Source organism: Lissotriton helveticus, chromosome 3_1 (genome assembly GCF_964261635.1).
Source record: "Lissotriton helveticus chromosome 3_1, aLisHel1.1, whole genome shotgun sequence".
Taxonomy (NCBI): Eukaryota; Metazoa; Chordata; class Amphibia; order Caudata; family Salamandridae; genus Lissotriton; species Lissotriton helveticus.
Window position 1 is genome coordinate 1783072225 of NC_136061.1, and position 144179 is coordinate 1783216403.

The following is a 144179-nucleotide window of genomic DNA, read 5'->3' on the forward strand; positions in this document are numbered from 1 at the left end:
TGTTAATAAATTACTACAATAACAACTTTTCTACCCCTGAAACCGCAGCAGAGAACATAGGGATGGCCATCGAGAATATTGTTGGGTTATACCAAAACCCTCTACAAATTTTGTGGGTGAGTGACTTTAATATTAGTACTTTCCCGAGAGTAGAGACAAAGTTGTGTTAGATTGAAAACCATAGCGGCGAGCCAATCATTCATAACAAACATGGCACTGTCCTGAATAATGTACTGATGGCTTGGCAATTAGAGCCCCAAAATGAAATCGATCTGATAACTAGCCAACTATCCCCACGTTTCAGGGCACAGAACGCTGTACTGTGATCGACAATATAATTACGTGTGATCCTTTAAATACCAATATTTCTAAGATAAAGGCCACTTTCACGGAATTCAGTGGTCACGCAATGCTCACATGCATCTTAGAGTGGTTAACTGTAAGAAAAGCCTTTGTAAAGTTACTTCTAAAGATATTTTAGCGAGCAGAAATGCCTTTACCCTAAAGTGGGACAAAATGGAAGAGCCTAAGTTACTTGCAAACCTTATAGCAACCAACTATGAGGATTTTCACGGCTGCTTAGACCCACAACTAAATAGCAACCTGGTGATAGAAGCCTTTGCTAATATTCAACCAAATATTAAAACCTTACTGACACGCTCCATCTTTGGACGTTCAACTAGAGGAGGAGACATGGATAAGTTACTTTCAGGATATTTTTCACAGTGCGGCGGGCTCTTGCCCCATGTTTGCCAACTTGCCTATCAAGGCAACAACTTGTCTTTAATTTGAACTAGAGGAAGTAGAGACCGCTTTGTCACAGTCACCGTCTCTCAAAGCTGTAGGACCCGATGGGGTACCAATGGATATTTTTCTGACAAAAAGACAATTGTAATCTCCTCCTTGACTGTAGTTTTTAATTCAATTGCATGAAATGGCCCCCTATCCTCCTGGGAAACCTCAGTAATTATACCTATTTGCACAAAAAGGTGATGCCTCAATTCCTCTCAATTACTGCCCCATTTCCCTGTTATCCATTACTTGTAATGGGGTAACCCAGTAACCCTCAGAACCTGGGTAGACAATGTTAAATAAAAATTGGTTCTGTCGGAGAATGAACAATTTCTTAGTTTTTTTAAATGTTAAAAATTAATTTTTGTAAAGGGATTGATGAATAACAACCTTTCTCTTTTTTGATATCTATATAAAATGTGTGGTGTGTGATTTTCTTATTCAAATATTTCCAAGTATAACTAAGTAAGAAAAGTTATAGGAATATATGTTGTGTAACTAAGAAATTGTTCATTCTCCGACGGAACCAATTTTTATTTACCATTTCCCTGTTAGATTGTACCGCTAAAATAATGGGTAGGTTACTACTAAATAAGTTGGAAATTTGGGCGGCAGACAAGAAACTTCTTGCCGAAGTGCAGTATGGGTTCAGACAGGATATGGGCACCATTAATCAAGGTTTTAACTTGTCGTTATTAGCTGCAAAGTACTCCTTGGCAAAGAAAGGTCATGTGTACATGCCTCAGCGCGTTATCTACAGCAGCGCTCTCATTTGCAGCGGTCACTGGCTACTTTCAGCCTCTGATTTTAAATCTTCCCGTTTTTGTCATTTAATTTGTTTATTCGTTCTGGGCACTTTCCCCTGGTTTTAACAAAGCCTGGCCACGCACACCCCCACTGCTGCCACCTTACCTGCATTTAAAATTGTGAAATCCACCGCATTTGGCGGGTCCTCGGCCCTTGTCTTGTCGGCGGCCATATTGGGTGAGGGGCATAGATCGCGCGCTGTAGTCCGCTCTCTATTCCCTACAGGCGAGCATAAAGGCAGGCAAAGCGATAGGATCGTTCTTTCCAGCCTCAGCGCGTTATCTACAGCAGCGCTCTCATTTGCAGCGGTCACTGGCTACTTTCAGCCTCTGATTTTAAATCTTCCCGTTTTTGTCATTTAATTTGTTTAGTCGTTCTGGGCACTTTCCCCTGGTTTTAACAAAGCCTGGCCACGCACACCCCCACTGCTGCCACCTTACCTGCATTTAAAATTGTGAAATCCACCGCATTTGGCGGGTCCTCTGCCCTTGTCTTGTCGGCGGCCATCTTGGGTGAGGGGCATAGATCGCGCGCTGTAGTCCGCTCTCTATTCCCTACAGGCGAGCATAAAGGCAGGCAAAGAAATAGGATCGTTCTTTCCAGCCTCAGCGTGTTATCTACAGCAGCGCTCTCATTTGCAGCGGTCACTGGCTACTTTCAGCCTCTGATTTTAAATCTTCCCGTTTTTGTCATTTAATTTGTTTATTCGTTCTGGCACTTTCCCCTGGTTTTAACAAAGCCTGGCCACGCACACCCCCACTGCTGCCACCTTACCTGCATTTAAAATTGTGAAATCCACCGCATTTGGCGGGTCCTCGGCCCTTGTCTTGTCGGCGGCCATATTGGGTGAGGGGCATAGATCGCGCGCTGTAGTCCGCTCTCTATTCCCTACAGGCGAGCATAAAGGCAGGCAAAGCGATAGGATCGTTCTTTCCAGCCTCAGCGCGTTATCTACAGCAGCGCTCTCATTTGCAGCGGTCACTGGCTACTTTCAGCCTCTGATTTTAAATCTTCCTGTTTTTGTCATTTAATTTGTTTAGTCGTTCTGGGCACTTTTCCCTGGTTTTAACAAAGCCTGGCCACGCACACCCCCACTGCTGCCACCTTACCTGCATTTAAAATTGTGAAATCCACCGCATTTGGCGGGTCCTCGGCCCTTGTCTTGTCGGCGGCCATCTTGGGTGAGGGGCATAGATCGCGCGCTGTAGTCCGCTCTCTATTCCCTACAGGCGAGCATAAAGGCAGGCAAAGCGATAGGATCGTTCTTTCCAGCCTCAGCGTGTTATCTACAGCAGCGCTCTCATTGGCAGCGGTCACTGGCTACTTTCAGCCTCTGATTTTAAATCTTCCCGTTTTTGTCATTTAATTTGTTTAGTCGTTCTGGGCACTTTCCCCTGGTTTTAACAAAGCCTGGCCACGCACACCCCCACTGTTGCCACCTTACCTGCATTTAAAATTGTGAAATCCACCGCATTTGGCGGGTCCTCGGCCCTTGTCTTGTCGGCGGCCACCTTGGGTGAGGGGCATAGATCGCGCGCTGTAGTCCGCTCTCTATTCCCTACAGGCGAGCATAAAGGCAGGCAAAGCGATAGGATCGTTCTTTGCAGCCTCAGCGCGTTATCTACAGCAGCGCTCTCATTTGCAGCGGTCACTGGCTACTTTCAGCCTCTGATTTTAAATCTTCCCGTTTTTGTCATTTAATTTGTTTAGTCGTTCTGGGCACTTTCCCCTGGTTTTAACAAAGCCTGGCCACGCACACCCCCACTGCTGCCACCTTACCTGCATTTAAAATTGTGAAATCCACCGCATTTGGCAGGTCCTCGGCCCTTGTCTTGTCGGCGGCCATCTTGGGTGAGGGGCATAGATCGCGCGCTATAGTCCGCTCTCTATTCCCTACAGGCGAGCATAAAGGCAGGCAAAGCGATAGGATCGTTCTTTCCAGCCTCAGCGCGTTATCTACAGCAGCGCTCTCATTTGCAGCGGTCACTGGCTACTTTCAGCCTCTGATTTTAAATCTTCCCGTTTTTTGTCATTTAATTTGTTTAGTCGTTCTGGGCACTTTCCCCTGGTTTTAACAAAGCCTGGCCACGCACACCCCCACTGCTGCCACCTTACCTGCATTTAAAATTGTGAAATCCACCGCATTTGGCGGGTCCTCGGCCCTTGTCTTGTGGCGGCCATCTTGGGTGAGGGGCATAGATCGCGCGCTGTAGTCCGCTCTCTATTCCCTACAGGCGAACATAATGGCAGCCATACCGGTGCGCAGCGGTAACGCGCAGCGGGGACGCCGGACTGACGCCGGAGTTACGCCAGAGTTCAGCCCGTCTGTGCCCGTCCGGGCCCAGACGGGCTTAGGGCTGGTCCCCCTGGCCAACCCACGGGAGCCACATGCAGCCTGTACCAGGTACACGAGGGAGGAACTTATGCTTTTGCGGTCATCACATCCCGCCTCATGTAGATTTGCTCATGAAAATGGGCATCCGTTTCTGCCTTGTGGGGCTGGCAACACAGGTCAGGAAATGGCCAGAGATAATCGTTGGTTGTCACTGGCCTTGCTGAACTGCCGGTCCCTCCCCAGTCATGCGACAGAAATCAATTCCCTCATCCTTGATTACAGCCTGGACGTGTTGTTCCTCACAGAGACTTGGATCTCCTCCTGCTCCGGCCCGGACATGGTCAGGGCACTCCCACCGGGCTTCCTCATATTCCATCTTGACAGACCATCGGGGCAGGGTGGCGGAATTGCCATTATTTACAGGGACACATTAACTTGTAAGGCCCAGGATGGTGGGATGAGCGATTGCGAGAGCTGTCAGTTCTCCCTACGCTTGTCGCCCACCGCGTCCCTGGCAGGCCTTCTTGTTTACCGTCCACCAGGGATTATGGGCAACTTCCCTAATTCCTTTCTTGAAACGGTCGCGCTCCTTGCCTCTTCTACTGCCAATTTCGTGGCACTGGGTGACTTTAACATCCATTTCGACGACCCTCATAACTCCCTGGGAGTCGATCTGCAGCGTGATCTCAAAGCATTTGAGATCAACTTAGTCAATTCCGGTGCAACACACGAAAAGGGACACTTGCTCGATCCCATCTTTTCAAACTCAGATTGCCTTCAAGCTCTGCCTGCGCTACCTCTGCCCTGGACTGACCATTCTGTAATTCCGGCTCGGTGGCAGTACGACGCCCCAGTGGTACTTACACCTAGGGTATTCACGGTGGAAAGAGCCTGGTCTAGGCTCTCAGTGGACACCTGGGCAGCACATCTGGAGGCGTCCCGTCCCGCTCTCGGGACAGACCCGTTAGTAGTGGATGAGAATGTAAACGCCTGGCTGACCAACTCACTGAACATTATCCTCCCTAAGAAAAGACAACTTACTAGGGGTAGGAGAGTGGGATCAGCCCCCTGGTATACGCCAGAGCTCAGAACACTGAGGAAGGGCTGTAAGAGGCAGGAGCGGATCTGGAGGTAGGACTGGAGCGAAGTGAGCCGGAGAGAATACCGAGAGGCCCTTAAGGCCTACAAATCTGCCATTAGGGCAGCGAAATCTGGGTTCTTTGAGGAGAGGATAGGTCTCTCTTCTAACTCATCGAAAGAGTCATTCAGGGTCATGAGAGAACTTTTGAAAACCCCCGAACCTCCGGTCTCTTATGACAACCCAAGGGAGAAATGTCTAGAACTGGCCTCTTTTTTCAAACTTAAGATAGAAAACATCTTGTCATCCCTCCCCCGGCCAGCCCAGGAGCCATCCCTGGAGGGTAACCTAGGGTTGTGGCCCGAGGTGAGGACGGCAGAGCTGGTCTCCTTTGGACCAGTCACTGTGGACGAAGTTCTCGGGGCTCTGGCCTCTGTGAAGAGTGGTTCCCCGAGGGACCCGGCACCGATGAGATATCTGAAGCAGGTAGCCCCCACCATCGGCGGCCCAGTGACGGATCTCATCAACCTATCTCTCACTCAAGGTGTGGTGCCCCCCAGCTGGAAAGGAGCGGTAGTCAAGGCCCTCCTAAAGAAGCCCAGCCTAGACCCCGCCGACCTTGCGAACTTTAGGCCTATTTCTTTACTTCCTGGCCTTAGTAAGGTGGCGGAAAAACTTGTGAATAGGCGCTTATCGGGCTTTCTGGAATCCAACTCCCTGCTGGGTGCCTCACAGACGGGCTTCCGCCCCGGCCAGGGGACGGACACCGCCCTGCTAGCAGTCGTGGAGAATGCCAGGAGCATTTTGGATTCAGGGGGATCGGTGGCAGTGATCCTCCTGGACCTCAGTGCGGCATTCGACACCGTAAACCATCAGGTGTTACTCCAGCGACTGTCGGGGGTGGGGGTCACCGGGATGGCCCTGAAATGGCTGGCGTCCTTTTTAGATGAACGCACGTTCGAGGTTTGGGAAGGCCACGAGAAGTCTACATCGCTCCCTCTCCAGTGTGGTGTGCCACAGGGCTCATCGTTGAGCCCCACATTGTTCAACGTCTATATGGCCCCGCTGGAGAGAGTGGTACTTCCACTGGGAATCAAGATCATCAGCTACGCTGATGATACCCAGCTGGTGGTAGGGCTTCCCCAGTCGGCGAACCAACCCGATCAGTTGCATGCATGCCTGGTTAAGATCCTTACCTGGATGTGCAACTCAGCCCTCAAACTCAATGGTTCTAAAACCGAACTGATGATGTTGGGGAACTCTTCTCCCTCCCTGCCCCTAAGCAGCTGGCCTAGCTGTCTGGGAGCACCTCCCACCTCTATAAAGGAGATCAAGAGCTTGGGGGTGTGGCTGGAGCAGGACCTTTCTTTTAAGACACACGCCAAAAAGACCGCAGGCGTGTGCTTTGGCCTGCTCCGGTCAGCCCGGAAGATCTTACCCCTCCTCCTGACGGCCACCAGGAGGCTCTTAATCCAGGGGCTCATCATCTCCCAGCTGGATTATAGCAATGCGCTGTTTCTGGGGGCGCCAGAATCAACCTTGAACAAACTGCAGCAAGTACAAAACGCTGCTGCTAGGCTATTGACAGACCTTCCCAGGTGGCAATCAGCCCGCCCGGCGCTGAAGGCGCTTCACTGGCTCCCAATCAGAGAGAGGGTGAAGTTTAAGTCACTCTGTATGGCCCACAAAATCCTGCAGGGGAAAGGGCCTCCCATTCTTCGGGGCATGGTTCAACCCTACAAGGCCCCCCGTGCTCTCCGCTCAGATCACCAACATCTCTTGCAAGTTGCAAGAGTAAGAAAGGTCAGGACTGGCGGTAGAAGATTCTCCGTCAATGTGGCTGTCCTGTGGAACTCCCTGCCACCTGCCCTACGTTCTGAAACCGGCACTCTACGTTTTCGTAATGAGCTATCTCTGCTAGGTCCGCCCTTTCTGGATAAGCGCTGGGATGCCCAAGGGTAACCACGCGCGATACAAAACTCATTAATAATAATAATAATAACATGGACTTCATGGATCTGTCAAAGGCGTTTGACTGTGTGGTACACAGCAAACTGTGGATTATCATGGAGGCCATGGGAGTGGACGCTGCAATAATCAATCTTATTAGAGAGTCTTATTTGGACGCTTCTGCTACGGTCCGATTTTGGAACACTAGGGAAAGGCACAAAACCTTTTAAAAATGAAAGGGGGGGTCAGACAGGGCTGCGTTCTGGCCCCCTTCCTATTTGCACTTTATACAAATAACCTGTAGGAAGCTCTGGTCAAAACATCAAAAGACACCCGCAAGCACCAATCACCCCCCCCCCCATCTGATCTGCTACACCCAGACGATGTGGTTCTTTTAGCAAGAGCTCCCATTGTACTTAAAAATCCTATCTATGATTACACGGCCTTTATGTCCGATCTGGACATCACAGTAAAACATCTAAGACCTTTATTTTAGCTGTAGGGGGCGCCAAAAAGAAACCATCAAGTTTGTATCGAATGGGGAAAAAATAGAACACGTTTCAAGCTTTAGCTATTTAGGGTGGTCTTCAATTCAAAACAGTCTTGCAAGGCGATGGTACAGAATAGGAGAGATCCCATGGGTGAGAGCATAGCCGCAATCTTCCGCTTTTCAAAAAAATTGGGCAGTAAGCCTGGACCTGGCTAAATCGAGATCAATTGCTACTTATGGGGCAGCGATCGCAGGGATAGCGGATATCGTACTCTTGCAAGTAATAGAAGACAATGTCATTAAGCAGCTTCAAGCAGTTCCAACAGCTTGCAGTACTTTTGTTGCTCACAAGGAAGCCGGTCTGCCTTATAACAGTGATGTAACAAATTGGCCCTGCTCTCGCTGCGGCTGTCATTGTGGAAATGAACTGCATTGATATGAACCAAAGGACTCTAAAAGATATTTTGCCCTTAGATCACAATCATAAAATCTTGTGGCTATCCTACGTAAACATACGTTTACATTACTGGGGCTATCAGAACTTTTTGACACTCCTAGCCTCGGTGAATGTTTTCCTAAATCGAGGCTAAAGGAACTTTTTCTTAAGAAAACTGCATCTGACAGGTGGAATAGATGCAGGGGGAAATATTCAGTTTTGACATAATATGGTTTATCACACTCATAGCAAGGGGTTTCATCATATGTTTGTTTTTTTTGAGAACATTCAGCACTGGTATATCCTAACCAGATTTCGATTGAATTACATACCGTTAATGCTGAGATACTCAATGAATGTATTCTCAATCTCACAACTCCCCCCTTGTCCCTGTAATAACAAGTCGCCTCAATCAACTTTGCATATTCTGTTCTTTTGCCATTTTTATGTAAAAGATAGGAAACAATATATTATCCCTCTGTTGAAGAAATTTAGTTATCGTTCTGTAGGAAAAAACGCCAATCTCTAACAAATACCAAGGCTGTTTGGTGCAAGGCACCTCTAATTCCCAATATCGATAGTTACCAAAATAAAGAGACAGACGCTGGAACCTGGAAAGCAAGAACAGGTTTATTTGCTCCAGAGGAGAACACGTCAATTCTGACACACTGAATGTCTTCGGGAGGTGTTCTAACAACTTCTCCGCTGCTCCACTTTTTATACAATTTACAGCAACTTTATTGGTGGTCAAACATCCTAGGAATTCCCGCCCCAAGCAGGTTCTCACAGAGTCCCAACAGTTTGTCGTCCCCCACCCGGATCTTGATTAGTGATTGATACCTCGCAGCTGGATATTCCAACAAGATCTGTAAACGTGTGAGATCGGTCAGATCTAAGGGTTATGCAAGTGATAAGATCAAGCATTTCTGTTCGTGCAACAAGTCCTGCTGTGCTGGGGCAATTAAGTACGTCCGCAAGGCTTGGTTTACCGTCTGGGATTGGATCGAGTGGCCAGGTGTAGTTGGGGGTTATCAGAAGGGCCTGCTAGAGTGTGGAGGATGAAAGGACAAATGTGTTTAGGGGTGTGAAGTGGCTCCGGGGCCTTGTCACGAGGACAAGGTTTTATGGCCTCAGAGCATTTGGTCATGCTGAATCAGGGCACCGGGGATGGGTAGGAGGCCAGGGTGAGTCATAGGTGACTCGCAAAGCGCGAGATGGCCGCGACGCCTGAAATGGATGCCGTTTACATGCGGACAGTGGCTCTTATTAGGCAAGATGGCGCCGGTGATGTTCACGTCTGTCAATTATGTTTTAACAGTTCCACAACTATGGCTCTTGCTATGTTACATGATTTAGAAACCCCATTGTTTGTCTCACTATGGTCTCCTTCATACAACCTGCGTTAAGAAGTCATAAGGCTACTAATGGACTTCACATGTTATCTGAATGAAGCTACCTCAGAGGTGGATCATTATTATAATTGTTCTCGTGTCCAGTTTTCAATATTAGCTAGATTTGCACACTTAGAACACATATGTATGAACAAAGCTATTGTTTATTGCCTTTTGTGCTAAGCTTTCCAATTCCGGCAAAATTTGCACAGCTATTTTTAGCATGTACGGATTAGATAATGGTTTATCGGTTGAAATCAATTTTGTTTTTAACTTTGCTTTTATCCCCATGTATGTCATTTGTATGTGTTTTAACTTTATTTATTCAGTACATGGAGTTCTGGCGAATGGTTTTACTTGTATTTTAGCCTGACATGCTTTGTAATTGTTTCTGTACTTTGTGATACGCAGTATTTACTATATGCAGTGTTTATTCGTGTACTTTTATGCATTTAACCAAATGTGAAATAAAGATTGATTTGATTTGAATGATTCTCTACTTTCAAACTTCCTTGAGGGCAGTTTTGGGACATTTGTCAAAAAAACCTCTCAGCTCAGCTGTCTGCTCGCAGTCTTACGTCTATGTGCAGGGGACCAATGGTGGCTAAATGTTCTTTTCAAGGCTCACTGTCTACAAGAGCCAAGGCACATCTTCCTGTTTGGGGCCAGGAGGCGGAGGAGGGGAGGGGGAAATTTGAACCCCAAAGAGTTGAGGGATGTTTTCCCTTCCCTTTTGATTGCCACTAGGTTGTTTTACATTAGCTTTCTGTCTTGCAGTATCCCATTGATCCCTACCTACATCGCTGCCCTGGTGGACTAAAGCCACTTGCACCAGGATTGATGTGGTTGCCCGAAGTGGCACTAGCTGGGGGATGTTTCTCAGAACTCCTGATGGATCTATTGTGCCCCTCCTTAATAAAGTTGTCTAATATCTCGTCCAGTTTGCCCACTTTCCCAGTTAAAAGTTGTGTGAGCACATTAGTAGCATGTTTTATCCCTGCAATCGCGACTTTCAGGTAGTTAAACAGTGCCGCAGCCTCACCACCTATTAGTTGTTGTGTGTGGCTAGCTAAACACTCTGTACAGGGGCACCCGGTGTGATGCCAATCTCTAATTCACCCAGGGGTTGAAATCTATTAATACTTTCCACATTCATCACAGTAGGGGTTGTCACTACTGTGATGTCCCCCCCATGGATCTCCAAGCACGGTTGTTCACGTAATGGATCCTTAGGGCTATCTTGGTGCACTATTACTCTGGCCAGGGTTCCCTCCCTTTGCCTTGTGTATGGTTTCGTTAGATAAGACTTAGGGGGTTATTAGGATGGCGGGCGGGCTTTGCCCGCCCGCCACCCTATTGGGAAACGGGACCACCCGCCTCAAGGGCGGGGGTCTTGAAATGTGCATTAGGATGCGCCCGCCACAGTGGTGGGTGCAATCCTCATTTTAACATTGTGGCGGGCGGTGATCACTGCACCGCCCGCCACAATCTTAAAATCAAATGCACGCATTTGCATACACGAAGCGGCAGGCACCCCACGGTGCCTGCTGCTTGGTGTATGCAAATGCGGGGGGGTACCACAGGTACCCCCCCATTGCACCAAACACCTCGCCATAACCAGGGGCGCCAGCAGGGGGCCCCCAAACCAAAGTCACCTGCCTTTCTGTGGCGGCATTGCCGCCACGGAAAGGCTTGACAAAATGCCCATTGTAATATGGCTGGCGGTGTCTAAGAGACACCGCCACCATATTAAACATATTCTGCCCCAGCCGCAAGGCGACCGGGGCGGAAAACAGGCGGGCGGTGTTTTTCACCGCCGCGCTCCCCACCGCCATCCTAATATGGCGGGGGTGAATTGGGCAATGGATGTCGGGTGGATTGCCTCCGCCAGGCCGGCGGTGGCTACCGCCAGCCTGGCGGAGGCAATCCACCCGACATCATAATAGGCCCCTTAATATTCACCCTTTTCCCATTATTCTTACTCAGTATATTTCCCTTCTCCTTTGTGCTTAGTAAACCTTCCACTTCCTCAATCAAAACATCAACCTCATCTAACCTGTAGTTTGCTGCTGCATTTTTTTGTAACTAAGTAAAAACTTTATTCAATTTTTCACGAAAATCACAAAAGTGTACATATACAATCCAAAACGCAGAAAATCATTAGAACGCCTGTGCTACAAGTTACAAATAAATATATAAAAGAGGAGACTAAATCGACTGTGACAATCTAATAAAATCGCACACAAGCTAGAAGGGACAAAATCCAATAAGTAAAACAAAAACTAACTTTCACTGCCCATTCATAACTCCCAGATAAAAAACAAGTCAGATAGAAATGGATGGCAGATGATTTTAGCAAATGGAGAAAGAGAAAGGCCAGCTGCACGTGATTGAATTTCATGGGTAAAATAAGTGGGCTGATACATTTATGACAAAGATGGTAAAATCTTGAGCATGTCATAACAATGTGGAGGATGTCAGGGATAGAAACATCATCGCAGGAACAAGTCAGAAAGTCTGAAACTTGACCCAAGACCCTTTGGGCAAAAAAAGTTGATAAAACAAGTTAAACTTAAAATATGTTAACAACCTACGATGAAAGTTAGACATCTCACGTGACAAATACGGATACAAATACAATATAAATACAATACAAATAGGGACAAAATCAAATAAGTAAAACAAATACTAACTTTCACTGCCCATTCATAACTCCCAGATAAAAAACAAGTCAGATAGAAACGGATGGCAGATGATTTTGCCAAATGGAGAAAGAGAAAGGCCAGCTGCAAATGATTGAATTTAATGGGCAAAATAAGTTGGCTGATACATTTATGACAAAGATGGTAAAATCTTGATCATGTCATTACAATGTGGAGGATGTCAGGGATAGAAACATCATCGCAGGAACAAGTCAGAAAGTCTGAAACTTGACCCAAGACCCTTTGGGCAAAAAAAGTTGATAAAACAAGTTAAACTTAAAATATGTTAACAACCTACGATCACGTGACAAATACTGCTCCATTCCAATACAGTTTTCACTATGAAAAAATGAGACATGGAGCATTTGTAAAGGGCCACGGCCTCACAGTTCCACAGCCATCCTTTCATTAAATGCCTGTTTTAACCACAAGATATCACTCTTCACAATACCTTCTGGGTCAGTAAACAATTCGTGACGGCCCAAAGATGGAAAAAGTTTGCCTGATGTAAGAAAGCCAGGGGATGCTCAACATGCCATCTAAAGCCAGGCAATCTCGAATGATGAGCCTGTTGAGAGACAAATCCTACTTCAATAATTTTCTACAACTTCAAGCTGGGGGCAGGACATATAGCCAAATATTGCAGCCATAACATGCCAACTAGCAATTAGCCTTGAAAACTATAAGCATGGCCGCCATATAAGTAAAACCCGTAGACCTTGTCAGAATGCCAACTCCATTGATGGGCAATTAAAACCTCATAGAATTTTTTCTATACAAGGGTTGGCAAGAAAATCTGGAATTCAAAATATGTTCATGTAAATAACAAAAAGATCTAACAGATGCTGTAAACCCTTAGCTGTTCAAAAAATGAGAATGGCATTTTCTCCATATAAAAGAACAGGCATATGGAAGCCGCATGTTTCGGACGTCCACTACTGAGTCCATTAAGACGAGGTCCAGGCCATTGATGTAAAGAGTGTAGAGACAGGGGCCCAGGATACACCCCTGATGCTCCCCTGTCTTCAACTCCAGGGGCATTGTACATTCCCCATCCATTCCAAATCTAACAGAAGCGGAAAACCCTTTGGGCAGAGAATATAAGGAGAGCTGGGCCGGTTCGACCCCCATAGACCCATAGGCAGTCCAGAGCTTAGCTGTGTTTTTTTTGTGTTTGAAAAGCTTTATTTATTATAATAATGATAACAACTGACATCAGGAAGGAGGATATAAAATATAAAATTCAAATAAGGAATATAACAATCCTAATGACAAGCTAGAGAGCTAAAAGCAATTTATGGTATTTTGAGAAGGAGAAGGGGCAGTAGGGGAAGGAAATGGGGGGGGGAGAAAATAAAATAAAATAAAATAAAACCAAAAATATTGCTATAAAAAATAACGGTAAAGGCAAAAGACTACAGAAGCAAGTATCAGAAATTATATGGGATAAGTAAAAACAGTATCATAATAAGGACAGTAAAACAGTATGGAAATATACAAGGAGTAGAGAGTAAAATCATTTAAGGGGGTATAACATTTTCAGAGTTGATGGGAAACGTTTTCTGTTGAGTTAAATGATCTAGGTATACAGTAAGAGGCAACCAGTAGAGGTCAACATTACGAGGTGGTTTACAGGAGGAATTGAAGAAGACATCAAGTCTATGAAAATGACATAAAGAGTTCGACCATTGCTTGTAAGAGATTTCCAATTAGAGGATATATGTTGAAATACAAGTGCAAGCATAAGGTCAAAGAGGCCTTGGGAGTATGAGTGTAAAGTTAACGTATCTGAGAGACTGCCAAGAAAAAGAAGAGGGAGTGAGTATGGAGCAGAAAGAGAGAAAATACGGGAAATGCAAGACCAAACCTGTTTCCAAAAAGTGGAAACCGTAGAACAGAAAAAGAACATATGTAGAAGATCAGCGTTAGGTGATTTACAAGTCTAACAGGTAGAGTCAGAGGAAGCAGAGAAGCGAGAAAGGGAAAGAGGAGAAAGATAAAGTCTGTGATAAAGAAAAAAGATAGATTGAGTGAGGGAAGCAGAACGAGAAATCTTCAAGGATTTGGACCAGATTTTATCCCAAAGGGAAATGGGCCAAGTACATCCCAAGTCAGCCTCCCAGGAAAGTTCCACTTTGGATTTGAGACGCTCCGGATTAGGAGAAGAAAAGAATTTATAAATAAGAGACGCCTTAGGAAGAGTATGGAACAGTGTCAAAAGATGAGAAGGGGAAACAATGGACGGTGATGAAGGAAGAGAATAATAACGATCAAGAATAAGTTCCATAAGAAGAGTGTATTTCTGCAGGAAAGAACGAGGACAGTGAAATTGAAGTTGAAAATGCGGGAAAGAACAAGGTATTACAACATCAAAGAGTTGACGGATCCAGAAAATACCTTTAAGTCTCCACGAGGTCCAGCTGATAGGCCAATTATTTACAAGAAGAAGGGAATTATACCACAGGGGTAAGTGTAGAAAGGATTCACGCAACATAGATGCGGGAGAGAATAGAGGTTTAAGAAGAGAAGAAGTATGTTTAAACAAGGGGAGTGAATCATAAGGAGATTTAGATGAGAAACATATGAATTCGTCAAAGGAAAAGGGCGATAAAAAGGAACGCTCAATAGAGAGCCAAAGAGGAGAGAGGGGAGTAGAGTCCAAGGAGAGCCAACGTGAGGCTTGACGGAAAGAAAAGGATTTATGATATGGACGAAAATCTGGGAAATTAATGCCACCATTTGATTTAGGTCTGCGAATAGATAGCAAAGAAATTCTAGACTTTTTGTTTTGCCAAAGAAATTTAGAGATAGAAGGGTCAAGATGTTTGAAATAAAGATTAGAAATATGTACAGGTAGCATGGAAAGAGTATATATAAGATGACATTTAGAGATAGAAGAGTCAAGATGTTTGAAATAAAGATTAGGGATATGTACAAGTAGCATGGAAAGAGTACATATAAGAATAGGAGCAATCATCATCTTAATAGAGTCTAGTCGACCCCATCAAGAAAGAAAAAGAGGATTCCAAGAAGAAAATAATTGGTCAATTCGGGAAAGAACAGCAGACATATTTAGCTTAACAGAGGAGGAAATAGAATTAGAAAACCAAATCCCAAGATATTTAATCTTAGTATTATTCCAGGTAAAACCAGTGGAAGAAAAGAAATGAGGGAGACAGAACTTAGTCAAAAAGAGAATTTCTGTTTTATCTGAGTTGATCTTGTAACCAGATACAAGAGAAAATGCTTCAAATTCGGACAATAAAGAGGGATAGACGATTCAGGATTTTAAATAAATAAAAGGATGTCATCCGCATATGCAGAAATTTTTATTTGATGTTTACCATAGGGAAAACCAGAAATGGAAGCATTCTGGCAAATGGAGAACAAAAAGGGTTCAAGGGCCAAAACAAAAAGAAGTGGAGAGAGAGGGCAACCTTGACGAACTCCTCTTTGAAGAGTAAAAGAAGAAGACAGATAACCATTCACAAGAACAGAAGCTTTGGGTGAAGAATATAACAAGGATATGAAATAAATAAATTTGGAGCCAAAGCCATGCCATTTAAGTGAGGCAAATAAAAAGGACCAATCTACTCTGTCAAAAGCTTTTTCAGCATCGACAGAAATAGCAGCTAAAGGCTGTGAGAAAGAAGGAGCTGTGTTTCAAACATTCAGAAAGAGACGAGAATTATCAGAAGTAAGCCTTCCTTTAATAAAACAGCATTGTTCTTTACCAATAAGATGTGGCATAAAGGAATCCAAACGCAAAGCAAGTAATTTGGCGAAAAGTTTATAGTCAACATTAACTAACGAAATGGGACGATAATTTTTACAAAATTTAGGATCACAACCATCTTTCGGGATGAGACAAATGGTGGCATCTTGAAATGTACCTGCAGCTATGCCAGAAAAAGAGAACGATTGAAAAAGTAATAAGAGTTTGGGTAATAAAAGGTCAGAAAAATGCAAATAAAACTCCACCAGAAAGCCATCGGGACCAGGAGTTTTACCTTTAGTAAGAGAAGACAGAGCCGTAGATAGTTCATGAAGGGAGAGATCAAGATCAAGGGATGAAAAATTAAGGTGAGACGTAGAAGGCTTAGGTAATTTATCAAAGTAAGAACGGAGCAGAGAAGAAGTAGTAGGGGACTCTGGAGTATAAAGTTGTTGATAAAAGAGTTGGAATTGTTTAAGAATTTGCTCATTAGCGTGGAGAAGAACATTATCAGAGAAAAAAATAGATTCAATGGAGGAACGTTCTTTACGAGATTTGAGATAGTTAGCTTATAGCTTCCTAGATTTGTTACGAGCTCCGTAATAACGCGCACTGCTACGGAGAAGAAACTGAGTAGGCATTGTCCGTAGTAAATTTATTAAAGGAAATCTTTGCACGTAAGAGTTCAGGAGACATACACTTATCAGAAGAGGTGTAGAAATTATGTTCTAATTTTTTAATATATGCGAGAGAGGACTTACGTTTTTGGAGAAAATGTTTTTTTTCCCTAGAAACAAAATCAATAATAAATCCTCTTGCCGTAGCTTTACAAGAGCCCCAGAGAATATGAGGAGGTGTGTCAGGAGTAGAATTAGTTTGAAAGAAGTCAACAGTAAAAGTACAAAATGAAGAAGAAAAATTAGGGTCAGTAAGAAGAGCAGAGTTGAAACGCCAGCGAGAGGCCTTGGGAAGATGAGGGAGTAGATCAATATCCGTTATAACAGGAGCATGATCTGAAATAACAATAGGCTCAATGGAGGAAGATAAGAGATTCTGAGCGAGAGAATGAGAGAGAAAGATATAATCTAACCTAGAAGAAGAGGCATGAGGGTGTGAGAAAAAGGAATAGTCTCGAGTGTCTGGATGCATAAGTCTCCAAGAGTCGGATAGATTTGTTTGAAGGATAGTGTTCAAAAATATACGTAATAATTGTTGTGGCCTAGAGATATGTGAATGTACAAATACAGGACTAACAGTTTGATTGTACTAAAATATATGCATCATATGCCTTCATCTTAATAAAGATTTTCAAAAAAAAAAAAATTGCTTATGAGGTTTGTGGGGAATGAAACGGACAGTGGATTTGCGATCGAGAAATGGATCAATAACTTGATTACAATCTCCACCTAAAAGAAAAAGATCATCTCTGTGTTGAATACATTTGCTTGTGATTAAAGGCTAAAACAAACAATCAGATTGAGTAGGACCATACATATTAAAAACAGTTATGGAAATAGAGTTAATTAGCAATTTAACAAAAATCCACCTTCCTTCCGAATCTTTTTCCTCCAATAACACTTTACATTTTAATTTTTTATGAACTAAAATAGCAACTCATTTTTAGGTCTCCTGGCGTTTAACAGCGCGTCAGCGCTGTGTCCGCCAGGAGATCTTTTGTCGCTGACTCTGCTTCCCAGGAGACAGCACCTGGCGCGCGCATTTTCTCTCCGAGGAGGCGATTAGAGCTGGCCACGCGCACGCGAACGAGCGCTGTGGCCAGCTGCTGTCTCCTGGGAAGCTCCTACACGCATGCGCATTCACACAGACACAGACACAGACACACACACGAGCACCCATGCACGCACGCACGCACATACATACATACATACATACATACAGAGACACACACTCTCCCATGCATACACACACACACGAGTGCGCCGAGGCCCCCCCGCCGTCGCACACATACATACACACACGAGCATACACACACACACACACACACACGTGCACCGATACCCCCTCCTACCTCCTACAACTAAGTTGTCCGGTCCTGTTCTCTTCCGTGCAGTCCTTGGATTCCGCCGGTTTCTCCTCTCGTTGCCCGCTGCCCGTCTCTGCCGGTCTGTGATCCCACTTCTGGCCGTTTAGCGCGCATGCGTGTGATTGCACGCATGCGCTTTCCAGATCCAGCGGCGAACACTACTCCTGCTTGAGCAGCGTTAACCCCATCGCTGCCAGCCAAGGCTGAAAACAGAGCAGAAGCAGCCAGGCACGGCTGCACAGCTCACTAAAGGCAGAGGGCACAGGCAGCTCAGAACGATGAAGCATCAATTGTATTTATTAATAGCAGCCACAGCAGGTCAGCTGCACTCCTATATACCGGCGCGCGCCGCGGGTTCAGGGAGGTACACTGGCAGGGAGAGCTATATCAATATAATACTATACTGCTGACTTTCAAAGGGGCTGCTTCCATTAGGACCGGAGTATCACGGGGTCAACTGGTGGCAATGGAATATTTATATACCTTATATAGCTGCCACCGAGCACTCAGGATGGTTTGCACTGACTGCTAGGAGTCAGTGAGCTTAAAGAGAGCCCCCTTTTCAGTCACAGGCTGCTCTGAAGACAGGCAGTAGCAGTAAAACACACCACTGTGTGTGTCACTACACTGTTTGAACACCGTTATCTTACTGGGACATGTGGTATGGTAACAGTTATGTATTACACTGGTGGCCAAAGGAGCTAATGTGCCTACTCCAAGGATCTGTGTTTGCTCTCCTATACTCACATGTTCACTTGTTTGATTTCACATGAGTTTACATGGCTTTTCATCCTTCTAAGGTCGATAAAATGAGTACCATTGAACAAAGGATCTTTGACCATTCAATAGCACAACTAAACTTTTCAGTGAGCTTACAGAGAGCCCCCTTTTCAGTCACAGGCTGCTCTGAAGACAGGCAGTAGCAGTAAAACACACCACTGTGTGTGTCACTACACTGTTTGAACACCGTTATCTTACTGGGACATGTGGTATGGTAACAGTTATGTATTACACTGGTGGCCAAAGGAGCTAATGTGCCTACTCCAAGGATCTGTGTTTGCTCTCCTATACTCACATGTTCACTTGTTTGATTCCACATGAGTTTACATGGCTTTTCATCCTTCTAAGGTCGATAAAATGAGTACCATTGAACAGAGGATCTTTGACCATTCAATAGCACAACTAAACTTTCAGTGAGCTTACAGAGAGCCCCCTTTTCGGTCACAGGCTGCTCTGAAGACAGGCAGTAGCAGTAAAACACACTACTGTGTGTGTCAGTACACTGTCCGAACACCGTTATCTTACTGGGTCATGTGGTATGGTAACAGTTATGTATTACACTGGTGGCCAAAGGAGCTAATGTGCCTACTCCAAGGATCTGTGTTTGCTCTCCTATACTCACATGTTCACTTGTTTGATTCCACATGAGTTTACATGGCTTTTCATCCTTCTAAGGTCGATAAAATGAGTACCATTGAACAGAGGATCTTTGACCATTCAATAGCACAACTAAACTTTCAGTGAGCTTACAGAGAGCCCCCTTTTCGGTCACAGGCTGCTCTGAAGACAGGCAGTAGCAGTAAAACACACTACTGTGTGTGTCACTACACTGTCCGAACACCGTTATCTTACTGGGACATGTGGTATGGTAACAGTTATGTATTACACTGGTGGCCAAAGGAGCTACTGTGCCTACTCTAAGGATCTGTGTTTGCTCTCCTATACTCACATGTTCACTTGTTTGATTTCACATGAGTTTACATGGCTTTTCATCCTTCTAAGGTCGATAAAATGAGTACCATTGAACAAAGGATCTTTGACCATTCAATAGCACAACTAAACTTTTCAGTGAGCTTACAGAGAGCCCCCTTTTCAGTCACAGGCTGCTCTGAAGACAGGCAGTAGCAGTAAAACACACCACTGTGTGTGTCACTACACTGTCCGAACACCGTTATCTTACTGGGACATGTGGTATGGTAACAGTTATGTATTACACTGGTGGCCAAAGGAGCTAATGTGCCTACTCCAAGGATCTGTGTTTGCTCTCCTATACTCACATGTTCACTTGTTTGATTCCACATGAGTTTACATGGCTTTTCATCCTTCTAAGGTCGATAAAATGAGTACCATTGAACAGAGGATCTTTGACCATTCAATAGCACAACTAAACTTTCAGTGAGCTTACAGAGAGCCCCCTTTTCGGTCACAGGCTGCTCTGAAGACAGGCAGTAGCAGTAAAACACACTACTGTGTGTGTCAGTACACTGTCCGAACACCGTTATCTTACTGGGTCATGTGGTATGGTAACAGTTATGTATTACACTGGTGGCCAAAGGAGCTAATGTGCCTACTCCAAGGATCTGTGTTTGCTCTCCTATACTCACATGTTCACTTGTTTGATTCCACATGAGTTTACATGGCTTTTCATCCTTCTAAGGTCGATAAAATGTTTACCATTGAACAGAGGATCTTTGACCATTCAATAGCACAACTAAACTTTTCAGTGAGCTTACAGAGAGCCCCCTTTTCGGTCACAGGCTGCTCTGAAGACAGGCAGTAGCAGTAAAACACACTACTGTGTGTGTCACTACACTGTCCGAACACCGTTATCTTACTGGGTCATGTGGTATAGTAACAGTTATGTATTACACTGGTGGCCAAAGGAGCTAATGTGCCTACTCCAAGGATCTGTGTTTGCTCTCCTATACTCACATGTTCACTTGTTTGATTCCACATGAGTTTACATGGCTTTTCATCCTTCTAAGGTCGATAAAATGAGTACCATTGAACAGAGGATCTTTGACCATTCAATAGCACAACTAAACTTTTCAGTGAGCTTACAGAGAGCGCAGAGTAGTGAATGCAGAGTAGTGAATGGAGAGTAGTGAGTAGTGAGTGCCGAGTAGTGAGTGCAGAGTAGTGAGTAGTGAGTGCAGAGTAGTGAGTAGTGAGTGCAGAGTAGTGAGTAGTGAGTAGTGAGTGCAAAGTAGTGAGTGCAGAGTAGTGAGTAGTGAGTGCAGAGTAGTGAGTAGTGAGTGCAGAGTAGTGAGCAGTGAGTGCAGAGTAGTGAGTGCAGAGTAGTGAGTGCAGAGTAGTGAGTAGTGAGTGCAGAGTAGTGAGCAGTGAGTGCAGAGTAGTGAGTGCAGAGTAGTGAGTAGTGAGTGCAGAGTAGTGAGTAGTGAGTGCAGAGTAGTGAGTGCAGAGTAGTGAGTAGTGAGTGCAGAGTAGTGAGCAGTGAGTGCAGAGTAGTGAGCAGTGAGTGCAGAGTAGTGAGTAGTGAGTGCAGAGTAGTGAGCAGTGAGTGCAGAGTAGTGAGTGCAGAGTAGTGAGTGCAGAGTAGTGAGTGCAGAGTAGTGAGTGCAGAGTAGTGAGTGCAGAGTAGTGAGCTGCCTCAAGTGAAGTACTCTGGTACCCAAGGATGACTAGCAAACAATATTATTCACAACGTTGCTTACTATTCAGCAACATTTGACAGTTTGCAAATCATCTTTATACAACAATTCAGAGTTTGATAACAAGTTAATGTAACACATTGTAATATACAATGCCAATAGCTCAAACTTTAAAGCTGGGAGACCTATTGCATTGTAAATGCTTGTTCTTATTGGGAGAGGGAGAAAATAAAACTGTACCCACCCAACTCCTTTTTAACTTAAGGGATTCAAGTTCATCAAAGTGAGTCTCCTGTAAAAGTACAATATCAGGGGTATAGGAGGACAAATGAGAAAGTACTCTCTGCCGCTTGATGGGGTTAACAAAACCTTTTACATTCCATGAAATACCTCTAAATTCATAAACAGTATAAATATGATAACATCAAAATTTGCTTAAATATATATAAACAACAGAATGCCGAAGAGCAAAATGCAAGTGAAATAGGAATAAAAACATGAAAAAGTACAATCATGCAAACGTGAAATAACCGTTAGGTGAAAGAGACAAAATAAGCAGGAATAATGAATAGAAATCAAGAAACAGGAAAAAAGGGAAGGAAAAGGGTAGGAAGGAAGGAAAGAGAAAAGCAGAAAAAGAGACAGTACATATCCAAAGGATGACTGAAATTAACACACCTAAGGGGACAGATACAAGGAAGGTGGGGAAATGGCGACACTCAACAAGACGAACCAGGCGAGGGGTGGAAATCCAAACCACACCAGGACAAAGGAAATGAAAATGTCACACAGACGGACTCAGGATAGGCCAACAGGAACCTATATTGGGAGAAAAAAAAGACAAATAACAATTGGGAAGTGACATTGTCGGCATACAAGGCAAAATATTCGTCATAACCAGCAAAATAAATAAATAAAGAACACATGCAATAAGAAATTAGATAAGAATGACTAGAAAAGATCAAGAAGGAGAAATTGAAAATGGAACAACAACAAGCATACTATAAGGAGGAATCAGACATGGACAAAGCGAACAAATAAAAGGAAATGATCAGCCACTTGAAGAATTCGAAGTATCCATTGCACCACCGGAGTGAAGAAGAAGAAAGTTTCTGAGTTCACCAGGATCTTGAAAGGTCCAAGTCTTGTTTTGGTAAGTAACTTTGAAATTATGAAACAACCCATAACGAGCACTGAGAGATCGTAGAGTCGCACGAAGATTCAGAAACTCCTTTCGTCTGGAGGCCGTGGCATTGAAGACATCTTGAGATAAGAACACTCTCTAACCCATCCATGAAATTTGTCTTTTGGATCTGGCTGCAGAAAGAACTGAAAGGAGATCCGTGAATTTCAAAAGGAGAATAATAACACCTCTTGGCTTCGGGGATTCAGATGAACATGGACCCAGTCTATGAGCTGTCTGAATGCAAATAGAGGTGTGTGGAGGCATATCCAATAGCTTAGGAAGGAAGGAAGTGAAGAAAGTGACAAGGCCATCACCTTCCAGGGATTCTGGTAAACCATAAATGCGAAGATTGTTCCTTCTATTCCTATTTTCCAAGTCCTCGGTGTGTTGCTGGAGAGCTAGAACTCATTTTCCAAAGAAGCAATGCGTTGAGAATTAAATTGCACTACTGAAACTTGTTGCTCAACAAAAGTAATTCTGATATCCATCGACGTCCAGTTTTCTTTCAAAATTTGCATGTCCTTGTGAGTTTCTTCAACAAAGGACCGAAGGGCACGAATCTCCTCTAAAAGTAACTCCATTGAGATTGGAGAAGCAGGCTAATCCGGAGAGGGAGGGTCTTGTTTTAGACGTTTAGAAGAAGTAGTTGGAGGAGAAGATTTACTTGATGCGGGCTGGGATGAAGAAGAACGATGCGGGGAAAGACTAGCCATTTAATCCACTGTTGCAGATACACCGGAGGAAGATAAATTGGAGGACTCTCGATGAGACCTGGAGGGGACAAAAACAAACTTTGGTTGTCGCAGTGTGCCCATACACAACGAATATTGGAGTGTCTGCTCAGCTGGTGAATTACGGCAGTAAACAGAGATACAACTTCCCCGTAATAGAGGTCCGTTGACTGGTAAATCCAATTTACACAGAGGAACTGCTGTTGTCGAAGGAAAGAAGAACAGACATCTCAGACTGATAATTTGCATGTGCAATACACTATAATTGCTGTAAATAGTCACTTGACCTTGAGGATGTAAAGGTAGCAAGAGTCCCGGAGCATCAGAAGGTAGAAGCCAATGGCAATGCTAAATAATGAATTACATGCACTCTATTCTTTGTGGATTAAAAGAAGAGGACCACAGTTGTAAAATGATGAGACCCACGGAGGACGGTAGCATGAAAAGACGGCTGAATCTGTAGAGAAGCATGCACTGTGAGGTGAAAAATATTCAGTAAAAAGCTGATGTGACAGGCTGAAAGAAAGTCATCATTGGCAACAAATTGATACCGCGCTGACAGAAGGTTATGTTAGCAATAAATTGCATTAGATGAAGTTTATAAGTATTAGAGTTCTGTAGCATGAAGAGTCATAAAAAAGTTGGTATGTGTCTCAAACAGGATGAATAAGGCAGAGAAAATAAAGCAACAGCAGTCTGCCAGTAAACAGTGAGTTATAGCCATTCATTTACTGGGGGCGATGCAGCAAGAATGCACATGTTGTTATCATTAGGCGAGGATGTCATGGTACAGCCATAAATAATGTTGACAAAGCAGACCTTCGTATTTCCTGGTGAAAACTGTTCAAGTGAAAATGAAGCAAAGTGATGCTTAGCCGCTAAAACGGTAACAGTCCATGTCTGGAGGTCACATTGCAGGGGAATAAAATATAGCCCGAAGTCTTACTGCAACATTTAGGTATAGAGCTCGTACTGTGAGGGAAGAGCGCGCCGTCAAATGGCGCCACAGGAGGTTCCGAAGACGAGAAGCGCTGGTAATAAATAATGCACTGACAGAAATGCAATTAGGCAGACGCGTTAGAAACAGCTCACATTCCGAAGGTTTTCTGCGGCATGTAGGCTCACGGAGATGTTGTGGAGCCGCCAAAAACCACAAAGAAGAGGTCCGGTGAGGAGGAGAGACACCACTACGTGGCCATCATGCGTGGCGCTGTAGCCACACCCCCCAAAAAACCACAAAGAAGAGGTCTGGCGAGGAGGAGAGACACCACTACGCGCCCATCTTGCGTGGTGCCGTAGCCACGCCCCCGAGCTTAGCTGTGTTAACACGGTCAAAGGCTGAGCTTAGGTCCGTGAAGACTAAATAGACCCCCAACCCCCTCACTCGCGCTGGTATACTTTGTGGTCAACATGAAGAAGGTCAGGGTCTGATCTACAGTGCACAGTCCAGCCCTAAACCCATTCTGGGCTTCTGAGAGGATGGTCCTATCGGTCACCCAAATATACAAGCAGTCCAGCAGGACCCTTCCTAACACCTTGACCTTGCAGTCCACCAGCGCAGTGGGGTGATAAGAAGCAGGGTCCGCCCTGCTGCCTTTCTTGAAAATCGGGACGATGATGTGCATAGTAAGCTCTCCACTTACTCAATCAAAATATCAATCTTATCTAACGTGAAGTTTGCTCCTGCACGTTTTTGCTTCTGCTCCCCGACTTAGCTGGGTTGTGTGCAGCTTTTCATTTCCCCATTAGATAAATAGATAAACTGAGCCCTCCGGCTCCTAAGAAGAATATTAGAATCAAGTGAGGTTATCGAACTACAACTTAATTATGTTGTAACGGGGGATACAGGCAACCAGTTAGTCATTGCTACAGAAACCACCAGTGTGCGTAAGCCTTGTTGTAATCACAGAAACTGATGGGGGAGCAAAATTATTTGAGACAGCCAAATGGGAAGGCACTTGTGTTAATGCAAAACCAGGTCTTTGGACAAAAAGAGAACATAATAAAAAAACATATACATTGGAAATCTTTACATCTAACATCAATGACTAAGAAGATTCGTGCTAACCACTGCAATGATCAGGTATAAGTAAACAGTAAGTGAAAATAAAATATTTAAAAAACTTGTCACTACACATCTACTAATATACTTGGTTGTATAATTATGAATCATATCAACCACTACACACAAGTGGTCCAAGGTTCCAGGCTCGAAGTGAAGCTAATCAAAATGTCCATAGTAGATACAGTACTATTCCAAAGTTGAAAGATCCATCCGTCTAGCCATCATAGCCTTGCAGTATACAGAAAAATGTTTTCATCTGTACCTTTCATGTAAAAGCCAAGTGGGGGTCCAGCCCAGACTTTTCCAGCCTCTGGCGGACTCAGTAGGACACACTTTTGGCTAAGTCTTGGCCTGGGGCGTGGCTGCTTGTGTGCCATGCAATGGCAAACTCAGTTGCACTTCATAGCGCTCACCAGTGATGGTCTCACCTCCGCAGGCAACCAGCAGGGATTTTGGAAATCCTAGTGCCCGAGCACCAGGAATCCTCTAAGTGTGTCCCGCACAGTGGTAAACTCACTTGCACTTAATAGTGCTCAACAGTGATGGCCTGCATCCTCTGGGCTATTGTAGTGCCCCGGCACCAGGAATCCTCTAAAGCGCATCTCATGCAGTGGCAAACTCATTTGCGCTTAATAGCACTCCCCAGTGATAGCCCTGCCCCCTCAGGTCACTAGCAGGGATTTTGGACATCGTGGTGTCCCAGTACCAGGAATCCTCTAAGCTTGTCCCACATGGCAGTGAACTCACTCATGATTAATAGCGCTCACCTGTGATAGCCCTGCCTCCTCAAGCAACTAACACGGATTTTGGGTCTTGTAGTGGCCCAGTACCAGGAATCTTTTAAGTGAGTCACGTGAAGCAGCAAACTTACTCATGCTTAATATCTCTTGTTGGTGAAGGCCTTGCCTCTTCAGGCAACCAGCAGGGATTTTAGTTGTTGTGGTGCCCTAGCACCAAGAATCCTCTAAGTGCGTCTCGTGTAGAGACAAACTCACTCACGCTTAATAGTGCTTGCGGGTGATGGTGCCACCTCCTCAGGCAACTAGCAGGGATTTTGGTCCTTGCAGTGCCCCTGCACCAGGAACTGATTAAGCACATCCAACACAGTGGTAAACTCCCTCATGCTTAATAGGACTCAGTGGTTATGGCCCCACCTCCTCAGACAATCAGCTGGGATTTTGTCCGTTGGAGTGCACCAACACCAGATATCCTGTAAGCGCGTATTTATATTTTACTTACCTTTTTCATGCTTACCTGCATGGTAAAGGTATGCATAGTAAAGGCAGATGTGGGGTAAATGTATGCATTATAAAATATGGACTGTAAAGGCATGTGTTGTAAATGCCTGTCTTACAAACACAGCAGAGCCCCACAAAATATCGGTGTGCAACATCCTGAAGGACCTGAAAGAGACGTTTGATTCCTACATTTCCTACCCGAATATTAAAATAACATAAAAGCTTTTGTTCAAAATCGATTTTACAGTTTTTTTATCTGTAAACAGGTTAGCTCAATTCATACATATACCTTTGTACAAACTAGTGTACATTAGTATATACGTTTACGTTCAAATACCTCACATAAGTTGCATCCCCATTACAGGATAGCGGCCGCTCTACAATTGCTTGTTGTCTCTTTTTTCATCACGACCAGGTAAATGATGACCTCCTTCACACAATTGATTCGGCCGCTAGTCAAATTGTACATCATCTCTAGTAGTAAGCTGTTGGGCTAAAACAGCACAGATTATGTACTATGTTGCCGGCTGTCGGGTAAATAGCTGAGATTATGCACTATATGGCTAGTGCCTGGGTAAATTGTCACTTCCTTCAAATAAATGTCTTTCCATACAGTTATATAATCTAATATAGTGAGGTGAAACGCTCCTGTATCTTAAAACAAAAGCACTTTTTTGAAAGTTTGAAGACATTTTATTAAAGTTTTACAGGTTTTTTTTGCATGATTTATTTTGCAAACATTTTCAGATCTCGGCTTGTGCACAGGGTCTTAGATTGTGGCGTAGCTTTCCCTGTTGAAATGTTGGCTCACCGACCTCTAACTTACTGCACCCATTCCACCTTCCACATCATGGTGCCTGAACTTTTCTGGTGCAGTAAATACCCCCTCATTACAAGCCCGCTTGGACATGGAGACCTAGGGCCAGATGTAGGTGGCCAATTACCGGTCGGTAACGGCCGAATTCGGCCGTTACCGACCGGTAATTGGATTTTGAGATGTAGGAGCATGCTTTACAGAATCGGTATTTTACCGATTCTGTATTTACAGATTCGGTAAAATTACCGAATCGGTAAATACAGACTAGGTAAAAATACCGAGTCCGTAAAAACATATGTAGGTAGCACATCTTTAAGTGCCGCAGGCCTTTCAGATTCGGTATTTTACCACCCAATCCAATTGGGTGGTAAAATACCGAATCCAGGTGTGCATGCACATGTGTGCATGCACACCTGTGCCATGTGACACACAGACATGCCCAAAGGGCATGTCTGTGTGCCACATGGCGCACATGCCTATTTTTGGGGTGCCAGAGGGTGTCAAAGTGACACCCCCTGCACCCTTGCAAAAATCGGTATTTACCGATTCTGTAATTACAGAATCGGTATTGCCCATTGATTCCTATGGGCTGCAAGGCCCATAGGTATCAATGGGCAATACCGATTCGGTATTTACAGAATCGGTAAATACCGAATCTTAACGATTCGGTATTTACCGACCCTGAAATACCTACATCTCCCCCACTCTATTTTACCACCTCTTAAATACCGATTCGGTATGAATCGGTATTTAAGAGGTGGTAAATTAAAATTACCTACATCTGGCCCCTAGTCTCAAACTGGATTCACAGTAATCACTTTGCTGCTATTTTCGTGAATGCATCACTGGAAGCGGTGATTTAAATTTCTGGAATGATATTTGCATTGTGTCTGTTACAATTGCATATTAAAAAGGATGCATTTGTGACTAGTTACCACAATACACAATACAGTTCTGCTAGAGAACAAGGGTCCAAGGGACAATATTTACCGACCAACTTAACAGATTCAATCACCAAAGCTCAACTAATTCAAAAACACAAGTGGAATCTGGTGGTCATCTCAAAAGACAAAAAAAATGAAAGAGGTTAAGAGGGAATGCAACTACTGAAACATATAACTCACTATAAAGGGTGTCCCATCCACGACAATACACTTAGATGAATCTTGTTGTCAAATAGCAAAGTGGCTTATGGATTTCTATCAACTGCCCTACGGGGCCAGTGTCATCATCTGGAAATCCATCTTTCCTGTCACAGCAGCTCATTAACACAAGAGGTGACTCTGTGCAGAGTGCAGTATACTGTACAGACAACAGGAACCAGAAGATAACATATGCCTACCAACCTATGTACAAGGGCCAGACAAAAAGTGCAGTGCAAAAAGTGGGGTGTAGGTTAAAAAGGATATGGAGGTAACCAGATAGTTTTATTCAAGTATTACTTCCAAACCTGGTTAAAAGAGTGCAGAACGGAGTTTAACAAATATGCCGCTGTTTTCTGCACCCTATGATAACAGTAAAAAATGTCCTAAAAAGTGTAAAAAGTAGTTTAAAAAGTTTTCACTTTGCGTTTGTTTGTTAAGCATAGTTCACCCACGATAATTAGTCTGTGGTTTTCAAAGATACATGCTTCAATATTTGCATACAGTCTTGTGCCTGTACATAGTCTTCAAAAGTAAATGCTTTGATCTATCTCAAGCCAAAAACGGTCTAGGGTTGCTTCTCCTTCTGTCTGAAGCGACCTGGACTGGCAGTTCAGATTGGACAGTTCTTACTGGAGCAGGAGCGAGGCTGATTTCCATATGGATGGTTCTTTTCTGAGGTGCTATGGTGGGCAAAAGAATGTTTAAGTGGGATGCTGCCCTAAAAATGTACCAGTGACACCCTAGCTGCAATGTGTATACAATTATGTGTCCCATGCTCACTGTGCCACTTGACTCAAGCTTTAACTCACTGGTGAGGTCTAACTAGGGTAAAACCATTCTGAGGATGCGTGTATTGCTGTTCAGAGGGGTACCTGGCCCTGCAAATCTGATTGAACTATTTGTGTTTGTGCAGAACCAAGGCTAATTTGCTTATGACTGGTTTCTGAGGTAGCATGGTGGCAAAAACAATGTTAGATTGTGTTGGGGCCTTGAGGAATTACCCTTTACTGAGAGTAATTCAAGCATTTCACCTATAACTTCTTTCCCTCATTGTATTTATTGCACAGGAAGTATTTGCTTCCTTACTTGTCCAATTATTGCTGTAGGCCAGAATCTATGGTTGTGATCCTACGATCTGGGACTGATACATTTTCACAGACAAGGCCCAAATTCATTACCCAACAAGTCCCTTCACGCTGGGTGATTGTAATTCCAAACTAATCAATCTAAAATTCGTATTTTCATTTCGACATATACAATATGTGGCGATGCAATCATTTCGTTGACAGGGTTTGCAAAACTAATATCTGGTTCTAGTTATATTCATGAGTCCAAAATAAACTCCTCTAATAAAGACAAACTCATTTGTATATTTATAATGCTTTATCTAAAATAATGTGAAAAATGCTCATCAATACCAACACACAGCCCAAATCATAGACCTTCACAAGAAAATAATATTAGAGAAAATGACAAAATTATATCTCATTGACAGTGCATAAAGGAGTGAAAAGGCAAAGAGACAAAAGGTTCAGAGACAAAATACATTTGCAAATGATTATGCAAATTCAGTTTTCTGTCCATACTAACCCAATTTGATATAGGAACACTGCTCTCAGGCCATGAGAGGAGTGAGGCCCTCAAGAAGAGTTGAAGAGGCAAAGACTAAGGGCCAGATGTAGGTGGCCAATTACCGGTCGGTAACGGCAGAATTCGGCCGTTACCGACCGGTAATTGGATTTTGAGATGTAGGAGCATGCTTTACAGAATCGGTATTTTACCGAATCTGTATTTACAGATTCGGTAAAATTACCGAATCGGTAAATACAGACTCGGTAAAAATACCGAGTCTGTAAAAGCATATATAGGTAGCACATCTTTGAGTGCCGCAGGCCTTTCAGATTCGGTATTTTAACACCCAATCCAATTGGGTGGTAAAATACCGAATCCAGGTGTGCATGCACACCTGTGCCATGTGACACACAGACATGCCCTTAGGGCATGTCTGTGTACCACATGGCACACATGCCTATTTTTGGGGTGCCAGAGGGTGTCAAAGTGACACCCCCTGCACCCTTGCAAAAATCGGTATTTACTGATTCTGTAATTACAGAATCGGTATTGCCCATTGATTCCTATGGGCTGCAATACCAGGACGGGTCCCCTAAGCAAGCGCCGGGACGCTTACGGGCAGCTGTGCGCTTTACAAGTCCAACACATTTACATTTACATTTACATAGGAATCAATGGGCAATACCGAATCGGTATTTACAGAATCGGTAAATACCGAATCTTAACGATTCGGTATTTACCGACCCTGAAATACCTACATCTCCCCCCCTCTATTTTACCACCTCTTAAATACCGATTCGGTATGAATCGGTATTTAAGAGGTGGTAAATTAAAATTACCTACATCTGGCTCTCAGTCAGGAATCAGCAGACAGGAACAGCCAGCACAAGAATAGGAGACAGCGATGTGGCCTCTCCTAACAAAGGTAGGGAAACGCAACTAACCTAACCCCTCCCATCAGGACCCTCAATTATACCCTAAAACCCAAATATCAAGCCCACATGTGTTATCGGAACCGACAATTTCTCTACATGTGATTTATTAAGGAAGGGGGTGTACTGTCACACCACTCTTGTCACATTTATTTAGCTCAATGCTTTCTTGTTTATTTATTCATCTTATCAACTTCCAGCCCAGGAAATACAAATTTGAGCTGCTGTATAGTTCACATTTCCTCCATCCCATTCATGTAACAACTTTTGTGCCACATTTGTCCGTGCGATTGTCGAAGGAAGTGTTCTTCCTCTCGATTTAAACAGTTCAAGGGGTGGAGAGCGCACCGGACACGCCCTAACTAAATTACCTCTTAGCATGATGGTACATGAAGTTCATTATTTCTCGCTCAATTCAAAGTGTTCGTAGCCAGTGCTGTATTATCAGTTTCAGTTCGTATCCCTAGACACGTGTTTCGTGATTCTTCACTCATCAGTAGGGAAAAAGCAAAGTTCATAGGTTGTAGTGCGTGCTGCCTTGTCTCTCAGGACCAGTTCCACTCACAGCATGAAGGTGCAGGCTCCCGAGCTCGTCAGCTCACAAAATTTAAACAGTTCAAGGGGTGGAGCGCGCACCAGACACGCCCCAACGAAATTACCTCTTAGCAAGATGGTACTCATTATTTCTCGCTCAATTCAAAGTGTTCGTAGCCAGTGCTGTATTATCAGTTTCAGTTCGTATCCCTAGACACGTGTTTCGTGATTCTTCACTCATCAGTAGGGAAAAAGCAAAGATCATAGGTTGTAGTGCAAGCTGCCTTGTCTCTCAGGACCAGTCCCACTCACAGCATGAAGGGGCAGGCTCCCGAGCTCGTCAGCTCACAAAATTTAAACAGTTCAAGGGGTGGAGAGCGCACCTGACACGCCCCAACGAAATTACCTCTTAGCATGATGGTACATGAAGTTCATTATTTCTCGCTCAATTCAAAGTGTTCGTAGCCAGTGCTGTATTATCAGTTTCAGTTCGTATCCCTAGACACGTGTTTCGTGATTCTTCACTCATCAGTAGGGAAAAAGCAAAGTTCATAGGTTGTAGTGCGTGCTGCCTTGTCTCTCAGGACCAGTTCCACTCACAGCATGAAGGTGCAGGCTCCCGAGCTCGTCAGCTCACAAAATTTAAACAGTTCAAGGGGTGGAGAGCGCACCAGACATGCCCCAACGAAATTACCTCTTAGCATGATGGTACATGAAGTTCATTAATTCTCGCTCAATTCAAAGTGTTCGTAGCCAGTGCTGTATTATCAGTTTCAGTTCGTATCCCTAGACACGTGTTTCGTGATTCTTCACTCATCAGTAGGGAAAAAGCAAAGTTCATAGGTTGTAGTGCGTGCTGCCTTGTCTCTCAGGACCAGTTCCACTCACAGCATTAAGGTGCAGGCTCCCGAGCTCGTCAGCTCACAAAATTTAAACAGTTCAAGGGGTGGAGAGCGCACCAGACACGCCCCAACGAAATTACCTCTTAGCATGATGGTACATGAAGTTAATTATTTCTCGCTCAATTCAAAGTGTTCGTAGCCAGTGCTGTATTATCAGTTTCAGTTCATATCCCTAGACACGTGTTTCGTGATTCTTCACTCATCAGTAGGGAAAAAGCAAAGTTCATAGGTTGTAGTGCGTGCTGCCTTGTCTCTCAGGACCAGTTCCACTCACAGCATGAAGGCGCAGGCTCCCGAGCTCGTCAGCTCACAAAATTTAAACAGTTCAAGGGGTGGAGAGAGCACCAGACATGCCCCAACGAATTTACCTCTTAGCATGATGGTACATGAAGTTCATTATTTCTCGCTCAATTCAAAGTGTTCGTAGCTAGTGCTGTATTATCAGTTTCAGTTCGTATCCCTAGACACGTGTTTCGTGATTCTTCACTCATCAGTAGGGAAAAAGCAAAGTTCATAGGTTGTAGTGCGTGCTGCCTTGTCTCTCAGGACCAGTTCCACTCACAGCATGAAGGTGCAGGCTCCCGAGCTCGTCAGGTCACGAAATGTAAACAGTTCAAGGGGTGGAGAAAGCACCAGACACGCCCCAACGAAATTACCTCTTAGCATGATGGTACATGAAGTTCATTATTTCTCGCTCAATTCAAAGTGTTCGTAGCCAGTGCTGTATTATCAGTTTCAGTTTGTATCCCTCGACACGTGTTTCGTGATTCTTCACTCATCAGTAGGGAAAAAGCAAAGTTCACAGGTTGTAGTGCGGGCTGCCTTGTATCTCAGGACCAGTTCCACTCACAGCATGAAGGTGCAGGCTCCCGAGCTCGTCAGCTCACAAAATTTAAACAGTTCAAGGGGTAGAGAGCGCACCAGACACGCCTCAACGAAATTACCTCTTAGCATGATGGTACATGAAGTTCATTATTTCTCGCTCAATTCAAAGTGTTCGTAGCCAGTGCTGTGTTATCAGTTTCAGTTCGTATCCCTAGAAACGTGTTTCGTGATTCTTCACTCATCAGTAGGGAAAAAACAAAGTTCATAGGTTGTAGTGTGTGCTGCCTTGTCTCTCAGGACCAGTTCCACTCACAGCATGAAGGTGCAGGCTCCCAAGCTCGTCAGCTCACAAAATTTAAACAGTTCAAGGGGTGGAGAGCGCACCAGACACGCCCCAACGAAATTACCTCTTAGCATGATGGTACATGAAGTTCATTATTTCTCGCTCAATTCAAAATGTTCGTAGCGAGTGCTGTATTATCAGTTTCAGTTCGAATAGCTAGACACGTGTTTCGTGATTCTTCACTCATCAGTAGGGAAAAAGCAAAGTTCATAGGTTGTAGTGCGTGCTGCCTTGTCTCTCAGGACCAGTTCCACTCACAGCATGAAGGTGCAGGCTCCCGAGCTCGTCAGCTCACAAAATTTAAACAGTTAAAGGGGTGGAGAGCGCACCAGACACGCCCCAACGAAATTACCTCTTAGCATGATGGTACATGAAGTTCATTATTTCTCGCTCAATTCAAAGTGTTCGTAGCCAGTGCTGTATTATCAGTTTCAGTTCGTATCCCTAGACACGTGTTTCGTGATTCTTCACTCATCAGTAGGGAAAAAGCAAAGTTCATAGGTTGTAGTGCGTGCTGCCTTGTCTCTCAGGACCAGTTCCACTCACAGCATGAAGGTGCAGGCTCCCGAGCTCGTCAGCTCACAAAATTTAAACAGTTCAAGGGGTGGAGCGCGCACCAGACACGCCCCAACGAAATTACCTCTTAGCAAGATGGTACTCATTATTTCTCGCTCAATTCAAAGTGTTCGTAGCCAGTGCTGTATTATCAGTTTCAGTTCGTATCCCTAGACACGTGTTTCGTGATTCTTCACTCATCAGTAGGGAAAAAGCAAAGATCATAGGTTGTAGTGCAAGCTGCCTTGTCTCTCAGGACCAGTTCCACTCACAGCATGAAGGTGCAGGCTCCCGAGCTCGTCAGCTCACAAAATTTAAACAGTTCAAGGGGTGGAGAGCGCACCTGACACGCCCCAACGAAATTACCTCTTAGCATGATGGTACATGAAGTTCATTATTTCTCGCTCAATTCAAAGTGTTCGTAGCCAGTGCTGTATTATCAGTTTCAGTTCGTATCCCTAGACACGTGTTTCGTGATTCTTCACTCATCAGTAGGGAAAAAGCAAAGTTCATAGGTTGTAGTGCGTGCTGCCTTGTCTCTCAGGACCAGTTCCACTCACAGCATGAAGGTGCAGGCTCCCGAGCTCGTCAGCTCACAAAATTTAAACAGTTCAAGGGGTGGAGAGCGCACCAGACATGCCCCAACGAAATTACCTCTTAGCATGATGGTACATGAAGTTCATTAATTCTCGCTCAATTCAAAGTGTTCGTAGCCAGTGCTGTATTATCAGTTTCAGTTCGTATCCCTAGACACGTGTTTCGTGATTCTTCACTCATCAGTAGGGAAAAAGCAAAGTTCATAGGTTGTAGTGCGTGCTGCCTTGTCTCTCAGGACCAGTTCCACTCACAGCATTAAGGTGCAGGCTCCCGAGCTCGTCAGCTCACAAAATTTAAACAGTTCAAGGGGTGGAGAGCGCACCAGACACGCCCCAACGAAATTACCTCTTAGCATGATGGTACATGAAGTTCATTATTTCTCGCTCAATTCAAAGTGTTCGTAGCCAGTGCTGTATTATCAGTTTCAGTTCATATCCCTAGACATGTGTTTCGTGATTCTTCACTCATCAGTAGGGAAAAAGCAAAGTTCATAGGTTGTAGTGCGTGCTGCCTTGTCTCTCAGGACCAGTTCCACTCACAGCATGAAGGTGCAGGCTCCCGAGCCCGTCAGCTCACAAAATTTAAACAGTTCAAGGGGTGGAGAGAGCACCAGACATGCCCCAACGAATTTACCTCTTAGCATGATGGTACATGAAGTTCATTATTTCTCGCTCAATTCAAAGTGTTCGTAGCTAGTGCTGTATTATCAGTTTCAGTTCGTATCCCTAGACACGTGTTTCGTGATTCTTCACTCATCAGTAGGGAAAAAGCAAAGTTCATAGGTTGTAGTGCGTGCTGCCTTGTCTCTCAGGACCAGTTCCACTCACAGCATGAAGGTGCAGGCTCCCGAGCTCGTCAGGTCACGAAATGTAAACAGTTCAAGGGGTGGAGAGCGCACCAGACACGCCCCAACGAAATTACCTCTTAGCATGATGGTACATGAAGTTCATTATTTCTCGCTCAATTCAAAGTGTTCGTAGCCAGTGCTGTATTATCAGTTTCAGTTTGTATCCCTAGACACGTGTTTCGTGATTCTTCACTCATCAGTAGGGAAAAAGCAAAGTTCACAGGTTGTAGTGCGGGCTGCCTTGTCTCTCAGGACCAGTTCCACTCACAGCATGAAGGTGCAGGCTCCCGAGCTCGTCAGCTCACAAAATTTAAACAGTGCAAGGGGTAGAGAGCGCACCAGACACGCCTCAACGAAATTACCTCTTAGCATGATGGTACATGAAGTTCATTATTTCTCGCTCAATTCAAAGTGTTCGTAGCCAGTGCTGTATTATCAGTTTCAGTTCGTATCCCTAGAAACGTGTTTCGTGATTCTTCACTCATCAGTAGGGAAAAAGCAAAGTTCATAGGTTGTAGTGTGTGCTGCCTTGTCTCTCAGGACCAGTTTCACTCACAGCATGAAGGTGCAGTCTCCCAAGCTCGTCAGCTCACAAAATTTAAACAGTTCAAGGGGTGGAGAGCGCACCAGACACGCCCCAACGAAATTACCTCTTAGCATGATGGTACATGAAGTTCATTATTTCTCGCTCAATTCAAAATGTTCGTAGCGAGTGCTGTATTATCAGTTTCAGTTCGTATACCTAGACACGTGTTTCGTGATTCTTCACTCATCAGTAGGGAAAAAGCAAAGTTCATAGGTTGTAGTGCGTGCTGCCTTGTCTCTCAGGACCAGTTCCACTCACAGCATGAAGGTGCAGGCTCCCGAGCTCGTCAGCTCACAAAATTTAAACAGTTCAAGGGGTGGAGAGCGCACCAGACACGCCCCAACGAAATTACCTCTTAGCATGATGGTACATGAAGTTCATTATTTCTCGCTCAATTCAAAGTGTTCGTAGCCAGTGCTGTATTATCAGTTTTAGTTCGTATCCCTAGACACGTGTTTCGTGATTCTTCACTCATCAGTAGGGAAAAAGCAAAGTTCATAGGTTGTAGTGCGTGCTGCCTTGTCTCTCAGGACCAGTTCCACTCACAGCATGAAGGTGCAGGCTCCCGAGCTCGTCAGCTCACAAAATTTAAACAGTTCAAGGAGTGGAGAGCGCACCAGACACGCACCAACGAAATTACCTCTTAGCATGATGGTACATGAAGTTCATTATTTCTCGCTCAATTCAAAGTGTTCGTAGCCAGTGCTGTATTATCAGTTTCAGTTCGTATCCCTAGACACGTGTTTCGTGATTCTTCACTCATCAGTAGGGAAAAAGCAAAGTTCATAGGTTGTAGTGCGTGCTGCCTTGTCTCTCAGGACCAGTTCCACTCACAGCATGAAGGTGCAGGCTCCCGAGCTCGTCAGCTCACAAAATTTAAACAGTTCAAGGGGTGGAGAGCGCACCAGACACGCCCCAACGAAATTACCTCTTAGCATGATGGTACATGAAGTTCATTATTTCTCGCTCAATTCAAAGTGTTCGTAGCCAGTGCTGTATTATCAGTTTCAGTTCGTATCCCTAGGCACGTGTTTCGTGATTCTTCACTCATCAGTAGGGAAAAAGCAAAGTTCATAGGTTGTAGTGCGTGCTGCCTTGTCTCTCAGGACCAGTTCCACTCACAGCATGAAGGTGCACGCTCCCGAGCTCGTCAGCTCACAAAATTTAAACAGTTCAAGGGGTGGAGAGCGCACCAGACACGCCCCAACGAAAGTACCTCTTAGCATGATGGTACATGAAGTTCATTATTTCTCGCTCAATTCAAAGTGTTTGTAGCCAGTGCTGTATTATCAGTTTCAGTTCGTATCCCTAGACACGTGTTTCGTGATTCTTCACTCATCAGTAGGGAAAAAGCAAAGTTCATAGGTTGTAGTGCGTGCTGCCTTGTCTCTCAGGACCAGTTCCACTCACAGCATGAAGGTGCAGGCTCCCGAGCTCGTCAGCCCATAAAATTTAAACAGTTCAAGGGGTGGAGAGCGCACCAGACACGCCCCAACGAAATTACCTCTTAGCATGATGGTACATGAAGTTCATTATTTCTCGCTCAATTCAAAGTGTTCGTAGCCAGTGCTGTATTATCAGTTTCAGTTCGTATCCCTAGACACGTGTTTCGTGATTCTTCACTCATCACTAGGGAAAAAGCAAAGTTCATAGGTTGTAGTGCGTGCTGCCTTGTCTCTCAGGACCAGTTCCACTCACAGCATGAAGGTGCAGGCTCCAGAGCTCGTCAGCTCACAAAATTTAAACAGTTCAAGGGGTGGAGAACGCACCAGACACGCCCCAACGAAATTACCTCTTAGCATGATGGTACATGAAGTTCATTATTTCTCGCTCAATTCAAAGTGTTCGTAGCCAGTGCTGTATTATCAGTTTCAGTTCGTATCCCTAGACATGTGTTTCGTGATTCTTCACTCATCAGTAGGGAAAAAGCAAAGTTCATAGGTTGTAGTGCGTGCTGCCTTGTCTCTCAGGACCAGTTCCACTCACAGCATGAAGGTGCAGGCTCCCGAGCTCGTCAGCTCACAAAATTTAAACAGTTCAAGGCGTGGAGAGCGCACCAGACACGCCCCAACGAAAGTACCTCTTAGCATGATGGTACATGAAGTTCATTATTTCTCGCTCAATTCAAAGTGTTTGTAGCCAGTGCTGTATTATCAGTTTCAGTTCTTATCCCTAGACACGTGTTTCGTGATTCTTCACTCATCAGTAGGGAAAAAGCAAAGTACATAGGTTGTAGTGCGTGCTGCCTTGTCTCTCAGGACCAGTTCCACTCACAGCATGAAGGTGCAGGCTCCCGAGCTCGTCAGCTCATAAAATTTAAACAGTTCAAGGGGTGGAGAGCGCACCAGACACGCCCCAACGAAATTACCTCTTAGCATGATGGTACATGAAGTTAATTATTTCTCGCTCAATTCAAAGTGTTCGTAGCCAGTGTTGTATTATCAGTTTCAGTTCGTATCCCTAGACACGTGTTTCGTGATTCTTCACTCATCAGTAGGGAAAAAGCAAAGTTCATAGGTTGTAGTGCGTGCTGCCTTGTCTCTCAGGACCAGTTCCACTCACAGCATGAAGGTGCAGGCTCCAGAGCTCGTCAGCTCACAAAATTTAAACAGTTCAAGGGGTGGAGAGCGCACCAGACACGCCCCAACGAAATTACCTCTTAGCATGATGGTACATGAAGTTCATTATTTCTCGCTCAATTCAAAGTGTTCGTAGCCAGTGCTGTATTATCAGTTTCAGTTCGTATCCCTAGACACGTGTTTCGTGATTCTTCACTCATCAGTAGGGAAAAAGCAAAGATCATAGGTTGTAGTGCAAGCTGCCTTGTCTCTCAGGACCAGTTCCACTCACAGCATGAAGGTGCAGGCTCGCGAGCTCGTCAGCTCACAAAATTTAAACAGTTCAAGGGGTGGAGAGCGCACCTGACACGCCCCAACGAAATTACCTCTTAGCATGATGGTACATGAAGTTCATTATTTCTCGCTCAATTCAAAGTGTTCGTAGCCAGTGCTGTATTATCAGTTTCAGTTCGTATCCCTAGACACGTGTTTCGTGATTCTTCACTCATCAGTAGGGAAAAAGCAAAGTTCATAGGTTGTAGTGCGTGCTGCCTTGTCTCTCAGGACCAGTTCCACTCACAGCATGAAGGTGCAGGCTCCCGAGCTCGTCAGCTCACAAAATTTAAACAGTTCAAGGGGTGGAGAGCGCACCAGACATGCCCCAACGAAATTACCTCTTAGCATGATGGTACATGAAGTTCATTAATTCTCGCTCAATTCAAAGTGTTCGTAGCCAGTGCTGTATTATCAGTTTCAGTTCGTATCCCTAGACACGTGTTTCGTGATTCTTCACTCATCAGTAGGGAAAAAGCAAAGTTCATAGGTTGTAGTGCGTGCTGCCTTGTCTCTCAGGACCAGTTCCACTCACAGCATGAAGGTGCAGGCTCCCGAGCTCGTCAGGTCACGAAATGTAAACAGTTCAAGGGGTGGAGAGCGCACCTGACACGCCCCAACGAAATTACCTCTTAGCATGATGGTACATGAAGTTCATTATTTCTCGCTCAATTCAAAGTGTTCGTAGCCAGTGCTGTATTATCAGTTTTAGTTCGTATCCCTAGACACGTGTTTCGTGATTCTTCACTCATCAGTAGGGAAAAAGCAAAGTTCATAGGTTGTAGTGCGTGCTGCCTTGTCTCTCAGGACCAGTTCCACTCACAGCATGAAGGTGCAGGCTCCCGAGCTCGTCAGCTCACAAAATTTAAACAGTTCAAGGAGTGGAGAGCGCACCAGACACGCACCAACGAAATTACCTCTTAGCATGATGGTACATGAAGTTCATTATTTCTCGCTCAATTCAAAGTGTTCGTAGCCAGTGCTGTATTATCAGTTTCAGTTCGTATCCCTAGACACGTGTTTCGTGATTCTTCACTCATCAGTAGGGAAAAAGCAAAGTTCATAGGTTGTAGTGCGTGCTGCCTTGTCTCTCAGGACCAGTTCCACTCACAGCATGAAGGTGCAGGCTCCCGAGCTCGTCAGCTCACAAAATTTAAACAGTTCAAGGGGTGGAGAGCGCACCAGACACGCCCCAACGAAATTACCTCTTAGCATGATGGTACATGAAGTTCATTATTTCTCGCTCAATTCAAAGTGTTCGTAGCCAGTGCTGTATTATCAGTTTCAGTTCGTATCCCTAGGCACGTGTTTCGTGATTCTTCACTCATCAGTAGGGAAAAAGCAAAGTTCATAGGTTGTAGTGCGTGCTGCCTTGTCTCTCAGGACCAGTTCCACTCACAGCATGAAGGTGCACGCTCCCGAGCTCGTCAGCTCACAAAATTTAAACAGTTCAAGGGGTGGAGAGCGCACCAGACACGCCCCAACGAAAGTACCTCTTAGCATGATGGTACATGAAGTTCATTATTTCTCGCTCAATTCAAAGTGTTTGTAGCCAGTGCTGTATTATCAGTTTCAGTTCGTATCCCTAGACACGTGTTTCGTGATTCTTCACTCATCAGTAGGGAAAAAGCAAAGTTCATAGGTTGTAGTGCGTGCTGCCTTGTCTCTCAGGACCAGTTCCACTCACAGCATGAAGGTGCAGGCTCCCGAGCTCGTCAGCCCATAAAATTTAAACAGTTCAAGGGGTGGAGAGCGCACCAGACACGCCCCAACGAAATTACCTCTTAGCATGATGGTACATGAAGTTCATTATTTCTCGCTCAATTCAAAGTGTTCGTAGCCAGTGCTGTATTATCAGTTTCAGTTCGTATCCCTAGACACGTGTTTCGTGATTCTTCACTCATCACTAGGGAAAAAGCAAAGTTCATAGGTTGTAGTGCGTGCTGCCTTGTCTCTCAGGACCAGTTCCACTCACAGCATGAAGGTGCAGGCTCCAGAGCTCGTCAGCTCACAAAATTTAAACAGTTCAAGGGGTGGAGAGCGCACCAGACACGCCCCAACGAAATTACCTCTTAGCATGATGGTACATGAAGTTCATTATTTCTCGCTCAATTCAAAGTGTTCGTAGCCAGTGCTGTATTATCAGTTTCAGTTCGTATCCCTAGACATGTGTTTCGTGATTCTTCACTCATCAGTTGGGAAAAAGCAAAGTTCATAGGTTGTAGTGCGTGCTGCCTTGTCTCTCAGGACCAGTTCCACTCACAGCATGAAGGTGCAGGCTCCCGAGCTCGTCAGCTCACAAAATTTAAACAGTTCAAGGCGTGGAGAGCGCACCAGACACGCCCCAACGAAAGTACCTCTTAGCATGATGGTACATGAAGTTCATTATTTCTCGCTCAATTCAAAGTGTTTGTAGCCAGTGCTGTATTATCAGTTTCAGTTCTTATCCCTAGACACGTGTTTCGTGATTCTTCACTCATCAGTAGGGAAAAAGCAAAGTACATAGGTTGTAGTGCGTGCTGCCTTGTCTCTCAGGACCAGTTCCACTCACAGCATGAAGGTGCAGGCTCCCGAGCTCGTCAGCTCATAAAATTTAAACAGTTCAAGGGGTGGAGAGCGCACCAGACACGCCCCAACGAAATTACCTCTTAGCATGATGGTACATGAAGTTAATTATTTCTCGCTCAATTCAAAGTGTTCGTAGCCAGTGTTGTATTATCAGTTTCAGTTCGTATCCCTAGACACGTGTTTCGTGATTCTTCACTCATCAGTAGGGAAAAAGCAAAGTTCATAGGTTGTAGTGCGTGCTGCCTTGTCTCTCAGGACCAGTTCCACTCACAGCATGAAGGTGCAGGCTCCAGAGCTCGTCAGCTCACAAAATTTAAACAGTTCAAGGGGTGGAGAGCGCACCAGACACGCCCCAACGAAATTACCTCTTAGCATGATGGTACATGAAGTTCATTATTTCTCGCTCAATTCAAAGTGTTCGTAGCCAGTGCTGTATTATCAGTTTCAGTTCGTATCCCTAGACACGTGTTTCGTGATTCTTCACTCATCAGTAGGGAAAAAGCAAAGATCATAGGTTGTAGTGCAAGCTGCCTTGTCTCTCAGGACCAGTTCCACTCACAGCATGAAGGTGCAGGCTCCCGAGCTCGTCAGCTCACAAAATTTAAACAGTTCAAGGGGTGGAGAGCGCACCTGACACGCCCCAACGAAATTACCTCTTAGCATGATGGTACATGAAGTTCATTATTTCTCGCTCAATTCAAAGTGTTCGTAGCCAGTGCTGTATTATCAGTTTCAGTTCGTATCCCTAGACACGTGTTTCGTGATTCTTCACTCATCAGTAGGGAAAAAGAAAAGTTCATAGGTTGTAGTGCGTGCTGCCTTGTCTCTCAGGACCAGTTCCACTCACAGCATGAAGGTGCAGGCTCCCGAGCTCGTCAGCTCACAAAATTTAAACAGTTCAAGGGGTGGAGAGCGCACCAGACATGCCCCAACGAAATTACCTCTTAGCATGATGGTACATGAAGTTCATTAATTCTCGCTCAATTCAAAGTGTTCGTAGCCAGTGCTGTATTATCAGTTTCAGTTCGTATCCCTAGACACGTGTTTCGTGATTCTTCACTCATCAGTAGGGAAAAAGCAAAGTTCATAGGTTGTAGTGCGTGCTGCCTTGTCTCTCAGGACCAGTTCCACTCACAGCATGAAGGTGCAGGCTCCCGAGCTCGTCAGGTCACGAAATGTAAACAGTTCAAGGAGTGGAGAGCGCACCAGACACGCCCCAACGAAATTACCTCTTAGCATGATGGTACATGAAGTTCATTATTTCTCGCTCAATTCAAAGTGTTCGTAGCCAGTGCTGTATTATCAGTTTCAGTTTGTATCCCTAGACACGTGTTCCGTGATTCTTCACTCATCAGTAGGGAAAAAGCAAAGTTCACAGGTTGTAGTGCGGGCTGCCTTGTCTCTCAGGACCAGTTCCACTCACAGCATGAAGGTGCAGGCTCCCGAGCTCGTCAGCTCACAAAATGTAAACAGTTCAAGGGGTAGAGAGCGCACCAGACACGCCTCAACGAAATTACCTCTTAGCATGATGGTACATGAAGTTAATTATTTCTCGCTCAATTCAAAGTGTTCGTATCCAGTGCTGTATTATCAGTTTCAGTTCGTATCCCTAGAAACGTGTTTCGTGATTCTTCACTCATCAGTAGGGAAAAAGCAAAGTTCATAGGTTGTAGTGTGTGCTGCCTTGTCTCTCAGGACCAGTTCCACTCACAGCATGAAGGTGCAGGCTCCCAAGCTCGTCAGCTCACAAAATTTAAACAGTTCAAGGGGTGGAGAGCGCACCAGACACGCCCCAACGAAATTACCTCTTAGCATGATGGTACATGAAGTTCATTATTTCTCGCTCAATTCAAAATGTTCGTAGCGAGTGCTGTATTATCAGTTTCAGTTCGTATACCTAGACACGTGTTTCGTGATTCTTCACTCATCAGTAGGGAAAAAGCAAAGTTCATAGGTTGTAGTGCGTGCTGCCTTGTCTCTCAGGACCAGTTCCACTCACAGCATGAAGGTGCAGGCTCCCGAGCTCGTCAGCTCACAAAATTTAAACAGTTCAAGGAGTGGAGAGCGCACCAGACACGCACCAACGAAATTACCTCTTAGCATGATGGTACATGAAGTTCATTATTTCTCGCTCAATTCAAAGTGTTCGTAGCCAGTGCTGTATTATCAGTTTCAGTTCGTATCCCTAGACACGTGTTTCGTGATTCTTCACTCATCAGTAGGGAAAAAGCAAAGTTCATAGGTTGTAGTGCGTGCTGCCTTGTCTCTCAGGACCAGTTCCACTCACAGCATGAAGGTGCAGGCTCCCGAGCTCGTCAGCTCACAAAATTTAAACAGTTCAAGGGGTGGAGAGCGCACCAGACACGCCCCAACGAAATTACCTCTTAGCATGATGGTACATGAAGTTCATTATTTCTCGCTCAATTCAAAGTGTTCGTAGCCAGTGCTGTATTATCAGTTTCAGTTCGTATCCCTAGACACGTGTTTCGTGATTCTTCACTCATCAGTAGGGAAAAAGCAAAGTTCATAGCTTGTAGTGCGTGCTGCCTTGTCTCTCAGGACCAGTTCCACTCACAGCATGAAGGTGCAGGCTCCCGAGCTCGTCAGCTCACAAAATTTAAACAGTTCAAGGGGTGGAGAGCGCACCAGACACGCCCCAACAAAATTACCTCTTAGCATGATGGTACATGAAGTTCATTATTTCTCGCTCAATTCAAAGTGTTCGTAGCCAGTGCTGTATTATCAGTTTTAGTTCGTATCCCTAGACACGTGTTTCGTGATTCTTCACTCATCAGTAGGGAAAAAGCAAAGTTCATAGGTTGTAGTGCGTGCTGCCTTGTCTCTCAGGACCAGTTCCACTCACAGCATGAAGGTGCAGGCTCCCGAGCTCATCAGCTCACAAAATTTAAACAGTTCAAGGAGTGGAGAGCGCACCAGACACGCACCAACGAAATTACCTCTTAGCATGATGGTACATGAAGTTCATTATTTCTCGCTCAATTCAAAGTGTTCGTAGCCAGTGCTGTATTATCAGTTTCAGTTCGTATCCCTAGACACGTGTTTCGTGATTCTTCACTCATCAGTAGGGAAAAAGCAAAGTTCATAGGTTGTAGTGCGTGCTGCCTTGTCTCTCAGGACCAGTTCCACTCACAGCATGAAGGTGCAGGCTCCCGAGCTCGTCAGCTCACAAAATGTAAACAGTTCAAGGGGTGGAGAGCGCACCAGACACGCCCCAATGAAATTACCTCTTAGCATGATGGTACATGAAGTTAATTATTTCTCGCTCAATTCAAAGTGTTCGTAGCCAGTGCTGTATTATCAGTTTCAGTTCGTATCCCTAGACACGTGTTTCGTGATTCTTCACTCATCAGTAGGGAAAAAGCAAAGTTCATAGGTTGTAGTGCGTGCTGCCTTGTCTCTCAGGACCAGTTCCACTCACAGCATGAAGGTGCACGCTCCCGAGCTCGTCAGCTCACAAAATTTAAACAGTTCAAGGGGTGGAGAGCGCACCAGACACGCCCCAACGAAAGTACCTCTTAGCATGATGGTACATGAAGTTCATTATTTCTCGCTCAATTCAAAGTGTTTGTAGCCAGTGCTGTATTATCAGTTTCAGTTCGTATCCCTAGACACGTGTTTCGTGATTCTTCACTCATCAGTAGGGAAAAAGCAAAGTTCATAGGTTGTAGTGCGTGCTGCCTTGTCTCTCAGGACCAGTTCCACTCACAGCATGAAGGTGCAGGCTCCCGAGCTCGTCAGCCCATAAAATTTAAACAGTTCAAGGGGTGGAGAGCGCACCAGACACGCCCCAACGAAATTACCTCTTAGCATGATGGTACATGAAGTTCATTATTTCTCGCTCAATTCAAAGTGTTCGTAGCCAGTGCTGTATTATCAGTTTCAGTTCGTATCCCTAGACACGTGTTTCGTGATTCTTCACTCATCACTAGGGAAAAAGCAAAGTTCATAGGTTGTAGTGCGTGCTGCCTTGTCTCTCAGGACCAGTTCCACTCACAGCATGAAGGTGCAGGCTCCCGAGCTCGTCAGCTCACACAATTTAAACAGTTCAAGGGGTGGAGAGCGCACCAGACACGCCCCAAAGAAATTACCTCTTAGCATGATGGTACATGAAGTTCATTATTTCTCGCTCAATTCAAAGTGTTCGTAGCCAGTGCTGTATTATCAGTTTCAGTTCGTATCCCTAGACACGTGTTTCGTGATTCTTCACTCATCAGTAGGGAAAAAGCAAAGTTCATAGGTTGTAGTGCGTGCTGCCTTGTCTCTCAAGACCAGTTCCACTCACAGCATGAAGGTGCAGGCTCCCGAGCTCGTCAGCTCACAAAATTTAAACAGTTCAAGGCGTGGAGAGCGCACCAGACACGCCCCAACAAAATTACCTCTTAGCATGATGGTACATGAAGTTAATTATTTCTCGCTCAATTCAAAGTGTTCGTAGCCAGTGTTGTATTATCAGTTTCAGTTCGTATCCCTAGACACGTGTTTCGTGATTCTTCACTCATCAGTAGGGAAAAAGCAAAGTTCATAGGTTGTAGTGCGTGCTGCCTTGTCTCTCAGGACCAGTTCCACTCACAGCATGAAGGTGTAGGCTCCAGAGCTCGTCAGCTCGCAAAATTTAAACAGTTCAAGGGGTGGAGAGCGCACCAGACACGCCCCAACGAAATTACCTCTTAGCATGATGGTACATGAAGTTCATTATTTCTCGCTCAATTCAAAGTGTTCGTAGCCAGTGCTGTATTATCAGTTTCAGTTCGTATCCCTAGACACGTGTTTCGTGATTCTTCACTCATCAGTAGGGAAAAAGCAAAGATCATAGGTTGTAGTGCAAGCTGCCTTGTCTCTCAGGACCAGTTCCACTCACAGCATGAAGGTGCAGGCTCCCGAGCTCGTCAGCTCACAAAATTTAAACAGTTCAAGGGGTGGAGAGCGCACCTGACACGCCCCAACGAAATTACCTCTTAGCATGATGGTACATGAAGTTCATTATTTCTCGCTCAATTCAAAGTGTTCGTAGCCAGTGCTGTATTATCAGTTTCAGTTCGTATCCCTAGACACGTGTTTCGTGATTCTTCACTCATCAGTAGGGAAAAAGCAAAGTTCAAAGGTTGTAGTGCGTGCTGCCTTGTCTCTCAGGACCAGTTCCACTCACAGCATGAAGGTGCAGGCTCCCGAGCTCGTCAGCTCACAAAATTTAAACAGTTCAAGGGGTGGAGAGCGCACCAGACATGCCCCAACGAAATTACCTCTTAGCATGATGGTACATGAAGTTCATTAATTCTCGCTCAATTCAAAGTGTTCGTAGCCAGTGCTGTATTATCAGTTTCAGTTCGTATCCCTAGACACGTGTTTCGTGATTCTTCACTCAACAGTAGGGAAAAAGCAAAGTTCATAGGTTGTAGTGCGTGCTGCCTTGTCTCTCAGGACCAGTTACACTCACAGCATGAAGGTGCAGGCTCCCGAGCTCGTCAGCTCACAAAATTTAAACAGTTCAAGGAGTGGAGAGCGCACCAGACACGCACCAACGAAATTACCTCTTAGCATGATGGTACATGAAGTTCATTATTTCTCGCTCAATTCAAAGTGTTCGTAGCCAGTGCTGTATTATCAGTTTCAGTTCGTATCCCTAGACACGTGTTTCGTGATTCTTCACTCATCAGTAGGGAAAAAGCAAAGTTCATAGGTTGTAGTGCGTGCTGCCTTGTCTCTCAGGACCAGTTCCACTCACAGCATGAAGGTGCAGGCTCCCGAGCTCGTCAGCTCACAAAATTTAAACAGTTCAAGGGGTGGAGAGCGCACCAGACACGCCCCAACGAAATTACCTCTTAGCATGATGGTACATGAAGTTCATTATTTCTCGCTCAATTCGAAGTGTTCGTAGCCAGTGCTGTATTATCAGTTTCAGTTCGTATCCCTAGACACGTGTTTCGTGATTCTTCACTCATCAGTAGGGAAAAAGCAAAGTTTATAGGTTGTAGTGCGTGCTGCCTTGTCTCTCAGGACCAGTTCCACTCACAGCATGAAGGTGCACGCTCCCGAGCTCGTCAGCTCACAAAATTTAAACAGTTCAAGGGGTGGAGAGCGCACCAGACACGCCCCAACGAAAGTACCTCTTAGCATGATGGTACATGAAGTTCATTATTTCTCGCTCAATTCAAAGTGTTTGTAGCCAGTGCTGTATTATCAGTTTCAGTTCGTATCCCTAGACACGTGTTTCGTGATTCTTCACTCATCAGTAGGGAAAAAGCAAAGTTCATAGGTTGTAGTGCGTGCTGCCTTGTCTCTCAGGACCAGTTCCACTCACAGCATGAAGGTGCAGGCTCCCGAGCTCGTCAGCCCATAAAATTTAAACAGTTCAAGGGGTGGAGAGCGCACCAGACACGCCCCAACGAAATTACCTCTTAGCATGATGGTACATGAAGTTCATTATTTCTCGCTCAATTCAAAGTGTTCGTAGCCAGTGCTGTATTATCAGTTTCAGTTCGTATCCCTAGACACGTGTTTCGTGATTCTTCACTCATCACTAGGGAAAAAGCAAAGTTCATAGGTTGTAGTGCGTGCTGCCTTGTCTCTCAGGACCAGTTCCACTCACAGCATGAAGGTGCAGGCTCCAGAGCTCGTCAGCTCACAAAATTTAAACAGTTCAAGGGGTGGAGAGCGCACCAGACACGCCCCAACGAAATTACCTCTTAGCATGATGGTACATGAAGTTCATTATTTCTCGCTCAATTCAAAGTGTTCGTAGCCAGTGCTGTATTATCAGTTTCAGTTCGTATCCCTAGACACGTGTTTCGTGATTCTTCACTCATCAGTAGGGAAAAAGCAAAGTTCATAGGTTGTAGTGCGTGCTGCCTTGTCTCTCAGGACCAGTTCCACTCACAGCATGAAGGTGCAGGCTCCCGAGCTCGTCAGCTCACAAAATTTAAACAGTTCAAGGGGTGGAGAGCGCACCAGACACGCCCCAACGAAATTACCTCTTAGCATGATGGTACATGAAGTTCATTATTTCTCGCTCAATTCAAAGTGTTCGTAGCCAGTGCTGTATTATCAGTTTCAGTTCGTATCCCTAGACACGTGTTTCGTGATTCTTCACTCATCAGTAGGGAAAAAGCAAAGTTCATAGGTTGTAGTGCGTGCTGCCTTGTCTCTCAGGACCAGTTCCACTCACAGCATGAAGGTGCAGGCTCCCTAGCTCGTCAGCTCACAAAATTTAAACAGTTCAAGGCGTGGAGAGCGCACCAGACACGCCCCAACGAAAGTACCTCTTAGCATGATGGTACATGAAGTTCATTATTTCTCGCTCAATTCAAAGTGTTTGTAGCCAGTGCTGTATTATCAGTATTAGTTCTTATCCCTAGACACGTGTTTCGTGATTCTTCACTCATCAGTAGGGAAAAAGCAAAGTACATAGGTTGTAGTGCGTGCTGCCTTGTCTCTCAGGACCAGTTCCACTCACAGCATGAAGGTGCAGGCTCCCGAGCTCGTCAGCTCATAAAATTTAAACAGTTCAAGGGGTGGAGAGAGCACCAGACACGCCCCAACGAAATTACCTCTTAGCATGATGGTACATGAAGTTAATTATTTCTCGCTCAATTCAAAGTGTTCGTAGCCAGTGTTGTATTATCAGTTTCAGTTCGTATCCCTAGACACGTGTTTCGTGATTCTTCACTCATCAGTAGGGAAAAAGCAAAGTTCATAGGTTGTAGTGCGTGCTGCCTTGTCTCTCAGGACCAGTTCCACTCACAGCATGAAGGTGCAGGCTCCAGAGCTCGTCAGCTCACAAAATTTAAACAGTTCAAGGGGTGGAGAGCGCACCAGACACGCCCCAACGAAATTACCTCTTAGCATGATGGTACATGAAGTTCATTATTTCTCGCTCAATTCAAAGTGTTCGTAGCCAGTGCTGTATTATCAGTTTCAGTTCGTATCCCTAGACACGTGTTTCGTGATTCTTCACTCATCAGTAGGGAAAAAGCAAAGATCATAGGTTGTAGTGCAAGCTGCCTTGTCTCTCAGGACCAGTTCCACTCACAGCATGAAGGTGCAGGCTCCCGAGCTCGTCAGCTCACAAAATTTAAACAGTTCAAGGGGTGGAGAGCGCACCTGACACGCCCCAACGAAATTACCTCTTAGCATGATGGTACATGAAGTTCATTATTTCTCGCTCAATTCAAAGTGTTCGTAGCCAGTGCTGTATTATCAGTTTCAGTTCGTATCCCTAGACACGTGTTTCGTGATTCTTCACTCATCAGTAGGGAAAAAGCAAAGTTCATAGGTTGTAGTGCGTGCTGCCTTGTCTCTCAGGACCAGTTCCACTCACAGCATGAAGGTGCAGGCTCCCGAGCTCGTCAGCTCACAAAATTTAAACAGTTCAAGGGGTGGAGAGCGCACCAGACATGCCCCAACGAAATTACCTCTTAGCATGATGGTACATGAAGTTCATTAATTCTCGCTCAATTCAAAGTGTTCGTAGCCAGTGCTGTATTATCAGTTTCAGTTCGTATCCCTAGACACGTGTTTCGTGATTCTTCACTCATCAGTAGGGAAAAAGCAAAGTTCATAGGTTGTAGTGCGTGCTGCCTTGTCTCTCAGGACCAGTTCCACTCACAGCATGAAGGTGCAGGCTCCCGAGCTCGTCAGCTCACAAAATTTAAACAGTTCAAGGGGTGGAGAGCGCACCAGACACGCCCCAACGAAAATACCTCTTAGCATGATGGTACATGAAGTTCATTATTTCTCGCTCAATTCAAAGTGTTCGTAGCCAGTGCTGTATTATCAGTTTCAGTTCATATCCCTAGACACGTGTTTCGTGATTCTTCACTCATCAGTAGGGAAAAAGCAAAGTTCATAGGTTGTAGTGCGTGCTGCCTTGTCTCTCAGGACCAGTTCCACTCACAGCATGAAGGTGCAGGCTCCCGAGCTCGTCAGCTCACAAAATTTAAACAGTTCAAGGGGTGGAGAGAGCACCAGACATGCCCCAACGAATTTACCTCTTAGCATGATGGTACATGAAGTTCATTATTTCTCGCTCAATTCAAAGTGTTCGTAGCCAGTGCTGTATTATCAGTTTCAGTTTGTATCCCTAGACACGTGTTTCGTGATTCTTCACTCATCAGTAGGGAAAAAGCAAAGTTCACAGGTTGTAGTGCGGGCTGCCTTGTCTCTCAGGACCAGTTCCACTCACAGCATGAAGGTGCAGGCTCCCGAGCTCGTCAGCTCACAAAATTTAAACAGTTCAAGGGGTAGAGAGCGCACCAGACACGCCTCAACGAAATTACCTCTTAGCATGATGGTACATGAAGTTCATTATTTCTCGCTCAATTCAAAGTGTTCGTAGCCAGTGCTGTATTATCAGTTTCAGTTCGTATCCCTAGAAACGTGTTTCGTGATTCTTCACTCATCAGTAGGGAAAAAGCAAAGTTCATAGGTTGTAGTGTGTGCTGCCTTGTCTCTCAGGACCAGTTCCACTCACAGCATGAAGGTGCAGGCTCCCAAGCTCGTCAGCTCACAAAATTTAAACAGTTCAAGGGGTGGAGAGCGCACCAGACACGCCCCAACGAAATTACCTCTTAGCATGATGGTACATGAAGTTCATTATTTCTCGCTCAATTCAAAATGTTCGTAGCGAGTGCTGTATTATCAGTTTCAGTTCGTATACCTAGACACGTGTTTCGTGATTCTTCACTCATCAGTAGGGAAAAAGCAAAGTTCATAGGTTGTAGTGCGTGCTGCCTTGTCTCTCTGGACCAGTTCCACTCACAGCATGAAGGTGCAGGCTCCCGAGCTCGTCAGCTCACAAAATTTAAACAGTTCAAGGGGTGGAGAGCGCACCAGACACGCCCCAACGAAATTACCTCTTAGCATGATGGTACATGAAGTTCATTATTTCTCGCTCAATTCAAAGTGTTCGTAGCCAGTGCTGTATTATCAGTTTCAGTTCGTATCCCTAGACACGTGTTTCGTGATTCTTCACTCATCAGTAGGGAAAAAGCAAAGTTCATAGGTTGTAGTGCGTGCTGCCTTGTCTCTCAGGACCAGTTCCACTCACAGCATGAAGGTGCAGGCTCCCGAGCTCGTCAGCTCACAAAATTTAAACAGTTCAAGGGGTGGAGAGCGCACCAGACACGCCCCAACGAAATTACCTCTTAGCATGATGGTACATGAAGTTCATTATTTCTCGCTCAATTCAAAGTGTTCGTAGCCAGTGCTGTATTATCAGTTTCAGTTCGTATCCCTAGACACGTGTTTCGTGATTCTTCACTCATCAGTAGGGAAAAAGCAAAGTTCAAAGGTTGTAGTGCGTGCTGCCTTGTCTCTCAGGACCAGTTCCACTCACAGCATGAAGGTGCAGGCTCCCGAGCTCGTCAGCTCACAAAATTTAAACAGTTCAAGGGGTGGAGAGCGCACCAGACACGCCCCAACGAAATTACCTCTTAGCATGATGGTACATGAAGTTCATTATTTCTCGCTCAATTCAAAGTGTTCGTAGCCAGTGCTGTATTATCAGTTTTAGTTCGTATCCCTAGACACGTGTTTCGTGATTCTTCACTCATCAGTAGGGAAAAAGCAAAGTTCATAGGTTGTAGTGCGTGCTGCCTTGTCTCTCAGGACCAGTTCCACTCACAGCATGAAGGTGCAGGCTCCCGAGCTCGTCAGCTCACAAAATTTAAACAGTTCAAGGAGTGGAGAGCGCACCAGACACGCACCAACGAAATTACCTCTTAGCATGATGGTACATGAAGTTCATTATTTCTCGCTCAATTCAAAGTGTTCGTAGCCAGTGCTGTATTATCAGTTTCAGTTCGTATCCCTAGACACGTGTTTCGTGATTCTTCACTCATCAGTAGGGAAAAAGCAAAGTTCATAGGTTGTAGTGCGTGCTGCCTTGTCTCTCAGGACCAGTTCCACTCACAGCATGAAGGTGCAGGCTCCCGAGCTCGTCAGCTCACAAAATTTAAACAGTTCAAGGGGTGGAGAGCGCACCAGACACGCCCCAACGAAATTACCTCTTAGCATGATGGTACATGAAGTTCATTATTTCTCGCTCAATTCAAAGTGTTCGTAGCCAGTGCTGTATTATCAGTTTCAGTTCGTATCCCTAGACACGTGTTTCGTGATTCTTCACTCATCAGTAGGCAAAAAGCAAAGTTCATAGCTTGTAGTGCGTGCTGCCTTGTCTCTCAGGACCAGTTCCACTCACAGCATGAAGGTGCAGGTTCCCGAGCTCGTCAGCTCACAAAATTTAAACAGTTCAAGGGGTGGAGAGCGCACCAGACACGCCCCAACGAAATTACCTCTTAGCATGATGGTACATGAAGTTCATTATTTCTCGCTCAATTCAAAGTGTTCGTAGCCAGTGCTGTATTATCAGTTTTAGTTCGTATCCCTAGACACGTGTTTCGTGATTCTTCACTCATCAGTAGGGAAAAAGCAAAGTTCATAGGTTGTAGTGCGTGCTGCCTTGTCTCTCAGGACCAGTTCCACTCACAGCATGAAGGTGCAGGCTCCCGAGCTCGTCAGCTCACAAAATTTAAACAGTTCAAGGAGTGGAGAGCGCACCAGACACGCACCAACGAAATTACCTCTTAGCATGATGGTACATAAAGTTCATTATTTCTCGCTCAATTCAAAGTGTTCGTAGCCAGTGCTGTATTATCAGTTTCAGTTTGTATCCCTAGACACGTGTTTCGTGATTCTTCACTCATCAGTAGGGAAAAAGCAAAGTTCATAGGTTGTAGTGCGTGCTGCCTTGTCTCTCAGGACCAGTTCCACTCACAGCATGAAGGTGCAGGCTCCCGAGCTCGTCAGCTCACAAAATGTAAACAGTTCAAGGGGTGGAGAGCGCACCAGACACGCCCCAATGAAATTACCTCTTAGCATGATGGTACATGAAGTTCATTATTTCTCGCTCAATTCAAAGTGTTCGTAGCCAGTGCTGTATTATCAGTTTCAGTTCGTATCCCTAGACACGTGTTTCGTGATTCTTCACTCATCAGTAGGGAAAAAGCAAAGTTCATAGGTTGTAGTGCGTGCTGCCTTGTCTCTCAGGACCAGTTCCACTCACAGCATGAAGGTGCACGCTCCCGAGCTCGTCAGCTCACAAAATTTAAACAGTTCAAGGGGTGGAGAGCGCACCAGACACGCCCCAACGAAAGTACCTCTTAGCATGATGGTACATGAAGTTCATTATTTCTCGCTCAATTCAAAGTGTTTGTAGCCAGTGCTGTATTATCAGTTTCAGTTCGTATCCCTAGACACGTGTTTCGTGATTCTTCACTCATCAGTAGGGAAAAAGCAAAGTTCATAGGTTGTAGTGCGTGCTGCCTTGTCTCTCAGGACCAGTTCCACTCACAGCATGAAGGTGCAGGCTCCCGAGCTCGTCAGCTCACACAATTTAAACAGTTCAAGGGGTGGAGAGCGCACCAGACACGCCCCAACGAAATTACCTCTTAGCATGATGGTACATGAAGTTCATTATTTCTCGCTCAATTCAAAGTGTTCGTAGCCAGTGCTGTATTATCAGTTTCAGTTCGTATCCCTAGACACGTGTTTCGTGATTCTTCACTCATCAGTAGGGAAAAAGCAAAGTTCATAGGTTGTAGTGCGTGCTGCCTTGTCTCTCAGGACCAGTTCCACTCACAGCATGAAGGTGCAGGCTCCCGAGCTCGTCAGCTCACAAAATTTAAACAGTTCAAAGCGTGGAGAGCGCACCAGACACGCCCCAACGAAAGTACCTCTTAGCATGATGGTACATGAAGTTCATTATTTCTCGCTCAATTCAAAGTGTTTGTAGCCAGTGCTGTATTATCAGTTTCAGTTCTTATCCCTAGACACGTGTTTCGTGATTCTTCACTCATCAGTAGGGAAAAAGCAAAGTTCATAGGTTGTAGTGCGTGCTGCCTTGTCTCTCAGGACCAGTTCCACTCACAGCATGAAGGTGCAGGCTCCCGAGCTCGTCAGCTCATAAAATTTAAACCGTTCAAGGGGTGGAGAGCGCACCAGACACGCCCCAACGAAATTACCTCTTAGCATGATGGTACATGAAGTTAATTATTTCTCGCTCAATTCAAAGTGTTCGTAGCCAGTGTTGTATTATCAGTTTCAGTTCGTATCCCTAGACATGTGTTTCGTGATTCTTCACTCATCAGTAGGGAAAAAGCAAAGTTCATAGGTTGTAGTGCGTGCTGCCTTGTCTCTCAGGACCAGTTCCACTCACAGCATGAAGGTGTAGGCTCCAGAGCTCGTCAGCTCACAAAATTTAAACAGTTCAAGGGGTGGAGAGCGCACCAGACACGCCCCAACGAAATTACCTCTTAGCATGATGGTACATGAAGTTCATTATTTCTCGCTCAATTCAAAGTGTTCGTAGCCAGTGCTGTATTATCAGTTTCAGTTCGTATCCCTAGACACGTGTTTCGTGATTCTTCACTCATCAGTAGGGAAAAAGCAAAGATCATAGGTTGTAGTGCAAGCTGCCTTGTCTCTCAGGACCAGTTCCACTCACAGCATGAAGGTGCAGGCTCCCGAGCTCGTCAGCTCACAAAATTTAAACAGTTCAAGGGGTGGAGAGCGCACCTGACACGCCCCAACGAAATTACCTCTTAGCATGATGGTACATGAAGTTCATTATTTCTCGCTCAATTCAAAGTGTTCGTAGCCAGTGCTGTATTATCAGTTTCAGTTCGTATCCCTAGACACGTGTTTCGTGATTCTTCACTCATCAGTAGGGAAAAAGCAAAGTTCATAGGTTGTAGTGCGTGCTGCCTTGTCTCTCAGGACCAGTTCCACTCACAGCATGAAGGTGCAGGCTCCCGAGCTCGTCAGCTCACAAAATTTAAACAGTTCAAGGGGTGGAGAGCGCACCAGACATGCCCCAACGAAATTACCTCTTAGCATGATGGTACATGAAGTTAATTAATTCTCGCTCAATTCAAAGTGTTCGTAGCCAGTGCTGTATTATCAGTTTCAGTTCGTATCCCTAGACACGTGTTTCGTGATTCTTCACTCAACAGTAGGGAAAAAGCAAAGTTCATAGGTTGTAGTGCGTGCTGCCTTGTCTCTCAGGACCAGTTCCACTCACAGCATGAAGGTGCAGGCTCCCGAGCTCGTCAGCTCACAAAATTTAAACAGTTCAAGGAGTGCAGAGCGCACCAGACACGCACCAACGAAATTACCTCTTAGCATGATGGTACATGAAGTTCATTATTTCTCGCTCAATTCAAAGTGTTCGTAGCCAGTGCTGTATTATCAGTTTCAGTTCGTATCCCTAGACACGTGTTTCGTGATTCTTCACTCATCAGTAGGGAAAAAGCAAAGTTCATAGGTTGTAGTGCGTGCTGCCTTGTCTCTCAGGACCAGTTCCACTCACAGCATGAAGGTGCAGGCTCCCGAGCTCGTCAGCTCACAAAATTTAAACAGTTCAAGGGGTGGAGAGCGCACCAGACACGCCCCAACGAAATTACCTCTTAGCATGATGGTACATGAAGTTCATTATTTCTCGCTCAATTCGAAGTGTTCGTAGCCAGTGCTGTATTATCAGTTTCAGTTCGTATCCCTAGACACGTGTTTCGTGATTCTTCACTCATCAGTAGGGAAAAAGCAAAGTTTATAGGTTGTAGTGCGTGCTGCCTTGTCTCTCAGGACCAGTTCCACTCACAGCATGAAGGTGCAGGCTCCCGAGCTCGTCAGCCCATAAAATTTAAACAGTTCAAGGGGTGGAGAGCGCACCAGACACGCCCCAACGAAATTACCTCTTAGCATGATGGTACATGAAGTTCATTATTTCTCGCTCAATTCAAAGTGTTCGTAGCCAGTGCTGTATTATCAGTTTCAGTTCGTATCCCTAGACACGTGTTTCGTGATTCTTCACTCATCACTAGGGAAAAAGCAAAGTTCATAGGTTGTAGTGCGTGCTGCCTTGTCTCTCAGGACCAGTTCCACTCACAGCATGAAGGTGCAGGCTCCAGAGCTCGTCAGCTCACAAAATTTAAACAGTTCAAGGGGTGGAGAGCGCACCAGACACGCCCCAACGAAATTACCTCTTAGCATGATGGTACATGAAGTTCATTATTTCTCGCTCAATTCAAAGTGTTCGTAGCCAGTGCTGTATTATCAGTTTCAGTTCGTATCCCTAGACACGTGTTTCGTGATTCTTCACTCATCAGTAGGGAAAAAGCAAAGTTCATAGGTTGTAGTGCGTGCTGCCTTGTCTCTCAGGACCAGTTCCACTCACAGCATGAAGGTGCAGGCTCCCGAGCTCGTCAGCTCACAAAATTTAAACAGTTCAAGGGGTGGAGAGCGCACCAGACAAGCCCCAACGAAATTACCTCTTAGCATGATGGTACATGAAGTTCATTATTTCTCGCTCAATTCAAAGTGTTCGTAGCCAGTGCTGTATTATCAGTTTCAGTTCGTATCCCTAGACACGTGTTTCGTGATTCTTCACTCATCAGTAGGGAAAAAGCAAAGTTCATAGGTTGTAGTGCGTGCTGCCTTGTCTCTCAGGACCAGTTCCACTCACAGCATGAAGGTGCAGGCTCCCGAGCTCGTCAGCTCACAAAATTTAAACAGTTCAAGGCGTGGAGAGCGCACCAGACACGCCCCAACGAAAGTACCTCTTAGCATGATGGTACATGAAGTTCATTATTTCTCGCTCAATTCAAAGTGTTTGTAGCCAGTGCTGTATTATCAGTTTCAGTTCTTATCCCTAGACACGTGTTTCGTGATTCTTCACTCATCAGTAGGGAAAAAGCAAAGTACATAGGTTGTAGTGCGTGCTGCCTTGTCTCTCAGGACCAGTTCCACTCACAGCATGAAGGTGCAGGCTCCCGAGCTCGTCAGCTCATAAAATTTAAACAGTTCAAGGGGTGGAGAGCGCACCAGACACGCCCCAACGAAATTACCTCTTAGCATGATGGTACATGAAGTTAATTATTTCTCGCTCAATTCAAAGTGTTCGTAGCCAGTGTTGTATTATCAGTTTCAGTTCGTATCCCTAGACACGTGTTTCGTGATTCTTCACTCATCAGTAGGGAAAAAGCAAAGTTCATAGGTTGTAGTGCGTGCTGCCTTGTCTCTCAGGACCAGTTCCACTCACAGCATGAAGGTGCAGGCTCCAGAGCTCGTCAGCTCACAAAATTTAAACAGTTCAAGGGGTGGAGAGCGCACCAGACACGCCCCAACGAAATTACCTCTTAGCATGATGGTACATGAAGTTCATTATTTCTCGCTCAATTCAAAGTGTTCGTAGCCAGTGCTGTATTAACAGTTTCAGTTCGTATCCCTAGACACGTGTTTCGTGATTCTTCACTCATCAGTAGGGCAAAAGCAAAGATCATAGGTTGTAGTGCAAGCTGCCTTGTCTCTCAGGACCAGTTCCACTCACAGCATGAAGGTGCAGGCTCCCGAGCTCGTCAGCTCACAAAATTTAAACAGTTCAAGGGGTGGAGAGCGCACCTGACACGCCCCAACGAAATTACCTCTTAGCATGATGGTACATGAAGTTCATTATTTCTCGCTCAATTCAAAGTGTTCGTAGCCAGTGCTGTATTATCAGTTTCAGTTCGTATCCCTAGACACGTGTTTCGTGATTCTTCACTCATCAGTAGGGAAAAAGCAAAGTTCATAGGTTGTAGTGCGTGCTGCCTTGTCTCTCAGGACCAGTTCCACTCACAGCATGAAGGTGCAGGCTCCCGAGCTCGTCAGCTCACAAAATGTAAACAGTTCAAGGGGTGGAGAGCGCACCAGACACGCCCCAATGAAATTACCTCTTAGCATGATGGTACATGAAGTTCATTATTTCTCGCTCAATTCAAAGTGTTCGTAGCCAGTGCTGTATTATCAGTTTCAGTTCGTATCCCTAGACACGTGTTTCGTGATTCTTCACTCATCAGTAGGGAAAAAGCAAAGTTCATAGGTTGTAGTGCGTGCTGCCTTGTCTCTCAGGACCAGTTCCACTCACAGCATGAAGGTGCACGCTCCCGAGCTCGTCAGCTCACAAAATTTAAACAGTTCAAGGGGTGGAGAGCGCACCAGACACGCCCCAACGAAAGTACCTCTTAGCATGATGGTACATGAAGTTCATTATTTCTCGCTCAATTCAAAGTGTTTGTAGCCAGTGCTGTATTATCAGTTTCAGTTCGTATCCCTAGACACGTGTTTCGTGATTCTTCACTCATCAGTAGGGAAAAAGCAAAGTTCATAGGTTGTAGTGCGTGCTGCCTTGTCTCTCAGGACCAGTTCCACTCACAGCATGAAGGTGCAGGCTCCCGAGCTCGTCAGCCCATAAAATTTAAACAGTTCAAGGGGTGGAGAGCGCACCAGACACGCCCCAACGAAATTACCTCTTAGCATGATGGTACATGAAGTTCATTATTTCTCGCTCAATTCAAAGTGTTCGTAGCCAGTGCTGTATTATCAGTTTCAGTTCGTATCCCTAGACACGTGTTTCGTGATTCTTCACTCATCACTAGGGAAAAAGCAAAGTTCATAGGTTGTAGTGCGTGCTGCCTTGTCTCTCAGGACCAGTTCCACTCACAGCATGAAGGTGCAGGCTCCAGAGCTCGTCAGCTCACAAAATTTAAACAGTTCAAGGGGTGGAGAGCGCACCAGACACGCCCCAACGAAATTACCTCTTAGCATGATGGTACATGAAGTTCATTATTTCTCGCTCAATTCAAAGTGTTCGTAGCCAGTGCTGTATTATCAGTTTCAGTTCGTATCCCTAGACACGTGTTTCGTGATTCTTCACTCATCAGTAGGGAAAAAGCAAAGTTCATAGGTTGTAGTGCGTGCTGCCTTGTCTCTCAGGACCAGTTCCACTCACAGCATGAAGGTCCAGGCTCCCGAGCTCGTCAGCTCACAAAATTTAAACAGTTCAAGGGGTGGAGAGCGCACCAGACACGCCCCAACGAAATTACCTCTTAGCATGATGGTACATGAAGTTCATTATTTCTCGCTCAATTCAAAGTGTTCGTAGCCAGTGCTGTATTATCAGTTTCAGTTCGTATCCCTAGACACGTGTTTCGTGATTCTTCACTCATCAGTAGGGAAAAAGCAAAGTTCATAGGTTGTAGTGCGTGCTGCCTTGTCTCTCAGGACCAGTTCCACTCACAGCATGAAGGTGCAGGCTCCCGAGCTCGTCAGCTCACAAAATTTAAACAGTTCAAGGCGTGGAGAGCGCACCAGACACGCCCCAACGAAAGTACCTCTTAGCATGATGGTACATGAAGTTCATTATTTCTCGCTCAATTCAAAGTGTTTGTAGCCAGTGCTGTATTATCAGTTTCAGTTCTTATCCCTAGACACGTGTTTCGTGATTCTTCACTCATCAGTAGGGAAAAAGCAAAGTTCATAGGTTGTAGTGCGTGCTGCCTTGTCTCTCAGGACCAGTTCCACTCACAGCATGAAGGTGCAGGCTCCCGAGCTCGTCAGCTCATAAAATTTAAACAGTTCAAGGGGTGGAGAGCGCACCAGACACGCCCCAACGAAATTACCTCTTAGCATGATGGTACATGAAGTTAATTATTTCTCGCTCAATTCAAAGTGTTTGTAGCCAGTGTTGTATTATCAGTTTCAGTTCGTATCCCTAGACACGTGTTTCGTGATTCTTCACTCATCAGTAGGGAAAAAGCAAAGTTCATAGGTTGTAGTGCGTGCTGCCTTGTCTCTCAGGACCAGTTCCACTCACAGCATGAAGGTGCAGGCTCCAGAGCTCGTCAGCTCACAAAATTTAAACAGTTCAAGGGGTGGAGAGCGCACCAGACACGCCCCAACAAAATTACCTCTTAGCATGATGGTACATGAAGTTCATTATTTCTCGCTCAATTCAAAGTGTTCGTAGCCAGTGCTGTATTATCAGTTTCAGTTCGTATCCCTAGACACGTGTTTCGTGATTCTTCACTCATCAGTAGGGAAAAAGCAAAGATCCTAGGTTGTAGTGCAAGCTGCCTTGTCTCTCAGGACCAGTTCCACTCACAGCATGAAGGTGCAGGCTCCCGAGCTCGTCAGCTCACAAAATTTAAACAGTTCAAGGGGTGGAGAGCGCACCTAACACGCCCCAACGAAATTACCTCTTAGCATGATGGTACATGAAGTTCATTATTTCTCGCTCAATTCAAAGTGTTCGTAGCCAGTGCTGTATTATCAGTTTCAGTTTGTATCCCTAGACACGTGTTTCGTGATTCTTCACTCATCAGTAGGGAAAAAGCAAAGTTCATAGGTTGTAGTGCGTGCTGCCTTGTCTCTCAGGACCAGTTCCACTCACAGCATGAAGGTGCAGGCTCCCGAGCTCGTCAGCTCACAAAATTTAAACAGTTCAAGGGGTGGAGAGCGCACCAGACATGCCCCAACGAAATTACCTCTTAGCATGATGGTACATGAAGTTCATTAATTCTCGCTCAATTCAAAGTGTTCGTAGCCAGTGCTGTATTATCAGTTTCAGTTCGTATCCCTAGACACGTGTTTCGTGATTCTTCACTCATCAGTAGGGAAAAAGCAAAGTTCATAGGTTGTAGTGCGTGCTGCCTTGTCTCTCAGGACCAGTTCCACTCACAGCATGAAGGTGCAGGCTCCCGAGCTCGTCAGCTCACAAAATTTAAACAGTTCAAGGGGTGGAGAGCGCACCAGACACGCCCCAACGAAAATACCTCTTAGCATGATGGTACATGAAGTTCATTATTTCTCGCTCAATTCAAAGTGTTCGTAGCCAGTGCTGTATTATCAGTTTCAGTTCATATCCCTAGACACGTGTTTCGTGATTCTTCACTCATCAGTAGGGAAAAAGCAAAGTTCATAGGTTGTAGTGCGTGCTGCCTTGTCTCTCAGGACCAGTTCCACTCACAGCATGAAGGTGCAGGCTCCCGAGCTCGTCAGCTCACAAAATTTAAACAGTTCAAGGGGTGGAGAGAGCACCAGACATGCCCCAACGAATTTACCTCTTAGCATGATGGTACATGAAGTTCATTATTTCTCGCTCAATTCAAAGTGTTCGTAGCTAGTGCTGTATTATCAGTTTCAGTTCGTATCCCTAGACACGTGTTTCGTGATTCTTCACTCATCAGTAGGGAAAAAGCAAAGTTCATAGGTTGTAGTGCGTGCTGCCTTGTCTCCCAGGACCAGTTCCACTCACAGCATGAAGGTGCAGGCTCCCGAGCTCGTCAGGTCACGAAATGTAAACAGTTCAAGGGGTGGAGAGCGCACCAGACACGCCCCAACGAAATTACCTCTTAGCATGATGGTACATGAAGTTCATTATTTCTCGCTCAATTCAAAGTGTTCGTAGCCAGTGCTGTATTATCAGTTTCAGTTTGTATCCCTAGACACGTGTTTCGTGATTCTTCACTCATCAGTAGGGAAAAAGCAAAGTTCACAGGTTGTAGTGCGGGCTGCCTTGTCTCTCAGGACCAGTTCCACTCACAGCATGAAGGTGCAGGCTCCCGAGCTCGTCAGCTCACAAAATTTAAACAGTTCAAGGGGTAGAGAGCGCACCAGACACGCCTCAACGAAATTACCTCTTAGCATGATGGTACATGAAGTTCATTATTTCTCGCTCAATTCAAAGTGTTCGTAGCCAGTGCTGTATTATCAGTTTCAGTTCGTATCCCTAGAAACGTGTTTCGTGATTCTTCACTCATCAGTAGGGAAAAAGCAAAGTTCATAGGTTGTAGTGTGTGCTGCCTTGTCTCTCAGGACCAGTTCCACTCACAGCATGAAGGTGCAGGCTCCCAAGCTCGTCAGCTCACAAAATTTAAACAGTTCAAGGGGTGGAGAGCGCACCAGACACGCCCCAACGAAATTACCTCTTAGCATGATGGTACATGAAGTTCATTATTTCTCGCTCAATTCAAAATGTTCGTAGCGAGTGCTGTATTATCAGTTTCAGTTCGTATACCTAGACACGTGTTTCGTGATTCTTCACTCATCAGTAGGGAAAAAGCAAAGTTCATAGGTTGTAGTGCATGCTGCCTTGTCTCTCAGGACCAGTTCCACTCACAGCATGAAGGTGCAGGCTCCCGAGCTCGTCAGCTCACAAAATTTAAACAGTTCAAGGGGTGGAGAGCGCACCAGACACGCCCCAACGAAATTACCTCTTAGCATGATGGTACATGAAGTACATTATTTCTCGCTCAATTCAAAGTGTTCGTAGCCAGTGCTGTATTATCAGTTTCAGTTCGTATCCCTAGACACGTGTTTCGTGATTCTTCACTCATCAGTAGGGAAAAAGCAAAGTTCATAGGTTGTAGTGCGTGCTGCCTTGTCTCTCAGGACCAGTTCCACTCACAGCATGAAGGTGCAGGCTCCCGAGCTCGTCAGCTCACAAAATTTAAACAGTTCAAGGGGTGGAGAGCGCACCAGACACGCCCCAACGAAATTACCTCTTAGCATGATGGTACATGAAGTTCATTATTTCTCGCTCAATTCAAAGTGTTCGTAGCCAGTGCTGTATTATCAGTTTCAGTTCGTATCCCTAGACACGTGTTTCGTGATTCTTCACTCATCAGTAGGGAAAAAGCAAAGTTCATAGGTTGTAGTGCGTGCTGCCTTGTCTCTCAGGACCAGTTCCACTCACAGCATGAAGGTGCAGGCTCCCGAGCTCGTCAGCTCACAAAATTTAAACAGTTCAAGGGGTGGAGAGCGCACCAGACACGCCCCAACGAAATTACCTCTTAGCATGATGGTACATGAAGTTCATTATTTCTCGCTCAATTCAAAGTGTTCGTAGCCAGTGCTGTATTATCAGTTTCAGTTCGTATCCCTAGACACGTGTTTCGTGATTCTTCACTCATCAGTAGGGAAAAAGCAAAGTTCATAGGTTGTAGTGCGTGCTGCCTTGTCTCTCAGGACCAGTTCCACTCACAGCATGAAGGTGCAGGCTCCCGAGCTCGTCAGCTCACAAAATTTAAACAGTTCAAGGCGTGGAGAGCGCACCAGACACGCCCCAACGAAAGTACCTCTTAGCATGATGGTACATGAAGTTCATTATTTCTCGCTCAATTCAAAGTGTTTGTAGCCAGTGCTGTATTATCAGTTTCAGTTCTTATCCCTAGACACGTGTTTCGTGATTCTTCACTCATCAGTAGGGAAAAAGCAAAGTTCATAGGTTGTAGTGCGTGCTGCCTTGTCTCTCAGGACCAGTTCCACTCACAGCATGAAGGTGCAGGCTCCCGAGCTCGTCAGCTCACAAAATTTAAACAGTTCAAGGGGTGGAGAGCGCACCAGACATGCCCCAACTAAATTACCTCTTAGCATGATGGTACATGAAGTTAATTAATTCTCGCTCAATTCAAAGTGTTCGTAGCCAGTGCTGTATTATCAGTTTCAGTTCGTATCCCTAGACACGTGTTTCGTGATTCTTCACTCAACAGTAGGGAAAAAGCAAAGTTCATAGGTTGTAGTGCGTGCTGCCTTGTCTCTCAGGACCAGTTCCACTCACAGCATGAAGGTGCAGGCTCCCGAGCTCGTCAGCTCACAAAATTTAAACAGTTCAAGGAGTGGAGAGCGCACCAGACACGCACCAACGAAATTACCTCTTAGCATGATGGTACATGAAGTTCATTATTTCTCGCTCAATTCAAAGTGTTCGTAGCCAGTGCTGTATTATCAGTTTCAGTTCGTATCCCTAGACACGTGTTTCGTGATTCTTCACTCATCAGTAGGGAAAAAGCAAAGTTCATAGGTTGTAGTGCGTGCTGCCTTGTCTCTCAGGACCAGTTCCACTCACAGCATGAAGGTGCAGGCTCCCGAGCTCGTCAGCTCACAAAATTTAAACAGTTCAAGGGGTGGAGAGCGCACCAGACACGCCCCAACGAAATTACCTCTTAGCATGATGGTACATGAAGTTCATTATTTCTCGCTCAATTCGAAGTGTTCGTAGCCAGTGCTGTATTATCAGTTTCAGTTCGTATCCCTAGACACGTGTTTCGTGATTCTTCACTCATCAGTAGGGAAAAAGCAAAGTTTATAGGTTGTAGTGCGTGCTGCCTTGTCTCTCAGGACCAGTTCCACTCACAGCATGAAGGTGCAGGCTCCCGAGCTCGTCAGCCCATAAAATTTAAACAGTTCAAGGGGTGGAGAGCGCACCAGACACGCCCCAACGAAATTACCTCTTAGCATGATGGTACATGAAGTTCATTATTTCTCGCTCAATTCAAAGTGTTCGTAGCCAGTGCTGTATTATCAGTTTCAGTTCGTATCCCTAGACACGTGTTTCGTGATTCTTCACTCATCACTAGGGAAAAAGCAAAGTTCATAGGTTGTAGTGCGTGCTGCCTTGTCTCTCAGGACCAGTTCCACTCACAGCATGAAGGTGCAGGCTCCAGAGCTCGTCAGCTCACAAAATTTAAACAGTTCAAGGGGTGGAGAGCGCACCAGACACGCCCCAACGAAATTACCTCTTAGCATGATGGTACATGAAGTTCATTATTTCTCGCTCAATTCAAAGTGTTCGTAGCCAGTGCTGTATTATCAGTTTCAGTTCGTATCCCTAGACACGTGTTTCGTGATTCTTCACTCATCAGTAGGGAAAAAGCAAAGTTCATAGGTTGTAGTGCGTGCTGCCTTGTCTCTCAGGATCAGTTCCACTCACAGCATGAAGGTGCAGGCTCCCGAGCTCGTCAGCTCACAAAATTTAAACAGTTCAAGGGGTGGAGAGCGCACCAGACACGCCCCAACGAAATTACCTCTTAGCATGATGGTACATGAAGTTCATTATTTCTCGCTCAATTCAAAGTGTTCGTAGCCAGTGCTGTATTATCAGTTTCAGTTCGTATCCCTAGACACGTGTTTCGTGATTCTTCACTCATCAGTAGGGAAAAAGCAAAGTTCATAGGTTGTAGTGCGTGCTGCCTTGTCTCTCAGGACCAGTTCCACTCACAGCATGAAGGTGCAGGCTCCCGAGCTCGTCAGCTCACAAAATTTAAACAGTTCAAGGCGTGGAGAGCGCACCAGACACGCCCCAACGAAAGTACCTCTTAGCATGATGGTACATGAAGTTCATTATTTCTCGCTCAATTCAAAGTGTTTGTAGCCAGTGCTGTATTATCAGTTTCAGTTCTTATCCCTAGACACGTGTTTCGTGATTCTTCACTCATCAGTAGGGAAAAAGCAAAGTACATAGGTTGTAGTGCGTGCTGCCTTGTCTCTCAGGACCAGTTCCACTCACAGCATGAAGGTGCAGGCTCCCGAGCTCGTCAGCTCATAAAATTTAAACAGTTCAAGGGGTGGAGAGCGCACCAGACACGCCCCAACGAAATTACCTCTTAGCATGATGGTACATGAAGTTAATTATTTCTCGCTCAATTCAAAGTGTTCGTAGCCAGTGTTGTATTATCAGTTTCAGTTCGTATCCCTAGACACGTGTTTCGTGATTCTTCACTCATCAGTAGGGAAAAAGCAAAGTTCATAGGTTGTAGTGCGTGCTGCCTTGTCTCTCAGGACCAGTTCCACTCACAGCATGAAGGTGCAGGCTCCAGAGCTCGTCAGCTCACAAAATTTAAACAGTTCAATGGGTGGAGAGCGCACCAGACACGCCCCAACGAAATTACCTCTTAGCATGATGGTACATGAAGTTCATTATTTCTCGCTCAATTCAAAGTGTTCGTAGCCAGTGCTGTATTATCAGTTTCAGTTCGTATCCCTAGACACGTGTTTCGTGATTCTTCACTCATCAGTAGGGCAAAAGCAAAGATCATAGGTTGTAGTGCAAGCTGCCTTGTCTCTCAGGACCAGTTCCACTCACAGCATGAAGGTGCAGGCTCCCGAGCTCGTCAGCTCACAAAATTTAAACAGTTCAAGGGGTGGAGAGCGCACCTGACACGCCCCAACGAAATTACCTCTTAGCATGATGGTACATGAAGTTCATTATTTCTCGCTCAATTCAAAGTGTTCGTAGCCAGTGCTGTATTATCAGTTTCAGTTCGTATCCCTAGACACGTGTTTCGTGATTCTTCACTCATCAGTAGGGAAAAAGCAAAGTTCATAGGTTGTAGTGCGTGCTGCCTTGTCTCTCAGGACCAGTTCCACTCACAGCATGAAGGTGCAGGCTCCCGAGCTCGTCAGCTCACAAAATTTAAACAGTTCAAGGGGTGGAGAGCGCACCAGACATGCCCCAACGAAATTACCTCTTAGCATGATGGTACATGAAGTTCATTAATTCTCGCTCAATTCAAAGTGTTCGTAGCCAGTGCTGTATTATCAGTTTCAGTTCGTATCCCTAGACACGTGTTTCGTGATTCTTCACTCATCAGTAGGGAAAAAGCAATGTTCATAGGTTGTAGTGCGTGCTGCCTTGTCTCTCAGGACCAGTTCCACTCACAGCATGAAGGTGCAGGCTCCCGAGCTCGTCAGCTCACAAAATTTAAACAGTTCAAGGGGTGGAGAGCGCACCAGACACGCCCCAACGAAAATACCTCTTAGCATGATGGTACATGAAGTTCATTATTTCTCGCTCAATTCAAAGTGTTCGTAGCCAGTGCTGTATTATCAGTTTCAGTTCATATCCCTAGACACGTGTTTCGTGATTCTTCACTCATCAGTAGGGAAAAAGCAAAGTTCATAGGTTGTAGTGCGTGCTGCCTTGTCTCTCAGGACCAGTTCCACTCACAGCATGAAGGTGCAGGCTCCCGAGCTCGTCAGCTCACAAAATTTAAACAGTTCAAGGGGTGGAGAGAGCACCAGACATGCCCCAACGAATTTACCTCTTAGCATGATGGTACATGAAGTTCATTATTTCTCGCTCAATTCAAAGTGTTCGTAGCTAGTGCTGTATTATCAGTTTCAGTTCGTATCCCTAGACACGTGTTTTGTGATTCTTCACTCATCAGTAGGGAAAAAGCAAAGTTCATAGGTTGTAGTGCGTGCTGCCTTGTCTCTCAGGACCAGTTCCACTCACAGCATGAAGGTGCAGGCTCCCGAGCTCGTCAGGTCACGAAATGTAAACAGTTCAAGGGGTGGAGAGCGCACCAGACACGCCCCAACGAAATTACCTCTTAGCATGATGGTACATGAAGTTCATTATTTCTCGCTCAATTCAAAGTGTTCGTAGCCAGTGCTGTATTATCAGTTTCAGTTTGTATCCCTAGACACGTGTTTCGTGATTCTTCACTCATCAGTAGGGAAAAAGCAAAGTTCACAGGTTGTAGTGCGGGCTGCCTTGTCTCTCAGGACCAGTTCCACTCACAGCATGAAGGTGCAGGCTCCCGAGCTCGTCAGCTCACAAAATTTAAACAGTTCAAGGGGTAGAGAGCGCACCAGACACGCCTCAACGAAATTACCTCTTAGCATGATGGTACATGAAGTTCATTATTTCTCGCTCAATTCAAAGTGTTCGTAGCCAGTGCTGTATTATCAGTTTCAGTTCGTATCCCTAGAAACGTGTTTCGTGATTCTTCACTCATCAGTAGGGAAAAAGCAAAGTTCATAGGTTGTAGTGTGTGCTGCCTTGTCTCTCAGGACCAGTTCCACTCACAGCATGAAGGTGCAGGCTCCCAAGCTCGTCAGCTCACAAAATTTAAACAGTTCAAGGGGTGGAGAGCGCACCAGACACGCCCCAATGAAATTACCTCTTAGCATGATGGTACATGAAGTTCATTATTTCTCGCTCAATTCAAAATGTTCGTAGCGAGTGCTGTATTATCAGTTTCAGTTCATATACCTAGACACGTGTTTCGTGATTCTTCACTCATCAGTAGGGAAAAAGCAAAGTTCATAGGTTGTAGTGCGTGCTGCCTTGTCTCTCTGGACCAGTTCCACTCACAGCATGAAGGTGCAGGCTCCCGAGCTCGTCAGCTCACAAAATTTAAACAGTTCAAGGGGTGGAGAGCGCACCAGACACGCCCCAACGAAATTACCTCTTAGCATGATGGTACATGAAGTTCATTATTTCTCGCTCAATTCAAAGTGTTCGTAGCCAGTGCTGTATTATCAGTTTCAGTTCGTATCCCTAGACACGTGTTTCGTGATTCTTCACTCATCAGTAGGGAAAAAGCAAAGTTCATAGCTTGTAGTGCGTGCTGCCTTGTCTCTCAGGACCAGTTCCACTCACAGCATGAAGGTGCAGGCTCCCGAGCTCGTCAGCTCACAAAATTTAAACAGTTCAAGGGGTGGAGAGCGCACCAGACACGCCCCAACGAAATTACCTCTTAGCATGATGGTACATGAAGTTCATTATTTCTCGCTCAATTCGAAGTGTTCGTAGCCAGTGCTGTATTATCAGTTTCAGTTCGTATCCCTAGACAAGTGTTTCGTGATTCTTCACTCATCAGTAGGGAAAATGCAAAGTTCATAGGTTGTAGTGCGTGCTGCCTTGTCTCTCAGGACCAGTTCCACTCACAGCATGAAGGTGCAGGCTCCCGAGCTCGTCAGCTCACAAAATTTAAACAGTTCAAGGAGTGGAGAGCGCACCAGACACGCACCAACGAAATTACCTCTTAGCATGATGGTACATGAAGTTCATTATTTCTCGCTCAATTCAAAGTGTTCGTAGCCAGTGCTGTATTATCAGTTTCAGTTCGTATCCCTAGACACGTGTTTCGTGATTCTTCACTCATCAGTAGGGAAAAAGCAAAGTTCATAGGTTGTAGTGCGTGCTGCCTTGTCTCTCAGGACCAGTTCCACTCACAGCATGAAGGTGCAGGCTCCCGAGCTCGTCAGCTCACAAAATTTAAACAGTTCAAGGGGTGGAGAGCGCACCAGACACGCCCCAACGAAATTACCTCTTAGCATGATGGTACATGAAGTTCATTATTTCTCGCTCAATTCAAAGTGTTCGTAGCCAGTGCTGTATTATCAGTTTCAGTTCGTATCCCTAGACACGTGTTTCGTGATTCTTCACTCATCAGTAGGGAAAAAGCAAAGTTCATAGGTTGTAGTGCGTGCTGCCTTGTCTCTCAGGACCAGTTCCACTCACAGCATGAAGGTGCAGGCTCCCGAGCTCGTCAGCTCACAAAATTTAAACAGTTCAAGGGGTGGAGAGCGCACCAGACACGCCCCAACGAAATTACCTCTTAGCATGATGGTACATGAAGTTCATTATTTCTCGCTCAATTCAAAGTGTTCGTAGCCAGTGCTGTATTATCAGTTTCAGTTCGTATCCCTAGACACGTGTTTCGTGATTCTTCACTCATCAGTAGGGAAAAAGCAAAGTTCATAGCTTGTAGTGCGTGCTGCCTTGTCTCTCAGGACCAGTTCCACTCACAGCATGAAGGTGCAGGCTCCCGAGTTCGTCAGCTCACAAAATTTAAACAGTTCAAGGGGTGGAGAGCGCACCAGACACGCCCCAACGAAATTACCTCTTAGCATGATGGTACATGAAGTTCATTATTTCTCGCTCAATTCAAAGTGTTCGTAGCCAGTGCTGTATTATCAGTTTTAGTTCGTATCCCTAGACACGTGTTTCGTGATTCTTCACTCATCAGTAGGGAAAAAGCAAAGTTCATAGGTTGTAGTGCGTGCTGCCTTGTCTCTCAGGACCAGTTCCACTCACAGCATGAAGGTGCAGGCTCCCGAGCTCGTCAGCTCACAAAATTTAAACAGTTCAAGGAGTGGAGAGCGCACCAGACACGCACCAACGAAATTACCTCTTAGCATGATGGTACATGAAGTTCATTATTTCTCGCTCAATTCAAAGTGTTCGTAGCCAGTGCTGTATTATCAGTTTCAGTTCGTATCCCTAGACACGTGTTTCGTGATTCTTCACTCATCAGTAGGGAAAAAGCAAAGTTCATAGGTTGTAGTGCGTGCTGCCTTGTCTCTCAGGACCAGTTCCACTCACAGCATGAAGGTGCAGGCTCCCGAGCTCGTCAGCTCACAAAATGTAAACAGTTCAAGGGGTGGAGAGCGCACCAGACACGCCCCAATGAAATTACCTCTTAGCATGATGGTACATGAAGTTCATTATTTCTCGCTCAATTCAAAGTGTTCGTAGCCAGTGCTGTATTATCAGTTTCAGTTCGTATCCCTAGACACGTGTTTCGTGATTCTTCACTCATCAGTAGGGAAAAAGCAAAGTTCATAGGTTGTAGTGCGTGCTGCCTTGTCTCTCAGGACCAGTTCCACTCACAGCATGAAGGTGCACGCTCCCGAGCTCGTCAGCTCACAAAATTTAAACAGTTCAAGGGGTGGAGAGCGCACCAGACACGCCCCAACGAAAGTACCTCTTAGCATGATGGTACATGAAGTTCATTATTTCTCGCTCAATTCAAAGTGTTTGTAGCCAGTGCTGTATTATCAGTTTCAGTTCGTATCCCTAGACACGTGTTTCGTGATTCTTCACTCATCAGTAGGGAAAAAGCAAAGTTCATAGGTTGTAGTGCGTGCTGCCTTGTCTCTCAGGACCAGTTCCACTCACAGCATGAAGGTGCAGGCTCCCGAGCTCGTCAGCCCATAAAATTTAAACAGTTCAAGGGGTGGAGAGCGCACCAGACACGCCCCAACGAAATTACCTCTTAGCATGATGGTACATGAAGTTCATTATTTCTCGCTCAATTCAAAGTGTTCGTAGCCAGTGCTGTATTATCAGTTTCAGTTCGTATCCCTAGACACGTGTTTCGTGATTCTTCACTCATCACTAGGGAAAAAGCAAAGTTCATAGGTTGTAGTGCGTGCTGCCTTGTCTCTCAGGACCAGTTCCACTCACAGCATGAAGGTGCAGGCTCCAGAGCTCGTCAGCTCACAAAATTTAAACAGTTCAAGGGGTGGAGAGCGCACCAGACACGCCCCAACGAAATTACCTCTTAGCATGATGGTACATGAAGTTCATTATTTCTCGCTCAATTCAAAGTGTTCGTAGCCAGTGCTGTATTATCAGTTTCAGTTCGTATCCCTAGACACGTGTTTCGTGATTCTTCACTCATCAGTAGGGAAAAAGCAAAGTTCATAGGTTGTAGTGCGTGCTGCCTTGTCTCTCAGGACCAGTTCCACTCACAGCATGAAGGTCCAGGCTCCCGAGCTCGTCAGCTCACAAAATTTAAACAGTTCAAGGGGTGGAGAGCGCACCAGACACGCCCCAACGAAATTACCTCTTAGCATGATGGTACATGAAGTTCATTATTTCTCGCTCAATTCAAAGTGTTCGTAGCCAGTGCTGTATTATCAGTTTCAGTTCGTATCCCTAGACACGTGTTTCGTGATTCTTCACTCATCAGTAGGGAAAAAGCAAAGTTCATAGGTTGTAGTGCGTGCTGCCTTGTCTCTCAGGACCAGTTCCACTCACAGCATGAAGGTGCAGGCTCCCGAGCTCGTCAGCTCACAAAATTTAAACAGTTCAAGGCGTGGAGAGCGCACCAGACACGCCCCAACGAAAGTACCTCTTAGCATGATGGTACATGAAGTTCATTATTTCTCGCTCAATTCAAAGTGTTTGTAGCCAGTGCTGTATTATCAGTTTCAGTTCTTATCCCTAGACACGTGTTTCGTGATTCTTCACTCATCAGTAGGGAAAAAGCAAAGTTCATAGGTTGTAGTGCGTGCTGCCTTGTCTCTCAGGACCAGTTCCACTCACAGCATGAAGGTGCAGGCTCCAGAGCTCGTCAGCTCACAAAATTTAAACAGTTCAAGGGGTGGAGAGCGCACCAGACACGCCCCAACAAAATTACCTCTTAGCATGATGGTACATGAAGTTCATTATTTCTCGCTCAATTCAAAGTGTTCGTAGCCAGTGCTGTATTATCAGTTTCAGTTCGTATCCCTAGACACGTGTTTCGTGATTCTTCACTCATCAGTAGGGAAAAAGCAAAGATCCTAGGTTGTAGTGCAAGCTGCCTTGTCTCTCAGGACCAGTTCCACTCACAGCATGAAGGTGCAGGCTCCCGAGCTCGTCAGCTCACAAAATTTAAACAGTTCAAGGGGTGGAGAGCGCACCTGACACGCCCCAACGAAATTACCTCTTAGCATGATGGTACATGAAGTTCATTATTTCTCGCTCAATTCAAAGTGTTCGTAGCCAGTGCTGTATTATCAGTTTCAGTTTGTATCCCTAGACACGTGTTTCGTGATTCTTCACTCATCAGTAGGGAAAAAGCAAAGTTCATAGGTTGTAGTGCGTGCTGCCTTGTCTCTCAGGACCAGTTCCACTCACAGCATGAAGGTGCAGGCTCCCGAGCTCGTCAGCTCACAAAATTTAAACAGTTCAAGGGGTGGAGAGCGCACCAGACATGCCCCAACAAAATTACCTCTTAGCATGATGGTACATGAAGTTCATTAGTTCTCGCTCAATTCAAAGTGTTCGTAGCCAGTGCTGTATTATCAGTTTCAGTTCGTATCCCTAGACACGTGTTTCGTGATTCTTCACTCATCAGTAGGGAAAAAGCAAAGTTCATAGGTTGTAGTGCGTGCTGCCTTGTCTCTCAGGACCAGTTCCACTCACAGCATGAAGGTGCAGGCTCCCGAGCTCGTCAGCTCACAAAATTTAAACAGTTCAAGGGGTGGAGAGCGCACCAGACACGCCCCAACGAAAATACCTCTTAGCATGATGGTACATGAAGTTCATTATTTCTCGCTCAATTCAAAGTGTTCGTAGCCAGTGCTGTATTATCAGTTTCAGTTCATATCCCTAGACACGTGTTTCGTGATTCTTCACTCATCAGTAGGGAAAAAGCAAAGTTCATAGGTTGTAGTGCGTGCTGCCTTGTCTCTCAGGACCAGTTCCACTCACAGCATGAAGGTGCAGGCTCCCGAGCTCGTCAGCTCACAAAATTTAAACAGTTCAAGGGGTGGAGAGAGCACCAGACATGCCCCAACGAATTTACCTCTTAGCATGATGGTACATGAAGTTCATTATTTCTCGCTCAATTCAAAGTGTTCGTAGCTAGTGCTGTATTATCAGTTTCAGTTCGTATCCCTAGACACGTGTTTCGTGATTCTTCACTCATCAGTAGGGAAAAAGCAAAGTTCATAGGTTGTAGTGCGTGCTGCCTTGTCTCCCAGGACCAGTTCCACTCACAGCATGAAGGTGCAGGCTCCCGAGCTCGTCAGGTCACGAAATGTAAACAGTTCAAGGGGTGGAGAGCGCACCAGACACGCCCCAACGAAATTACCTCTTAGCATGATGGTACATGAAGTTCATTATTTCTCGCTCAATTCAAAGTGTTCGTAGCCAGTGCTGTATTATCAGTTTCAGTTTGTATCCCTAGACACGTGTTTCGTGATTCTTCACTCATCAGTAGGGAAAAAGCAAAGTTCACAGGTTGTAGTGCGGGCTGCCTTGTCTCTCAGGACCAGTTCCACTCACAGCATGAAGGTGCAGGCTCCCGAGCTCGTCAGCTCACAAAATTTAAACAGTTCAAGGGGTAGAGAGCGCACCAGACACGCCTCAACGAAATTACCTCTTAGCATGATGGTACATGAAGTTCATTATTTCTCGCTCAATTCAAAGTGTTCGTAGCCAGTGCTGTATTATCAGTTTCAGTTCGTATCCCTAGAAACGTGTTTCGTGATTCTTCACTCATCAGTAGGGAAAAAGCAAAGTTCATAGGTTGTAGTGTGTGCTGCCTTGTCTCTCAGGACCAGTTCCACTCACAGCATGAAGGTGCAGGCTCCCAAGCTCGTCAGCTCACAAAATTTAAACAGTTCAAGGGGTGGAGAGCGCACCAGACACGCCCCAACGAAATTACCTCTTAGCATGATGGTACATGAAGTTCATTATTTCTCGCTCAATTCAAAATGTTCGTAGCGAGTGCTGTATTATCAGTTTCAGTTCGTATACCTAGACACGTGTTTCGTGATTCTTCACTCATCAGTAGGGAAAAAGCAAAGTTCATAGGTTGTAGTGCATGCTGCCTTGTCTCTCAGGACCAGTTCCACTCACAGCATGAAGGTGCAGGCTCCCGAGCTCGTCAGCTCACAAAATTTAAACAGTTCAAGGGGTGGAGAGCGCACCAGACACGCCCCAACGAAATTACCTCTTAGCATGATGGTACATGAAGTACATTATTTCTCGCTCAATTCAAAGTGTTCGTAGCCAGTGCTGTATTATCAGTTTCAGTTCGTATCCCTAGACACGTGTTTCGTGATTCTTCACTCATCAGTAGGGAAAAAGCAAAGTTCATAGGTTGTAGTGCGTGCTGCCTTGTCTCTCAGGACCAGTTCCACTCACAGCATGAAGGTGCAGGCTCCCGAGCTCGTCAGCTCACAAAATTTAAACAGTTCAAGGGGTGGAGAGCGCACCAGACACGCCCCAACGAAATTACCTCTTAGCATGATGGTACATGAAGTTCATTATTTCTCGCTCAATTCAAAGTGTTCGTAGCCAGTGCTGTATTATCAGTTTCAGTTCGTATCCCTAGACACGTGTTTCGTGATTCTTCACTCATCAGTAGGGAAAAAGCAAAGTTCATAGGTTGTAGTGCGTGCTGCCTTGTCTCTCAGGACCAGTTCCACTCACAGCATGAAGGTGCAGGCTCCCGAGCTCGTCAGCTCACAAAATTTAAACAGTTCAAGGGGTGGAGAGCGCACCAGACACGCCCCAACGAAATTACCTCTTAGCATGATGGTACATGAAGTTCATTATTTCTCGCTCAATTCAAAGTGTTCGTAGCCAGTGCTGTATTATCAGTTTCAGTTCGTATCCCTAGACACGTGTTTCGTGATTCTTCACTCATCAGTAGGGAAAAAGCAAAGTTCATAGGTTGTAGTGCGTGCTGCCTTGTCTCTCAGGACCAGTTCCACTCACAGCATGAAGGTGCAGGCTCCCGAGCTCGTCAGCTCACAAAATTTAAACAGTTCAAGGCGTGGAGAGCGCACCAGACACGCCCCAACGAAAGTACCTCTTAGCATGATGGTACATGAAGTTCATTATTTCTCGCTCAATTCAAAGTGTTTGTAGCCAGTGCTGTATTATCAGTTTCAGTTCTTATCCCTAGACACGTGTTTCGTGATTCTTCACTCATCAGTAGGGAAAAAGCAAAGTTCATAGGTTGTAGTGCGTGCTGCCTTGTCTCTCAGGACCAGTTCCACTCACAGCATGAAGGTGCAGGCTCCCGAGCTCGTCAGCTCATAAAATTTAAACAGTTCAAGGGGTGGAGAGCGCACCAGACACGCCCCAACGAAATTACCTCTTAGCATGATGGTACATGAAGTTAATTATTTCTCGCTCAATTCAAAGTGTTCGTAGCCAGTGTTGTATTATCAGTTTCAGTTCGTATCCCTAGACACGTGTTTCGTGATTCTTCACTCATCAGTAGGGAAAAAGCAAAGTTCATAGGTTGTAGTGCGTGCTGCCTTGTCTCTCAGGACCAGTTCCACTCACAGCATGAAGGTGCAGGCTCCAGAGCTCGTCAGCTCACAAAATTTAAACAGTTCAAGGGGTGGAGAGCGCACCTGACACGCCCCAACGAAATTACCTCTTAGCATGATGGTACATGAAGTTCATTATTTCTCGCTCAATTCAAAGTGTTCGTAGCCAGTGCTGTATTATCAGTTTCAGTTTGTATCCCTAGACACGTGTTTCGTGATTCTTCACTCATCAGTAGGGAAAAAGCAAAGTTCATAGGTTGTAGTGCGTGCTGCCTTGTCTCTCAGGACCAGTTCCACTCACAGCATGAAGGTGCAGGCTCCAGAGCTCGTCAGCTCACAAAATTTAAACAGTTCAAGGGGTGGAGAGCGCACCAGACACGCCCCAACAAAATTACCTCTTAGCATGATGGTACATGAAGTTCATTATTTCTCGCTCAATTCAAAGTGTTCGTAGCCAGTGCTGTATTATCAGTTTCAGTTCGTATCCCTAGACACGTGTTTCGTGATTCTTCACTCATCAGTAGGGAAAAAGCAAAGATCCTAGGTTGTAGTGCAAGCTGCCTTGTCTCTCAGGACCAGTTCCACTCACAGCATGAAGGTGCAGGCTCCCGAGCTCGTCAGCTCACAAAATTTAAACAGTTCAAGGGGTGGAGAGCGCACCTGACACGCCCCAACGAAATTACCTCTTAGCATGATGGTACATGAAGTTCATTATTTCTCGCTCAATTCAAAGTGTTCGTAGCCAGTGCTGTATTATCAGTTTCAGTTTGTATCCCTAGACACGTGTTTCGTGATTCTTCACTCATCAGTAGGGAAAAAGCAAAGTTCATAGGTTGTAGTGCGTGCTGCCTTGTCTCTCAGGACCAGTTCCACTCACAGCATGAAGGTGCAGGCTCCCGAGCTCGTCAGCTCACAAAATTTAAACAGTTCAAGGGGTGGAGAGCGCACCAGACATGCCCCAACAAAATTACCTCTTAGCATGATGGTACATGAAGTTCATTAGTTCTCGCTCAATTCAAAGTGTTCGTAGCCAGTGCTGTATTATCAGTTTCAGTTCGTATCCCTAGACACGTGTTTCGTGATTCTTCACTCATCAGTAGGGAAAAAGCAAAGTTCATAGGTTGTAGTGCGTGCTGCCTTGTCTCTCAGGACCAGTTCCACTCACAGCATGAAGGTGCAGGCTCCCGAGCTCGTCAGCTCACAAAATTTAAACAGTTCAAGGGGTGGAGAGCGCACCAGACACGCCCCAACGAAAATACCTCTTAGCATGATGGTACATGAAGTTCATTATTTCTCGCTCAATTCAAAGTGTTCGTAGCCAGTGCTGTATTATCAGTTTCAGTTCATATCCCTAGACACGTGTTTCGTGATTCTTCACTCATCAGTAGGGAAAAAGCAAAGTTCATAGGTTGTAGTGCGTGCTGCCTTGTCTCTCAGGACCAGTTCCACTCACAGCATGAAGGTGCAGGCTCCCGAGCTCGTCAGCTCACAAAATTTAAACAGTTCAAGGGGTGGAGAGAGCACCAGACATGCTCCAACGAATTTACCTCTTAGCATGATGGTACATGAAGTTCATTATTTCTCGCTCAATTCAAAGTGTTCGTAGCTAGTGCTGTATTATCAGTTTCAGTTCGTATCCCTAGACACGTGTTTCGTGATTCTTCACTCATCAGTAGGGAAAAAGCAAAGTTCATAGGTTGTAGTGCGTGCTGCCTTGTCTCCCAGGACCAGTTCCACTCACAGCATGAAGGTGCAGGCTCCCGAGCTCGTCAGGTCACGAAATGTAAACAGTTCAAGGGGTGGAGAGCGCACCAGACACGCCCCAACGAAATTACCTCTTAGCATGATGGTACATGAAGTTCATTATTTCTCGCTCAATTCAAAGTGTTCGTAGCCAGTGCTGTATTATCAGTTTCAGTTTGTATCCCTAGACACGTGTTTCGTGATTCTTCACTCATCAGTAGGGAAAAAGCAAAGTTCACAGGTTGTAGTGCGGGCTGCCTTGTCTCTCAGGACCAGTTCCACTCACAGCATGAAGGTGCAGGCTCCCGAGCTCGTCAGCTCACAAAATTTAAACAGTTCAAGGGGTAGAGAGCGCACCAGACACGCCTCAACGAAATTACCTCTTAGCATGATGGTACATGAAGTTCATTATTTCTCGCTCAATTCAAAGTGTTCGTAGCCAGTGCTGTATTATCAGTTTCAGTTCGTATCCCTAGAAACGTGTTTCGTGATTCTTCACTCATCAGTAGGGAAAAAGCAAAGTTCATAGGTTGTAGTGTGTGCTGCCTTGTCTCTCAGGACCAGTTCCACTCACAGCATGAAGGTACAGGCTCCCAAGCTCGTCAGCTCACAAAATTTAAACAGTTCAAGGGGTGGAGAGCGCACCAGACACGCCCCAACGAAATTACCTCTTAGCATGATGGTACATGAAGTTCATTATTTCTCGCTCAATTCAAAATGTTCGTAGCGAGTGCTGTATTATCAGTTTCAGTTCGTATACCTAGACACGTGTTTCGTGATTCTTCACTCATCAGTAGGGAAAAAGCAAAGTTCATAGGTTGTAGTGCATGCTGCCTTGTCTCTCAGGACCAGTTCCACTCACAGCATGAAGGTGCAGGCTCCCGAGCTCGTCAGCTCACAAAATTTAAACAGTTCAAGGGGTGGAGAGCGCACCAGACACGCCCCAACGAAATTACCTCTTAGCATGATGGTACATGAAGTACATTATTTCTCGCTCAATTCAAAGTGTTCGTAGCCAGTGCTGTATTATCAGTTTCAGTTCGTATCCCTAGACACGTGTTTCGTGATTCTTCACTCATCAGTAGGGAAAAAGCAAAGTTCATAGGTTGTAGTGCGTGCTGCCTTGTCTCTCAGGACCAGTTCCACTCACAGCATGAAGGTGCAGGCTCCCGAGCTCGTCAGCTCACAAAATTTAAACAGTTCAAGGGGTGGAGAGCGCACCAGACACGCCCCAACGAAATTACCTCTTAGCATGATGGTACATGAAGTTCATTATTTCTCGCTCAATTCAAAGTGTTCGTAGCCAGTGCTGTATTATCAGTTTCAGTTCGTATCCCTAGACACGTGTTTCGTGATTCTTCACTCATCAGTAGGGAAAAAGCAAAGTTCATAGGTTGTAGTGCGTGCTGCCTTGTCTCTCAGGACCAGTTCCACTCACAGCATGAAGGTGCAGGCTCCCGAGCTCGTCAGCTCACAAAATTTAAACAGTTCAAGGGGTGGAGAGCGCACCAGACACGCCCCAACGAAATTACCTCTTAGCATGATGGTACATGAAGTTCATTATTTCTCGCTCAATTCAAAGTGTTCGTAGCCAGTGCTGTATTATCAGTTTCAGTTCGTATCCCTAGACACGTGTTTCGTGATTCTTCACTCATCAGTAGGGAAAAAGCAAAGTTCATAGGTTGTAGTGCGTGCTGCCTTGTCTCTCAGGACCAGTTCCACTCACAGCATGAAGGTGCAGGCTCCCGAGCTCGTCAGCTCACAAAATTTAAACAGTTCAAGGCGTGGAGAGCGCACCAGACACGCCCCAACGAAAGTACCTCTTAGCATGATGGTACATGAAGTTCATTATTTCTCGCTCAATTCAAAGTGTTTGTAGCCAGTGCTGTATTATCAGTTTCAGTTCTTATCCCTAGACACGTGTTTCGTGATTCTTCACTCATCAGTAGGGAAAAAGCAAAGTTCATAGGTTGTAGTGCGTGCTGCCTTGTCTCTCAGGACCAGTTCCACTCACAGCATGAAGGTGCAGGCTCCCGAGCTCGTCAGCTCATAAAATTTAAACAGTTCAAGGGGTGGAGAGCGCACCAGACACGCCCCAACGAAATTACCTCTTAGCATGATGGTACATGAAGTTAATTATTTCTCGCTCAATTCAAAGTGTTCGTAGCCAGTGTTGTATTATCAGTTTCAGTTCGTATCCCTAGACACGTGTTTCGTGATTCTTCACTCATCAGTAGGGAAAAAGCAAAGTTCATAGGTTGTAGTGCGTGCTGCCTTGTCTCTCAGGACCAGTTCCACTCACAGCATGAAGGTGCAGGCTCCAGAGCTCGTCAGCTCACAAAATTTAAACAGTTCAAGGGGTGGAGAGCGCACCAGACACGCCCCAACAAAATTACCTCTTAGCATGATGGTACATGAAGTTCATTATTTCTCGCTCAATTCAAAGTGTTCGTAGCCAGTGCTGTATTATCAGTTTCAGTTCGTATCCCTAGACACGTGTTTTGTGATTCTTCACTCATCAGTAGGGAAAAAGCAAAGTTCAGAGGTTGTAATGCGTGCTGCCTTGTCTCTCAGGACCAGTTCCACTCACAGCATGAAGGTGCAGGCTCCCGAGCTCGTCAGCTCACAAAATTTAAACAGTTCAAGGGGTGGAGAGCGCACCAGACACGCCCCAACGAAATTACCTCTTAGCATGATGGTACATGAAGTTCATTATTTCTCGCTCAATTCAAAGTGTTCGTAGCCAGTGCTGTATTATCAGTTTCAGTTCGTATCCCTAGACACGTGTTTCGTGATTCTTCACTCATCAGTAGGGAAAAAGCAAAGTTCATAGGTTGTAGTGCGTGCTGCCTTGTCTCTCAGGACCAGTTCCACTCACAGCATGAAGGTGCAGGCTCCCGAGCTCGTCAGCTCACAAAATTTAAACAGTTCAAGGGGTGGAGAGCGCACCAGACACACGCCCCAACGAAATTACCTCTTAGCATGATGGTACATGAAGTTCATTATTTCTTGCTCAATTCAAAGTGTTCGTAGCCAGTGCTGTATTATCAGTTTCAGTTCGTATCCCTAGACACGTGTTTCATGATTCTTCACTCATCAGTAGGGAAAAAGCAAAGTTCATAGGTTGTAGTGCGTGCTGCCTTGTCTCTCAGGACCAGTTCCACTCACAGCATGAAGGTGCAGGCTCCCGAGCTCGTCAGCTCACAAAACTTAAACAGTTCAAGGGGTGGAGAGCTCACCAGACACGCCCCAACGAAATTACCTCTTAGCATGATGGTACATGAAGTTCATTATTTCTCGCTCAATTCAAAGTGTTCGTAGCCAGTGCTGTATTATCAGTTTCAGTTCGTATCCCTAGACACGTGTTTCGTGATTCTTCACTCATCAGTAGGGAAAAAGCAAAGTTCATAGGTTGTAGTGCGTGCTGCCTTGTCTCTCAGGACCAGTTCCACTCACAGCATGAAGGTGCAGGCTCCCGAGCTCGTCAGCTCACAAAATTTAAACAGTTCAAGGGGTGGAGAGCGCACCAGACACGCCCCAACGAAATTACCTCTTAGCATGATGGTACATGAAGTTCATTATTTCTCGCTCAATTCAAAGTGTTCGTAGCCAGTGCTGTATTATCAGTTTCAGTTCGTATCCCTAGACACGTGTTTCGTGATTCTTCACTCATCAGTAGGGAAAAAGCAAAGTTCATAGGTTGTAGTGCGTGCTGCCTTGTCTCTCAGGACCAGTTCCACTCACAGCATGAAGGTGCAGGCTCCCGAGCTCGTCAGCTCACAAAATTTAAACAGTTCAAGGGGTGGAGAGCGCACCAGACACGCCCCAACGAAATTACCTCTTAGCATGATGGTACATGAAGTTCATTATTTCTCGCTCAATTCAAAGTGTTCGTAGCCAGTGCTGTATTATCAGTTTCAGTTCGTATCCCTAGACACGTGTTTCGTGATTCTTCACTCATCAGTAGGGAAAAAGCAAAGTTCATAGGTTGTAGTGCGTGCTGCCTTGTCTCTCAGGACCAGTTCCACTCACAGCATGAAGGTGCAGGCTCCCGAGCTCGTCAGCTCACAAAATTTAAACAGTTCAAGGCGTGGAGAGCGCACCAGACACGCCCCAACGAAAGTACCTCTTAGCATGATGGTACATGAAGTTCATTATTTCTCGCTCAATTCAAAGTGTTTGTAGCCAGTGCTGTATTATCAGTTTCAGTTCTTATCCCTAGACACGTGTTTCGTGATTCTTCACTCATCAGTAGGGAAAAAGCAAAGTTCATAGGTTGTAGTGCGTGCTGCCTTGTCTCTCAGGACCAGTTCCACTCACAGCATGAAGGTGCAGGCTCCCGAGCTCGTCAGCTCATAAAATTTAAACAGTTCAAGGGGTGGAGAGCGCACCAGACACGCCCCAACGAAATTACCTCTTAGCATGATGGTACATGAAGTTAATTATTTCTCGCTCAATTCAAAGTGTTCGTAGCCAGTGTTGTATTATCAGTTTCAGTTCGTATCCCTAGACACGTGTTTCGTGATTCTTCACTCATCAGTAGGGAAAAAGCAAAGTTCATAGGTTGTAGTGCGTGCTGCCTTGTCTCTCAGGACCAGTTCCACTCACAGCATGAAGGTGCAGGCTCCAGAGCTCGTCAGCTCACAAAATTTAAACAGTTCAAGGGGTGGAGAGCGCACCAGACACGCCCCAACAAAATTACCTCTTAGCATGATGGTACATGAAGTTCATTATTTCTCGCTCAATTCAAAGTGTTCGTAGCCAGTGCTGTATTATCAGTTTCAGTTCGTATCCCTAGACACGTGTTTTGTGATTCTTCACTCATCAGTAGGGAAAAAGCAAAGTTCAGAGGTTGTAATGCGTGCTGCCTTGTCTCTCAGGACCAGTTCCACTCACAGCATGAAGGTGCAGGCTCCCGAGCTCGTCAGCTCACAAAATTTAAACAGTTCAAGGGGTGGAGAGCGCACCAGACACGCCCCAACGAAATTACCTCTTAGCATGATGGTACATGAAGTTCATTATTTCTCGCTCAATTCAAAGTGTTCGTAGCCAGTGCTGTATTATCAGTTTCAGTTCGTATCCCTAGACACGTGTTTCGTGATTCTTCACTCATCAGTAGGGAAAAAGCAAAGTTCATAGGTTGTAGTGCGTGCTGCCTTGTCTCTCAGGACCAGTTCCACTCACAGCATGAAGGTGCAGGCTCCCGAGCTCGTCAGCTCACAAAATTTAAACAGTTCAAGGGGTGGAGAGCGCACCAGACACACGCCCCAACGAAATTACCTCTTAGCATGATGGTACATGAAGTTCATTATTTCTTGCTCAATTCAAAGTGTTCGTAGCCAGTGCTGTATTATCAGTTTCAGTTCGTATCCCTAGACACGTGTTTCATGATTCTTCACTCATCAGTAGGGAAAAAGCAAAGTTCATAGGTTGTAGTGCGTGCTGCCTTGTCTCTCAGGACCAGTTCCACTCACAGCATGAAGGTGCAGGCTCCCGAGCTCGTCAGCTCACAAAACTTAAACAGTTCAAGGGGTGGAGAGCTCACCAGACACGCCCCAACGAAATTACCTCTTAGCATGATGGTACATGAAGTTCATTATTTCTCGCTCAATTCAAAGTGTTCGTAGCCAGTGCTGTATTATCAGTTTCAGTTCGTATCCCTAGACACGTGTTTCGTGATTCTTCACTCATCAGTAGGGAAAAAGCAAAGTTCATAGGTTGTAGTGCGTGCTGCCTTGTCTCTCAGGACCAGTTCCACTCACAGCATGAAGGTGCAGGCTCCCGAGCTCGTCAGCTCACAAAATGTAAACAGTTCAAGGGGTGGAGAGCGCATCAGACACGCCCCAACAAAATTACCTCTTTTCATGATGGAACATGAAGTTCATTATTTCTCGCTCAATTCAAAGTGTTCGTAGCCAGTGCTGTATTATCAGTTTCAGTTCGTATCCCTAGACACGTGTTTCGTGATTCTTCACTCATCAGTAGGGAAAAAGCAAAGTTCATAGGTTGTAGTGCGTGCTGCCTTGTCTCTCAGGACCAGTTCCACTCACAGCATGAAGGTGCAGGCTCCCGAGCTCGTCAGCTCACAAAATTTAAACAGTTCAAGGGGTGGAGAGCGCACCAGACACGCCCCAACGAAATTACCTCTTAGCATGATGGTACATGAAGTTCATTATTTCTCGCTCAATTCAAAGTGTTCGTAGCCAGTGCTGTATTATCAGTTTCAGTTCGTATCCCTAGACACGTGTTTCGTGATTCTTCACTCATCAGTAGGGAAAAAGCAAAGTTCATAGGTTGTAGTGCGTGCTGCCTTGTCTCTCAGGACCAGTTCCACTCACAGCATGAAGGTGCAGGCTCCCGAGCTCGTCAGCTCACAAAATTTAAACAGTTCAAGGGGTGGAGAGCGCACCAGACACGCCCCAACAAAATTACCTCTTAGCATGATGGTACATGAAGTTCATTATTTCTCGCTCAATTCAAAGTGTTCGTAGCCAGTGCTGTATTATCAGTTTCAGTTCGTATCCCTAGACACGTGTTTCGTGATTCTTCACTCATCAGTAGGGAAAAAGCAAAGTTCATAGGTTGTAGTGCGTGCTGCCTTGTCTCTCAGGACCAGTTCCACTCACAGCATGAAGGTGCAGGCTCCCGAGCTCGTCAGCTCACAAAATTTAAACAGTTCAAGGGGTGGAGAGCGCACCAGACACGCCCCAACGAAATTACCTCTTAGCATGATGGTACATGAAGTTCATTATTTCTCGCTCAATTCAAAGTGTTCATAGCCAGTGCTGTATTATCAGTTTCAGTTCGTATCCCTAGACACGTGTTTCGTGATTCTTCACTCATCAGTAGGGAAAAAGCAAAGTTCATAGGTTGTAGTGCGTGCTGCCTTGTCTCTCAGGACCAGTTCCACTCACAGCATGAAGGTGCAGGCTCCCGAGCTCGTCAGCTCACAAAATTTAAACAGTTCAAGGCGTGGAGAGGCACCAGACACGCCCCAACGAAAGTACCTCTTAGCATGATGGTACATGAAGTTCATTATTTCTCGCTCAATTCAAAGTGTTTGTAGCCAGTGCTGTATTATCAGTTTCAGTTCTTATCCCTAGACACGTGTTTCGTGATTCTTCACTCATCAGTAGGGAAAAAGCAAAGTTCATAGGTTGTAGTGCGTGCTGCCTTGTCTCTCAGGACCAGTTCCACTCACAGCATGAAGGTGCAGGCTCCCGAGCTCGTCAGCTCACAAAATTTAAACAGTTCAAGGGGTGGAGAGCGCACCAGACACGCCCCAACGAAATTACCTCTTAGCATGATGGTACATGAAGTTCATTATTTCTCGCTCAATTCAAAGTGTTCGTAGCCAGTGCTGTATTATCAGTTTCAGTTCGTTGCTGCAATAAAAGATGGGTCAAATAAGGCTAAGGTATGTGACCTTAGGAAGCATTATAAATCAGTGATGGCGATCGCTAGGACCGAGTGGGACTGGAACCACTGGCAGGACCTTTATGACGCCCTAAAAGTTAGGGACTCCCGGAAATTTTGGGCCCTTGTAAATAATGGGATAGGGGAACTCAAAAAAGCAATTGAACCCAACATTGCCCCCGTGGTTTGGGAGGCCCACTTCGGGGCACTTTACCAAGACATTAATTCCTGCCCTGATACAACCCTGCTAGCGTCCTCGGGCTCTCAGGTCTTTGGCATGGAACTATCCCTGGGGGAAGTGGAGGCGGCCTTGGAGCATTTACCGTGGGGGAAGGCTCCAGGTCTGGATAGGTTACCCGGGGTCTTTTCAGGCATCACCCGGACATCTGGGGTCCATACCTTCTCATCCTTTTCAATGCCATTCTAGGAGGTATGGCAATCCCCGAGTCCTGGCTGGGGGCAGAGATTGTTCCAATCCACAAGAAGGGATCCACTCTGCTCCCCGCCAACTACAGGCCTATTAGCCTAATAGATGTACCCCAAAAGCTCTTTGCGCGCCTTATCCTTAACCATCTCCTAGACTGGGTGGAGGACAATGACATCATGAGCCCCCTCCAGGCTGGCTTCAGAAAGAACACGTCGACCATGGACCAAATCTTCCGCCTCCTTCTCCTATATTGGAAGACGGTAACGTTAGAGGGAGGAAGACTGTACATGGTCTTCGTGGACCTGAGGTCAGCCTTTGACCTAGTCCCCAGAGGGAAACTATGGGAGGTTTTGCAAAAGCACCTCCTTAGTATCATCATCAGGTTGCATGAGAACAACTATGCACAAGTAAGGTGTGGGAGGGATGGTAAGCTCTCGGGCGAATTCCCGGTCCGTCGAGGCGTCAGACAGGGCTGTGTCCTGGCCCCGACCCTGTTCTGTCTTTATATTAACAGCGTCATTCAACATCTTGACGCTGTTAAGGACAATGATGCCCCGCTTTTGGCAGGCAGGAGGGTCCCGGCAATAATGTTTGCTGACGATACCCTCCTGCTTTCCAAATCCCCCATGGGGATTCAGAGGATTGTGAATGGTTTTGGCCTTTTCTGTCGCCAACATGGGTTGGAGGTGAACACGGAAAAAACAAAGTTTATGATCTTCAACCCCCCTACCAAAACCAGACCCAATCCTAAACTGGGGGAAACTAGTCTTGAGAGGGTCTCGACCTGTATATATTTGGGGGTAACACTTCAAGAAAACTTATCATGGGACTGCCAGGTAGCGAGATCTAGGCTGAAACTTTCCCAGCTATCGGGCGCACTCTTGAAAGTGGCCAATAAGTCCACCTTTAAACCTGTAAGCCCGGCCCTGGAAACATACAGGTCCCAAGCGAAGGCAGCAGCCATGTATGGTAGTGAGCTGTGGGGACATAAAGCAGGGAAGGTTCTGGCAGGTGTGGAAAATAGTTTTCTGAGACGCCTACTTGCTCTCCCGCAAGGTACCCCGCTCCTCCCCTTAAAACTAGATTTGGGCCTTCCCTCTATTGCTGAGGATCTTCTGTCGAAACCCGTGAAGTTTTGGCATCGGATATGGACCACCGAGGAACTGTATCATTATAGACAGGACCTTATTCATGTTATGAGGCTGAATCCCAACTGCAAAATTCCCTGGCTGGCTTTTATCAAGTCGGAATTGCTTAGCCTGAACTTGCCAGACTTATGGGATGACCCAGCTCAGGGCTGTCAAAGGATTACGTGTAAAACTCTTGCCCAGCTGTACAAGAACAAATACCTCGTTGACATGGATAATGCTCATAATAGTGGCACCTTGACGGGTCGTTTTATGGAATCCAAAAATTCTTATGTGTTTGAACCTTTTATGGATTTTATTTTTCCTCTCTTGGCGAGGAAACTGTTCCTGCAATGGAGGTTTGGTACACTCCCCACCAAAGTATTCACTTACAAATGGTCCACAGGGGGTGACAAACTCTGTCCATGCTGTAAAACCCATGATGAGGATGATCTACACATAATGTTTGGTTGCCACGCTTACCAGAGCCCGAGGAGGCGTTGGATAGCACCTTTGTGTCGGAACCTGGGCTTCAGGAAGTACCTACAGGCCTACAGGGTTATGAAAACCAACACTCTGGGCCATATTGTCTTTGCTGTTTCAAAATTTCTAATGGCAGCATGGATAATAAGGAAGAAAATGTCTTCTTGAACTTGTACTACCTTGTATCCCTTCCCCATGCAGGTCCAGTAGAATCTTTTATATGTAAATACTGTGTTTTAATTATATGTATTGTATTTTATTGTATCTTTTATGGCCTATGTGGCCGAAATAAAGAATTTTTGGAATTGGAAATTGGAATTGTTTAAATTTTGTGAGCTGACGAGCTCGGGAGCCTGCACCTTCATGCTGTGAGTGGAACTGGTCCTGAGAGACAAGGCAGCACGCACTACAACCTATGAACTTTGCTTTTTCCCTACTTATGAGTGAAGAATCACGAAACACGTGTCTAGGGATACGAACTGAAACTGATAATACAGCACTGGCTACGAACACTTTTTTATTTTATTTATTTAATTTCTTATATAGCGCAAGAATAGACTCCTTACGGGGTATCTCCGCGCTTTGCTCGTTTAGATGTATATATAGAGGAGGTGTGATGGATGAGCTGTGATCTGGTAAGCAGAACGATCCAATTATTCTTCAAGGAACAGTAAGGTTTTTAACTTTTTCCTGAAGGCGAGGTGGTTAGAGATTTGCCTTATGCTGAAGGGCAGGTTGTTCCAATAGGTGGGCCCCACCAAGGAGAAGGCACGTCCAGCTTGTCTGGTCTTTTTTACGAGAGGGGTTTTCACCAACAATTGGTTACTTGAGCGCAAGGATCTATCAGGTTTGTAGGGGTGTAGTGTTTGACTCAGATATTTGGGGCCATTTCCGAACAAGCATTTGTGGACGGTGCAACAGGTTTTAAATTTGACGCGTTGCCGTATTGGCAAATTGAATTGAATTTGAATTGAGCGAGAAATAATGAACTTCATGTACCATCATGCTAAGAGGTAATTTCGTTGTGGCGTGTCTGGTGCGCTCTCCACCCCTTGAACTGTTTACATGTTGTGAGCTGACGAGCTCGGGAGCCTGCACCTTCATGCTGTGAGTGGAACTGGTCCTGAGAGACAAGGTAGCACGCACTACAACCTATGAACTTTGCTTTTTCCCTACTGATGAGTGAAAAATCACGAAACACGTGTCTAGGGATACAAACTGAAACTGATAATACAGCACTGGCTACGAACACTTTGAATTGAGTGAGAAATAATGAACTTCATGTACCATCATGCTAAGAGGTAATTTCGTTGGGGCATGTCTGGTGCGCTCTCCACCCCTTGAACTGTTTAAATTTTGTGAGCTGACGAGCTCGGGAGCCTGCACCTTCATGCTGTGAGTGGAACTGGTCCTGAGAGACAAGGCAGCACGCACTACAACCTATGAACTTTGCTTTTTCCCTACTGATGAGTGAAGAATCACGAAACACGTGTCTAGGGATACGAACTGAAACTGATAATACAGCACTGGCTACGAACACTTTGAATTGAGCGAGAAATAATGAACTTCATGTACCATCATGCTAAGAGGTAATTTCGTTGGGGCGTGTCTGGTGCGCTCTCCACCCCTTGAACTGTTTAAATTCTTCCTCTCGATGTCTTAAAATGTTTCTTCATGCAAACTCTTGGCAGGCGCATAGAACCCGTGAATGAAAATTATCTTCCACCTTTCCCTTCTCATTCAGAATTAAACCGTATTTTCTTTTCTTTCATTAACCCAAACGTTACCAGCAGCGCAGAAAAAACATACTTCTACGAAAAACGAACACAGGCATTATTAATCTCTTATAATACTTTCCATTATGTACCCGCCCTGTGTTGCATCTACCCATGCGCAACCCGAGTTCTTATTTTCCTAGCTAACGTTAATATAATGTATAAAAGCTGCATTATTCATTTTATTTTCATTAGTCAAAAAGCATTTGCGGCCTACTCCAGTGCTTTTAGTACGCGCTTGCGCAGTAGCATTTTCCCTCATGTTAGGCTCTTTTCTACATAGGTTTTTCACTTCATCTGGTTATTAAATGCTACTGAGGGTGCAATTCGAGCAGGTTTTATTTCACGAAAACCCTGCTTCATCAGTAGCTCAACCTCAACTATCCTTGGAGTCAAGAGTTGTCCTGTTCCTACCATTAGTTGGTTCCTTAAGTTTTTTTACCTAGACATGTGTAACACAGTTCTACTATTCGTGTATTTTTATAGCACTTTTGTAATCTGGTAGCTGTTTGTGCTTCGGAAAATGTTACCAACTACTGTCAAAGTGTTCTGTGGATGATGTAGTTCTTTCTCCATCATAATGTTAAGAGATGAATTTTAATGAATAGTGGCAACAACCTTAGAGTAGATTGATATATTGTTTTATGATGGTTTGTTTTGAATTGTGACAGACTACGCACTATTATGTATACGTGTAGAGAGCTATGTGCATGGATCTGTGTGACAAAAAGCTTTGCCTTTTCTTTCTTTTCTAGGGTGAATAATGGTTCATTGCTTGTCTTCTGTGGCTTTTCAGTTTGGAGGAATCAATGGCAATCATATGCTTAGATGAAATGTTGTACGCATGTAGTTGTGGTACATTTAGATTACTCTTTATTGGTTGATATGTAGATTGAGTATATTCGCTCACTATCATGGCTTATTTATGTATTCAATAGTGTTTTGTCATGTATTCCTATAGGTTCTGAATCGATCCCCCTATTCCTGACCCTATTCTGGTTAAACTAACTATCAAGTTAACTAACAGTCAGCCCATGAGGCAAGAAAAGCCCCCATGATGCAGATACCGTTATCTGACGCAGTCACACTACGGCACAGGAACGTGTTATCTGATTAGGTCATAACGCTTGAGATCTAATTAGACAAGCGACATTCCTCCAGCCCCTGATAAGGCATACGACGTTCTCATAACAAATCAAACCTATGACAACCTGGAAAATCCGTGCGGCCATTGTTTTGATTTCACAGAGAACTTTAGTAAAGAATGTGCTAACGAGCAAGTCGTATGACATCTTTATTGACGTATCTATGTCCATCCTTACGTCAATCTCGGCACCTTTAAGGTATAAATATTGCCGATCTTGCCCTATGCAAACACACGCGTGGTGACGAGACGGAGCAGCCATACTTGCCGAAGCCGAGAGCAGAAGCAGACCCCGCTGGCAGCAGCCCCGCCTTCCTGACGCGCTGAGAGACGCGCTGCTATCTCAAACCGAGAGACCCAGCACCGGCGCTTCTGGGCAGCCCTCGCAGGCAGCCTGGAATATCGAGAGCAGAGAAAGAGATACCATTCCTCATTCATCCTAAATTCCAGGTACAGAACTGAATAACCCCTCACAGAGAATTCTTTAGTTATTCACTTGGCAAAAACAAACTTAACTTAAACTGTAACTTTCTATTCCCGCCCACGCATTAGACTTAGGTCAGGTACACGGGGTAGGCGTATTTAGAAACACCAGTTGAGTACGTTTAGTCAAATGTATATGTGTATGTAAATATATTTTAATCATTTTAAACATCATATGGCTCAGAAACCATATCAATGTTTTTACAGTATTATTTTATACTATTGCTTTTAATGTATGCACTTTACTTAACTATAAGTATTGCAATAATATCGATCCATTTCTCTTGTACGAGAAAAGAGACTGATCAATAAATAACACCTTTTTATTGAACACGCCCGTCTCTTCCTTTTCTCTACAATCTGATGAGACTAAGAATGCACGTACTGACTGAGTAAAATAATTGCCTTGTGCTCACACGACTCTCGAGATTGACTCTTGATTAGGGGAGAGCAAAGTTGTCATGTTCTATGGTTGTCAGAAACTAAATCCCTTCTTGTCTAATCAGGGGAGTTAATTCTTTCCTGAACATTCGAGAAAGTTTCTAGCGAACTCTGAGCTACGCTGGCAAACCCAAAACTTAAGTCTAGTATCGACAGTAGTAGACCTAGTTAACGTCTGGCCTAGGCCTTTACTGCTGTAGGTATTATTCCAATGCGCAGAGCCTATTGGGAAGATAGGAACTACACTACATGGCGCCCAACGCGTTTGGAAAGGGCGATAAAACTAACGTAAGACATTTAGAGTAACTCAGTCGTGCTTTCTCACTCAGACCCCTTTTCCCAAATACTCCAAAGACGTCTGGAGTGGGTGAAAGGTAATATCCTCCAAAACCTCGCAGGAGGGAACTCCTATGTATGGTTCTTGGTATAGTCAACGTTGAAGGATAAACTGTTCCAAAATATTGTGCATCTAATCTCTGTTTCCATAAGAAACCTGATCTGCAAACAAAAAGAATAACCTTTCTAACAGTAAAATGTCAGGAAGTGATGACGAAAGAGAGGCAGTTAGATTAGCAACTGAACTCGCAGATGCTGATGCTACCATGCAAGCAGCAGACGCGGATATAATACTCATTCCGGTCATCAAAAGAAGATCTATAACTCTAAAACTTATAGAAAATGGACTGACACCTAGAGGTGGCACAGTCATATTCGTAATTGAGGCACACGAATATTGGCAGACAGAGGTATACTATACATGGATACATTTTCCAGCAGCAAATGCTGTAACAAAGTACTTCCACTATTACAAAATAGAGGAACCTCCTAATGAGTACACTCCTTTCGAGGAGGTGGAAGTACCACTCAAATTCCAAGAGCATTTGCTCTTATTTGATGGCGCCCTAAAACATAACAATCACATTACAAGACTCGGTCCTTTAGGTAGACCAGGAGCAACGTGGCCGGTCTTAGCCGGATACACACCACACCCAGACATCGAAGGAATGTCTACAGGAGAGCTGTTAATACAGCTAAAACAATTACTAAAAATTCATAGACAATTAGTTCAGTATGTAATGCGGACTTCAACAATTCAGCCAGCGATTAAACTACCACAGCTGACCCCTCACCAGGGGAACACAAATAAAATCACACCACAGAACATCCAATCCTGCCTAGGTAAAGTTCCGGCTAAACGGGAACAGATACCATTCTGGTTGGCACAGAAAATCACCCAAATAGAGGCGGTGTTTCCTGACACCACCCCGCTAGAAAAACACAGGATTCTGACTATATGTCTCCCAATGGGAATCGCACCACACATAGAGGACTGTGACACTTGGGGTACAGTCTTTGCTTCCATCTACACAAAAACGCACGGTGTTCCATCCATTTCGGTGATACCAAATGTGCTAAAACAAATTCAAGATGAATACGGTCCAGAACCAGCTTTAACTCTTGGTATGAAATTACTGAAAGACTTCAAGCAGGTCTCGGCTATATTACTAGCCAACATAAAAGGTGAAGCAGCAAACGTGGCGATCCGCCAGAGGTTAAAAGAGACAGATATAGCAGACCAACCAGCTGAAATTGCCAGAATCATAGAAAAATCCTATGAAGAACTAGGTAGAGATAGTTTAGGTGGAATACCAGTAAAACCGCAACTGACTGAAAGTCCAGAAAAAATATTTTTTAATAATAATTCACCAAAAAAGAACTGGGATGGAAACAAACAATCCAATCCAAAAGAAAAGAAATTCCAGTCCCGAGGAAGGTCTCCTAGGCGAAGGGAGAAATCTCCGAACCAGAGACACAGGTCACCCCAGAGTGACCCCTCTGGGAATAGATATAACCTTAGAAATAGGGATAATATTAAAAAACCTGATAGATATCAAGACATTGATACACGTCCCTCTCAATCTTTTCAGACTTCCTCGCAGAAATCGGAAAGAAGAGGACGATCAGAACAAAGAGAAGAGCACGCCAAGTCCAAAGACAAGGAACCTGCTCAACAAAAAAAGAAATTACAATTTCCAAAAAAGAAGGTAGCCAGTATCAAGGTAGTTAACAATGCCGAGAATACTGAGGACACAACTGAAAAACGGAGAGTGGGCTCAGACAATGCTAGACAGCGCAGCAGAGGTGAGCATAGCTCGCAAAGTCCTTATGAATCATCTGGAGACAGTGGACACGAATGAATATCTTCAAGTGGAAACTGCAGACACCAGAGTTAGCAAACCCCACAAGATATACGAGATAACATTACGTATAGAGGGAGATAAGACTAGGAAAATAAGGGGACTATTTTGGGATAATCTCTCCAAGGGCTATGATATCCTTCTAGCTGAAAAAGACTGGCCACCAGAGTTTGTCAGGGAGTGCCCTCATGGCGAAGAAGTAATTATGCCTGCCTTCTCGAATCAAATCCCGATTCATAAAAAATACACACTTGCTAGAAAGTGGGCAGTGGCCTTAGCACCTGCTTTATATAAAAATCATGTAGGATGGGATGAGGATTCTCCTCCTCACAAAATCCAGTTAAAATCACAACCTACTGCACAAAGGCAGTACCCAATTAAGCAAGAAGCTAAAAAACAGGTAAATGAAATACTAGATCAGCTAGAATACCAGGGGGTGATTGAAACTTGCACCTCACAAATGAACAATCCTTTGTTTCCGGTCTCCAAACCAGACAACTCATATCGTCTAGTTTTGGATTACCGACACCTTAACACATGTTGCAAAACCTTTGCAGTGCAAAACTCACACAGTGCTGCACTAATGAATAACATAGTGCGCAAAAAATACAAAACAACCTTGGACATCTCCAATGGATTCTTTTGTCAAAACATAGCACCAGAGAGCAGAAATTTAACTGCATTCTCAGTAAATGGCACTCAAAAGCAATTCTGTCGGTTAGCCCAGGGGTACAAGAACAGCCCGGGGTATTCTCAGCGAGAGTAACAGAATTACTACAACTATATGATGATGAAGTGTTATCTTATGTCGATGACATTTACTTAACAGATGATGACTTGGATACTCACTTGAAAAGAGTGAACACCATAATACTTGGGTTCGCAGCAGAGGGTTACAAATTCAACTTTAAAAAATCCAGAATTGCCCATCTGACAGTCCTGTTCTTAGGATATGAGTTATCAAGTGAAGGTAAAAGCCTGGCTGACAATTTCCTAGAGAAATGTGCCGTAATCCAAGCTCCTAAAACACTAAAAAACCTACAGTCAATTCTAGGCTTCCTAAATTTCGGAAGAACATACATTGCAAATTACGCAGAAAGGGTCAAACCCCTTTATGATCTAATTAAACCAGACTTTAAAAGATCCAATTGGACTCAAACACACACAGAAATTTTGAGATCCTTACAAACAGACATGCTAATTAAAACAAAATTAGAAACAGGTGATAACACACGCAATCTTGTGATTCGAGTCATCCCAGGGAGATGCGGATTCACATACCTAACCTCTAATGAGGGAGAAAAGGTACCAATTGCATTCAAATCACACTTGTACACAGAAGCTGAACAGAAATTCAGTAATACAGAAAAAATCATTCGTGCAGTTCAATAGCTAGAGAAAAAGAGATAGCTGACGGTAGACATATCACAGTCAGAACAGCAGAATCAGCCTTTGAGGCACTAACAACACCGTGTAATTTACCAACAACAACATTGAATCCGGAATGGATACAATGGGTGAATTCAATCACAACGGACAAAGTATACTACTACTTTGATCCAGAATTAGAAGAATTAAAAAATCTAAAATATGAAAAGACGTATCCTCTGCCAATCGACATTCTGCCTCTACGACATTACGCCTGTGTAATCTATACAGACGGACATGCTCAACCCTCCGTTTGGGGAGAACATGCATACAACCCCACATGTGAGATTACAAAAGAAGTGTGGCGCGGAGGTAAACTAAGACCTCTATTAACAAAATCACACTCAGTAGAAACTAATTCAGAACTACAAACTGAAATAATAGCATTAAAAATGGCGCTGGATAATGCGGATCGCGAATTCCCGACACTTATAGTGTCAGATTCATATTACTGCGTCAAAGCATATAACAAGGATTTGCAGACATGGATTCAGAACGGTTACAAAGATGACACAGATGCACCAATAAAGCAGAAATTGCTCTGGGAATAAATAGCTCTTTTACAAAAAGAACTACCAAAGACTCACGTGACACACTCACTGAGTCATCAGCGTGATGGCGTTCACGTTGTAGGGAATTCATTGGCTGAGACAACCACAGCGGCAGCCACTAAACCGGCTCCCGTAGATCGAAAAAAGCGTACATTAAAATACATTGACGGTGAAACAGTGCTGGCAGTGAAAACGTCATCAAAAGGCGACTGCTCAGCGTTACCGATCAACTATCCACTCAATTATACATACATAATCGATGCAAACTCCGTCCCTTTTGCTCGAATCCCTGGAGTGGGGGATAGAGTGATTCCAAACATGGACAGGAGAAGCTTGTTAATCGCAGACGCACACATGGGTGAGGGTCTTGGACACCTCAAACCGAAAGATTCTCTGGAAGAATTACAATCACGGTACTGGTGGCCAGGCATGAGCCTGCATTACACCATGTTTGTAAAAAACTGCCCAAACTGCAACAGAGATCGCAGTGGGGAGAGAAACAGTTTAATACCTCGTCGTATCAAGGCAGATAATATGACCAATAAAAAGCAGGGCTTGCGATTAACATATACAGGCTAGTTTCCACTTATAATGTAGATCACCAGCACTCGGTTTGCGAGTCTAAGTGGCATATACGCTAAGAGCATGCTACGTTCGACCATTGTTTTCACTCAAGCCCACCAGCCTGGGGGGAAACATGGCCGAATGAGCACAGTCCAGCGGGAATCTTCTCACTTCCTTCCTGAGGGTACGGGATGGTGTAAAGAAAAAACCAAGGCAGAAAGCAATCTATAATGGAAAGGATATTAGGTTCGGGAGCTGGGTGGGTCAAACATCTAATAAGTGTCCAACGTAGTCTAAATAACTTGCCAAGAAATTCTCTGAAGGGATTCAGTCCGTACGAATTATTATTTGGAACTAGAATGATTATCTCTGACCTCGAAAGTCAGACTTCAGTGGTTAAAGATAAAAGCTTTGATGTCAAAGACCGTTTGGCTATTTTGCAGGACTTAAACAAAACAAGAAAAGACCTGAGCAACATACAGTTGAAACAACAGCCAACAACCACTGAAGAATCACCACCTGTCCCAGCAAGACCTGTCTGGATTCCAAAAGTCGGGGATCTAGTCAGGGAGAAGATCGCGGTAAAGAAGGAATTTGGGCCTTCTTACAGAAAAGCAGTTCCTGTCTTGTCTGTCAACGGGACAAGATCAGTTGTACTACCGCCACTTGCTGGTAAAAAGGAGAACCGAGTTGTATCCATCGACCTGGTAAAACCACAACATGTGGCCGATAACAAACAGTAGGCCAAGTGGACTCCCAATAAGTAGCAGAACACCAAGGTTTGCTACCAATACAGAGGTCCTATCAAAGAGGCTCATCACATTCGAAACGCCTACAGAAGAACAACAAGGACTATGCAACAATGCAATAGAACTCAGACCTCTGACAACCCAAATAAAAACATTTAGCAGAGACACACCAATCTACAATGAAGTACCAAGTGACAATGCAAGAAACAAAAATCCTGAAGCAATTGGAACAATTGACAGAACTGCATCCGGGTACTTCATCAACTTCGATGATTCCTCTGAAGGCTTCAGTGAATCAAAGACACAGCCATCATCAAAATCCTTTAAAGACAAAGCTAAGGAACTTTTGAACCAACTGAAAGAAACATATCTGATTTCTCCATGGATTGAATTTTGGGTGGGTTTTGGTGCATTTATCCTCATACTTTGGCTCATCATGGTATTAACTTTGGGACGCTTCATTGAGGGAAAATATGCTAAAATGGACACAGCAAGTCAGAACATCAACTTGGTCCTCAAACCACACACATCTTCACACGTCGAGAAAAGAGAACTTTCTTCAGCCAACTTCACAGCCATTCCGATACCTGGTGGGGTAGCCTGGGACAACACTGACTATGAAATTTATGGTCCGGTCGAGATCCTGAAATATCCACACCAAATCAAGATCTCCTTGAGTGACTTTGCAAAACCAAACTCATTTGCTGATGATTGGGACTTCGAAAGCATTAATAACATGATGTCTGACTTAGTAATGTCTGCTAAATTTACAAAACATGATTATTTGCAAGGTTCTACAAATTATGATAGTATGTATTGCTATAACCACTATGGTAACCACTTTTTACATAAATCTGCACAACCTAGAAATGTTTTAAATTATAATCAATGGGAACATTGTGCTACACCTCCAAAAGGGAGCTCAAGAACCGTTCACGACAAATATTCATATTTTTCAGGCTTTAACACAAGTAATGCTGAAACATTTTATTTTAAAATGTCAAACAAGACAGGGATGAAAACCATGATAACCAACACAAAATTGATATATTCAGATTCATTCTTCGAAGAAATGAATACTTTTGGATTTGATTATTGGGACAAAAATGTTGATTTGAAAAGTGTTTGGGGTACAAAAGATTGGCAAGTACAGGGTTTAGAAGCTTTGTTAAGAGCCTGCATGATCCCAGAACAAATGATATTTTTAAATGACACTGTTCAACAAACCACCTGTCTTGGCTTAGCCAAAATCAAAGATTTAAATAAACCGTCTATTCCAAAGCCAATAATGTTTAGCAATAACTCTGTAACAGATGAAGCGATAGACGTAAACCATATATTAAACCAAAACAGAACACATCCTGATTGGAAACAATGGTTGATCTGGCCCACAGATACAAATAACTGTCAAGATAGATTCCTGAATAAAACACAGGGTTTCAAAATGACCAGGCCAGACCCTAGATATCCCCAAAGACATCACCCAGGGATAATAACAACCTACAGTGTGGGCAAATTATGCCTTCAGTGGCTACAAACTTCCACACTGCCTGAAATTAAGCAACACCTAACTTTACTTACTGATGGTGCTGACTTGCGTGATTTCATACTGGGACCACGCAAACAGCGTCAAAAGCGTTTCATAGCAGCCTCTGTATATGCAGCATACAATGAGGCCTGGAAGGTTAATCAAATTGAGACAGCAGAGAAAATACGGGAAATTGACCGTATTAATTTGGAAAAATCACTTTCTGTAGTGGACAATGGGTTAATGACTCTGTCCTCCAGAATTTTTTCTTTGGACAGCATTGTGTCTTCAGCAATCGACATATTATCGCAAGACTTACTGTTATTACAACATGGTCAGTCACAATTGCGTTCTATTGTACAGCTTGGCTGGACGTTACAAAATCTGCGTTCAGGCTATGTGCCTTGGCGTTTAATCAACACAACGTCACTATTCCAAATCTTTAACCTTACTGATAGACAAATCGGTATGGCGCAAAAGGGTGCTGATTATACAATCTTGAGCATTGAAAAACTAGAAAGATTACCAATGACAATGTCAGAACGACCTGTCAGTGAATGGATAATCCACGGAATCATAAATATTCCAATCTCAACCTTCAGGTTTCAATACTGCCAAAAATATATACAGGCTGGCATGTACGAGAGATTGGGGAAGGGGTACCTTAAAACAACTTGGAACCTGCCCTATTCACATGCATGTGTCAGTAATAAAGGACAGAAAGTGTTTCTTAGTGGCAACAATTGTGCTATGTCACTAAGCGGCACGCTTCTGTGTAACGGAATTAGTTTGCATGGAGCCTGTGAAGGGAATTCATACAACCTTTCATGTCACCAGCAAGGCGCACCTGCAACTGAAATAGAACCATTCTTTCAAAGACTCTATAATGGGAGTTACATTCTTATTGTAGACCGCAAATGTTGTAGTCTTATGCCCGGGACTCCTTATCTAGTCACTACGACTGCGAAGGTCACGTGCTGTGGACGTTCTTTGTTCCCCAGCTCCTTTCCAGACAGGGAGGCAAGGGCATGGCCCAGTTTGAAAATTACTTCTATTCGAATAGATACTTTAAGCAGAATGAAAACAGTGCTTCTTCAGACGCCTACAAGGCTCACGTCATCAAAAGAAACGTATGATCTACAAGTCGCAAGGACGACTGCAGAGATACATACATTATTATCGACAAATTCCCCCGTACATTTCGCGGAAATCCTGAGCGAAATCTTAAATATTTCTGATACCACTGGGGTCTCAAAGGTATTTAAGACAGTATTTTCGATGGCATTAACACCATTCAAAGCCATACTGGGTATTTTTCCAGATTTCGTCCATTCGATTTTTGGCGGACTTCCCCTGATCCTGGGACTAATTGCAGGAATCCTATTCTTAGTCCTTATTTTTCGTTATGGCAACCCATGTCACAGATCAAACTCTCGCGACAATGGAAGATACGATCCTAGCCATTGGATACCGGGACCGGATATCAAAAATCCTGGGACTCTCCCGGCTTAGAGACCTAAACATGACTTGGTTTCTATCATTTCGACCAATGCGGCAAAGGTGTGTTTTACCTGTACTAAGGTGTCTGCTATGCGGAGAAGAATGCGTGTTAGACACCTGTCTGACGCTACAATCGGATGCGCCAGTGGATGCAGATACATTGTTGGTTCCTACCAAGGTTCACGCTTTGTGCTGCCCTCAAAGGCTGCCAATCCTGATGACGGCATTCGTGGAATCTTCACCACTACGATTGAAGAGTAGTGAAGTTCAAGATGAAAGCAGCATCGAACAGGTACGACCTTCTGTCAGCAATGCGAATCAGAATGTCAATGCAGACAATCATGCGCACGAATGCATGGTTACACCTATTTCCGACTTAGTGGAACTTTCCCATGAAGCTGTTGACAGTTTTTTCGAAAGCCTTAATGATATGATGTTCTCTCCAGAACAGAAATAGAGACTTTTGAGCAAGCTCGCACACGGCGTTCCCTGAATTCGGCCTTCAACTTTAAAAATAAAGTCACATGAACAATTTTTCCCACCAGTTCACGGACAGCAATTTTTTAGCAGCCCAAATTATTTTTTACAAAATTTTCGGGACACTTATCTTCTGCTTAAAGTAAGAAACTATTCCTAGAGAACTAAGATTTCTATTTTCAGATACTTTATAAACTTTAGTTGCCCGCTGGGATGTTCACGAATATTTTATTATGTGATGAAATGGTCTCGCACTTCCTTTCTGTATAGCTATGTTAAGAGCCATTTCATGTGTATTTCTCATATACCAAATAAGCAATAATGCATACCAATGCGTGTTTACTTTAGCGTTTAATTCATAGCTTAAGTGCATACAATATATATGACTGCAATTTTTCAGTATATTTGAAAATTTCAAAATGCATTTATGTATTTTGGGGTGGTGAGGTATACACTATACTCTATAGTATGTTGTACTATGTTATACTATGCATAGATTAGTAAATATGACCATAGTTAGCGTGGAGTGGGTGTCATGTATTCCTATAGGTTCTGAATCGATCCCCCTATTCCTGACCCTATTCTGGTTAAACTAACTATCAAGTTAACTAACAGTCAGCCCATGAGGCAAGAAAAGCCCCCATGATGCAGATACCGTTATCTGACGCAGTCACACTACGGCACAGGAACGTGTTATCTGATTAGGTCATAACGCTTGAGATCTAATTAGACAAGCGACATTCCTCCAGCCCCTGATAAGGCATACGACGTTCTCATAACAAATCAAACCTATGACAACCTGGAAAATCCGTGCGGCCATTGTTTTGATTTCACAGAGAACTTTAGTAAAGAATGTGCTAACGAGCAAGTCGTATGACATCTTTATTGACGTATCTATGTCCATCCTTACGTCAATCTCGGCACCTTTAAGGTATAAATATTGCCGATCTTGCCCTATGCAAACACACGCGTGGTGACGAGACGGAGCAGCCATACTTGCCGAAGCCGAGAGCAGAAGCAGACCCCGCTGGCAGCAGCCCCGCCTTCCTGACGCGCTGAGAGACGCGCTGCTATCTCAAACCGAGAGACCCAGCACCGGCGCTTCTGGGCAGCCCTCGCAGGCAGCCTGGAATATCGAGAGCAGAGAAAGAGATACCATTCCTCATTCATCCTAAATTCCAGGTACAGAACTGAATAACCCCTCACAGAGAATTCTTTAGTTATTCACTTGGCAAAAACAAACTTAACTTAAACTGTAACTTTCTATTCCCGCCCACGCATTAGACTTAGGTCAGGTACACGGGGTAGGCGTATTTAGAAACACCAGTTGAGTACGTTTAGTCAAATGTATATGTGTATGTAAATATATTTTAATCATTTTAAACATCATATGGCTCAGAAACCATATCAATGTTTTTACAGTATTATTTTATACTATTGCTTTTAATGTATGCACTTTACTTAACTATAAGTATTGCAATAATATCGATCCATTTCTCTTGTACGAGAAAAGAGACTGATCAATAAATAACACCTTTTTATTGAACACGCCCGTCTCTTCCTTTTCTCTACAATCTGATGAGACTAAGAATGCACGTACTGACTGAGTAAAATAATTGCCTTGTGCTCACACGACTCTCGAGATTGACTCTTGATTAGGGGAGAGCAAAGTTGTCATGTTCTATGGTTGTCAGAAACTAAATCCCTTCTTGTCTAATCAGGGGAGTTAATTCTTTCCTGAACATTCGAGAAAGTTTCTAGCGAACTCTGAGCTACGCTGGCAAACCCAAAACTTAAGTCTAGTATCGACAGTAGTAGACCTAGTTAACGTCTGGCCTAGGCCTTTACTGCTGTAGTTATTATTCCAATGCGCAGAGCCTATTGGGAAGATAGGAACTACACTACAGTTTGTTTGGCAAGGGTTATGTGCTTACAAGTGCTGTCAAGCTTAACAGACCTGCAGGGCTATACCAGTTTTGCATAATTTATTTGTCTGCCTGCAGCGATGTCCTGTGCTGTCAATCCTCTACTGTCCTTTCTGCCAGCTATGGGAGTTCCACCTGTGGAATGCGGATCTTGAAGTCCTCTTCAAGTCTCCAGTACATAGATATCCTGGAGGTAAATTCTACATAGAAGAAATTCTGCACCGGGGTGAGGCAGTGTTTACTACTTGATCAGTCATTTGCACCTGCACCTGTGAAGCCCTGACATGTTGTGGTGAACTTAATGCTGCTTGTGTGCTGGCCTGTGGTTATAGTGGTATATGAGAAGGCTAAGGCAGTATTTATTCTTCTTATCTGATAGAAGAATAGTCACACTGTGAGTGTATTATCTCCTCCTCATTTGGATCTGTGTCATGAATGAGTTAGCTGATTCCCCATTTAATGGGGCATTTACGGTGTTAGACCTGTCACCCTTAGAATGGCCTTCCCTAAACCTTTAGCCTTGCACCTTAAATTATTGCTGATCTTGTTTTTGTTGGCCTTAGGACTCTGAGCACTTTACCTTTACTAGCCAGTGCTAAAGTGCGTATGCTCTCTCCTTCTTACTTTGTGAAATTGGCTAATACCCAATTAACACAATACATTTACTTCTAAGTTTCTATTAAAGTGGTACTACATGTACCCAGAGCATGTAAATGAAATGCTATTAGTGGGCCTGCAGCACGCCAACATAAGTAGCCATTTAAACATGTCTCAGGCCTGTTGTTGCAGCCTTCGTGTGAAGTTTTAAACTGCTATTACTATCTGGCAAAATGAACCATTTGCCAGGCCTAAATCATTCTTTTTAATACATATGTCACTCTTAGGGCAGGGTGCAGTGTGTTTAAAAAGTTGGACATGTACTTTTACATGGCCTGGCACTGAAAAACTCTGAAATTCGTTTTTCACTACTTTGAGGCCTGTCACACCCATAAGATAATATTGAGATAACTTATTACATTTAATATGTGATAACGTTCAATTGGGAACAGATAGGGAAGTTAAGTTTGGCGTCTACAGAAATATAATTTAAAACCTTCTTTAATGGTAATGTCAGATTTTAAGTCACAATTCTGAAAATGCCACATTAAGAAATATGCCTTTTTCTTGTCATAACCATTTGGTGCCTGCTGCCTGTTTCTAGGTCACATACCTAGGCGTAGCTGGCAGTTTGTCTTTGTGTATTGATCCCAGACAGTAAGACAAAGGAGAATATGTGTGGGTAGGCACAACAAAGCAGGTGTCAAGCAGAGTGACAGTCCTTTAAGCAGCACAGCAGTCCTGAGTTGGTGGTGTCAGGGGTCCAGTACTTATACCCAGTTGTGCCTTTGAAGTGGGGAAGACTTCAAAGTGAGACCTTTGAAGTGCACAAGGTCCCTGCCCTGCCTCCAGACTCAGTACATGGGGGTATGCAACTCTTTGTGTGGTGACAGTCATATCCTATTCACGTGCAAATGTCAGCTTCTCCCTCCCATTCTGTCCAGCATAGCCCATCAGACTGGTGATGACCTATCAGGATGTGAATGGCCCATCATGCACACCTAAGCTCTGTTTGTGTATGGCTGTCTAGAGGGAATGCACAAAGCCCAGTTGTCACTAACTCGAGATGTGTATTCAGAGACAGGTAGAAGCACCGAATGGTTAAAGAAAATGCCAAATTTCAAAAAGTGGCATTTTCACACTTGCAACTTAAAATCCAAGTTTACCATAAGTTGTGATTTAAAAATGTGAGTCCAGAGACACCAGACTCAAAATATCAATAATTTCCCATGTGGAAATTACAGTTATCAAGTGTAATAAGGTAATCCTAATGTTAACCTAAGGGAGCGATAGGACTTGCAGTATTGAAATGCGAATTGAAGAGTTTTCCCTACCTGGACAAGTAAAACTTAAACGTACATGTCCAAGTTTTAAATACACTACACTCTACCCTTGAGGCTGTCCAGGGCTTTCCTTAGGGGTAACTTATATGTAATAAGAAGGAAGGTTTGGGCCCGGGAAAAGAGGGTTAACATGCCAGGTCGAAATAGCAGTTTAAAACTGCACACACTGGCTCTGCAATGGCAGGCCTGAGACATGTTTAATGGGCTGCTTGAGTGGGTGGCACAATCTGTGCTGCAGGCTCACTAGTAGCATTTAATTTACAGGCCTTCAGCACATGTAGTGCATTTTACTTATAGATTTATAAGTAAATTAAATATGCCAATTGTGGAAAAGCCAAATTTTACCATGTTTTAGGGAAATATCATATGCACTTTAGCACTGGTCAGCAGTGGCAAAGTGCCCAGAGTCCTATGGCCAGCAAAAACAAATTCAGCAAAAAGGGGAGGAGGAAGATAAAAGGTTTGGGGGTGGCCCTACAGAAAAGTCCATTTCCAACACCCATATTTTAGCCCCCTACAAGGCCCCACTCAGCAGCCACTGCTCGCTAAACCTCAAGAACTGGACAGACAGTCCTGCTTGATGTCTGCTTACACTTTTTCCAAATAGCAGCTGATCTATGTTGCATAGTTATTTTGCTTTTGTTGAGCTCCCAGTTCCAAGAAAAATTGTCAGAGAGCCAGACTCCTAAATAATCAACGCTCTTTACCTGTACAATTGAAGATCCATCCATAACCATTTTGCAATGGTGGGCAGTGGAAATGATAACAGATGGGGCAAAGGGTGAATATTAACCCACTGACAGGCACTAATTAAACCAGCAGTCCCCTTAGGCTTAGCGCCATAGCTCTCAATGGTGGTTTGTTTTAAACAGTCATTGTAAATGGCCACAGCTGTGAGCTCTGGAGTTGAGACTGAAGGCACTGTGAGTTTTTCACAGTGCCTGTCAATGAATTAAACACATTTAAAAATAAAAATTAAAAGATTATTTACCGGCTGTCTCATACTCTGTGCTCCTCTACATCTCTGCACCACAGTCTCCCAGAGCTCCAGCCAGTAACTCTCCTCTACAAAATCCAGGTGCTGCTCTCATTCTGTTCAGGCAGAATAAAAGAAGCACCAGGATTGGTTTGAGTGCACTCATTCAACGCTCCTTATAGCACTGAGTGCCTATGCATTCTCTTCACTGAGCTCTCTTAAACAGCTTGCGTTGGAGTGTTTCATATGCGATGGTCAGGCTGGCGGTCACATGACAATGCTGAAAGTGACAATAAACTGAAATGCACACTATTCTTTAATGCTCCTAACCCGCCCTCAGACTTGGTTCTGTTTTATTATCATTTTATTTTTCATGTTTTCTACTCTCCAGCGGAAGGACAACGCTCTTCCTCTCTTATGGAGGCACCACTGCTGTCATTTTGTTTCTAAATGTCCGATGAGGATTTTGGGCCATGAAGTTAGATTTCTCAGCATTTATTTCAAGTCTCCTACTCCTACAAAACCTTACAAAATGTTCTAGAAGTTCATGAAGTCCCCTTAGGGTGCAAGATAGTAGCAGAGTATTGTCAGCAAACAGCAGCACTGGAGTGCTGGAGTTTGCTGACTTTGAGGCATCATGCTAACAATTGTTCAATTACCACACCACACTGTTAATATACAAACAAAACAATGTGGGTGCCAAGACGCTCCCTTGTCTCACCCCATGCTTTATGGGAATCTTACTAGGCAGCTCCCCTTGACTATTCGACCGTACCTGTATGCAGTCTGATAAAAATTTGCAGGAGATCTTCAGGGATACCTTACTGCCTAAGTACCTCCCACAAACATTATCTAGGAACTAGATCAAATGCAGCCCTCAGGCCCAAGAAGGCCATGTATAAATGATCTTTTCTTCCAGCAAATACCTGTAAACCAGAACACCTGATAGTTATTTTGTTGCCGAAATCAGCCTGAAAATCCGACAACATCTGATGGTCATTCATCCATCATTGCAGCGAGGCAAAAACTTGTCTACAAAATATTTTATGCGTATTATCGATGAGGTATTATTGATCAGTCTGTAATTTTTCGGATAGTCTTTTAGTCCCTGCTTATGGATTGGGACAATAATGGCCCCACAATCTCACCAGCTATGGCACTGCTAAGTGTATTGAAATGGGGATCCCAGACAACAGGCTCTGAGACAAACAAATCTCCTGGAATATTGGGGACAGGAGCTATTTTGCATTGCAACAATTGGATAGCTGACACAGTTTCCCTAAAGGAAAAGACAAATTTAATGGGCTCAGGGCCAGTTATATGAGCCCCCGACTTGATATATCTTGCCCAAAACGTGGTCATTGTTGATTATAGTTGCCATGTTGTGTTCCTGAAATTATTTGTGACAGTTAGTAGGACTGGACAAATGTTGTTGATATACTCCTGTGGCTTATAAAACAGATGAGCAGAAAATTCTTATAGAAGAGCATTATGGTTGCTAACCGGGCACAACATTAGTTCCATGTCACCCATATAGTGTCATAATCTTAAATCAAGAAATATATAGCCTATTCAGCTTGTGTACCAGCCTCTTGAAGGTTGGTTTCAGGTGATGGTTGGATTGAATATGCCCATTGGCTGCTCTCAACCCGTATTCCAAAGAAAGGTGAAAAAGTTGGTTAGACATCTTTGTTCATTATGTTATTGAGTTAGCTAAGAGCTCATGTATTCCCCACTCCTCATTTTCTGCTGACAGCAGGGAAGAAAAGGGCTCAAGGGGTTCAAAGTTTGTATTCAATCCCCGGCTATAGTCACAGGCCAAGTATGGTGTGTAGATTCAAGTAAAGTTTGTAGGGCATGTAATGTTTGGGATTCTGTGTTATGACGGCACTGGGCGGATATATATATTTATCACAACAATGTGACTATATGAAAAAGTAGAGGTATTCAGAAGGTTCAGGCTAACACCTACTGGATTCCTTGAACCAGTATCTAGAACTTTAACATTGCACAGTATCAGTGACAGCTAATCCGCTAAGGCAGAGGAGCATTGTTCCACTGCTTCACAGCAGTGAAGTAAAGGAAACATAAAATGAGAATAACTCGCATTAATATCATTTTATGTTTCCTTCTGCTGAGGCAGCTTTTGGGATGAGGCGGGGCTGCTCCGACTACAGAGGAGCAGGGACGGAGTGGTTTGCCCACTCCTAAGTGCACATAACTGTTTGGCTGGCCCTCTGGGGCTGCCCAAACCAGTCATGCACACTTTCCCCTGTTTTCCATTCAGGCTGCATTACAGCCTGCATGGAAAACATGCCCAGGCCCCCATTTCCTGGCTGAGGGCCAATCCACGGTGCTCATACCAATCACAACTCTGCATTGCAGCATTGTGATTGGCTATTGGGGGCCTGCAAGAGTGCTTTCTGCTGCTTCCTGCATCCTATCAGAGACAGGGAGAAAAGGACGTAGGAGATGCAGCAGCCAGCCATCACAGTTTTTTTTTTGTAATACTTTTTCCGTCCCCCCCTAACTCCCTGCCCCGTTTCTACAACCTGGGTCCAGTAGCAGCCGCTATTAATGGTATTGTTGTTTTGGGCTAAATAGTAGATGACAGAGATAGCGTTATTCCAGAATGTAAGATAGCCATTTCTGTGTGCATGTTGCTTCGTACACCTTTTCTGGAGTAGTATGATATGATGATTATCAATAAATTCACCTAATTCTAAATCAGTGCGCTTTGCCTAGATTCCATAAAAGCAGTTTGACTGGTCCGCCCATCTTATCCTCAGACACATTTGAGCTCACAAGACGGGACAATACTAGGGGGCAGCTCTGTGTGTTTACCATGTGAGTCATCTGCCCTCTTCAGCTATTCTAATTTCTCTCCACTTTTCAGCAACTGAGCCTGCTGAATGAAGTCAATCTATGTCTGAGTCCCCTGAGGAGCTGGGCCTTTCAGCCTCAGAAGGCGCATTGAGTTTTAAATTAATATTTTAAATCTTTGTCATTTTCCTGAGCTCCAAACCAATTAAGCCATCGATTACATCATTGGCCAAAAATGTTACCCGAATCTTGTCCACACTATAGTGCCTGTTTGTGTAGTGTTTTAGAACAGCAATGTCCTCCCTAATTACCGTCTGCAATTACAGACATGCCAGAACCAGTAAATAGATTTATTAAATAATGATTTTCTACTTTCAAACATCCATGGGGGCAGCTTCAGGACATTTGTCAGGTGGGGGTGGGGGAGATTTCGATGGACGATGGCAAAGGAAAATTAAATAAATAACTTTCCCTCGCCATCGTCCGTCAAAATCCCTCCCCCTGGCTCCACCGCCCCACCGCCCCACCGTTCTTACCTGCACGGGCCACTGCTGAAAATCTCTCTGCAGAGCTGTCTGCTAGCAGTCTTAGCTCTAAGTGCAGAGGGCCACTGGTGGCTATTCGTTTTCTTCAGGGCTCACTGTCTGCATTGCTGATCTAACAGAAGTGCCCAAGCCCATCTTCCTGGTTGGGGGGTACTTTGAATCACAAAGGGTTGAGGGATTTTCCCCCCTTCACTTATGATCTCCACCAGGCTGTTTTAAATCAACTCTCTTTATTACAGTAACCCTTTGACCCCTACGTCACTGCCCTGGCGGAATACAGTCACTTGCCCGTAGATCGATTTGGTTGTCCAAAGTACTAGCCGGAGGATATTTCTTACTCCTGAGGCATCTATTCTGCGCCTCCTTAATAACATTGTTTACTATTTCACCCACTTTCCCAGTTAAAAGTTGTGTAAGCACATTATCACCATTTTTTATCCCCGCAATCTCGGCTTTCAGATAGATAAACTGTGCTGTAGCCTCCCCACCTATTACTTGTTGAGTGGGGCTAGCTAAAGGGTGGTCACTATGCACAGGGGCATCAGGTGTGATACCACCCTCCCATTCACCCAGGGGATAACATCTATTGATACACTCCACATTTATCACAGTAGGGGTTAATGATCTTTCTCCCTTTTTCCTTCCAAAGGTCTCCAAGCTTGGTGGTTCACATAATGGATCTTTTGGGCTATCTTGGTGCACTATTACTCTGGCCAGTGTGCCCTCCCTTTCCCTTGTGTGTGGTTGTGTTAAATAAGACTTAATATCCCCTTGTTTCCCTTTATTCTTCTTCTGCATATTTATCTTCTCCTTTGTGCTTATTGAGCTCTCCTCTTCATCAATCAAAACATCGATTCCATCTTTTTTTTAAAGTTTGAGATTATTTGAAAACAACAAAGTGTTGCCTTTCAATAATGAACATATGCCATAAGAACAACAGATAGAACAATATGTGTGAACACAGCCTCACAATCCTGGCCTCTATGTGCCTTGAGTTGCACATCATGGCATATTAACACTCCATGCACATTTACAACCCTTTCACTGTCTCACATGGGTTACCTCACCCCTTTGCAAATGTCTGGCACAGCATGAACTTATTTTTTGTGCTCACGCACAGCACTACTATGGTCAGTGTTCACACTGCCCTCCCTTGACAAAGATTCTGCTGCTGTCCCTTGCCTTGCACTCCACCATCTGGGCTCAGTGATAGGTGGAGTGATGCCGCTACGTCTTGTGACCTCCTCACAGTCCCCAGCATCCCCAGCCCTGTGGGAGCTATGTTGGCTGTCTAGAGCAGTTCGACAGCACTAGTGACCTGCACCAACCCCCTCGCAACATCCTGGCTGCAGTGGGCCATTTCCACCTGCATGGCAACTGTGCGTCTGCTCAAGACAGCTGTAGCGTTGCGGAGGCGGTTGACCGCCTTCGTGTACCCATCCATGCGTTGTTTTTCACGGTGCCTTGAGCCATGTTCCCTCTGCATGGTGGTGCCACAGTCATGTCCTTCATGCTCTTTGTATTGGCTGAGTCTATGGACTAGGGGGTAGTTTTCAACCTCATGTAGCTGATACCGAATGGTGGTGGCAATGAGGCTGTCACTTTTCACTCCCCCATTTGCTGTTTCCGGATAAGATCAGACCTCTGCATCATGCCCTGGAGAACACCTTCCACTGTCCCCTGCAACCCTCCGCCACAATCACCTTGGACCTCGACGAGCACCCGCTAAGTCCGCGTGGCCCTACCTCAGTGGACCGCAAGTCACCGTCCCATGACGGGGTGCCTGTGCCGGCTGCTGTGCATCCGGGGCCACTAACTCTGTGCTGATCAGGTCTGGGACTCCTTCTTCTGAGATATTGGATGGCCTCTGAGGCGATGGTCTTGGGGTCATCAATGCCATGTGTCTATGGCCCTGTGCTCTCTGCAGCCTCCTGCCACAAATACGGCCCAACAGGGCTCACACATCAAATCAAGTTCATACCGGTCCAGACGTGGCATCACAGCAGGAGGTACATGTCGAAACGGTGGTACTGGCAGACTGACGGAGTTGCTCACACCTGTCGTGGATACCATCATCTGCCTGATACCCTGCTCAGCACTCCAGGTGTCACTAACTCAGTGCACCACAAATCATCTTCCATGACTGATTTGTTTGTGTGCTGTGGAGAGCTCACGCAGCAAAGTCACCTCAGGAAGTGTGGGAGACCTGGGACAACGATGTTGAAGATGATGCAGGTGTGACCGCCCCCCTGCAGATGCATCAGGAATGTCTAGGAGGGACACTAGCCTAGACATTTTCTTAGCATGAGCGCGCTCAGCTCTAGTGCCCCAACATCAGCGCAATTAAACTCACGGACACTTCTGTTTGTATGTTGCGTGTCCTCTGTACTTGCTCCGGCTCCCTCCATGTTGCTCAGCAGTTGACTCTGTTATGCAGTGTCCACTGTTCCAAGTTGTTGCTGGCACCAAGCACTCCGTGCGGGCTGGCTCATACTCACCCCACACACATCCAGCACAGGCGTCGTTGTACATGTGGCCCTACCAATAAAGGGGCTGTGTGCACCACCTCGTAGCCAGTTCAACATAATATCTGCGTGTGTCCCTGTGGTCTTGTTATATGCATGACATTACATTATGCTGTGTACAGCGGACACAGACATGTCACAGCAGGCAGCGGGTTAGTGCTTGGACATGTAGCTTTGTCGTCACCCACTCAATTCGTAAGGGGAGTGGACTGGGCTGTCGTACGCAGAGCCAACATAGGTGTTTGACTGATATGTGCGTGCCCCTGGGCATGGTTCTGTATTGTAAATGTGCATCTGCATGTGTCTCTATGGCAGTGTGGGTCTATTTTGTGGGGTACAGGTGGTCCCTGAAGGGTAATGGACCCCCACGTATGTGACTTAGTTTGCCTTCCATGGGTTCGGACCACACCCGCACCTGTCCGCCCACCTCCTTTTGGAGTTCTGACACCTGGCATTGGGGTGCCATGTGTGGGTTGGTGAAGTGTTGTGGGCCTGCCGTGCTTGCAGGTGCTTCCTGCTGTGTGGTCTGTTGCAGAGGCTGGGTTCTCCCCTAAGTAGCTTGGCTGCCCTGCTCCTGGTGGTGGGTTGCGTGGGATGTCCATGGGCTGTTGTAGGGCATCGGTGTCGAAGGTGTGGTGGTCCTCTCCGGCATCACTGATGAGTTGCCTGGTCTGCTCTGCTGGAGGTGTTATGTGTCCCTCTGCAATGTGAAGGGGCGATGCATGTTGACATTGTGTTGACATGTATGTTTGCATATTGTTCTTGTTTGCATGCAGACTGTATGACAATGTACCTTGTGACTATTTTGGAGGTGCAGGATTTAGATGCGGGGTAGTGTACATTTGAACAACATGATCGATGTGAGGTTGTACGCGTACATCTCCATTTCACTGTTTCCTGCTATGTTGGATGTAGTTGGCCTGTTTCTGCGCATGAGCGGAGCCAGTTTTGTCCTCTGTTCTGCAGTGTCGGGGTTGCACATTGTTCCACATTGTCATCAATGTGGATGTGCTGTTCTTGCTATGTGTGTTTGCTGCAGTGTGCCACAGGGAAGAGGGACATGATCCTTGCTTGTGGTCTGTGGGGCTTTTGGGGTTCGCGTCGGCCTCTGCGTTCGATCAGGGTGCATCCATGTCGCTACGCACTTTCGATTGTTTCTGGTGTGTTGTTATTGTAGCTTTCATAGTGCATTTTTCCACCAGACGGGTGGGTTTACAGGCCTGTTGCTGGTCTTTGCTGATTTTTGTATCGCGATTGGCCTCATCGTAGGATTATTTGCGTTTGTGTTTTGCATTTTTGCGGCGTGGCGTCGTTTTTAACGCAGACATTTGACGCGTTATCTGGTGACCATTGCATGGTACCGCCGTGTTGCGAATGCTTCGTGAACATGGCGTCATTTTCCCGCGATAGACTGCGATGTTGGGAGTTGTATTAAGTTACTTTTGCAATGGTTATCACACGTTCTTGAGAATATGCCCCATAGAAACAAACATTGAACAACTCAACAGTTTGCTTTTAATGTCCTAAGGCTTACAAAGGCATGCAGAATCCAGTTTAAGTGCCAAAACAATCGGCTTTACCACTGATTCATGACCACTTTCAGATTCTTATCTGAGCTCAGCACTGAAATGATAATCTAAAGTTTAAAACACAAAAATGCACCTCGGGCACAAAGGCATTGCAAATTCGGTAAAAATCCCAAAGTGTTTTGCAGCTGTGCGAAGCCCATTAACAATGCAGAAAGTCACAACAAATTGTTCAAAGATTGGCAAAGCCACTAGGTCTACTTCTGACAAGCTGGAGTGAGATTTAAAAAAAAATATTTTATTGCAAGTATATGCCACAAAAGTAAAAAAATAAATAAATAGCATGCTACCTCCTAAATGTGATACCATATGCTCGCAATACTATTTTAAAACTTAAACAAAAAGAAATCCTTGCCTATAATGTTAATAGAACAGTAAAAATGCGTCCAGGTGTGCCTAAAATTGATATTATAAAACTTTTTCATTGAACAACTAAAGTAAATAGGATCCTTATTGATGCGAACTAAGGGGCATATTACCAACAAATAGCGATATTTATCGCTAAATGGGCTTAGCAAGTTTTTTTTATTGCCCGAAATTATCGCAGAGTTAGCGTGCTATTAGCAATTTTTATCTCTTAAGCGATAAAATATCCGGCGATATCGCCGAAATGGGCGAACATCGCTGAGAATACAGCGATGTTCACGCATTAACGCCAATAGGGTCTTAACCATAATATCCCCCTCCCATTGGATATAATGGCTAAGAACTGGTCTGAGCAGGCGTTAGCTTTTGGAGATATTTGCGCTTAGCGCAAATATTTCCATTGCTACGCCTGCGTTGATAATAGGCTTAACGATGTTAGCGACTGTGTTTAGTCGCTAACAGGTTGAGGTTGAGTACGCCCACTTATATCGCTGACTTGCAAATCGAGCCGCAAACCACTTGCTATCGCCTCAAAGCTGCCGCTAACATCAGTGCCTGTAATGCCTAGATGAATTTTGGTGAAAAGAATTAAAATGGGGCATCATACGCCAAACGTATGCCCACTGCCAAATACAAAAGCGTTCTCTGCATACCCTTAGATTGTCATGAATGGATTGGAGTAAGCTGTGGGTGAAATTGACACATGTAATTAATCAAAAAAGAAACAGACACTTGTTACACCTCTTGACCATTGGTAAGGAAGTGGATTTTTTGGAGTAACCTCAAAAAACTCAATGCTGTTGTTTTTGTGCGGTATATATGTTTCATCCGCCCCGCATTGATGTTTGCGGCAATTATCATTGGGTACTCCAAAGTAGTGGTTTTGCCCGCCTCAACCCGAGGCACCTCTGGTCTTAAGTGCAGTGTCCAGAGAAGTGATTATAGGAAAGTGTGAAAGCAAATTTTCAAAAAAAGGAAGAAAAGTTAAAAAGTCTGGCAAATCACCCTTCAAAATTTTTTAATATTGCCGTGATTTCCAAAACAGGTTTAAAAAAGGTGGATACTACACAATAGATCGAGTTACTGGATCTAACAGTATTATATATACAACGTCGACATGTTTCAGCTCTCTGGGCCCTAGGGGTCTACAGAGCTTTCGTCAGGACTCACAAACATAAAATTTCGTACTCACACCATTTGTGCAGTATTATTAAGGTTGATTCCTGTTAGTATACCAAGAAAAAAAGCTCCTCCGTATTCTGCAATGGAATGGGGAGAATACATAGAGTAATACACACTTAATTGCCACAATCAGTATCGGGTTGGTGTACATATAGAATAAAATTATTATTCAATTTTGGAGACATTGGCAAAGGGGGGAAATCGAAAGGTTTGAGTAGCTAACAATATAAGCAAGTATTTGTTTAACTTATTATGTGTATACCGGCGAGTTGTTCCCATATCGTATGTGCATAGGGGATTAAAACTGTCGCCTGCATTATTTAATCTCGAAGTTACGCGCTAGGTCTCTAGAGTACGCGCAAGAAGGGACTAGAGTCCAGACTGGATTGTTCCCGACTCTACTTAGAAAGGAGTATTAATTCATTAGCGTACAAGGGTTTTCAATTGTGTGTACGCGAGTTCCATATTCAAGTAAGTCAGTCAAGCGCGTTGTAGGCACTACAGTGGACGAATTTAAATGGGGAGGCATGCGGTTAAACGTAAAGAAAAATAAAAAGGAAAAAGAACCGTCCTACCTTTAAATCGGAGGTTCCCTTTCTTTCTTCGGGGTAATACAGCTATTGAGCCCAGAGCTGTTTGAAAGAGCGATTACCTCATTAATTATCTCGCCGTCAAAGCATCTTACCAGGGTTCTGTTCTGTCGGGTTAATTCATCCGCCATTACCCGCGTGTGGTTAGAATTCCGCCTTGTGCTGGCTCTACCCCCGGAAGTGTCTACTCCCGGGGACGATCTTATTTAAAGGGGCAGTATCCCATAGCAAGTTGATTGTGTTTTTTTTAAAAGAAAACTTTAAGCATTTTAGCGATTGCGATAGTTATTGAGACATTATGACTCTCATTCAGAAGGGACTGCAGGAAACTTGTTGTCTTCTGAATGGAACACTCTAGTAGGGTAAAGAGAACAGCTTGTCTATATTCACAACAAAACTTCAGTTGGTTTAGGTAGTGAGGCCAGATGCAATGCTTGCACTCTTTGTGGATATTTTAGTTTACAAACTGATGCCAAGGTATAGAATCATTAAGCCCCTGTTCACAAGTCTTGAGGCGGTCTACCCACCTCTGCTCTTTTTCGAATAATATTTTTTCACATCTAGATGTTTTATCCGAGAGCATTTCAATGGCAGTCCAACGCAGTTCATCACAGGAGTGGCCTGCTTCAATGAAGTGGGAACAAAGTTTGGTTGTGTTCTTTTTTAATTTGATATTACTTTTGTGTTCACCAATTCTGACTTTCACTTTGCGGCACGTCATCCCAATATATTTCTTTCCACAGGGGCAGCTTACCATGTAGATGACGTGTGTGGAGTTACAATTGGTATGCTGGCGTTGTGTCCACGTTAGTGTTTCTGAGAGTTGCAGCGATTTTGATACTGTTGTTGTTTTACAGGCAACACAAGAACCGCAGAGATAATGCCCGGTTACTGGTGTCATCGTTGCATCTCTTGGTGTATCATTTGTTAATTTTTTCACTGGGTGAGTATGTACGAGGACATCCTTGATGTTTTTTGTTCTCCGGTTGGCAAATCTTGGTTTAGGCCAATTGAAAGATCCAGTGTTCAGGATGTGCCAGTTCTTGTTGATCAGTTTTTTGATGTCATATGACAAATGACAGAATGTGGTTACACATGTAGTCAAGTCTGGTATTGGTGACTTCGGGAAGGTTTGTAAAAGGCATTCCCTAGGTTGGTTGCCCGCTCTCTTTTTGCAATATCTGATTGTCTTTTCCGTATAGTCCCTTTTTCTCAGTTTGTTACTCAGTTCCATTGCCTGGGATTGATAGTCTTCACTCCTGCTGCAATTTCTCTTCAGGCGAAGGAATTGGCTGTAAGGGAGATTGTCCCTAAGGGGCTTGGGGTGATAACTCTTGTACGATAAGAGGCTGTTTTTGGCCGTTGGTTTTGTATAGGTCTTTGTGTGTAGTACATTATTTTTCACAAATATTGTTAGGTCCAGGAAATCAAGGTTACTGCTGTTAGCAGTGTATGTGAACTTCAGCCAGGGGTCCAACTGGTTCAACCAGTTCATGAATACTGTTAGGTCAAGTGTGGTGTCCCAAATCATTAAAATATCGTCAATATATCTCTTCCAGTATAATATACTGGAAGAGAAGGTGTTGGATTCATTGGCGATATATTGATCTTCAAAGTGACCTACATATAATCCTGCCACCGATGGGGCAAAGGCACTGCCCATAGAAGTTCCATGGGTTTGGAGATAGAGATTGTCTTCATAAGCAAAAAAATTCTCTTTTAGTGCTAGTTTGCAACAGCTTAAAATAAAATGTCTCGGTGTGTTGTATTGCCACTCGCTCATATATAGGACATCTTCCAAAACTTGGAGAGTATCATCCTGTGGAAGACTGGTAAATAGGGCCTCCACATCCAGGCCCACCAGAAGCATGTTATTAGGGTCGAATGCCATATCTTGAATCTGAACCAAAAGATCACGTGTATCTTTCAAATACGATGGTGTTTGTTGGAATAATGGTTTCAGATATTCGTCCGCAAATTTGGAGAGTGGCTCCAGTACTGATCCGATACCCGAAACTGTCGGGCGTCCAGGCGGTGGAGTCCTGTTTTTGTGCGTTTTCGGCAACGAATAGAAGTAAGGTGTTACCGGCTCTTTTGTAGTCAGGTATTCGGCTTCTTTTGATGTGATCCATCCCTTAGTCTCTGCTACATAGACCATGATGGAGATGGTGTTCTTGAGTCTCTCAGTTGGGTATATAGTGATCCTTTGATAGAATCTTGTGTCGGACAGGAGGGCGAGGCATTGTAAATTATATCCATTTTTACTCAGGATAACTGTCCCCCCCCCTTGTCTGCTGGTTTGATCACAATTTCATCATTCATTCTTAGGGACTCTAAGGCTATGCGTTCCCTTTTACTCAGATTTTGGTAGACTTTTTTATTGTTTTCCAATCTATCCACTCCATTCAGAAGGGCTTGTTCAAAGGTCTGTAATTCTGGATGTACACTTGTATTAGGAGGGTTAAAGGTAGATTTTCTGCGTAAAGGGGTATCACCTTGTTGCTTCTCCGAGGTGCTATTTGCAAAGAATGCCTTCAGTTTCAGAGTTCTGCAAAATTCTGCCAATTCGCACTTCAATTTGAAAGTGTTGAGTCAGGGTGTAGGCACAAATCCTAGACCCTTGTTGAGGATTTCGATTTGTTCTTCTGGTAATTTGACCCCAGAGAGGTTAACTACGAGGGATTGGTTTTGCTGGTGGAGGGATGGGTCGCTGCCATGCTGCGGGTCTGTACATTCCTCTGTTGATCTTGCCACCTGAGTGACTTTTTTTTGCCTCTTGGTTGGTTTTGGCCTCTCGATAAAAAATGAGGCTCCCCTGGTTAGTATTCATATTAGGTGTCATTTGTTGGTCACCCATTTGTGGCATCTGTTGCATTCCTGGATTGAAAGGGTCCATCCATCCTCCGTATGGAGGAACAAAAGGTTGGAAAAATGGCATATTGAAACCTGGATAATACGGTCTCTGCCATCTGATTCCTCTTCTCGGGCGCTGATGTCTGTAGTTATTCCTGCCTCTTTTCGGAAAATAATCATCTGTGCTACTCACAGAGTTATTTGAGGAATTGTTGCCTATTGATTCATTGTCAGAACCTATTTCCTGTGGAGAATATTCATCTGCCGTATAGGGGTGCATTTTTTCTTGGTTTTGCTTTCACACTTTCCTATAATCACTTCTCTGGACACTGCACTTAAGACCAGAGGCGCCTCGGGTTGAGGCGGGCAAAACCACTACTTTGGAGTACCCAATGATAATTGCCGCAAACATCAATGCGGGGCGGATGAAACATATATACCGCACAAAAACAACAGCATTGAGTTTTTTGAGGTTACTCCAAAAAATCCACTTCCTTACCAATGGTCAAGAGGTGTAACAAGTGTCTGTTTCTTTTTTGATTAATTACAAGCTTACCCAGGGGAACGAAACAGATGTCCTAATCCCTTATCCCTCCTCTTTTGATTAATTACTGAAATTGACACATGCCAGCAAGTCTGAAGTACTTAGTCGTCCTAGCCATAAAACCCCTTGATTCATGAATTTTGTTTATTAATGCTTTTGCAAATATTTTGTCAGAATTTCTGCGGATATTCTATGTCAGATATGTGGCAAATAAAACCATAAATGCCCTTTGTCATGATCTGGGGAGAGAGAGGCCTCCTAGAAAAGATCGATTTTGTGCATCATTCGGTTTTTCCGCAGCTCAGCTGTGAGCCCAACTGGAGGCATCTTCTCTATTATGCCCATTATCCACTGCATTGTCCGCAGTATTTATAAAATCCGCAGATTTCACCGATCTAGCCAACAAAAAAATACGACATTTCTTTCCAGCATTCATCGTTATTAAGGTATAACTTTACAGTGATGTTGATGTGTTAATTGTTATGGGAAACGTGCAGGCATGCTCATAAACAATTGGTACAGTTCTTAAGTTTGACAACTATTTGTGAAGTAAAATTGGAAAACAATTTTTGAATAAATCAAAAATGTCTATCGTGTTGCTTGGTGCAACGTGATAACGAGCGGCAGAGTGACAGCAGCAGTGAGCAAAGAGGCATGGGGGAGTAACAGAATTGAAAAAGAAAAGCCAGATGAGAAAGCAGTGGAGGAGCTGGGGTGGGAGAGCAACATGGTCAGCACGTGGTAAGGAGGGGAAGGGGAAAGCATCCAGCCATCATAATGATGGTAAATAAACTATTCTCTGTGGGAGGGACAAGCACCAGAAGAGGAAGGAAAGCCATCAAATCAGAAGCAAGCAAATTAGACTGACAAAGAGGTCAACCATTGATATCCAAAGGGCTGACCCACAGCCCACTGTAATTACTGGTATTGTTCATAATAGGCCTTTTCACAATGGACAGTTAAAAGCGGTCTGTTGGCCAGACCTAAAATGGTTATTTCGCTCAAATTATTCTTTAAATCCTAGAGTTACCAGCATATATCCTAATCAGGAAATGAGCACTGTTTTACGTTTTCCTAGTATCTGCAGCTCAATATTCTGTCATCTTAATATTCTGGAGAAGCATAACCAGTTCCATGCCTTTCTACTTATTGTACATCATTCTGCACATTTGATTCTTGTTATCTCTCAATGTTATCAAGTACTCCATAGAGATGTCTCTTTTGTTTCACCAACAATTAACAACCCATTGTTCCAAGGAACAAATACAAACATAAAAGCAATTGGGAAGATGTGATGTAACTAAAACAGAAAAGCCTACTAATATCCAGTATCACCATCATTCGCTAATGATCATATGTTGAACAGAATGGCAACTAAAATTGTGAAACAAAGGATCCTTTTGTAGCCCAGATGTAATCTTATGAACAGAAACCGTTCCCATATTTTTTCCAGTGCTTCACATTACTTTCTATTCTGACTCAGATATTTTTACACAGAGTTGATAAAACTGTACCAAAGCCTGTAATTGATAGATTCCAACCAACACTCTTGCGATCAAATGTTAAAAGCACTTTTCCTTATTTTCCCTGACAACAGAATCACCAGCTCATCCTCAACCACCAGAAAAATATCCTTCAACTTCTTTTCAATCAATCAATCAATCAGGGATTTTTAAAGTGCAGCTACTCACCCGAAGGGTCTCAAGGTGCTGAGGGGGGAGGCATGTAGCTCCTGGCAGTTCATGGTGCTTCGACGAAGAGCCAGGTCTTGAGGCTCTACAAGTACTTGAAGAGTAATTGTGTCTGTTAGAGGTGGAGAGGGAGGGGGTTCCATGCCATGGCAGCAAGGCAGGAGAAGGAGCATGCACCTGTTCTGGTCTTCTAGATGCGTGGTACCGTGTCAAGGGAGAGCTGGGCTGAGCGTAGGGACCTTTGCGGTGGTTCATGTAGGCAGGTCCGGTGTTGTGGTGGGCCTTGTGGGCGTGGCTGATGAGCTTGACGGTGACTCTCTTCTCAAAGGGGAGCCAGTGTAGTATCCATAGGTGTTGGCTGTTGTGGCAGTGGCGTGGAAGTGTAAAGGACTAGTCTGGCGGTAGCATTCTAGACTTTCTGGAGTTTGCGGGTGAGGTTTTTGTTGATCTCGATGCCGAGTGGGTTGCCATAGAACAGTCTGCTGCTGATGAGGGTGTGGGTGATGGTTTTCCTGTGTTTGAGGAAAATCCAGTCGAAGGTCTTACAGAGTAGGCTGAGGGTGTGGTAGCAGGAAGAGGTGACATCATTGATCTGGTGGTTCATTTTGAGTTCGGAGTCCAGGATGATTCCGAGGTTGGGTGCGAGGTCTGTGAGGGGGCACCAGGTGTCGTTCCAGGCGTAGGGGTGTGGAACCATAATGAGTACTTTGGTTTTGTCTGTGTTGAGTTGAAGACAGCTGTTCTTCATCCACCTGGTGACTGCTTCCATCCCTTCTTGAAAATTGTGTTTGGAGATGTTGGATTAATTGGATAGGAAGAGGATGAGTTGGGTGTCGTCCTTGTATGATACGATGTTGAGTCTGTGTGATCTAGCCATGTAGACGTTAAACAGGGTCGGGCTGATGGAGGATCCTTGGGGGACTCCACAGGTGGTAGGTGTGTGTTCTGAGAGGAAAGGAGGGAGTCTGACCCGTTGCGTTCTGCCGGAAAGGAATGAGCGGATCCATTTTAGGGACTTGTTACAGATTCCTGTCTTGTGGAGTCTGCGGACTATGGTATGATGAGAGACTTTGTCGAAGCCTGCGGAGAGGTACTGGAGAATGAGGGCCACAGTCTCTCCTCTGTCAAGGAGTAAGTGGATGTCGTCTGACACAGCGAGAAGGGCAGTTTGGGTGCTTTGGTTCTTCCTGAAGCCTGATTGGGAGGAGTCGAGGTTGTTGTTTCCTCCTATGAAGGAGGCATGTTGACTGTTGATGGCTTTTTCAATGTAATGGTGTAATGGATAGCACAAAGAAAGCTAACAATTTCCTAAAACACGGAGCAGTAAAAGTATGATGAATATACAGAGGGTAATAAACTACACATCAGGAAGCCACCTCAACACATTGTGCTGCACCCTAATTACTCATCACCTAACACCCCTTCACATTTCTCTCATTTTTGGCTCCTGTCTCTTCAATTTATTTTAGCATCTTCATTGTTAATAAATATAGGTATAAAAAAGACCTTTAACCACTCAGGTCCACTAGGACCACTAGGCATCAGGGCTACATTAAAAAAAAAACACAGGGGTGGGTCATTGTAGGAAAGTGCTTTATTTGTATCGTTACCCCCAATGTTTGTCCCAATGCTGATGGTTATTGCTCTGAAAGCACATTGGATGCTGCTGCCCAGGCCCCAATCCAGTGCTCTCTCCCAAAAGCTGATACATGTGAATTGGTGATCCCATTTGGCAAGGACTTTCACCCCTGTATAAGTCCCTGGTAAACTGTACAAGTTTTACCCAGAGCATGGTAGTTGAAGGGGTCACTAGGGCCTGAAGCACTGTTTGTGTCATCCTGAGTGATCCAAGTAAATAGATGACAGCATTCCTGTCATTGCAGACTTCATAATCAGTGCAAACTGCTTGAACTCGACTTTGCCCTCACCATGTATGGCAAGGTCAAAGCACTATTTTTAGTATATGCCAATGCCAGTCACAACTAGAGAAAGCCTCCTGAGCCCAGGAGACTGGGTGCATTATATTAAAGGTGTGGAAATATAAGTGTAAGCTTCCATGTCCCTATAGTAGCCTCTTTCTGTTGAGGGCTACTTTAATGATCAGCGGGCTATAAGATAACATGGGCTAGCACACGAGCACCTCCAAGACTGCCAGTTTCATTATGGTGCCACTGAAATATGTCATGTTTGATATCAAACAACTTTCCTCATTACCTCTGAAATAATTCCCATGTCAGTGTTGATTTGGCATGCATCCAGGTGGCTACCTTAGAGGTTGCCCACCTGGCTGCCTCAGCCTTTCCTTTGCACTGGCTGACAGCCCGCTGCAGCTTCTACAAAGATAGGAATCTGACCCCATGCCAGGAGGTGTGAACATACCCAGGAGTCAGATACAAAGACTTGGGCAGGAAGAAGGTGACACCTCCCTCCATGACAGGGTGGCTAGTGAAGTGCCACATCAAGCTGGTGAGTTTCAAAGTTTACAGCGCCTCTGATATGTATCCAAGATGCCTCCCAATAGTGGAAACAGCCCTTCCACTGTGCTTCGGCACATTTGCACCCAGGCAGGCAGGAAAACGATGTAGTCAATTGGGGTACACCTAAAGGAGGTTAGCTACAACCCTATGTGGGCTACCTGGTCTGTCCAGCTAAAGAAGTGGCAGAATAGAGAGTTCTGAATAGTAAAGGTAACACACAATCCCAGATGTGGTCACCTCGGGTGGATTAGCCGCTGGGACTAGCAGCCTATTGGAATTAAGGGGCACCCCTGGCACCATAACTTCAGTTCTGATTCGAATTGCAACAGAGGACAATAAGGGACCTTAGTCTTCAACTATAGGACCTGCACAAAACAAAGATGCTATACTCTGCACCTGTGGCAACCACCCTGCACCAGCATGACTGCAACTCATCCTGGGACAAAGACTGGTTTCCCTGAACAGAGGGACACCTTTGAGAGCAAAAGGTAACTCCAGACTCCCTTGGACTGACACTTGTACCCTGCAGTCTTCAGATAAAAACAACATCCCAGAACAAAAGAATCACTGGCCTTCGAGCCTTCTGAGGGAACACCCAAAAGTAGATGGCCCAGTGAACTGTGGGAAACATAGTCCTTACCTCCAGCAAGTTTTATGTAGATAACGTTTTCCTCGGATGCCAGAACACTTTCACACATTACCGCTGCAAAGGCTTATTGTTGGATAGTCTGGCTACCCTACGATCACTCAATGCTGCTACGCTAGGGAATTCTGCAGCACCTTCAACCATTCACCTCAGTGGAACAGTTGTCGACTTTTTGCATCTGTTTCCTCACCAGCACCATCTAAGTGGTAAAACCAGCTCCCTTCAGCTTCCGCTTCAATACCAAAGACAGCCAGTGCAACTTAGCACCTTGCCCCTACGAGCCAGGTAAAATTCAACTGACTATCATGGCCTGATCCTGTGACCCAAATCCCCTTACCCCACAGTGGATTCCACACAACTCAACCTGAAAGCGACCTATTGTCACTAGTGCTTTTTACCATTCACCACCATGCCAAAGTTCTGCAGTACTGAAATGCATTGATTTATTTATTCTTCTAAAATCCATACTTTTGATTATACTTATTTGATTTTCTTCAGTTTGGTGTCTAAATTAATATAATAATCGGCTTTGTTTTTATAAATTGTTGTTGGATTTGTTTCAAGTCATGTCAAATACTTATCGTCCATGTTTGTATTCTGAAATGCCTAACACTTGATCTTCTAGTAAAGCTGGACTGCTCTGTGCCACACTACTATGACTGAGCCATGGATTTATAAGTGTAAATCAAAATAACCTATTTTGGGACATTGTGACAGTATTACATAGTGAAGCCTATCCATCATCATTGCATACTGCTCCACTTTCCTACACTGGTGTTACAGTGGTAGGATCCTAAACTTGTGTTTCGCAGTGCCACTTGGTCATAAGTGATTCTTGCTTGAGAAATCCACTATTGACTTTAGATTATAAATTATTTTTTCAAAATGTATTTGAAAAGTTTCAGGGCCCTGTGAAGTCCTCCACTCGGATAGTAAAGTAAAAGACTAAGGGCCCGAAAGTTAGGGTATTGGCTATATAGCTAGAGAGTGAAAGGAGGACATTGAAAGGACTCTCAGCTCTCAGCTCCTATGAGTAAGAGAAACTAGAGGATTAGGGCCCTTCCTCAGAAAAAGACCTTCAAGAGGGTGAGAATGATTTGAATATTAGGGGGAGAAGGTGAAGACTACCCCTGTACCCTTCCCAGACTGTTTTAGACTGTAAGAAGGCCAAGACTGAATTAATTGCAGCAGTAAAAGCTGGTATAGATAGGAATAGGGTGACCGAGCTTAGGCGACAGTACAAGGGTGTTATGGCCCAGGCCAGGTCAGACTGGGATTGGGACAGATGGCAGGACCTCTCTTCTGCCCTTGGAACCAAGGATTCTAGGAGATTTTGGTCACTAGTCAATATTGGCTCAGGAAAACCCAAAGCTGCAGTAGAGCCAAATTTTGGTAAACTCTATGAAGACAGTTCTGATGACACCAACGTTGTGACCGCTGCCCTTCTATCCCTTCCTGGTGACGGATTAGAGTTCAGTCTCGGGGAGGTGGTCAGTGCTAAAGATAGACTGGCGCTGGGTAAAGCACCGGGACTTGATAAACTGCCTGGCGACCTTTTTAGTTCCCATCCAGAGATTTGGGCCCCATATCTTCACATTCTTTTTAACTCTATCGCACGAGGCATGGCGATCCCCTGTACTTGGCTGGGGGCAGAGATAGTTCCCATCTTCAAGAAGGGCTGTCCTCTCCTCCCAGCCAACTATAGGCCGATCAGCCTTATAGATGTGCCACAAAAACTTTTCTCCCGCCTCATACTGGACCATCTCCTGGACTGGATGGAGGACAATGACATTCTAAGCCCCCTTCAGGCTGGCTTTAGGAAAAACACGTCCACCATGGACCAGATCTTCCGCCTTTGTCTCCTCTATTGGAAATCTGTGAGGATCGAGGGTGGAAGACTGTACATGCTGTTCGTGGACCTGAAGTCAGCATTTGACTTAGTACCCCGGAAAAAACTTTGGGAGGTTTTAAATGAGATGGGAGTCCCCACCCATCTCCTACAGGCCATAATTAGACTCCATGAGGACAATTTTGCTCAAGTCCGGTGTGGGAGGGGAGGAGTTTTATCAAAGAGGTTCCCTGTCCTAAGGGGGGTAAGGCAGGGTTGCGTTTTGGCGTCAACACTGTTTTGCCTTTACGTTAACAACGTCCTGACCCATCTAAGTAAGGTCAGGGACAATGATGCCCCTTTTTTGGCGGGCAGAAGGGTGCCGGCTATTATGTTTCCCGACGACACCCTCTTGCTCTCCAAATCCCCAATGGGTATACAGCGGATCCTGGATGGATTTGGCCTTTTCTGTAGACAGTATGGTCTAGAGATCAATACAGGGAAGACCAAATTCATGATATTTAACCCCCCCCCCCTAAGACAAGACCCAACCCCTCACTGAGCTCAGTAACTTTGGAGAGGGTAAAAACTTTCCAGTATTTGGGCGTATTATTGCATGAGAATTTATCCTGGGAACCACAGATATCAAGTTCACGGTTAAGGCTGTCACAACTGTCCGGGGCAATCTTGAAGGTTACGAACACTTCTACCTACAAACCTATAGCCCCTGCAGTTGAAATGTATAAAACACAAGCCAAGTCGGCTGCATTATATGGCAGCAAGTTGTGGGGATTCAAAGCTGGAAAAGAGTTGTCTAGTGTTGAAAATAACTTCTTGAGACGCCTTTTGGCCCTTCCGCGTGGTACACCTTTGCTTCCTTTACGACTAGATACGGGTCTACCTTCCATATTGGAGGATCTTGAGTTAAAACCATTAAGATTTTTGCATAGGCTTTGGTCTACTAATGAGCTCAAACATTATAGACAAGATCTCCTCCATGTTATGAATTTAAATCACAATGGAAAAATCCCATGGTTATCCTTTGTAAAGCAGGAATTGTTTCGGTTGAGTCTCCAGGAGTTGTGGGAGGCTCCTGAGTTGGGTTGCCAAAGGGTTTCCCGGAAAAGACTTGTAGAAGTTCATAAGGAAAAAAGTCTTGCCTCCCTTCTGCTTGCACCCCGCACTGGGATTTTAACTGAATGTTTCCTGGATTCCAAAAATTCTTATCACTTCGAAAGTTTTATGGACATCATCTTCCCGATTCTGGCAAGAAAGCTATTTATCCAATGGAGGTTTGGGACTTTACCTATTAAATCCTTCACGTGCAAGTGGGCCAAGGGGGGGGATAAAATATGCCCCGGCTGTAGCCACTGTGATGAGGAGGAATCTCATGTTTTCTTCTTCTGCCCAGCCTACGAGAGACCTAGGAAACATTGGCTAGTGCCTCTGTGTAGGAATCTGGGCGTAAGGAGCTATGTGAACTCGCTCAGAATATTGAAAACTGACTCCTCCCCGCATATTGTTTTCGCAGTTGCTAAATTTTTAATGGCCATGTGGCACATCAGGAGTAAACTACTTAAAGTCTGATTATCACAGGACTTTATTGCCAATTTAACTTAAATGCCATTGAATTTTTTGACTTCTTTACGGGCAGTGGTTGTTCCTTTACATATCCTTTCCAAGTATGTCTTATGTTTAAATCTATGTTTTATCCAAAAAGTTTCTATGCATGTTTTTATTTATTAAGTACGTCTTAATCTGATGTTATTTAAAATGTTTTTATGTATGTTTTTACGCATCTTTTATGGCCTAAATGGCCGAAATAAAGAATTTTTGGATTGGATTGGCTTGCCTGATAGTGCTACACAGGTTTCCAGTTCAGAAAGGAGCTAATTCTTAACTCCTATGCCATGCTCACAAGGCCCTGTATAACACTGGACCCAAGATTCTTCAGACCAGCGTTGAATTTTACAGGCTGACACAGAATTTGAGATCATGCTCTTTGTCTTTAGTGAGGTGCACACAAATTCAGAAATTCAGATGAGGCTGGTGTGCATTTTCCCACCTGGCAACAGTCCAGTGCAACTCCTTACCTCTAGATCTCTGCCCTGCTGACAACCATTCAAAATTCAGAAATAAATGTAAAAGTTGACTGTTCTCAGATTAGTGACTCTTCTGTATTTTAAAGGGTACTGCTTTGAGGTTGACTAAGGCACTTTATAAAAAACCCTAAACAAAAAGAAAACTGTAAATCACTAAACCACACCAGAACAGACCTGACATGACTATACTCATGGTCGCTGATGAAGGCTGAAAGGAGGAAAGAGTACCTCTCCCTGACGTACTGTCAAGCAACCCACATGATGGTTCAGACGAGGATGTTGTTTCATCAGACTCTTTTACTGTACAACAGCAATCTGACAGCAGGCAAGTCCTAGGCCAGTTTGTTGAGCTTTTTTGTTTGACCCCTGGCCAGACAACCTGGTGTGTTCATGATTTTTTTTTTTAAATCTGTTTATTAGCATAGTATTTCGAGCAGCAACATGCATACATCTCCGTATATATATGAGCACATTAACAATCTCGGTGGTACATGTGTGCTTTGCTCAGATCATAGAAAGAAACATAGTGTATTTGATTTTACATTTTCATTGTCATTTTGTACCAAACGAACAGACCCAACTATATCCGATCCCACCCTCCACCCACATGAAATCCCACCCGACACTCTCTCAACAGGTACATCATTTAAATATCGACAAATGGGTGACACCCAATGTATGAACACATTATAAGCTGAACACATAGCTAAGGTGTGGTAGCGTGTACTATGGGTCAGGGTCCCTCGCACCCCACTGCAGTGCACCGTGGGCCGTATCCTTGCATGAAAGAGTGAAGCAGGACTTAGCTATACCTCAAGTGGTTACTCACTCGTGTCTTCTTCATTTTCGGCATCGTCAGCCTCAAACGCCCCCACCGTGGCGAACCAATCCAGTGAGATCGGATTCTTCCTGAGCCCCCTGCGTTCCTCTCTCTGTAGGGCCTCACCCTCCGCTCTACCCCAGCGCACTACTTCCGCCCGCCACAGGTCAGGGTCAGGTGGTTTAGACGATTTCCATCTGATCGTGATAGCGCGCTTCGCCAGTAACAGAGCCAGATCTGAGAAGCGCGTCGCCGCGGACCTGGTGCGTGTTGATGGCCCCACCCCCAGTATTGTATGTTCTAGTGTAGGGGATCTGGACAGAGTACCAGTCTGCTCAAGGGAGGCATGTACAGTGGACCAGAAATACCCTAGTTTAGGGCATTGCCATAACATATGTACCAGATTTGCATCATCCGCATCACATCTGGGGCAGTTGCTCTTGGAGGCAGGGAACATCACATGGAGGCGGTGCGGTGTCAGGTAAGCTCTGTGTAGTAACATTAGTTGGATGAACTTGTATTTGGGGTTCCTAGCTACTTTTTTGGGGAACTGAAGTATGCGCCTCCACTCAGTGTCCCGCAACGGCCTCCCTATGTCTGTTTCCCATGCCGCCCTCAGTGGTGATAGTGTAAGTGCCCTCCCTGTTTTTATGCCAGCCGTGAGCCACCTGGTCAGGTGGCCACCCGTTCCCATGAGGTAAAGCATTGCGACAAGAGGGTGGGTACCCGGTTCCCGCCCGTCAGGCGACCAATTGCGAGCAATATAATGGCGGAGACCGGCGTGTAGAAGAAAGGAGCCGTCGGGGATGCCCTGCCTGGTCCGGAAGTCCTCAAAAGATAACAGGTGCCCCTCCGCATACAGGTCTCCCACATGTGTGACACCTGCATCATGCCAGGGCCCCAGTAGGGTCGCCGTAAGCGTGCCCGGGCCCAGAGGTATTTCCAACAGAGGGACTGTGGGGGCATAAGGTGTCCCGGGGGACGTATACTTTATTGCTTTCCGCCAGTATGTAACCGCTAGTTTGAGAAGCGGCGGGGCGTTTCTAGGTAGATCCGAGCCAGGTAGCAGCAAGATGTGCACTCTCCCCTTAGCGTGGTCATCCTTCGAAACATTAATCTCATGAAGATTACGGCCCGCCACCCAGTAAGCGAGCCATTGTAGCTGACACGCATAATTGTACGCCCTGAAGTCCGGTAAGCTCATGCCGCCGGAATCGGAGGGAAGCTGTAACTTGGCCAGACCTATGCGTCTACGGCCATGGCCCCACACAAGTTCGGTGAGGAGGGAGTCGAGGGTCCTAAACGTCACCGCCGGGTTCTGGAATGGCAGATTGGTGAAGTATTAGATGAGGCGGGGTAGCATCACCATCTTGGATATAGCCACCCTGCCGGGTATTGAGAGCGGCAATGTTAGCCAGAACTGAATCTGTGACTTCAGCGTCCTAATAGCCCTCCCCAGGTTGCCATCAATCATCATGCCCGCCCCTCTATATATTTGTATCCCAAGATATCGGAAGGTGGTTTCCGCCATCTGGAAGGTATGGGGGGCAAAAGGCAGGGGGGCTAATCCGTCCACTGCTGTAAAGGTGAACCCATAAGACTTAGAATCACTGATGGTGAGGCCAGAGATCTCTCTGAAATCCTCAAAAACCTGGGAAACCGGACTCAAGTCGCCTCTCAGGTCCCTAAGATATAATATAAGGTCATCCGCATACGCAGATACTATGTGTTCCGTACCATGCCGTCGTATACCATAGTGGGGGGCCATCGACCGAAGTCTACAAAGCAACGGTTCTAGGGCAAGGACGAAGAGGAGAGGAGAGAGCGGGCATCCCTGCCTGGTGCCTCTCGCTATAGCTATGGGGCCTGAAATTTGATGGGAGGTGCGTACCCTGGCCGTGGGGATGGTATACAGCAATCTGACCCAAGCAAGAAATTCTGGTGGTATTCCGAAGTTTGACAGGGTGGAGAACATATAGTCCCACCTCAATGAGTCAAACGCCTGTTTTAAGTCCAGAGATATGCAGCCCTCGGAGTCCGTGTTCACATTCTCTCCGAGCATTAGCTGGGCCAAGCGCCTAAGGTTCATGGCCGTATTGCGGCCCGTTACAAAACCACACTGATCCGGGTGGACCAGTTGAGGCACATACTGAACGAGAAACACTTCAGTGGGGTTTTTAGAAATTCAGATCATTCAGGCGCACTGCCTCGGTTAAACGTTACAAAATATAACTTGACAGGTAGCAATGTAGTGCGTGAAGAGCAGGCGGAAAAACACCCTTAACCGTCTAAAAAAGTCAAGGGACTATGCAGAAATATACAATTGTGCTCTCGCTACTACAAAAAGTATTACAAACAGTACAATGACTGATGAGTGTTCAAGGAGACAGAAGCAGATTCTTTGGTGTGTTCTTAATACAGCAAAACGTTGGTTTATTCTCTCCAGATTCAAGTAATGTAATGTAAAGCCGACACGTGTTTCGTCGTGTACAGTTGAGTCAACACGACTCTTCAGGGCTTGTAAATTGGTATGTTCGTGGTGCTTGTTGTTAGGTCTGGGCTACTATCCATGTATTGGACGTTACTTGTCGGAGAGAGACAGTCCGTACTGAGAGACGGCGACCGGGAACTACAGGAGGAGGGATTCTGAAACACAGCGCACCGCCTGTTGAGAGACGTACCCGTCTCTAGCGAGTCCTTAGTAAAACGGATCCCCTCCCGGCTACCTCCTGATACACCAGGAGCCAGAATAAACAAACACAAAGATGTGTGACATTCAATAGGAAGACTGCCAGTGTGTAAGCTCTTTCCACGTGACTATCCTACAGGAACAGACCGTTTCTGTGTAGTTATATTAGATTTGTGTCTCTCTCCGACAAGTAACGTCCAATACATGGATAGTAGCCCAGACCTAACAACAAGCACCACGAACATACCAATTTACAAGCCCTGAAGAGTCGTGTTGACTCAACTGTACACGACGAAACACGTGTCGGCTTTACATTACATTACTTGAATCTGGAGAGAATAAACCAACGTTTTGCTGTATTAAGAACACACCAAAGAATCTGCTTCTGTCTCCTTGAACACTCATCAGTCATTGTACTGTTTGCACATACTGAACGAGCCTTGACGCCAGCACCTTGCTCAATATTTTAGAATCAGTATTGAGAAGGGACAGGGGTCTGTAATCGGCTAGCTGGAGACCATCTTTGGCAGGAGGGACGTGATCAATGCTTGCATGGATGATTGCGGTAGAGAGGATGTACGCAGGGCCTCCGTATAAACAGTGTGTAATCGGGGCGCCAGGACTTCTATAAATGTCACGTAAATTTCAGCTGGTAGGCCATCCGTGCCGGGGGTCTTTCCCCTCGGAAGGGCACGTATCGCCTGTCTAATTTCCGCCACTGAAATAGTACGCTGCAAATCTTTTTTCTGGTTGGCAGTAAGTTGTGGTAGAGCCAGGCCCTCCATGAAGGCCGCAAGAGCGGGTACCGACAAGGGCTGCGGGGGACCGTATAGTGAAGTGTAATACTCCTTGAACGCCGTATTAATCCCTATTTGGGTGGTAGTCGGGCGGCCAGATTGGTCTAGGACCCTCAAAATGGGTTGGCTGATCGGGGAGTCCCGCAATAGGCGGGCTAATAGGGGACCGGCTCGGTCTGCCTGTGTATGTTGCCTATTCGTGTATTTCCTATAGTCTATAAGCCGCAGGTCTTCCAATAGCTCCGCGTGTCTAATATGTGCTTCTTGCAGTGGTGTAAAGGGAACATTGGTGCCCGCTGCCTCATTCTCCAGGGACGCGAGGGAGCCCTCCACCTCTTTCAGTTGGCCGATCACCTCCCTTTTCCTCCCCACTCTAGTGGCCATGGCAGCCCCCCTAAGACAGACTTTGAAAGTGTCCCATTCTATCTGCCGGGAGCTGGCTGTGCGCGCATTCGTGGAGAAGTAGGTGTCAATAGTATCGGACAGGGAGGACCGGAAGACCGAATCCTCGAGGAGATCAGGAGACAGTCGCCAAGTCGGGATGGGAGCCAGTTGCCTACCCCACTGCCATATAACCTCCACGGGGTTGTGGTCCGATAGAGTTTTCCCCATGTGTTGGGTCTGGACAATTAGTGTCATAAGGGAACGGGAGCAGAAAACATGGTCTATTCTGGTATGAAGCTGATGGGGGGGGGAGTAAAAAGTGTATTCCCTTTCCAGAGGGTGTACGCTGCGCCACACATCCGCCAAATCCCAGCCCTCAGCCCAACTCGCAAGCGCGTCTGCCTGTTTCCTGCTCTCGGTAGCCTGTAATGGGGGATGTGGCCTATCTAGTCCAACATCAAGAACAGCATTGAAATCGCCCCCGATGAACCAGCGAAGATCAGCCCAACCCGCAATCACTTCGTTGACAGTTTGCAAGAATTCCGACTGGTTTTTGTTAGGTGAGTACACACATCCAATGACAACCGCCTCCCCATCCAACAGTCCCCGCACGAACACATAGCGACCCTCCCGATCAATCCGTTGCTCCAGCATCTGGAATGGAAGTGAGCCACGTAGCCAAATCGCCGCCCCCCTTGAGAATGCAGAATATGAGGTAGAAAAGAGTTGCCCCCTCCATTTCTTTCGCAGTTTCACTGCTTCAGCAGCATTCAAATGTGTCTCTTGCAAACAAGCAATCTGCGTCCCCCTGCGGTTAAGTTGTGCTAGGATCCGGTGACGCTTGTGCACTGATCCCATGCCCCGCACGTTCCAGGTGCACAATTGGTAATTGTTAAGAGGCCCCATTACCATTCGTGTGGTACAGCAATGCGAATCTTCTGGGTGACCCCACATGTCTTTTTGTACTAAAAAATGAGAGTGTCTCGCAAACTTGTAACCCCTGAACAAAAGGGTCCCTGAGCCAACGTACCCAGGAGCCAAACCATGATGCCCAACGTGGGCACAAGTCAGTCAAGTTCGTGTGCATACCGGGGGTGGTAGGCCTCCGTCGAACGTCACTGAACGGACTGCGTGAGTGTGATAGCCCACAATACTATGGGCCCCCACACATGCAACCCACCATATGTGAAGGAGGGGGGAATAGTTATACATTACCACCCGGAGAGGATCAATCGCGTCGTGGCTCAGAACTCCGCCGCCATCTGGGCAGTGATCTTTGGGAAGAGCTGCAAGCTGTCAACTGAGCCAGATACCTCAGTGCGGGTGTCGGTGGTGTCGGTGAGTCTGTCTCCGGGTGCTCCCGCGTCGTGGGCGGCCAGCGCCTCCTCAGTTAGACGTTGTTGCGGTGAAGTCGAAGGGTGGACCACGGCTTTGTGTCCAAGGGGAGGTACCACCGCCGATGTTCCGTGGGAGGAATGGTGGTCGGGACTGTGAGCGGTGCTTCGTCGTCCCGGCGAGCTCCTGCGGGTGTCCCTGCGGCGGTCTGCGAGTGGGTCCTGCGATGTCGGCGGGGACAGGGTGACTTCCATCCACTCCGCTGCCTCCTCTGGCGAGTCGAAGAAATGGGACCTGTTGTTGTGTAGGATTTTGAGCCGAGCAGGGAACAAAAGGGCATATTTCATGTTCCTGTCCCGCAAATTGCGTTTCACCCCTAGGAAGTTGGACCTGGCCCGCTGCACAGTGGGAGTGAAATCAGGGTAGACCGATATATTCGTATCCTCGAAGCGTATCGGTGCTTCCTCCCTGGCCGCTCGGAGGACAGTGTCCCGTTCTCTGAAGTGGAGGAGACGAGCGATCAGGGGGCTAGGAGGTGCCCCTGGCTGTGGGGGCTTCGATGGCACTCTGTGAGCCCGTTCCACACTGTAGAGGGTGGTGAGGTCCCTCTGGCCCACCAGCTTCCGCAGCCAATCTTCCACGAATCGCGTGGGGTCCCTCCCCTCGCTTCTCTCCGGAATACCCAGGATGCGGACGTTGTTGCGGCGGGCACGTCCTTCTGCATCGTCCACCCTATCCCAGAGTCTCTTCAGCTGCTTCTCCACGTTTTCCAATTTCGTGGAATGTTCCGTCTGCTGCGGGATTAGGTCGTCGAGCGCTATTTTTTGCTCTGCCACCCGGTCCACCAACTTGTTATGATCGGCCTTCAGTAGAGACAGCCCAGTCGCCATGGTGTCCATGCGCGTTTCTAGCGCTTCTCGCGTCGCGCGTATTTCATTCAGGATCAGATCCAGCTTGGCGTCCTGCGACCCTTTACCGGTCGGCGGGATGACTTCCATGTTGGAGGAGGCCAGTGGGTCGTCAGAGCCCGTGGATTGCGCGTCCATCTGCGCGCCCTGGGCCCGAGGTTTGTCCCTGTGCTTGCCCATGGATCTCGTGAGCAGGGTGGCGCTGTAGTGGGTGCAGCAGTCCGCTGCAGTCCCTTCGAGTGTCTGGCAGCGGTTATGGAAGGACCACTACGTTCTGGATAGAGGTGGAAGTAGCAAGGACCCCAAGGCCGGTAGTCGCAGTGTAGGCTATCAAATCGATGACACAACGCAGGGGTGGGCAGGTGCGCCTCCGGCACTCCCTCGAGTAGGTATTACCCCAGGCCCACAGAGCCGGTGGTGTGGGAGAAATGGTGGGGACCTGTTCACTGCAGAGCAAGCCGCATCCGCCGGTAGCGCGGGAAGAGTCAGGGCTGCAGCGCTTTGGAAAGGCGTCAAAGCGCTTTGCGCACCTCCCCTCTTCTGACCTCCGTACTTGAGGACTGCGTGTCGTAGAGTTGGACACCCAGGTTCTCCGGCTGGCGGCTCTGGGGTAGGCAAGGCACGAGCGCCAAGTTCCAGGGGGACTCGCCGTGGACAAGATGGCGCAGGATCTCAATGTTGTCGGGTCGGCCTGTTAAGGAATGCCGGAAGCCCGCGACGGACGAAGCCGGACTCGTGGTGGCAGCAGTAGATCGTATGCGTTGTCCGCTCTGCAGTTTCCGACCCTGTGGCGGAATGCCGGGGTCCCGTTATCTCCGCGGGCGGGGGGAGGACAGTCCAGGAGTTTTCCCGCATCCCGCAGGCCCCCGCAGCAGGCAGTCAGTCCGTGGTGCAGCAGCCGGGCCGGGGGGCAGTAGGGTCCCAGGACCATGCAGGGAACCACACCGCTTACCGCAGTCCCGGCCAGGAACAAAGGAGGAGTCCAAGCCCGGGTCCCGACTGGACCGCGAAGAGGGCAGGGGGTAGGCCGGCCAGGCCAGTCACTCGAGGCCGGGGCTTCACGTCGGTCTACAGGCCGCAACAGGCTCCGTCGCCGGAACTCGCTCAAGGAGCCGACCGCCAGGTGGAGAGCCGCACCGCTCCACGCCGCACGCCCCCGGAGACAATCCGGTCAGGGATCAGGTGGGCTGCAGTCAGGGAAATGCAGGATAAATAGCTAGTGTTTCAGGGCTTAGGACGGAGCTGGGGAACTACACGTCCACCATCGACGGCTCCAGGCCACGCCCCCTCCTGGTGTGTTCATGATGTGGGCACTAGAGGCAGCCTTCCTGTCAAAAACAAGATTTACAGACTGTCTGATAAAGTCATAGCCTGCATCCAGGCCGAGGTCAGCGTGATGCTAGTGCTATGGGAGATTGAACTCTCTGATAGTTCCTGTGCTGGCCCAGTGGTACAGGTACCCACACCTCACTCAAAAGGTAGAAAACCAGAGAGGAGATTTTTTGGTTATACAGGTTTACATGCTGTCCTGAAAACTGATGCATACCCCATATCAAGAGGAGATGAGCTCATTGACAATCTGGGTGCAGCCAATTATTTGAGTACCTTTGATTTAACATTAGGGCGTTGGCATATTTCACTCACCGAGAGAACGAAGGAGAGGTCAGCATTTTTAACACCTGATGGCCACAATTAATACAAAGTGATGTTTTTTGCCCTGAAAAAGGCAGCTGCTACTTTCCAAAGTTTGGTGACTCAAGTTCTTTCAGGTCTGGTCTTCTTTAGTGCAGCGTATCTGGATGATATAACAACTTTGGTGCACCTGGGAGAATCACATTGTCCACCTAAGAAAGTACTACAGATCCTGCAACAGGCAGGACCAATTATCAAGGCCAATAAGTGCCAGATAGGGCTGAGTTCAGTTATTTACTTGGGCCACCTTGTAGGTGGAGGCCAAGTGCAACCTCTCAAACCCAAAATCCAGACTATTTTGGAGTGCGAGACTCCCAAGTCCCAGACCCAAGTCAAGGCTTTCCTTGGCCTTACTGGGTATTACAGGAGGTTTGTGAAGGAGTATGGTACCATGAGGCCCCACTCACTAAACTTACCTCCAAAAAGCAGCCAAAGAAGGTCATCAGGACCACAGGATGTCAAACAGACTTTGATACCCTGAAAGAGGCTACGTGCTCAGAACCAGTCCAGAAGGCACCAGACTTTGCAAAGGAGTTCATTGATCAAACATACACTTCTGAACATGGGATTTGGGCAGTGCTGTCACAAACAAATGATGAGGGCCAGGATCAACCTATTGCCTATTTTAGCATGTGTCTCCTCTTTAGAGAGTGACATATGAGTGTTATTGAGAGTAAAGCATTTGCTATGGTTTGTTACCTGAAGAAGCTAAAACCAAACTTGTTTGGGACTTGTTTCAAGGTTCAACCTGAACATAGGCCTCTCAGATAGCTGATGCAGATGAGATGAGAGAATCTCACATTGTTGAGGTGGTCCATTTCCCTACAGGGTACACAGGCCATGGAATGACCATGCCAATGCAGATAGTCTTTCAGTTTTTTTCACTCAGATGAAGAGAACTACCAGTAGTTAGGTTAGTTGCTCATCACCTTACTTCAGGAGGGGGGTCATGCAGGAAAGTGCCCATTTCGTATGATCACCCCGCCACTTTTTCCCCTAAAGCTGATAGTTATGACTGCACAGACTCCAGTCATAGAGCTCTCTCCCAAAAACGAATACATGTGAATTGGTCACCCCCAACTGGAAAGTGCTTTAACAAACTTATAAGTCCCTGGTAAATGGTACAACCATTGATACCCAGGGCATGGAAGTTAAAGGGGTCACCAGGACATTAAGCACTATTTGTGCCACCCTGAGTGTTAATATATGCCAGTCACCTCTAAGGAAGGCCTCCAGAGCTCAGGAACCCGGTGCAATTGCATTTAAGGTCTCGACATATATGTGGAAGTGTATATGTCCCTATAGTATTCTTTTTCCATTAAGGGCTACTATAAGTGATCAGCAGGTCATAGGATAACATGGACTGGCATCCAGGCACCCCAAGGTTGGCAGCTCCATTATGGTACCACAGAAATATCTCATGTTTGGTATCAAACAACTTGCCTCATACCCCAAACATGATTCCTGTGTCAGAGTTGATGTGACCTTAGAGGTTGCCCACCTGATTGCCTCAGCCTTTCCTGGGCCCTGGGTGACAATCTGCAGTTGCTGCTGCCAAGACTGGAATCTGGTCCCCTGCCAGGAGGTGGAAACACCCCCAAGAACAGGAAACAAAGGCCTGGAAGGGAAGGCGGTGACACCTCCCTCCCTGACAGGATGGCCAGTGAAGTGGCACATCAAGCCGGAGAGTGTCAAAGCTTACACCGCCTTTGATATGCATTCAGGCTGCTTCCCAAAGAAAGAAACAGCCCTTCCCCTGCCCTCAGGCATATTTCCATCCTGACAGGTGGGGAAATGGTGTAGTCTGGATGTGTACACCCCCTGAAGACTAGCCACACCCCTAGGTTGGGCTACGTGGTCTGTACAGCTAAAGTAGATTTCTGTCATTTTTAAAGTGACAAAATAGAGGGTTCTGGGCAGCAAAGGTGAACCCCCCCCAGTGTGGTCACCTCAGGGGCAGATTAGTTGCTGGGGTTGGTAGGCCATTGGCTACTTGCATCCACAACCCTAACACCCATAAAGCTAGGAATTAATGGGCACACCTGGCACCAGTACTACAGTTCTGATTCGAATTGCAAAAAAGCACAAAGAACAGATCGGAGTGTACAACTTCAGGACATGCACAAAACAAAGGTGTGATACTCTGCACCTGTGGCAATCACCCTGCACCAGCACAACTGTGACTCGTCCCAAACCGAAGACTGGTTCCCCTAGCCAGAGGGACCTCTTTCAGAGCCAAAGGCAATTCCAGACTCCCTCGGGCAAGTGACACTAGTCCCATGCAGCCCGCAAGTGAAAACAATGTCCTGTAGTCAAAGAATCTCTGCCCATCGGGCCCTCCAAAGGATCGCCCAAACGTAGTTGCTTCAGTGCATTGTGGGAAACGTAGTCAAGACCTCCATCAAGTTTCAGATGCCTACTGTTTTGCCCCAGACCTTGAAGCAATTTTCAATAAAGTTACTGCTGCCAAGTGTTGTTGATTGCCAGTCCAGCTACCACTACCTTCACTCAACGCTGCAATATTAGGGAATTCCGCAGCACCCCTTCAACCAACCAACTCAGTGGCCCTGTTGTTGACTTTTTGCATCCGTTTCCTCACCAGCACCACCTAAGTATTAAAGCCAGCTCGCTGCAGCTCCTGCTTCAGCAACATGAATAGTCAGAGCAACACTGCACCTGGGCCCTACAAGTCAGGTAAAACTCAACTGACTGTCTTGGCATGGTCCTCAGACCTGCATCACCTTTCCCTCCCATTCGGTTCTATGCAACTTGTTTTGCAAGTGGATGATTGTCACTAGTGTTTTTTACCACTGGCTGCAATGTCAACGTGCTGCAATATTGAAGTGCCTTTATTTAGGTTCCCTTCTAAAATCCATAACGCTTGTTATACTTATCCGATTGTCTTTTCCGGGGTCTAAATTAATATAAATATCTGCTTTATTTAAAAAAAATTGTGTCAGACTTCTTTTGAGTTGTGACTATTACTTATCATCCTTGTTGGTACTCTGAAATACTTAATTCATGTTCCTCTAGAAACACCTGACTGCTCTGTGTCACACTACCAGGACCGAACTAGGTATTTATTTATGTGAATCGAAAGGACTAATTATAGGCATTATGAGAGTTTTGCACAGTGAAGCCCAAACAGCTAAACTGCATAATACTCCACTTTCCTACAGCCATAATATGCAGGGCCACCATAACACTCTTTCTGCCTCACCTGGGGGTAGATCAGTCGGTATGGCCCCAGCTTACTTTCCATAGATGGCTGAAAGCACATTAGACAGTACAGATTTTGATTAAAGAAACGGATGGGGGCAGCCAATTATGCACAGGGATATGCCTGCACCCCAAATAAAGGTACTAGAGACTTTCTGCCCCCGAAGAGGTAGGTTAAGGAATATGCTCCCAATCTGCCTTCAGAAGGGGTGGAAAGTGCACTTGACACCGGGGATTATGCATTTGGGACACAAGAAGGAGATCTGGACGTTTCACCCTGGCATTGGCCATACCCCTAGAGAGCAGAAAGCCCACTAAACACTAGGGATTTCAAAATGGAGCTAAAAATCAAATAAAAGGATGGGGCAGCCTATCCTGGCATCAAGCCTTACACACACCTCAGAAAGGTTAATAGTATCTTTCTGTCAACCCTGGGTGAAAAATTGGAGGTTGTCTCAACTGTGGAGGTTGCCCCAAACCTGGTCTGTGGGTGGGGGAGGAGTGGTAGAAAGGCTACTAGACACCAGGGACTTTGCTTTTGTGGCAAAAGAAAGGGTTGCAGGCATCATAATTTCGCATTGGGCCATACCCTCCACCCAAAAGGAAAAAAACAGTTTTTCTGCCCCCGTGCCAAGAAGGTACCTCCAATTTGATCCTAGAGGCAGAAAGCCTACTAGATACCATGGATTTCGAAATGACGCCAAAACAAGCAAATGGATGGGGACCACCTATCATGGCATCGAGCCAGGCCCAAACTCCAGAAGAGGCAATAGTGTCTTTCTGCCCTCATCCGGAACACTTCGGAATGTAATCCCAGTTGAGAAGATTGCCCCTAATTTGCCAACCGGTTCAATAGAAAGTCCACTAAACACCAGGAACTTTGCATTTGGCACGAGTGACACCCTCGGTGATTGGGCCATACCCACACTTTAACCCCTTGCCTGTGGGGCTAATTCCCCCGCTGTGCTGGGGCAGGGGGGGCGCGCACAGCGCCCCGGTGCTCATGATGAGCTCAGCTCGTCATGAGCCACAGTGGCCGTGTGCTCATGACAAGCTGAGCTCGTCTCGGCCACACCCGTTTCTGTAGTACTTTCAGCACAGCGGGGGAATTAGCCCTGCGTGCGAGCGTTGTGGTCGTAATGACGAGCTCAGCTCATCATGAGCACACTGCCACCGTGGCTCATGACGAGCTGAGCTCGTCATGATGGACGTGTGCTCATGACCAGCTTAGCTCGTCATGAGCACGGGAGGGGTTAAAGGGGAAATATAGTCTTCCGGCTCTTTGGGAGCAAAGCGGAGGTTTGCCTCCAATTCTCCCAAGGTGGGCAGAAGGCTCACTAGATACCAGGGATTTAAATATGGTGCCTAAGCAAACAAAAGGATGAGGCGACCTACCCTAGCACTGAGTCATACTCCCACCTAAGAAGGAGCAATAGAACCTTTCAGCCCCCCTCCCCCGGGAGCAGATTAGACTTTTTCCCGATTGTGAAGGTTGCCCTAAATCTGCCCCTGGCAGAGTAGAAAGCCTATTACACATCAGGGATTTTTCATTTGGGCAAAATAAAATGAATTGGTGCTTGTGTGCCATCCAAAGACTGGGGCATTCCCCTACCTCTTGAGGGGACTATCAGTCTTTCTCCACCAAATTTGCCACCCCAGGGGCAGAAAGCCCACAGGATTGCAGTAATATTTGTTTTATAAAACAATGGGGTGGGGGACTCTAGCCCATATTGATATCAGGCCCCACTACATTTCTGAAAACTAGGCATCAAAGGTAGTTCAGGATGGTATGGCTCAGATGGATTTCATAATGTTTTCTTACCCAAAATGCCCTTTAAACCTCAAACTCTGCCAAAACTCACCCATTTTAATAGTATTTCTCCCATGTTACCGTCTGGAATCTGCAGAGATTCGGAAAATTCCTAATGTGCAGTGTTCCTCCACTTGTTTCAAAGCAAATGCTACCCTACTTGTGTGGCTTGGCCTCTTGTCCACAACACAATGTCCCCAACACGAAATGTAAATATATTGACAATAGTAACAGACATTTCCGAAAACTCAACACCTGGAGGAGTCTGGGAAGTTGTGCCTCTAGATTGTGCCTCACAATGTTTTCTTAGCCATAATACCCTGCTACCATCAGATTTTCAATCAATCAATCAACGGCTTGTAGAGCGCTGTGATTCAGCGGGTTACCACCAACAGGTAATCTAACACCACATACTCACTGGCAATATCTGCTGAGGTCATATTTTGTAATTCTCTAGACTAGTTATTTCTTGTCCCTAACTAATCTTTCACTGATAAAAAGGTTATTTCCTCTGGTCAATGGATCATTAGTTGAACTAATTGATGGTGAAATGACATAAAATATCAATATACTTACGCATTGGAAATGATCACAGAGTTGGGATGTATTTTCAAATTTATCTTAGATTAATTCATGTGCACCACTTGCACAGTACAGAACAAACTCCATTTCTTACGGGAAGGAAGATTCAAATAATCAATCAAAATGCATTCAATTATACTTTGCAATGACCCTGCATGAAAGAGAGAGGATGAAGAGAAAAGCACATAAGCGCATACACAGATAAGTTTATAGTTACCAAGAATGGTGTAGAAACCAACTCCCAGTCCTAGGAATTTGTAGGGGTCCCCCAGGAAAGATCTGGCGACCAAAGACTTCAGGACAGGAATCAGGACAGGCAGCCTCTCTATCACCGACGCTTGCGTAGCACCCCTCTCTGACACTCTCTTCTTCCTCGAGATTCTTCCACGATCTTCTTCTAATTTAATTTGCTTAAGATAATTGCTTCGGCGATTCGATTTTTCTTCAGTATCACTCATCACTCCGATAGCATCCCAGTCTGGGCTTCAGCATCTCTGTCTGGATCTAAACTAACTAACTAAGAACTACCTCAATTATACCTTTCTATATGCTGGTACCACCCATTAATGTTTCAAATTTATAAAAATACTAACTCTGATTGGACAGGCAAGGGGAGGTGATCACCACACCATGCTTATTTCCCAATATTTGTTTCAGCTCTTTGTTTAAAATCCCACCCCTTAATTTTTATACATCAATCTTTATTCCCACCTATATTCACATTGCAATTGACACATATTGTAAAAACGCCTGCAGGTTCCCAGGCATTTCAGTGGACTGTTGTTCCGGTTCTCATGAAAGTATCCATTCACAGACTTGGCCGATGTACAAGTTGACATTGTGTCTTCCAGCTTGGATTCACTGCGCATGTGCAATAGAACGAGAGGGAATAGACATTGGTTCGTACTTCGAGGCCCTTAATAAGCACTATTAAAAAAGACAAATCTTAAAATAAAAATAAATGGTTTCATTGTATACCACCTATCTCCTTGCATTAGCATTAGTAATATTGTTGAGTTTAGTTTCTCAGCAAGCAGGTGGCAAGCATGCGAGTGGCAAGCATGTGAGTTTCAAGCAGCCATTTTGTTAGCGAATACGCAAATGCAAAAAGTTCCCTCCAAGCAAAAGGTACATCATACTACGTAGATGCAGTAGACGCATGCGCACTAAAGAATTTCTGTTAGCGACCATTTTTAGAATACACTCGAGTTATTTATTAGTGAGACACATATGCAAGCTTCCCCTTCACTAATAAAAGTTATGTGGTGCATGTTATTTTCACAATACAGATTTAGTTGGGTGTTAGAGGTTACTGGAGGTTAATGGAGAAGTGTGGCTCACTGGTTAGAAGCGGCAGACCCTGAAGCAGAGGTCAGGCCCGGGACCAGGGTTCAATTCCCGACGCGGCAGGGTCTTGGGCTCAATGTCCGCGGACTTGATAATTCTCGCCTCGGTGCCTACTCTAATCATGGGTCAAACTCTGGGCAATAGCTTGCTTAATCTCCACAACTGACCCAACAGCGCTGGGATGCCTGGCTTCACCTTGGGGGTGCCCTGGAGGGGGCATCTCACAGGGAAAGCCAGGATGGGTTCCACAGCGGTATACAGCGCCAGGATGCCCCGAGATGGGGCGGCAGTGTGCTTTACAAGTATACACACATTTACATTTACATGAGAAGATTGCTTTCAAGCAAGTCTATTTTTCACGAGTCCTTGCTCCATCAATCCCCCCTCTCATGGCATTTTAAAGCCATCACAAAATTACTCATTCCTCATCAGATGTCAACTTTAGCACTGTTCACTTTCTTTCTCTTCTCCATTCTTGTTCTTATCTTTGTTCTTCAACCCTTTCATTTGTTCATATAACTTTCCTTTCATTTCTTCCAGCAGAATTTCTTCATACTTTCTTTTATTTCCTTTCCCAAGTTTCTCATATCTTCTCCTTTCCTGTTTATTAGTGCAACACTTACACCATATTACTATTGAGAACACTATTATTGCTAAACCTACTATAGGTAAAACTACTTGTCCAAGGAAACTTTTCCCTATATTGGAAAACCAAGTCGCTACTGAAGAAATGCTTTTTGTGAGTCTTTCCCACACATTATCAACTTCCAGTGGTTTCAATTCTTCTTGCATTTTTGTAATATTCTTTATATATCCCTTAATTTCTGTGCTTTTGTCTGGGATATATGTACAGCAATGTTGCGCCTTCAACATTTTACAGACTCAGCCCTCTTTAGCTAATAGTATATAAGGCGCAAGTCTATTTTGTAAAACCATAGACCTAATTGCAACCATTTCTGTATTAATCATCAAGAAACCTCCAGCAGTATCAGTCGAAAGGCGATCCACCACTGGAGACAATTGACTGATTCTATGTGAATTTAGTACGACTCCCACTGAAGGTATCAATGCACTTAATATATCTTCGTTTATTTCTGAAAAAACTAGCTCTCTTTTTGCGTGTTAGTTCGTAGGCAATTTTATTGCTTCCATTGATTCTTTTTACATGATATAGTTTCAGAAAAACAATTCAGAAATAGCAACTCCCATACCACCTGGAAAGCTGCTTACAATAAGCTTTATTCCTACATACAGTAAACTTCAGGAAATACTAAATCAGTTCCCCCTTTTAGTCCAAAACCTCCCAAAATCAGGAAGTTATTTTCACATTCACTGGAACCAATACCTTTGTTATTATAATCTGTCTTTAACCTATGGAGGCATATTTTCCCTGACTTTACAAAATCTAGAGCCATAGCAGCATGTTCTTTGCCAGCTGTATAAATTCCCTCTTTCTCTGCCCATGGTGGAATATGATGTTTCTGTTCAGCAGCTTTTCTTTGGAAATCTTGCCTCCTTTCCTCAACTAAATTAAAAAACACTTTCTCTTCCTCATATAATGAACATGTTAGACTGTCTTTACCTGCCTTTTCTATATCTAATGATTTCATTGTTGGGAGAAATTAACCCATTAGCTGTGCATCTAATATACTTTGTACTGGATTCATATTCTTCCGAATAGGAATTTCTGTAAACACTACATCTAGATTAGAAGAATAATATTGCAGTTTTCCTGTTCTATAAAATAGATTTGACATTACACTACAAGAAATACCATATGTTAGTGGTAAATGGTGGTATGTTACTCCTTCTGCTACTGAGGTGTGTAGTTCCATCCAGACATAACAGTCACTAATCTTCATTGTATCTACATATTGAAATAATAACTTTGTAAAAACATTTAAAGAGGTATCATTGTCAATTACTGTGTGATGTAAATCTATCTCATCTGATGCCTCTAAATCTCCTTTCATGTTAGCTGTTTTCTCATTAATATTAGTGTCATTCTTTCTATCTGATATCATAAGATAAAGAATTGCTTTTGTTAGAAATAATCAAACTAATATTACTAATAACAAACAGCATATCTAAACCCTACAACATCTTTTTATACAATTTCGTTTTGGTCTTTCTGTAACTCTCAGCCATTTTGGCTCAAGAAGATTTCTCTTCTTTCTTTTAGTTTTGAAACAGTTTCTTTGAGTACTTCAAGGAGGTCTCACTTCCCCTTCGTCAACCTGTTCTACATTCACTTC